This window comes from Calidris pugnax, unplaced genomic scaffold (assembly GCF_001431845.1).
Source record: "Calidris pugnax isolate Ruff unplaced genomic scaffold, ASM143184v1 scaffold38, whole genome shotgun sequence".
Lineage (NCBI taxonomy): Eukaryota > Metazoa > Chordata > Aves > Charadriiformes > Scolopacidae > Calidris > Calidris pugnax.
The window spans coordinates 1,807,871-1,912,246 of record NW_015090995.1 but is presented as its reverse complement, the minus strand read 5'-3'; the positions used below and the strand labels follow the sequence as shown (position 1 = coordinate 1,912,246).

Genomic DNA, 104,376 nt, shown 5'->3' with positions numbered 1-104,376 from the left:
CCCCCCCCCCTCACCCCCCGGGCGGGGAAGGGGGTCCCTCCTGTAGCCGAAGAGCTCAGCTTTGCATCCCCCCACCTCGTTTTACGGTGGAAATCCTCTTCCCTGCCTCTCTCCTGCCGGGGTGGTTTTGATTATTTGAATTATTTATTATTTTTTTTTTCTCAAATTATTCAAATTATTATTTTCCTCCTCCTCCTGCCACCGAGATGCATCAATCAGCCTGTGCGGTGATGGCTCGCTGTGTGTTGTGTACCCCCCCCCAAACACACACACTTCACCCCCAGCAGCTTGTTAAATCAGAGCCGTGCAGGACAGGTTGGCTTCTGCTTCCCGCTTTTCCCGGCCGGTGTTCCCAGCTCCGGAGGGGCTCGCCTGTCCCGAGAGCCTCTGGGAGAGCAGGAACGAAACTGGGGCCTCCTCTCCCAAACTTAGCTCATTTTTTCCAGGCACGAAACCCTCGCTGCGAGCAGGATAAGCTGGAGGAAGGAGTTTCCTCCCCTCCGAGCCCGGCGAGCGGATGGCCGGCTCCTCGAAGGTGCCGGGGGGTCAGGGGGGAATGGAGATGCAAAGCCCCATCGCTGCATCCCGGCAGCCCTTGCCTTGCTGGTTATCACTGTGTTGGGGGGAAGGAGGGGGGGGGGACGGACAGGAGGACAAAAATAGCTTTGATAAAGCTGGGAGTTTGGAAACTCTTCCTCCTACTTGGCAGCGGGGCGGCCGTTCGGCTGCGCCGGCCTCAGCTGCTCCCGGGAAAGCCGGGCTGGTGCTTGATGTGTTTGGATTCCACAGCTTCCCATAATAAAAGCTAAGGAAGGGTTGAACCGGAGAGAACCCGTGCTTATCTGGACGTGGCTTTTTTTTCTATTTTTTTTGTTTTATTCCCCTTTGGTCCTTTAACAGTGTCAACATGAAATGAGTCGGAGCAGCTTGATGTCGTGTTGGAATTCTTAGGTTGTCTTGTAATAGCATGCGGCTGGAGTTCCTTTCGTGTTATCGTGCTGGATCTGTTTAGTCTTTAGAGCTCTTCTTTCCAGCAAATGCATAATGAAATACCAGGGTAAATAGTTGAGGCATTCATAAATTACAGCGTTAGATAATTTGTCTCTGGATGCGTACGGAGATCCAAGCGTCCCTCGCTACAGCTGACATACTCCAGATAAGGTAATGCTAATTGTTTATTTCTTTATTTTTACATCTGGCCTGTCAGGCGAAGGATGTATTGAAGCAGTGGGTCGTGAGAGAAGGTCCCCTCCTCGGAAAGGGCACACGAGAGATGCTGGGCTTCGTTTTTGGGCACCAAAACCCCTCTGTTTTGGGAACTGGGGCTGTGACGACGTGTAACTAATGTTATTGGTGGTGGTGCTGCTCCCCTCTTCCTCACAGCCAAAACCAGCCACCTTCCATGTCTTGGGGGGGCTGTGAATAGATCCCTTCTGCGATTAAAGCAGAGGTATTTGCAAAGAGCTTTATTTAAAAAGTTATCATCAGCAACGTTAAAACCTTGGGGGTAGGTGCGAGGCTCCTCGCTGCTTTCCATCCCCCAGCAGCTCTGCTGGTGCATCCAAAGTGTGGTCCCACTCACGTGTGTCCAGAGACAGATGCATATATCAATTAAGCAGGAATGCTGAGTAATTATTTGAAGCCAGCTGATCAAGGGCATCCCTCTCCCAGGGAGCGGTCAGAATTGGGGTGCACTTTAGGTGGCAGGGGGGACCCAGCATCCCAATAAAGGGGATGCTGTGAGCCCTCAAACGGGCCTTTTGCCGTGCTCAGCTACATCAAGTATTTTTGGTAATGACCACATGGATTGTGATTGTACGAGCTGATTTAAAAACAAAAATATATTCCTCTTCCTGAGCCTTTTTTTTTTTTTTTTTTTTTTTTTTTTTCAAACCACACGAAGGGATGCTGGGTTACTTTAATCACTCACACTTGCTTGACCTATTTCTTTTTTTTTTTTTTTTTTTTTTTTTTTTCCCTTCCTGACCTGAGGCAGGAGGGAGAAGGAGTTGGGGGGGGGAAGGCCGGGGAGAGCGATGGTCAGCCCCGGGATTTTTGGCAGAAACCTCGCCTGGCCGCCAGCCAGAAATGACCTCATGACAGGAGTGAGATTTGGCAGCTCGATAACGCCCCGCTTCCCCTATCTTACAGGGTATTCAAAAAATATGTAACTCATTTAAGATACAAGGGCAATTTTTCATGGCAGAGGTTGAGGCATTGTAGTTCACATCTTTGTCCCAGAAGCTGCGGGGTGTTGCATCACCGGTTTGGCCTGGGGGGATTGAAAAGTTTTAATTCCTGCTTTAATTCCTCCGCTCTTCCACTGCTGGCCCTCCGAGGTGCGACTGGGGAGCTGGTGGGACGTTCAGCCCCCTTCTAAAATCTAAATAATCCCTTCAGCTGTGGGATCCAAGAGCGATTCTGTCGGTGTCTTTGTTAGCATTTGGCAGGCGCTTCGCGGAGGACGGGCAGTGGGGTACCACGGGCTGCTCATTAAAATATCTCACACCTAAACTGAGACTGGGGTTTCAGCCATGAAGCAAATAGGCAATGAGATGTAAAAGAAGAAGTGACAGGGAAAGCCCTTTTTTTTCCTGTCACCCAAAACGGGGACTGGGGTTTTTTTAAAAAAAAAAAAAAAAAAAAATCATCCTTGTAACATTTGAGCCTTGAGGAGCATCTTTTCCGAAAGCATCTTTGCTTTTGCTCCCAGTGAGTCCACGTCGTGTTGCATTTCTGCAAAAAGCTTTGTTTTTCGCCAACGCCGGGTGAAGTGTCTGCCCTTGTGAGTGTCCCGGGACCAGCTTAAAAGTTGCCAAAGCCTCTTGGAATAAGGACAAATATCCATCAGATCAGTCGGATCAAACCGATGGCAGAAGCTCTGGTGGTTGCCCGGGGTGGGGGGGATATGCCGAGTCACCCCCAAAAATGTGCTGAGCAGCCATTGGGTTACCAGCACCCAGTCCCTTCTGGGTCCCCACCTCCTAACGAGGGGTGCACCCGCTGTCGAGCAGCACTTGGGTCAGCATTCCTGAAAATATCATCGCTTTCCTGCCGGTATTTGTAATTCCACCGAAGCAACGTATATAATCGTTCGTTTCCTTGTTTTTCTTCCCGTTTCCCACCTGTATCCCTCCCATCTCCTGAAGCATCAATCAGGGCCCTCCTCTTCCAGCAATCGTTAAGCAATAAGCAACCTCATTAATTTATATCCGCCTTCTAAAAGCCTGCTTGCTCATTTGATAAGGAAATCCTGGGAGTAAGGCCTTAGAGATGAGGTGCTATTTTGCTTCTAGCCACGGATAAAGAAATATATAGAGTGTGCAACTTAGTCTATGCACACTGCTTCTGTTAGATTTAGTAAAAATGAAGAGCTGGCTTTACTTGGGAGGGAGGTAGGGAGAGATTTAGGATGAAATACACAGTTTTTCTCTGTTTCTGGTGAGGATGCTGTGGCAGAGTAATTCTCGGTGAATTATTTGGGCGGTTTCACCTGGAGGAGGGCTGTGGGGTGTTGGCCTCTGGAAACAGCCATGGGAAAAGGTGGTCAGTTGTAGAGGACAGAGGGACATCGTGTTGTCTTTCCTGTTGTCCACCCTCTGCCACCAAAGGGTCGTAATTAAAAGTAGGGAATTGTGGCTCTCAAAATAATTGTACGGTGTTTCTCAAAACGATGTTGATCTAGTGTAAATAGTTTGAAGGTTGGTCAGAACATTTAGGCAAGACTTATCTAGTGTAAAAGCAGAAGGGTGTTAATGCTCAGTCACGAGGGTGACTTGAGGGTCTTAATGTAAAATAAAATCCCGATTATTTTGCCCTTTTGTCTCAGTTCCAGCTCGGGAGCACAGGATGGCGTTCAGGTGTGCTTTGCATGTGGCATCAATGGGCGTGAGAGGCATTAAAGCTCTTCCAGAGACTTCTCCCTCCCCCAGAATACCTGGAGCTCATCCATGCACGTTCATCCCCGCGTCTGGTTCCTGCATCCCGAGCCGGGGAGGGAAGGGGGGGGGTGGCTGCACCGGCCCGTGATGGATCAGGGAAGAGCCCAGACCCGACAGCGCACTGAAAGCATCTTGAGGGAAACACTCCTCCAGCATTAGCCTCCCCGCGGGGCACCAACCTTTAAATATCTCTGCGGGGCTCGTGCTGGGGGATTTTCTTCTGATCTGGGATGATGGAAGCCCCCGGGTCCATGGAGCAGGAGGAGGATGGTGTTTAGGGATGCGTTTCGTGGTGGGTTTTTCCCTCAAATTACCCTTTTGGCAGCCTTGGTTGTAGCTGAAGGAAGCTCTTGCAGGGCACTAAAGGGAGGGCGCAGGTCGCTATAACACATCAGGGCTCTGTAACCTTCATCCACCTTCTAATGGTGCCCATCTCTCCACAGGACAACGTCCCTGAGGTTTGGGGTCCGGTGCCGGGGAGAGGGGGCTGCAGCCGGGTTGCTTGATAGCACAGAGAAAACACATTTCTGCTCTTATTTCTATGAATATTCTGTGCAAAATGTGGCAGGGACCCATCAGGTTCCTCCCCTTAAAAAAGGAAAATGGCCCAGCGTGGCAGGAGTGTGGCCATGGCTGGCGGGTGTGCTGTATTAATTGGAAAATTAAGCTTTGCCCGGAGGGTTTGAGGCACATCCATGTGTGTGCCGAGGGTTTAATTCCCGGTGTGTACAGAAGCCATCTCCTTTGCCTGCCTGGGGATGGCCAGGCTGGTGCCCTGTCACCTTCTGCTCCTCTGCAGAGATCTATGATGCTTCTTGTGTGTTTTCTGTTCTGCTTCCTTACCCCCGAGCAGGTGAGATGGACACCGTGTCATACATGGTGGGATGTTACTGCTCCCAAACAGGAGCTGGAGCTTAGGAATTCCCCTTTGGAAAGAGGGAAATGGTCTAAGAAAACACATATCTGTGGCTCTGGGGTCTCCAAGCAGGGGTTGGCTGTGGGACGTCTCGCTGGGGAAACCCTCGAAGTGCTGGGGGTCCTGGCAAGAATTAAAAAAAATGTAAAAAAAAAAAAAAGGAAAAACCTCACATCTAGGAGAGAAGAGGCAGTTGGAAAACGCAGAATATATATTTTGCAAGTGCTGTCTTGAAGCTGATGTTGATGTTGGGTGGGCAGTGGCAGTACCCAAGGAGAGGGCAAGCAGCCCTGCTCCGGGGCCGGTGGGTGCTGCCCTGGGTGCTCCTGAATGAAGCTGGTGGGGGGAAAAAACAGCCAATTTTTGGAAAATAACTACAGGAGTGCAAAAGAAAAGAGTAATTTTTCCAGCCAGGAGCTGGGGGCGGGGGGATGGACAAGTATGTGATGAATTTGGTGATGCGCAGGAAGGAGGGGAGGACAGGCTTCAGCTCCCAGAGGAATGTGAGGATGCTGATGCCTTGTTGGAAGCAGAAAAATGTGAATAATGGAGGAATAACGTGGGAATAACGCATCAGGGCAGGGTCAGCCTCGGCCTCCTACTTGTGCTGGGAGGTGTGGATGCTGAGGGGAGAGCACAGCAGCATGCACCAAGGTGATAGAGAAATAATTAAGTGAGCAACCAAGCATGTGGCTTAAGCCCCTGGCCCAAGGAGGCTGGGATTTAGGCTGGCGGTGGGACAGCGTTGGAGCACGGTGCTTCCTTCCCCACCAGGCTTTTTCCCTGTCTTCCCCTTCCGGTGTATTTTCTTTATTTTTATTTTCCTGCTTATTCCACGAAGGAGAAATACTGCAACATTGTGCAAGGACTCAGGGCTTTTTATCGGCGCTTATTGAATTCCGTGGATGGAGAAGGTTGTTGTTGCCAAAGTATGTGTTTGACCGGCACGTGACCAAAGTTGCAGGATTTTCCACAATTTTTAGATGAGTTAACTGGCAAACGCTCAAACCTGTGTTTTTTAAGCAGGCTCAGTGGCGTTCCAAAGTTATCTTTCACTTAACCTCATAGTACACAGTGCTTTATCAAACCGATATTATTCTAACCTTTTAACGTTATTTTCCTTACCACACAATACTATAAATCTTCCCTGCTCTCCCCTACACATGTAGTGTCTTGTAATGCTAATTAAACTGCACACTACCCTAATTTTGCTCTCATACTAATCCAATATATTTTTCTTGACTGGAAGCCAAACCCGGAGAGCTTCAGAGCATGCGGAGCTCCCTCATTCCAGTCTCATTATATGGTAATGACTTTATATTTTAATATCTTTCAACACTTTAAGAGGATGTTATTTTTAGAGGTGTCTGGCTGCGGAAGGTAACCCGTATGTGGGAGGCTGAGGGGGTTTGTTTTGGGGATGTAAAGCCCTGGGTAAACTCTGAGTGGCAAGCGTGTCTCTGAAGATGTGTCATCTGTCAGGATTCATCGCGCACGAGTACGAAATTACAGCGAGATTTGGAGGCAATTTTAAAATAGTTAACGGCCTTTATAGGAGGGGGGGGGGAAATCAAACCCTTGCCTCAGCTTTTACATGTTGCAGTTGTAAGTGCTCTCTTGTTAAAGCTCTGGGGGAAACGCGCTGGGTTTGTCCGCTGAGGGTGCCAATGCCAGTTGGGCCTGAACGCTACTATAACCCGAAATAATTACTCGCAGATGGGAGGGATATTAAAATGAGCTCTTTTCCATAAGCCCAAATAAAATTCTGTTGTAAGTGCAAAGTACTAAACAGGCCAGCCTGCGCTGAGGGAATGCCAGGGCTGTGATTTCTTCCAAATGGCGAGTGCCAGCATCCTCCCCCTCTCAGTCTCCCCGTCCTGCGCCGCCTCCGAAACGGCTCTCGCGGTGGGAGAAGCCCCCCCACCCCCTGGGAGACATAGGGAGATCTGTGGGGTGAGGAGGATGGGTGTGTGGAGCCCAGCCCCTGCCTGTGGGGCTTGCCCCTCCGTCGCGTTCGCTCGGGAGAGCTAAAGGTGTTGAGAAAAGTGTGGGACGCCAGGAGTGGGCATGGTGTGGCGTGGCTTTGCAGCAGTGGGGTGGCATGGGGTGGCATTGCATGGCTTGGCAGTAGCAGGCATTGCGTGGCATGGGGTGGCTTTGCAGCAACATCACATGGCTTTGCAGCAGGAGGCATTGCATGGCATGTCTTTGCAGTAGCAGGCGTTGCATGGTGTGGGATGGCATTGCATGGCTTGGCAGTGGCGTGGCATTGCGTGGCATGGCTTTGCAGCAACATCGCATGGCTTTGCAGCAGGAGGCATTGCATGGCATGGGGTGGCATGGCATGGCTTTGCAGTAGCAGGTGTTGCATGGAGTGGGGTGGCATTGCATGGCTTGGCAGTGGCATGGCATTGCATGGCATGGCTTTGCAGCAGAAGCATGGGGTGGCTTTGCAGTAGCAGGGCGTTGCATGGAGTGGGGTGGCATTGCATGGCTTTGTAGTAGCAGGCATTGCATGGCATGGGGGGGGCATTGCATGGCTTTGCAGTAGCAGGTGTGTGGAGTGGCATTGCATGGCTTTGCAGAAGAAGCGTGGGGTGGCATGGGGTGGCATTGCATGGTGTGGGGTGGCATTGCGTGGCATGGCTTTGCAGCAACATTGCATGGCTTTACAGCAGCAGCATGGCATGGGGTGGCATTGCATGGCTTTGTAGTAGCAGGCATTGCATGGCATGGGGGGGCATGGCATGGCTTTGCAGCAACATTGCATGGCTTTACAGCAGCAGCATGGCATGGGGTGGCATTGCATGGTGGGGGGGGGCATTGCGTGGCATGGCTTTGCAGCAACATTGCATGGCTTTACAGCAGCAGCATGGCATGGGGTGATGTGGCATGGCTTAGCAGCAGCAGGTCTTGCGTGGTGTGGGGTGGCATTGCATGGTTTTGCAGCAGCGCGTCTTGCATGGCATGGGGTGGCACTGCGTGGCGTGGAGTAGGGTGGTGGTGTATGGCTTTTAAGCAGCAGAGTTGCATGGCAGGGGGTGGTGTGGCATGGCTTTGCAGCAGCAGCTGTTGCATGGTTGCATGGCGTCGAGTAGCTTTGCATGGCATAGGGTGGCATGGTGTGGGTGGCATTGCATGGCTTTATGTCAGTGGGCATTGCATGGCTTTGCAGCGACGTGTCATGGCTTTGCAGCAGCAGGCGTTGCATGGCGTGGGGTGGCATGGCATGGCTTTGCAGCAGCAGCTGTTGCATGATGTGGAGTAGCATTGCATGGCACAGGGTGGCATGGTGTGAATGGCAGTGTGTGGCTTTGCAACAGCAGGCATGGCACGGGGTGGCGTGGCATGGCTTTGCAGCAGCAGGTCTTGCATGGCACAGGGTGGCATTGCATGGCTTTGGAGCAGCAGATATGGCGTGGGGTAGCATTGAATGGCATAGGGTGGCATGGCACAGGGTGGCATTGCATGGCTTTGCAGCAGCAGATATGGTGTGGGGTGGCATTGCATGGCACAGGGTGGTATTGCATGGCTTTGCAGCAGCAGGCATTGCATGGTGTGGGGTGGTGTGGCTTTGCAGCAGCGGGCATGGCATGGGGTGGCATTCCATGACTGTGCAGCAGTGTGGGGTGGTACTGCGTGGCTTTGCAGCAGCAGGTGTTGCGTGGGATGGCATGGGATGGCATGGCATTGCAGCAGTGGTGTTAATCAGCATGGTGTGGTGTAGCTGTGCAGCGGTGGGTGCTGCATGGCATTGCATGGCATTGGGTTGCGTGGCTTTGCCATGGTGGGCATTGCAGCAGTCATTGTGTTGCATGGGGTTGTGGGCATCACCTGGCCTGGCACGGTGTCCCAGCAGGACTCGGATGCAATGGCTAGTAGCCACTTGGGGCAAGTACACTGGCCCAGCCATGGGCTAAATTTGGGCCAGTACCCGGCTGCCAGACAGTCCCAGCAACGATGGCAAATGTGGCTCTGCAGGGTCAGGCCCTCCTTGTCTCTGCTGCTTTCACCTCCTCACAACAGCCACGATGTCCCCCCAGCCTGGCAGCCCATCGGGGGCACAGCCCCCATCCCCGGGGGCGATGCAGCCCTGTCCTGCTGTGCCCAGCCTTTGTCTGCCTGCCCTTAATCCCGCTTTGCAATTCAGCTGTGTTTTCAGTCTCTCTTGAGGCACAACACAAGGTGGAAGGGGGAAGACAGTGAGAAGTTAAAATCCACCTCGGAGCCTGTAACAGGGTGATAATTGTAAATGATACACTGGTGGAAGAGTTGGGGGGTGGCAGTGTGGGGACCGTGGTCCCCACCGTGGCCAAGGCTGAGCCACGTCTGTGGTGGCTCCAGCTCCTGGGACCAGCAGTGATGCTCCTGGCCTGGATCTGGGATGTCATTCCCGCTTTCCCCACCGTAGTCACCCTGGATATAAACCCCTATTGTGTGTCTTCATCACATTTCTGTTGTCTTGTCCCTTCTCCCTTTCCCATTTCATATTTTAAAGGGCTGTAACGTTGGCATTCCTTCCCCGAGAGCGGTCCCTCCACCCCATTGCAGCCCCTGATGCTGGAGCAGGAGGTGGCCGGGTGCTCCCTTAACAAGAGACCCTCTGTCCCTTAAAATAAGACTTATGTGGCTCAAATGCTATCACCTGGTTTGGGGTTTCTCAGTCATTTTATTTGGTGTTCTCCATCTCCATTGCAGTCAGTCCTGGTGGGGAAGGGGCTGCGTAGGGGGGATCAAACAGTGCCATGTACCCAGATAGGCAGCAGGTAACCTGATTAACTTTTGGGGGCAAGAAGACATAAATATGGTGCACCTTGTCCAGGAGGGAAAATAAAAAAAAAAATAATTTTTTTGAATTCTTCTTTTTATTTCCTCACCTGTGGAGCAGCAGAGGCTTTTCCCGGGTTTCCCAGGGATGCGTGGGGCAGGCGCTAATGGCCAAAACAGACTCCGCAGGGTCCTTCCCACCTTCTCCATGTGCTGGGCTCAGTGAAAGGAATCCAGGAAATAATTTTGGAGCGATTATTTCCTTCAACCTTGAAAATAAGGTGCAGAGCTACTGCTAACCTTAACCAGCACTTTTTTTTTTTACTTTTTTTTTTTTTTTAATGTTCCTATGGGATAGGAAAAATAGGATAGGCCATTTAAAGCTGGTAGCTGGCACTGACCTGCTGTGACACTGAGGGGGATTAAGCAGTTTAGACTCAAAAATGAGATTTTTCTTTCTGGTTTTTGTTGTTGTTTGTTTTTTTCAGTGCAGTTGGAGGGTGCTGCCGTTCTGCCTGTCCCTGCGTTTCACCCGGAGTCTCGTCAGGCGCTGAGAAATCTGGATCTGCAGGCGTTAGGAAGGGCGGGTGGTGTTTCTGCCTGGAAAGCTTTAATTCTCCTGCTTTCCTGTAAAACCTACCCCATGGCAGAAAAATCAGCTCAAAATAGGAGTTGCCGGGCCGTGCAGCTGATGAGGTGTATCCAGAGAGCAGGATGAACAGGGGTAAAGAAAATAGTTGGGTTTTAACTGCAGCTGTTACTATCTTTTTAGTGATAATGAACTAAATTAGTATGTGTGCTGCTGCCTTTGAGCTATGGATAGGCTTGTTGGTGCTTGCAGAGGTTGTGGTGTTAACTCTTGCTGGGGAGCTGGGTGATCCTGGCCAAGGCACCCGCTCCGTGGGGCCAGGGAAAGCCCTGATCCCCCCAGGAGGGGAATTCCCTCTGTGCCATTGGGGTATCCAGGGAGATTTTCTCTTTTGAAGATGGAAAGGAGACCCCCTTTTCTCTGGGGAGGGGGAGGAAAGTAAAATTTAAAGTTGTTAATTGTCATTTTGCGAGGATTATTGTGTCTTCTTTTTTAGTAAAATCTTTATTGCTGGCTTGGAGTTTTCATCTGTTCCATCTGTTGTTGAAAGGAATTGTTTTGACTCGGAATATAACTCATGTACAGATTGTTGGACTGCGCAGAGTTTGGTCGGTGTTCAACAGAATGAGCTTATGGGGAAAGAGAAGTCGGTTTCCTGGTGATGCTGGGCTTTAATTCCGGCTCCTCTGCGGTGGCTGCTGACCCATCCTCATCCCTTCCTGAGGCCCCTGTGGTTTTGCAGGTTGTGGAACTTCATTTTGGAAGCCCAAACCTACGAGTAAACTTCCCGTGCAAGATTCGAGCTCAGATTTAGGGCTTGGGGATTTTTGCAGTTTTCAAAATAGGAGGGTGTTGGGTTGGTTTTTTTTTTTTTGCAGTTTTCCTGGCTCTGGTGGTAGCAAAGAGCAGGTAAATGGGGGGATGAAGGGTTTTTCTACACCGAGGCTCATGTGCAAGAGCTTCTGAGGCACTTCTGCAGGAAAATGTTTCTGCTGTGGCAGTGGTGGGTTTTTAAGGTGCAGGAGGATGCTGCACTGAAACAGGTTGGATGTGCAGCATCACCCCGGTGAGGCTAAATCCTGCTGCTGTGAGAACTGCTAGGAAAAAATGGAGATACCCAAGGTTGAAAGTGAGGGATGGGCATCCCGAGGGGTTCCTGGGCAAGGGCTGTTGGTGAACCACCTGCCTGGGGAGAGCAGAGCATCCTGAGGGCTCAGTGCTGAGCATCCACGAGCTGTGGGCACAGGGAAGGTGGCCGTGCTTTGCGAGACGTGGGTAGAAGCAGGTTTGGAGACTTAAATTATCTCTACGTGAGAGCACTTGCCTGATGGGTCATCACCAGCACAGTGTAGCCAGAAGCTGCCTATCTGCTGGCTGCTGGGTTTTTTGGGGTTTGTTTTTTTTTTTCTTTTCTTTTCTTTTTGAAACAGAAGAAAAATGCAGTTGGTATGAGACCGAGTAACCCCCCATCGCTTTGTTCTGGTGCTGCTTCTCTTGGTGTTGAAGTATTCTGCTGGGGAGAAGTTATATCACCTGAGCACTCTCTTGGGATTTAGGAGGCTTTGATGGGTTTTTATTTTGGTGGGTTTTTTTTTTGGTTTGACTTTTCTCTGCTTTACTCTGAGTGGGAAACCCCAGGAATGCTGCTAGCAAACACGGTGTTGATGGGGAGGATGGAGACCTTCCCTTGTTGATGATGGGGAGGATGGAGACCTTCCCTTGTTGAAATAAAACACGCACGAAACTCTTCCCTTCTGCTTGCTTCTCTTGTAGGCTCTGTACGTTTCCCTGAGCGAGTTTTCTCTCGTTTTCCTTTAACAGAAGATGGAATAAGCCACAGCTGGGCTTTGCAGCAGGTCTGAGCTTTTATTGGTGCGGTGGTAGAATTCAGACTCTTCGTTCTTCAGGAGCAGCGATGCTGCTGTACCATGTGAAGCAGAAAAAGGGGGTGTGTGCAGGAAAAGTCCTCTGACTAAAGCCTTTAGCTGAGCCTGTGGAGGCTCAGCATTAATCTTGCTCAGCTGGACTTACCCTTTGTGTCTGGTGAGAGTCTGGATTGATGGGAAACACCAAACCTTTTGCTCATAGAGTGGATTTTAGAGGGGAGGGAGAGAACCTCTACGGTCATAAGGATGCTGGCATTTTTAATCCCTAGAGAGCCCTGTGTCAAATCAAGCACTGCAGAGCTTTGGGCTGTGTCCTGCACATAGAAGCATAGAATGGTTTGGGTTGGAAAGGACCTTAAAAACCATCCCGTTCCAACCCCCCTGCCCCGGGCAGGGACACCTCCCACCAGACCAGGTTGCTCAAAGCCCCCTCCAACCTGGTCTTGAACCCCTCCATGGATGGGGCAGCCACAGCTTCTCTGGGCAACCTGTTCAGGGTCTCACCACCCTCACAGGAAAGAATTTATTCCTGTTATCTAACCTAAATCCACCCTCTTTCAGTTTAAAATTGTTCCCCCTTGTCTTATGGCTCCAGTCCCTGATCCAGAGTCCCTCCCCATCTCTCCTGGAGCCCCTTTAGGGACTGGAAGGGGCTCTAAGGTCTCCCTGGAGCCTTCTCTTCTCCAGGCTGAATCCCCCCAACTCTCTCAGCCCGTCCTCACAGGGCTGTTTCTCATTTTGGGTTGGGGGGAAGCCCTGTACCACCCCTCCGGGGGGCCAGGCTGGGCTCCATGAGCTGCACCTTGGCATCACCCCCGGCTTCAAATGTCCCAGCCGGCGGCGAAGTCACGGAAGGGGGAGCAGCAGCCGGTGCAGGGCTCTGAAGAGGAAAGCAGCACGCCCCTAATAAAAGCAGGATCCGACTTCAAACAAATGTGTACGGCACAGTTGTTGTTAGCACTCTCATGTGCGGCTGCGGGGCTTGGACAATTTATAGGCGCTGCATCAAGCGCCTTTAGTGGGTTCCATATGTGCTGCCTTCGTGCGCTGGCTGGTATTGGAGCGCTGGGATGAGCTCTCGGAAGTTGAGGTCTTCAAGTGTTAAATACAAAGCTCTGCTCCTGCAGGCTCAGCTCCGCCGGTCCGGGCGTCTGGCGCACATTTCTAACAACAGGCTGGATTTGCCAAAGAAAATTAGGCTGGATACAGCAAATAGCTGTCAACTCTTTCCTCCCTAGCCCCCTTTTCTCTGGGTTTTCGGAAGAACCGGGCTCTGTGGAAGTGAGGTGGAAGATAGGGTGTCTTGGTGCCTACTGATGGTTCCCCTCGCTCAGCAAAGCCTCATTCCCTTCCCTCCATCCTCACGGTCCCCTCCAGCAAGAAGGGGGGACAGCCAGAGCCAGGGTGGTTGGGTCCCTCTGCAAACCCATGGTGGAGGTGAGGGCAGAAGGTCAGATCAAGCTGAGAGTAACTTGGGTTCTTCTCCTCTGGTACCTAAATACTGGACCAAAGTATTCAAGGGGGAGATTTTGGCTGAAATATTGAACTGGGTTGTTCCCATTTAGTGAAAACTTCTGAGCAGCCCAGTTGCGTGCAGGTGACTGCAGTTGGGCTCAGAAGAAAGCCTCCAGAGATCCCTGGGCTGGTGTCCCCCCACCTGATGGACCATAAGCTTCTTTACTGTTGGTCCTTCCTGGCTTAAAACCATTTATTCTTCCCAAGCCTGAAGACGGTGGAAAACCAGTTTATTTTATCAATGGTAATTGTGATAACAATAGCCAATGGGGGTTGTTGGGGAAGTTAAACTTTGGGTCACGCAGGACCTAGTGAAGGTCCCGTGTGGCTACAAGCTACTTGTCCGTGTCAGGTACTCAAGCAGTTAAATATTCCTGCTGCTGGTGTACAAAAGCAACGCCAGGTATCTTCCAGGGGATCCAAGTTTTGCTATCTGAAATCTGGCAAAGAGCACAAATTTTTATGTTGTGAACAGAAATCACACCCCAAGGCTACGGCTGACAGGGAAGGTCTCACTGACATATTTACCTAGCAATTTTGTTATCATTTTAAGTACACTTTCTCAAAAAGCCCAAACCTCGAGAACAATAGCAACACCGAAAAAAAAGAAAAAGAAAAAACCACTGCAGGTTTTGTGAGCAGATGCAGCTTCAAGATAACAAATTATTTTTATTTTTTCTTTTGTTGCTCTTTGTTTGACTGCTTGGCATTGAGTGGTTAATTAGAGTGAGGCCAAGTAGGAGTGAGACAGTTCATAAAGCAAAGTTTTAAAAACACTGGGTTTGAAAGGTTTTTTTGGAATTATGCTTTTTAACTTGGGTCTGTGAGGCTGTTGGAGGCGGGTTTAGAAACAGGGGTTTAGAAACAACTAAAAGTAAACATTTGCTTTGGACAGCAAAAGATGGAGTTGGGAAAGGGCTGGGGGGCAGAGGGGAGCAGCTTGTGGGGATGTGTCCTGAGGGTCCTATGGCAGTGTCACCCAAAAAGCCAACCTTTCCACCCTCTGTGCCTGGGTTTCTTGGCATCACCTTGTGCTGGAGCTGGAATTGGCCTTCAGTCTTGCTGTGGGGGGAGAAAATAGGGGTGCACTGCCACGAAAAATCAATAATAATTATTCGGGCTACAAAGCAGCAACTTTAGCTCTCATCCAACTGTTCCCCTTTATCTCCCCGTTATTTGACATGATACAGAAAAGTGCTGACATTGAAGCTGGTCCAGATGACGTCCAGGATGCTCCGTGAACGCTGGTGTCTGTACTACCAAGCCATAAACATTGTCTCTAAGCACGGGCTCAAGAGGGTTATTATACAAAGAAGGGCATAAGAAACACGACACTGGATTTGTGATTCCTGGCAGAAACGCCTTGCGATGGGGAAACCTCAGCTTGGTCAGGGTTGGTTACATGCCTTTCTTCTAGCTGAAGGGCAAATGACACTGTTAGCGTTAAATGTTAGTAACTGACATCTTCGCATGAAATATGCCTTACGTCTCCAAGCCGGAGCTGGAGTTACTGCTCTTCCAGAAATTCTTCTTCCCCTGGTCTTGCCCCAAAATGGACCCAAGTTAAATGTTCCTGCTAGTAAAGAGTTGGGTTGGGAAGGAAAAACGCAGATTAATTGTGCTTCGGGGAAAGGTCTGACGACGAGCAAGTGAATACGAGCAACCAGGCAACATGGGGTGAGCTGGCCGGCCCCGTGGCTCGTTTTGTCACCTCGCCTGTGGGCTCTCGTGTCGGTACGTGTCAGCCTGATGGGTGTCTGCAATGTAACAGTAACAAAACCCAGGGCAATTTCTTGGGTTTTGTTTTGGTTTTTCTTCTTTTTTTTTTTTTTTTTTTTTCTTCTTCTCCTGGCTTTTAGTTTTTCTAAGGCCAATACTCTGGGTTTTAATATCTTGGACTTTTGTGGGGAAATCTTGTGGCGGTTAACAACGGTTTAGAGATTGAAGAGGTTGTCTGTGTTGTAAGCGATGCCCTGTTGGTCCTGTGTCCCAGGCAGCTGCTGTTGTGGTGGCTTTTCACAGAATCGTACTGGTTGGAAGGGACCTTTGGAGAGCATCTAGTCCAACCCCCTGCCAGAGCAGGGTCACCCAGAGCAGGCTGCACAGGAACGTGTCCAGGCAGGTTTAAAATATCTCCAGAGAAGGAGACTCCACACCCTCTCTGGGCAGCCTGTTCCCCTCAAAGTTCCCCTGGCAGCTCTGCCACCCTCAAAGTAAAGAAGTTCTTCCTCACGTTGAGATGGAATTTCCTGTGTTCCAGTTTGTGCCTGTTGCCCCTTGTTCTCTGAGGTCGGTTGATTTAGCTGGGTTTGGCGTACTACTGGCTTTCATGCTTTAAGATGAGTGATTTAGGAAGAGCTGGGTGTAGGAAGATGTATTGATGTAGGTTGACTGAAAGCTGGTGAAGACGTGTGTGATGGCTTGAGGGTGCAGGAAGGATGAACAGCCTTGCATAGTGCTCAGTCATAGCATTAGATACAATTAATTGTGCCAGTCGTTGCAGAGATAATGAATTGGTGGTTTGTTTGGGTTGAGTTTGGGCTCTTCATCTACAAAAGGTTTTTTCCAATGTGATCTGCCGGGGTGGTTGTCCATGGGGAAGAAAGATCTATCAGTCTGTTGAAGAACTGCCGATTGTTACATCTGCAGATGATCAGCAGAGCTGTGCTTTGCTCATAAGGAGGCTTTAATGACATGTTGGACTTCACTTCATCTTCCGCGTCTTGCTGAAGAAGGTCAAGACGCAGTGGATTGAGTATTGGGTGGGAATAATGGCAGTGTTGCAGCTTGGGTTGCCAGGTCTACCTCCAAGACTGGAGAGAGGTCCAGCAGTGTCATCGGAGGGGTTCACCCTGTGTGGTGGCCTGAGGGGAGCTACAGTAGCCCGTGCTGAGCCTTGATGCACACTGTGGTTTTGAGACCCTTAGACTGGTGGTGGCTCTTACCCCTTTGAGTGAACCTCTGAGAAAATAAGCACTTAGAAAAGGAAAGGAAGACAAGGTGGCTTCATAGTGGAGTTGTTAAATCTTTTAGGCGTTGTCCACTTTTTCAAGGTTTGGCTACCACTGTGGGTACTCTTTCTATCCACAGCGTGGTCCTACTTGCTGCTCTTCTGGCCAGCCTGGGTCTGTTCTGCAGCCACTAACTAATATTTTGAAAGTTCTCGAACTTTGGCGTGCTTCAGAACTGTTTTTGTTCAGTTGGAGACAGCGGAGCATGTAATCTGGCGGGGTGGATATTTTTTTTTTTTTTTTTCCAGGCAGCTCTATACATTTTCGGTTGATTATATCAGTGAAGTATGTTGACAGCTCTGTGTACCAGTCGGCGTTTGGGGCTCGTGTCTGGACGGCGCGGGTTGTGTCGCGCTGTTGATTCCCTACACAAAATAGCTTTCAGGCCTGTAAAGCTGTCACTCAAGGGGTAATGGCTACGCCGAGCAGAAATGGCTTTAATTGTTGGATAAAAGCAAGTGAGTGCATGTGCAAATTGTATGTCTGTGGCAGGATTTCCCTCTTGCTATTCTTCTCCTGTTGCCTGCTTTCTCCGAGACCCCGATGAAATGACTTTCAGCGGGAGTCGGGATTTACCACAGTCAGCTTTTGGTTCGCCCTCAGGCTACATCCACCCCCCTGAAAAATTAGACTTTTTCTGTTAGTGCAGCAGGGCTTTGTAGAAATTTTTCCTTTTTTTTGCTGGGGGGAGAAAATCCAAACCAACTTTGCTCTGGAGCAAAGGATCTGTATACCTGGGATGAGGTGCAGATGATATGGGAGATGCCACGTTGGGTGATGCCAAAGGAGAACAGGCAGCCAAGGTTTGCAGGACCCTCACTTGAGCTGTTGAGTGCTCGTCTGTGTTTATCAATAGTTGCAAGGGCAATGAAACTTTTTCTTTGCAAATTTGTTCAGAGGGAGGTTGGGTCATGGGTCTTTGAGGACCTCAAAGGCAAGTCTTGGTTCAGTCTGAGGCCTCTCGAGTATTACTTTGATAATACAAAGCCTCAGGTACTCTGAAAAATTTGCTTTAGGTTAGAATTGGATTAAGCGTTAAATTTTCATGCTACCCAGTTGGAAACCTGTCACTAGGTATGTTTTCCACTTTGAGGATCCCTTTGGTGAATAAAAATATTTTGCTTTTTCCCAGTCTCATGCTAAGAATGAAGAAGATTATTCTCAGGTTTCTGCTATCATTCCACAATGCCAACACTTTCAGATTGAGAAGATTGAGTTATTTCTTATAGAATCCTAGTTTTCTTTTTTTTTTTCCCTGTGACATCTCCATTACATAACTGTTTGCACATAAATTAAGCAGAATTCTTTGGCCAGCTCTTGTGCACACCTGTGCACTCGCATGTTCTGCCAATAAATTGCTGCAGTTAAATGTTGCTTCTAAATTATTTGCTGAGGAATGATTTTGGAAACCTGAAAATTATTCTTCTAAGACTTGAACTTCTTATATGGTCATTTGTGAATCAAGGCTCCATGAAAATAGGTTATTGTTTAAGCAAATGAACTATTCTTAAAAGTAGTCCGTTGGGTCTCTTGGAGCATCAGCCAAATCCTGTTTCTTCAATTCAAGGGTAAATTTGTCAGTGCCCTGGTGTCTTGGGCACCCCCATCTCCCTTCTGCTGCCAGGGTGGACTTTGGAGCTTCAGCCTCAGAATGGACTCTTCATTCATTGATGGTGATTAAAACCATCCTGAAGTTGGTGAGCATCTTCTCTTGAAGACTCCCCAAAAGATACTTCCCATTGGCACCGCCATAAGCCATTGTGCTGCTTCTGACCCTGGCCAGGGTGGGTATGGGTGTCATCCTGGGTCTTCGCTTTCAGGTGACCTGGTCACCCCAAGCAGGACAGATGAGGAGATCCACAGCCAGGTTTGGAGTGCTGGGTAAAGAAGCCTGTGGTCCAGGCTGGGGCTGGAGCGATGGAGATGTGGGGCTGGTCCAGGGGTGCAGTTGGTGTGATGGAGCTGGGACCAGTGAGTCTAGGGAGAGCTAGGAATTAATTATTATCATGAAAGAATTCCAGTTTTGGTAAACTGCTTCTTTCCGTTCACAGCCAGGATGTCTCTTGGATGTTGAAGAATGAACGTTTCTATCACTTTCTAATTTTGTCCCATCTTTTATTACTTTGTGCATTCTTGTTATCCAAATGACTGAGTATTTCCTGTAATTATTTGAAGCTCTTGACTGTAGTGATAACCTGATAGCGAAGAATTCCCTAGATTCAACTTTTAAAAATAAATAAACTCTGAAAGTAATTAATCTTATGGTTAATGATTATCGGGGTGAGTTTTGGGTCTCACGTGAAAGGCTGAATGTGTTTCTGCTGAACGCAGGTTTCCCTGTCGTTCCCTGCTATTATTTCAAATTATTTTGGAATTGGCAACTATCTCTATTGGCTGTAGAGGTTTGAAAATGCTAATTATCATTCTGGTTATGAGGAGTTACCAAAAGGGTGATTTCTTGCTGGTAAGGTGACCGTACATCTGCCACTATTAATGGTAAAGTTCCTCAGTGAGCTGAGCGTGCGAGAAAGCTGCGTGTTGTTACGTTAATGAAATAGCACAGCACCAAGCTTTTCTTTCAAGTCCCAGGCTCACGGCCGTGCACCTTGGAAGAAAAAAGGAGGGGAGGGGGTGTTTATGGCTCCGTATCCATCCCCCAGGTCTTCCCCAGGGCTCCCCATCCCAGCATCCGACTCGCACCGACACGATAAAGTGGTGGAAAAAACGCTGGGCTCGAGGGACTCTGAATATGTATAGGATTGTTTGATTATTATTATTTTTTAATAGCTCTATTTATAACGGGTGGCTAAGGTTGGCCAAGGTGGCAAAGGATGCTGAGGATGACGCGGCGAGCCCCTGTGTGCTGCAGAGGTAGGAGTTCCAGTAGGAGAATGCCCTCTGAAGAGCATGTGTTTGCGCCCACAGCCATTAAGCTTAATAATCTTGCTGTCTGTATCGACTTACAAATGAAAGCTTGCAGTAATTTGGAGCAGCATTTGAATTGTGAGTGGTAGTGATGATGCTGAGCTTGTCTTTTAATGCTGAGTTTAGAGTCTTTGAGGTTTGGATTAAAAAAAACTTCAATGAAACCACAAAAAAGACATTGGAAGCATAACTGAACAGGTGGAACAAATTTGTTAAATCTGTTATTGGGAAAACAGCAACTTGCTTTTAAGAAATAAATCAATCTGCAGCTCAGTGTTTCATAATGAGGAGTGGGATAGGAAAATCTAAAAATATCTACAAATGAGAGCTAATGCTCTGAAGGAACAGATCCAAACTAGAATATAATATTGCCCATTGTGGTGACAATAAGTATTTTAAAGTTCATTGAGATCCTTGCTGTGATGCAGATGGGACTTTAAGAGCCAGCATATTTCACTTGGCTGAGTCCAGTTTTTATTTGCATAATAACTTATTATATGTATTGCCAGTAGCTCGGAGAGCCCCTGGTCAGGATTGGGAAACCACGATGAGTTCATACTCCTCTGCTGGGTGAGACAATATATTCAGCGAAGAATTGGGAGGGAGGCGTCTCTAGCAACTAATGTGAGTGATTATGCTCTGGAAATGGCAGGATGAAAAACCCACAGCTTTTAACCCCAGTTTTGGGATGGGGGTGACCTTCGCACAACCCATCTCTGCTCTTCTCACCAAGCGCCATTTCCAAGGGTCTTCTTTGTCCTTCAGCAGAGTTTGTCCCCTGGCCCCCAGCTCGTGCCACCATCTCTAGGAGCTTATTTTAATAAATGGAAGGAGCTTTGTCGAGGTGGTGGAAAATGTGTCCATCGGCACCTGGGCTGTCACAGAATGATATGGGGTTGGAAGGGACCTCTGGAGATTGAGTCCAACCCCCTGCCAGAGCAGGTCCACCCAGAGCAGGTTGCACAGGAAGACATCCAAGTGGGGTTTGAATGTCTCCAGAGAAGGAGACTCCACCACCTCTCTGGGCAGCCTGTCCCAGGGCTCTGCAACCCTCAAAGTGAAGAAGTTCCTCCTCATGTTTAGGTGGAACTTCTAATGTTCAAGTTTGTGCCCATTTCCTCTTGTCCTCTCACTGGGCACCACTCCCCATCAGGAGATGGAGATCACTGCTGCCATCTGCGTTCTGCTGCCTGGCTTAATTTCTCCTTTGCTGTTGGGGCAGCAGAGCCAACTCTGCTTCCATTTTTTCTTGGATAGCTATTCCATAGCTCCATCCCTTTCAGTGGTGTCTTTCCTAGCATTATTCTAGAGTTTTCCTTGCTTGGCTGAACCCCGGAGCTCTGTCGCCCTTGGCCAGGTGAGTCCTGGCCGTTGCCACCAGCTTTTCGTGACCCGTCGTGTCTCTCTTTGATATTTACCAAGGGCTTCTCTGCACAGGGGGTTTCTCGCCAGCGCCGTTTCGGAGTAGCTGCTCCGAAATAACTCAATCCACATGGGCAGCTGTTGCTCAGAGGGGAGTAGGTAAGTGCATCCATAAAGCTTTGGGGCGCACGGCTGCGGAGCCCCAGCTGCCGAGGAGCTGTGCTTCTGGCACTTACAGTGAGGGGGGGGTGGTTAATAAAAAAACCACCACCCTCTCCAACTTCCAAATTGTAGTTATTGGGGAGAATCGGGGAGGTTCTGGAGTTGTAAATGAGTTGGGCTGTTTGTCACAGCTTGATATTGCCAGGTGCTGGGATGGCTATGGTCACTCGGGGATGGACACCCTCGGATATCACTTTGGAGAGGGACTGTTGGTAAGGGCATGTAGCAGTAGGATGAGGGGTGGTGGTTTTAAACTAGAGCAGGGTGGGTTTAGATTAGACATTAGGAAGAAGTTCTTTAAGTGAGGGTGGTGTGAGACCCTGGAACAGGTTGCCCAGAGAGGTGGTGGAGGTCCCATTCCTGGAGACATTCAAGACCAGGCTTGATGAGGCTCTGAACCATCTGATTAAAGATGCCCTTGCCTATGGCAGAGGGGTTGGACTAGATGACCTTTAAGGCTCCCTTCCAACCCAACGTGTTCTATGATTCTATGTGGCACAACACGTTTTGGCATCACCAGGGCAGGTGGTGATGGCAGTCGGGTGGCAAACATTGCTGTCCTCTTCTGCTGCACGTTGAGATGCTCTTGGGGTGCCGCTGCCTTTGCCATGATCAATGGTAGCCTTCAGCTGGGTGCAAGCGGAGAAGCTGGGACTGCCACCAAGTCTGGGAGGGGAAGGGATGCTTCTGCATGGCTGGGATTCCCTAAGCGTATTGCAACACAGCTTTTTTGCCCCAAACCTCATCCCAAACTTAAAGGACTTTTCTTTTTTGTTGGGTTTTTTTTGTGTCGGTTTTTTGTTGTGTTGTTTTTTTTTTTCTTTTCCCTCAACTAGCTGGGCTTTGGAAAGCCAACTCATAACCGTCATCAACCTGATTATTAATGTGCTGGGGCTCTGGAAGGATCTGTGGTTTTTTCGAAACTCCGCCTGTTGCTTTAATGAAGAGTGGGGCTCTGCTTTCGGGGCTCGTGTGGCAATTGTGCTGACTCCTCCTTATGCTGCTGGAAGCCCTGCTCGCCTTCTGTTTCCGTGGTTTGCGAGCCCTTTTATGTGATGCTGGGGCCATGAGAGAGCATCCCTGCTCCAGCCATGAGGAGCCGCACAATGGCGATGGGCTCAGCCCTGGGGCGAGGTGGGGAGGAGAAGGGGGGGGGGACACCCGTTGGCCAGGAGCCACCATGGGTCTAGAGCCACCGGTGGTGGCCAAAGGGCAGGGAGATGACACCCATGGGTGCTGGTGGAGGTGCGGAGGATTTCGGGAGGTACCGGGGAGTCTCTCCGGCCACGCCATTAGCGATTTTTTTGGAGGCCAAAGGGGTTCATGGGGGCTTTGTGTTCCCGCTTTGAAGCTCGGGTCTGAAAGTGTTGTAATGAGATTTTATTATGTATTCTGGCAAAGTCCTGTTATTTTGTGTGTGGATTTATTGTATAATGAATTGAGTGATTTTGAAATGTTTTGTGCAACGATTTTTTGGAAAGGACATTGTATTTTGTTTATGGGATGTGTGAGTTTTTATGAAACTTTATTTAGCTTTTAGCAAGAATAATCTTTATTCAACAAATAGTGCAAATAAATCTTTAATTGAACAAATATGTGCCAACTTTCAAACACAGTAACAAACAATGACATGAAACAAGGAAACTTTGGAACAATATACAACTTTAAACATAGTATTAAAAAAAAAAAAAAAGAAAAAAAACACCCCCCAAAAAAAGAAAAAAAACCCCTTAACGAAGCAGAATTTGGGCTGTATAGCCGGGCAGCAGCTCGGTGCATGTATATCTGGGACCTGCTGTGCTGGAAGGGGCTTGGTGCCTGGTGGTGTTTGGGGGGTGCTTGGTGGGTCGGGGGGGGGGTGATGGGTCCTGTCCCTGCCCCCCAACAAGCCGGGGTCCGGAGGGGATGGCCACTGCCAGCTCACACCGGGTTGCCAGACGTGACTGGGCTGTGTGAGCGCTCGTAGCTGTGGGGCGATGTGGAAACATGGTCTCCAGCGAAGCCGGCTTGGCTCCACCAGCCGCTCCAGGAAACGTTTCATATATGTCCCTGTCCTTTCTCAGCCGCCTTCCCGGGGCGGCCCCCGCTCCCCCTTCTCTGCAGGGACATCTCCAGCCACCCCCACCTCAGCATCTCCGAGAAGTGGTGGTGGGGATGCACCCCAGGATCAAGGGCTGCCTCGTTGAGGCTTTGCGTCTTCCAGCCCGGTGTTATTTTGGGGATTTTTTGCAGGGAAACGGGTGCTTTCAGTCCCTGTGCGTTGCTGCAGCTCAGATTCGGGAGCCTTGTCTTTTTTTCAGTGGTGCCCAGTGGTAGGACAAGAGGAAAGGGGCACAAATATAAGAAGTTCCACCTAAACGTGTGGAGGAACTTAGAATCATAGAATCGTCTAGGTTGGAAGGGACCTTAAAGATCATCTAGTCCAACCATCAACCTAACTCTGACAAAAAAATAAATAAGAAAAAAAACCAAACCACTAAACCATATTCCTGAGGACCATGTCAGCCCATCTTTTGAACACCTCCAGGGATGGTGCCTCAACCACTTCCCTGGGCAGCCTATTCCAATGCTGGATAACCCTTTCCGTGAAGAAACTTCTTCACTTTGAGGCTGGCAGAGCCCTAGTACAGGCTGCCTAGAGAGGTGGTGGAGTCTCATTCTCTGGAGATATTCAAACCCACCTGGATATGTTCCTGTGCAACCTGCTCTAGGTGGACCTGCTTTGGCAGGGGGTCGGACTCGATGATCTCCAGAGGTCCCTTCCAACCCCATGTGATTCTGTGGTAACTGCAAACTTGTGCAGGACATTGCTTGACCTGGGAAATGATGTTGGCGTCCCTTCCAACCCAAACCATTCTATGATTGTATATGTTGAGACCCTTCATGTCTTTCTCTATCCCAGGGTGTTGAAGCCAGAGCTGGGATGGCATGGTGACACTGCCAGACCGGGGCTGGCACAGCAGCTGCATGAAAATGTGTGCCAACACAACTGGAAATTACTGCAAAATTCTCATATCCACCATGAAAGGGCTTTAAACAAGTGTAGGAAACCCAAAGGAAGTAGTTGATGATACCTGAGCAGGCAGATAGTGTTCTGTGTGCAGTTTTCTAGAGCTTTATTAAGCTGCATCCTCCAGCTCTTGCTGAATTTTACTCTTCTCTGAAGCCTCCTTTCACTTGTTTAAATATCTTTATCAGGAGTAAATATTTGCAATTGATTCTGGATTTCCCAGAGTCTTGCATCAACTCTGTAGAAAGAGATTACAGCGTTAAATTTCTTGTCTGTAAAACATGCTCCAGTTTTCAAAAAAAAAACCCAAACCCCTTCTTTTGCAACCTGATAAGTGACTTTTATTCCTCTTTTTACCTACAGGGCTGTCTCTGCATTAGTTTCACTTCGCTTTTTTGAAGGTTAGTCTTGAGTGAAGAACAGAGGAGTCACCTTCCTCTTTATTTCTATATTAATCTGATTCTGCTGGATTTCCTTCCGTGTTCCAACACCTTAGCTGGTTTCTTTTTCTCTTTACGTGCCAATAATTATCCTAAAGTACGGAAGAAGTTTATCAATGAAGATGCTCGTATCCCTTTATGGCTGTTGCTTTCCTTGGGGTTTGTGGGATTCCTATATTGAAGACAATTTAACTCTGCTGTCTATGGCAGGAGGAGACCAAACTCTGCTTTTAAGTTGCTTCCCTACACTTCCTAACCTCAGAAATATCAGGAATATGAAGCCTGATATTGCTTATTTCTGTGGGCAGTCTCGTGTAGTGAACTCATTGTTATGGGGAGGAGCGTTTTCAGCCCCTTCATTGGCCTTTTCAGCCCCTAGAAATTTTAACAAAAGAGCTTTTCTTCTAATAGTGAGCAATGGAATTGGGTGTTAATGAAAACAAATTAATTCTGAATGGAAAATTCCTTCCCGTCTGTGTTGGTACCATTCTCTTTTTATAGTGTAAACCTACCAGATCTCTCTCTAGCTGCCCATACTTTTCCAGGAAGAATAAATGAGGCTCATGTTTCCAGAACTGTGAGCTAGAGGCGTCTCGCCTCTCCACGCACCCTTGGGTTGAACCAGCCCAACCTTCTTCAGGCCTTTTGTATGACCCCCAAAGGCTACAACGCTTTTATGTGCACCTCACTTCTAAATATTGCTTTCTTCTTTGGTTTTGGCCTCATTTTCTTTTTTTCCCCAAGCCTCAGCTCCTTCCTCTTTCTTGTGAATTGTGATTATTTTAGATACCTAGAGAATCTGGTCAAAGCTCTTCCTTTTTGCTGCAAATATAGGCTTTGCTTTTGGGTTTGAGCCGTGTTTGCAATGTGGGTGGACGTTGTCCTTGGAAGAGCTCTGTGGAGCTGGGAGGACGCCGGTTGGGTTGGGAACAGCATTGCCTCGGTTCATAAATGGAAGATGTTGGTGCAGAGGAGCCTCCTTGGCCAAAGGTTGCACTGGAGGCTTGTGGCTGAGCCAGAGTTTTGAAAACAGATCTGAAACACAGCCTGGCATGCTGACCACCATGACCACGTCCTGGCATGCTGACCACCTCCAGCAAGCCTTATGTGATGTTCCTAAAGCTCTCGTTAGCTGTTCTTGCGTCTAAAACAGAGACAAAAGGCCAACTGCGGAGAAAAACACCTGCCTGCATGTTTTATTGTGAAATCCGCATTAACTTAGGAGATCAATGAGTTGATGTCATTTGCACCATGCAGAAGGAATCAAGGAAAGCCATTGATGTGCCAGATGTGTGGTTGTAAAATCTGCCTTCTTCGTAGCTGCAGGAGAGCAGAGCAGTTGGTGGTTGTTTGCCTGGGATTTCTTGTCTTGGGCGAAGAAAGTAGGTAGGGAGATGGTGGCTGAAAAGACTGCGAGCTGTGGTCTCCTCTCTGCTGTAAATCTTCCTTTCAGCCAGTGCTTGGGCCACAGCAGGCAGGAAAAAAGGAGACCAGGCAGCAGTATTTGCTAGCAAAGCATTGGCATTTCAAGGAAAAAGGTACAGCTTTCATATCGATTATGGGATTGTTCTCTAAACATCTTTTTCCTTAGGTAGGACATGGCCTGAATCCATGGAACAGCCAGTGATGGTATCTGAGGATAAACTTTCTTGATTCACAATTTTTTTTTTTTTTAAACTACTTTATGCCCTCCTCACAAGACGGGAAATTATTCCCCTCAGGACCAAACTACAAGCATCGGAGCTGTTTGCCCATGCTGAGCAGGAGCTCCAAATATGCAGCCTTCATACCTCTATCCAGCAGAAAGAGAGATGGTGATCTTGCTGTCCAGCCTGGTGGGAGCCATCAGTAAGGAGAAGATCCATATCGTCCTCTTCTGGATGAACCACCCTAAACACTGTACAGAGGAAAGGGACGTTTCTTGGGTTGAGGCTGCATCATCCCTGGACCCAGGAGAGGTGCCATGAGGACCATGGGGCCAATTGCATCTGGTGTTGGGACTGGTGTCCTTCCAAAAAGTAGGAGGGAAGGAGCACCAGCACAGACACCCCTCAGCCCCAGCTGGTTTGGAGTTGGGGGCAGGTTAAGGATGGTGTGAGGTCCAGAGAATGGGACTGGTGTCCTGCTGACCAGCAAAGTGCTTGGGTTCATATCTCTGTCTTGTGTCTTACCTGTAAGAAAGAGGTCTTCCTCTTCCTCATTGACTATATTTAAGTGTGTGCCTTCTCAGGTCTCCCCACATCTCCATCCCCGTGCATGACTCTAGCCACTCTATATGTTGAGGGCTCAGATCTGCCTCTGGGGATGTGGTGGCCCTGGGTGGGAAGGACATTTGTGCATCCCTGTGGGACGTGCAAGCATCTGTGTGTCCCGGCACCGGGCTGACGGCTGGTTTCCCCTCAGATGGGCCGGCATCCCCCACGAGCCTTGGCTGGCAGCAGCACTGCTGTATTTCATATCAGCAAATCACAGCAGCCATCACCTGCTCCTTGTTGGAAGTGGTAAGTCTTTTCTGGCTTCGTGTCAACAGTATATCAAGCATGTAAGCGTGTTGGCAGGCAACCTTCCCCTTTCTCAGGCTTTTGGATCACGAGGGGAGGATCAACCAGATGTCCTCAAAATCCTGCGTATCCTGTAGCTGTCCTACAGTCAGCCCGGGAGTCCAGCAAGGAAAACTTTGCTGCTCAGCTCCGTGTCTGGATCTGCCGAGTCTCTCCAAGGTCTCGAAAAGACAGAATGCTTTTGGATCTCTGCTCCTGCCCCATGCCAGGGAACATGGGTGCCCCTGCCCAGGCGCTTGGTAGGGTTTCAGCAAAGCCCTTCTTTCCTGGCCAGGAGCTGGAGTTCAGAGCTGTCACCCACAGCCTTGCACCTCTCTCCATCCCTCCTGCCTCTCCTTGGGCAACGTTTCCCCCTTGGGCTGCAGGTTGAGAGCAGGTTAAGGTGAGATCTTATCACATCCACGTGGAAGACCAGAAAGGTGCTGAGCTTGTCCTTGACATGCTGCAAAGGAATTAACATATTTGAGACTTCAGATCTATGACAGGGGGTCAGGGCTGCATGGCTTGGAGGATGTCAGTTATTTGAATAAAGAAATCATTTATTTATACCAATCTTATTAATGCTGACAAGTATCTAAAGGGTGGGTTGAAGGAGGATGAAGCTGGACTCTTCTCAGTGATTCCCAGTGACAGGATGAGGAGCAACGGGCACAAGCTGGAACATGGGAAGTTCCATTCAAATACGAGGAAAAACTTCTTTAAGGTGAGGCTGATGGAGCCCTGGAACAGGCTGCCCAGGGAGGGGGTGGAGTCCCCTTCTCTAGAGATCTTCAAGACCTGCCTGGATGCTCCTGAGTGATGTGCTCTGGGCAACCCTGCTTTGGCAGGGGAGTTGGACGAGATGGTCTCTAGAGGTCCCTTCCAGCTCTGACAGTTCTGTGATGTCCATGATGATGTCTGTGATTAAAACGGTCACGGATAAGAAGAAATAGTGAGTAGTGCTTCATGGTACCTGTCTGAAATAGCGTAGTTGGAGTCCTAAGTCCAGACGTCGAGGTTTTTGGGTTTCCATGTCTTGAGTTTCAGACCATCCACTTGCTCCAGGATCTTCCTTTGGAAAGAATGCAACGTTCTGCGTCAGCGCTCGCAGCTTGTAGTTGTTGCAAAGATCCTCATCCTGGTTTTAGGATGAAGATTTTGATCTTAACCTGTGAGTCAGAGCACGCACTTGAACAGCATCTTAATGAGCTTATGGTTCAAAGCCATTTATTATCTGTTATAACAGGCCTTTTATTACACTGGAAGATTAATTTGCATTGCTTGTTGTAATTAACACTGTAAAATGTTTAAACAAAAGTACAGATAGAAATTAAATTTACAGGCATTGAATTCAATAGCATTAAAATAAACCTTTGATTTGTTTTTCTCCTTTGGCAAGAAAATGATTAGCTCAAATTAAATTTACGGAAAGCTCTCAACTTGGAACGAGCGATTTAATGAAAAAAAGGCATCCCAAACTGCTGGAGTAGCTTGAGGAAGAGCCCAGCCTTCGCTCGCAGAAGGCCCTCAAAGGGAAACTTCACCGTTTCGGGTGCGAGGGGTGGGTGCCTCGAAAATCTGCATCAGGTGCTGCCAGGAGGACCTGTGTGGGGCAGGATGAAGCTTGGCTTTTCAGAGCCACCGGTTCCGTTTTTCCACCCTCTAGCAACTATTTTGGAGGTATCTGGGGGGGGGTTGTGTGGAGTGGGACCGAGATATTTATTCCCTGCTAAGATCTGCGTGTGGTGGCAAGTGCTATGCTGTGATTCAGAGCAGGATGCTTCCCAGCCTTTCTTCCAAGCCTTGGGGTCCTGTGGAGGTGGCATCCAGGTGGAGAGGTGGCACAGAGGTGGCACAGAGCACCACGTGCTGTGACATTGCTGCTGGGGTGGACACCACTGTGGTTATCGCAGCGGCACCTCATCTGGGGTCGTGCCTCATTTTAGCTGAACATGGGAATATTTTGCTCCAGTGCCTCAGGTTAACCGTCGGGTCAGGTTGAATGGAAAAGGATTGTGAGTTATTTTGGGGTCGTTTGGGGTTGGGTTTTTTTTTTTTACATGCCACTTCTCCCTCTCCACCTCTGCCTGTCCTCTGGCATCTTCCTCCTGCCACACATAAGGATCAGGTGTGGACTGGCTGTTCCAGGGGGAACGTGAAATATGGTTTGTAAAATCAGGCTTTTCAATTGCAACTGAGCCCTGAGCAAAGGGGATGGGAATTGTGCCGTGTCCCCTCCGTTTCCAGGACTCTGGTGGCCCCAGGACTGGGTGTCCCCTCCCTGGTATCCTTGGACACCAACATGTAAGGTGATTCTGGAAAAGTCTTTTTTTTTTTTTTTTTTTTTTTTTTGCACTAGAAGAGGCTTCGATGTGTTCATCCTCAAATGAAGTCATCAAACCCAGGCCGTTTCTGCTCTGATTTATGGAGCAAGCTTTGACAAAAAATTATATTGCAAGAGAATGGTCTCTTGGTAAGGTTTGGATTCTCTTCTATTGTTTTGAATTATTTTTTTTGTTGTTTTATGGCTATGATTTGCATAGTTAGGACTAATTTGTACCGTCTGGGACCAAGGCTCTGAGTTGTCCATGTGTTGGTATTGAGCTGCTGCAGAGATTAATGGGTGAGTACGTGTTCCCCAAGGTCAGGGCTGCTGTTATTTATGCTTTTTAGACCTCTCAGGGACTGCTCCGGTCTGGCTGGCAGAAAGTTATGGTAGTCAAAAGAGTGGAAAAAACCACCAAAAGGTAGGGCATAGCATGTCTAGGTCTCTCCTCAGATCTTCTCTGATGTCCAAGAAGGTTGGGGTTTGGAGGGTGATTTGCAGCTGCAGGGAAATGCTCTGCAAACCCCAGGGTGTTTATTCAAAACCTCTTTAGTGGGATATTGTCATAGAGGATGTTTGGTGACAGGTTTGGGTTTGAAGAAGCTACAAATAGTTAAAAACGAGGTCTGTCCCAAAGTTCATAGGATGAAAATCGGGGTACTGATGAAGCGAATTGGAAATTTCAGGTCTTTGCCTGCTGCTGGGCAGTTTGGTAGCTTTAAAATGGCATTTTCTCCTGAAATCACTCCTGTATCAGGGTGAAAACCACTGGCAAGGACCTGCCTGTACAGAGGACACGAAAAACTGAGAAGAACTGAACTAAAAGCAAGTTTTTTTTTTTTTAAAAAAAAAGGCTAGTGTGCATCAATGTCTCAAGGAATGGTGGTGGAAATTGTTTTCTTGGGCAGGTTATGCACAAACTCGATTTTTTAAAAATTGTTTTTTAAGTTTCTGTCACTCTGCAGCAGGTAGTTTTCCATGTTGGTTCGTTCTCTCTTTTTAAGTATTTTTAGATCAAGCCCACATTGCTCTGCCATCCAACGGTTGCTTCTTGCTGTTTTCAAAATAAATCTTGAAAAGTTCAAGTGCGTTATCTGTGTTAATCTGGAAGGATTGTCAGCTGATACGGAATCTCTTTCAAACCCTGCCAGAGTATTTGGTAACCTTTCTTCTTTTTTATTTTCTTTTTTTTTTTTTTTTCCAGGCTCTGTGCTTATGTAGGCACTGTGTTTATGTGCTGTTCTTTCTCCAGATTATATTGTAAAGTCTCTTAGGCAACATATGACTTCAAGCTGGCGAAATGCATCTCAAACCCATGTGCATATTTTTCCCTACAACTGTTTGACACACTTATTGAAATTGCATTGCTCCCTCATCCCGGCTGAAAAACGAGCAATAGGTCTGTAAATCTGCCGATGGGTGGGTGTAAGTTAGAATTGTTTAAATGCAATACGTAATTCCTTCTCACCCCCCAAAATTTGCTGTACTGGGTCCTGTAAATAGAGGCTCTGAGGCTCCCGTGCCCCAACCGAGGATGCTGATTCCCCCACAGAACTGTTCTGTGCTTACATTTGCATGAGCTTATTTTTATTCCCCCTCCTAATCCTAATTTTTTGATTTTTTTTTTTTTATTTTTATGCTCATTGCTCTCCACTTTATCACTGTGTGCCCCAGCTACCCAATACACTTGAGAGGAGCGTTGTCCCTCTACCAGAAGAAAGCAAAGCTGACCTCAAGCTATATAAAAGTTCATGTTTTGTGTCTTAAATCCTTTTATTATTATTTTTTGTTGATATTTAAGGAGAAAGCCAGCCCTTCAGACATCAGGTAGTGGAGCTTCTGAGTGTTTGCTCTACAGAAAATAAGAATTAGTTTTGCACAAGCTGTTTGGCCAGAAGAAGGTACAAAGAGGGAGCATCTCGCTATCTGTGATAGTGGCTGCTAACAGAGCGCTTTTCTCAGATTTAAGAGGGATTTGTCATGCCCAAACTCCCGATTGCAAAGCACAAATAAAGCTTTCTCCCTCTCGTTTTGCTTGGTTTTAGCTTTTTAACATAAGCCCCTATTCTGGGCTTTGAAGCTTAAGTCTCTTAATCATTAAGAAGAGGAAAGTTGCGAAATCAGTGAAGGTACAGGATTGAATGCCTGGAGTTTGATAATTGTGTTTTGTTTGGGTTTTACTTGTTGGGTTTTTTTAAACTTAGAGGGTTTTGGTAACATGACAAGCTGGCAGCATGTGCCAGAGGCACAGGACTTCAATTGGAAATTTGTTTTTTCTGATAGTTTGGGGTTTTAAGAACAAATTCTCTCTATATTTACAGTCAGGCACTTTGGCTTTCTTTAGAGTAGCCTGATTTAGAAACAGCAACTTAGGAACAACGTTGTTAGAGTTTGGGGGAGTGGTTGGGCTGGGTTTTTTTGGCTCAGGCAGTGGAGACTGAGTTTTGGGCTGAGCCTGCCAGCTGGTGTGCCCCCTGTGCCGAATATGACCTGAGATGCTGGCACCCTCAGCTGAAATCCATGCCCAGGGGCTCGTGCCGGAGCAGATGGCAGGAGTGAAATGGGGAGCAGAGCAGCCTCGAAGGGGATTATCCCATTATTCATACGTAGTCCTCAAATCTGCCTGCTTTTATATCTGAGGGTTTCGTGGTGGGGCCGATGCCTTGTGTCCTTGGCCCCGTGGTGGGATGGATCCATGGGAAAGCCCAGGCTTTATGGGGATCCCATGTGGTTGGAGATACCTCTACATGGCAAGGTGACATGACCATGGAGGTCTTCTCCACAGCACTCCTGTGGGACGTCCGTCTGAGCTTCTAATGCTTGTGACTCAGGGTTTTGGTGAAATGCTTATCTTTTCTCTGGGTCAGAGGTTTCCTGGTCTGTTTATGGTGAGAGGAGTTGACTACCCTGACCGCATTGATGGAAAAACTCCGGTACCACGTAATGATGCATCTCAAAATCTGCTTGCTGGTAAATTACTGCTCTTCAAAGATACACTCTATTGCTTGCATGGAGAAGGGATGCTGGAACAGGGATGAACCTTGAACTGGAGCCTGGTTGAAGCCGTATGAGATATGCTGGAAGGTGACTTAAAGGTGTTAAACTAGAAACAAAGTGGAAGAGCTGCTTCCACCATTGCCTGCTCCCACCTTCCCCTGCCTTAATTTACCTAGTGCTCTGCACAAAGTGGTGATTGCTTGCTTTTTCACTTCAAGTTAAGCACTGTTGAGAAGATCTTTATGAAAACCTGTGCATCTCTGGGGCTCACTGGGTAGCGCAAGAGCAACCACTGTTTGTTATGGTGCTTTAAGCTGTTGCTAACTTTTATTGAGGATTCTGCCTAATGCATGTGTAAGGGAATTACCTTGGTAAAATACACAGTACAAGTACTGCTCCTGGCTAGAAGGATGATAGCAGCTAATCCACAGAAACATGTGCAGCCCAACCTTTTGTTGCTTTCCATTTTGCATAATTCTGCAGAACAGGATATGTCAACACTCCAGTGTCTGACAAAGAGCCACTTAAGGGGTGTGGGTGAGGCGATAAAGCAGGACCGAAGGGGTAGGTGTTGGGACATGCTGCTGGATATCGTGTCTGCACAGAAGCAGCTGTTTTATAAATCCCTCCTCTCTTTTGTTAATGGAAAACTGACAGCATCCCAGCAGAAAGCAGGTTCAGGAGGGTGCAGGGTGGTTTTGCACGTTCAGTCAAAGTGTAATTGGTTTCTTAGCAGAGTTTAGCTGACTTTTTTTTTGAGGGGGGAGGGTTAGATTGCGTGCTTCTGGGGTGCTGTACATATTTCATCCCTTTCAGATGCTCTTTCTCCTTTTCTCTTTTTGTCTCGACTCTAAAAGTTGAAAGAGGGCTTGGGTTTCTTCTCCTTTTGAATGTTGACCTTGCTGCATAAAGTTGTCTGACTTTCTCCTCTCCTTGACGAATGATATATGTGAGCATCTGGTAACGAGGAGGGGGGAGGACCGATCATTAGTTTTTCTGAATTTCCATAACTAAGATCATGCGGGTACTTCAGGATCTCTTCCCTGTATCCCTGTACTGGTGAAGTGCTCCCAGTTTGGACCCAGAGCTGTGATGTGTAGGGCTGTAGGCAGAGCTCCCCTTTGAACAAAGCAAAGCAGTCAGTGTGCCTTTTTGGGGAGGGGGGGGGGCGGGTCTAGTGTATTCTGGTATTGCTAAGTCTATCTGAATTAGTTCCATGGATTCATCTGTTGAGTTCATCTCTGAAGCAATATGGTCTCCTCCTGCCTTCCTGGGCACGTCCTGGGTGTTTTGGGAGGCTGCTGTATGTCACCAGTATTGGTGGTGACATTAGAATCAGCATTGGGATGTCCTTAATGTGTCCCCTTTTCCCTGCGATGGGAAGGGAGGTGGCAGATGAAGGGTTGACCTGCCCCCCCATCCTACCCCTTTCAGATGGGTACTGCAGCTCTGGCCTCACTGGGAGCTGCACTGCAAAGCCCCCCCCCTGCAAAGTGGAAACCCCACAGGGTCTTCCTGTGCTCCCATCTTCAAAACCTTGGCCTCACCCTCTCTTCGGCAGCAGTTCATGCAGAGGAGAACATTTCCATTCCTCCTCTTCCTCAGCTGCCCCGAGGGCACCACCTTCCCCTCTTTGCCCTGCTCTTCTGCAGCCAGAGCTTTGCTGAGCAAACCTGCTCTGACACCCGTGTCTGGGCAGCCCATGGATGTCACCCTATGTCACCCGAGATGCCTTGTCACCCAACGGTGAGGATCCCATCCATCCTTCCCAACACCACGGGGCAGAGGCAGCTGCAGCTCTGACACAGCCCGTGTCTCTCTTCTCAGCATCCTGCTCTTCTCTCAATGAGGGGGCGGCTGGAGCTTCTCCACCAGGGACAACCAGCCTGGAGACCAGAGGAGGGATCAGCCTGGGTTTGGCACAGCACAGGGACAGACCAGCTTTTCATGTCCTTCCTTCTCCTTTTCGGATTTGCTCCAACACCTGAGCACTGAGACGTTGCCTCGTGTGTTAAGATCCCCCATCCTAACTCATCAGTGGCTTTGTTCTCCTGTAGGACGCTTGGAGGTCACTCCATCTGAGAGATGGGATTCAAATCAGGTGTGGGCTGAGCTGGGCAATGGGTTGTTGACATACCGAGTGTCAACAGAGCACAATCAGCTGAGTTTGTGGTGAAAAGCAGGGTCACGCTTTAAAAAGGTTAACCCCAGTCTAGCTCAATATTTACCTTGCCCGGTGCTGCTTCTGTCTGTTCGGCAGATGGATTTCATGGATCCTGGGGGGGAAGCTGGGAGTGAGGGGACCAGACAGCACCCGGACCTTCATCAGAAATACAGCAGTTTTAATTTTTTTTAAATTAAAAAAATTCAGGCGCCACCGGGGGAGCGGGAACGACCTTCTCGAGGGGCGCAGATCCCGTGGACCGCTGCTACCAAAATGCCGTCATCCAAATGATGGTGTAATTCCAAAATAATCCATTTTATAAGGCAGTTTTACGAGTAGTTTCTATTCTTTGCTGCTTTTTGCTTATGGGGTTTTTTGGTTTGGGGGTTTTTTTTTGAGTAAGGACAATGAGATCTAGCACGAGAGGCTGGTTCCTCACGCGGGCTGCGTTCACGCTCATTCCATCTCGACCTCGCGCTTCTCCAGCCTGCTGGGAAAAACCCAAATTGTTCTCCCCCTGCGTGAAAAGCTAAAGAGGGCCAGAACTGAGTCTGAATGTGACCCCAGACCAAGCATCGCCATCTCCTTTTGGCTGTTGGGTAATAAAACCACCAAAAGTGTGTGTTCGCCTTGGATCACCTTAAGACCCTTGTGACGGGATTTCCAGCATCCTTCTCTCCATGATCTGGAGAATCATCCTCTGTGATTTGGTGGTGTTTTTTGGTGTTTTTTTCTCATTGCAATATTACTCCTTTCTACTGACCTGGCTTTTATTTGTGGGCTTTTTCAGGCTAAGCAGGTAAAGCTTATAAATTGAAATTTGGTGGCGTGACGTGGTTTCTGGCCGCGATGGATCCGTTCCCGGCCGGCCTGGGGACACATCCCCTGTGTTGTGCTCCAGTGCAAGGGATTGTTTAAAACATCCATCTGCTTGATGTGCTGTCGTGTTTACAACCGCCCTTTGTAGTTCCCGGCAGCATCTTGTGTCTGCTCTTTTTTTTGTTTGTTTGTTTATTGAAGGTTATGGTAAAATATCCCTTTCCTTCAGGGGCTCGTGGGAGCCTTTCCCAGTTTGGCCGATCCTGGGCAGGGGGGGATCAGGGGAATAAAAACATCATGACACCAAAATCATCCCAAGAGCCCCGGTGTGACCCAAGCAGGGGTGGTTCCAGCTGGTTGCTCCTCAGGAAGGGGATTTTGCTCAGGTCCTGCCCTTGACCTGTCCTGGGCTTCCCGGGCGGTGTGGCTGGTCGCATCGGTGACCAGTTTTTAGCAGATTTGGTGTGTGCTATGGGGAAAAATAAAGGCTTCAGTAGGCTTAATTTGCAGCAAAACCTGGCCAGTGGAATAATTTTTGTTTGGGTATTGAATCAGTGTAATGTCCCTATTTGTTTGTCTGTCTAGGATGATTTAGAAAGCCAGTTTCAGCTTCAGAGAAAAAAAAAAATAAAAATAATGAAAATACAACAAACAAAACCAAACCAAACCGACTGAAAAATCCAGTGAGGATATATTTGATACTTTTTCCTGGCAAAAGTTAAACAGTTTCCATCCTTCTTCAGTTTCAAGCCTTCAGAAGGTTTATGGGTCCTTCTCCAGCACATGTTGCTGCCTCTCCTTGTCCGTGCTCGGGGCGCGCGTGGGGCTGCTCCCTCCATGCGTGGGGCCGCCCAGGCTTGGGAGTTTTGCTCAGGTTTTGTGTCCCCATCGTGAGCAGAATATGACCTGGGGTGACATTTGGAGAAGTTGCAAAATTCTGTCTGTAAACAGTATTTTTTTTTTTCATTTTTTTCTTTTTTTTTCTTATACTGAGCCCCGAGCGATGTAGCTGTTCGTCTCACCCAGAAAAGTAGGAAAATTCTCCCTGGCTGCAGGAGCGGGTTGTTTTTCTAATTTTCTTCTGCTATGGCACTGTTTCCCAGTATGTGTGTATGTATATATGTGTCTGTGTATATACATATATATATATGTATATACATATATATAGATAGACAGATAGATATACCCTTGAAGCATCACTGCCAGCACGACGTGGGTTGATACAGGAACCCTTACCTCTTCCATATCTGGTACCCAGCATTTTTCTGGGTGAAAAGAGGATAAGGATAAAATGAATGACTGTAAAAATTACCAAAAAAAAAAAAAAAAGAGAGAGCAAGACTAGATTTTCCTGGAGAAGAGTCGGCAGGGTCCACTTTGGAAGAGCAGGTCAGGGATGGCCTCATGTATATACACTTAAAATTGAGTGTTGAGCTTTAAATTAGGGGGAGTAAATAGGTAAGTGATATTTCAGAAAGACTTGAGGGCCAGATTTAAAATCTTACAAGCCAGCTTAGTCCTTACTTTAGGACTAATTGGGCATGGGCAGAACTGTTTGTGAATTTCTTTTTTTTCCCCAGATGTTTTTTAACCTTCAGAAAGTCACTTAATCTTTCAGTGCCTTGGTTTGCAGTGGAGAAGGATGGAGAAAGATGGAGAAAGCAGCTACTGCGGTGGCACAAGCAACATCCACCAGCTTAAAATAATACTTAAATACTTTAACTCCTCTTGACAAAAGCAGGACTATTGCAAAAAGCATTTTAGAAAGCAGGAACCTGCGAGCGAGCCCCGAGCGAGCGCTCCCCCGGGCGCTGCTCTCGCACCAGAGCTATCAAAGCCCGACCCAGCTGTGCAGCAGCTGGCCTGGCGGGGCTGGATGGAAACATCTGGCTGGTCTGACACCCTACGGACCCTGGCGGGGGGAGAGGCTGCTGCTGTGCGCGGCATTGCGCCGTCGCCCTTCGGAAGACACGCTCCCCGCTCCGTCACATCAAAAGCCCCGCAGCAAGAAAGGCTTGGCTTGCACAAAAACTGAACGTCTCTCCTTTCTTGTCTCGTGCTGCTGCATCTCTTGCCCCCCAGCCGGAGACCCGGTGGCGTAACTGAGGTTGGTTTGCAGGAAAGATAATGTAATTCCTTCGCTTGGCTTTAAAATGCACTTGTTAGTGCTGGGCCAGCTCAGCCTCCTCCTCCTCCGTGGCTCAGACGATGGGGTGGTTTGGTGCAGCTTTATTTCGGTTACCAGCACTCCTCCCGCTTCCACGGAGGGAGCAAAAGGAGAATGTTTTTCTGATTATGAATCCATCTGTTCCTGACACCAGCAAGCGCAGCCGGATTTTATTTTTTTTTTTTTTTTTGGCAGCCCCGGAATGGAGCTCAGCCTGGAATAGGGCTGGGGATGCGCGCGGTGCCGGCGTTGGGGACCGACAGTGTGAGATAGCGTCTCACGGAGAGCTGAGATTCCTGAATCCCTCCCAGCTCCTCTCCCGGAGTTTCCATTTCTACAGCATGTCCTGGTGTTTCTTGTTCAGCTCAGCCAGGCACCGTTAGCTCTCTGACAGCTCTGGTAGAGCCATCAGAGCTCCTGAAGGGAAGCTGCTCGGCAGCAAAAGGAGCGAAACCCCATTTCCAGCCGATGGGTGTCAGTCCCTCCTGTTGTATTTTGAATTTTCCCGGCGTTTCTACGTGCCACCTTTTGCTCCCTCAGCTGCCCAAATGACACAGAGCGGTGAGATGGCACAGGTCAGGCTGCTGAAGTCTTTATCTCTTGAAGTGAAGTGATGAGGGTGGTTTTTCTCTCCTCATACCGGTGGGTTTGGTGGGTACCGGGGCTGTGGGAGCGTGCTCCGGGTGTCTCTGCTTCCAGAGGGAACAAAAACTGCTGGCTGAGCTACTGCAGCTGGGGATGCGGTAGGGGTCTAGGAGGGGTCTAAACAGCAGCATCATTTCAGTTTTTGGCAAGGACTATGCTTATCTGGAAGCAGCTTGCTTCTCTGGTGTCATGTGCTGAGCGGTACCTTGGTGCTCCCTGGAACCATGGCTCGAGGGGACATACCTGAAGGGGGGCTACAGGAGAGATGGGCAAGGATTCTTGATCTGGGAGTGGAGCCATAGAATGAGGGGTGAGGGTTTTGAACTGAAAGAGAGGAGATTTAGATTAGATATGAGGAAGAAATTCTTTGCTGTGAGGGTGGTGAGACCCTGGCTGAGGTTGCCCAGAAAAGCTGTGACTGCCCCATCCCTGGAGGGGTTCAAGGCCAGGCTGGATGGGGCTTTGAGCAACCTGGTCTGGTGGGAGGTGTCCCTGCACAGGGCAGGGGGGTTGGAACTGGGATGATCTTTAAAATTATAGAATCATAGAATCATTCAGGTTGGAAGAGACCCTTGGGATCATCGAGTCCAACCATCTACCCTACTCTACATCGTCCTCCCCTACACCATATCCCTCAGTACCCCATCTTCCAAGTTACAGATGATAGGACAAGGGGTAATGGCTTCAAGTTGCGCCAGGGGAAGTTCAGGTTGGATATTAGGAAACATTTCTTTACTGAAAGGGTTATCCAGCATTGGAATGGGCTGCCCAGGGAGGTGGTGGAGTCACCATCCCTGGAGGTATTTAAGAAACGTGTAGACGTGGTTCTTCAGGGCATGCTCTAGTGCCCAAGATCACTGGTTTGTGGTGGGGTGCTGTGTGGGTGGGTGATGGTTTTTGGTTTGGAGGTTGTTGTTGTGTGTTTAGGTGGTGGGTGGTGGTTTGTGTTTTTTGTGGTTTTTTTGTGGTTGGACTCGATGATCTCTGAGGTCCCTTCCAACCACTACGATTCTGTGAATTCTGTAAATCCCTTCCCTTCCAACTCTAAACGTTCTGTGATTCCCTCCTCCCCCCGTTTCCCTGCTGTATCCCGGTGTGTGCGGTGCCGGTGGGCGCTCTCCGTGCGGGATGTGGATGTTCTGCAATTCCTGGGGGCTGGAGCATCGCTCCCCGGCTCTGCCTTGCGGTGACTTGTTTGCATCGCCATGCCCCGAAAGAAAACAAGCGCTCGCGGGGCTTTTAATCCTGTTTGCATGAGATCATAGCCTCTTTTTTGACGCTAATTGCGCTGGATCTGATTAATTAGGCAGCAAAGCATAATTTATTCGAGCAGATTGATTTTTATAGAATGGAACTGGCAGCCGCCGTCTCCCCTCCGCAACGTTGTGCGTTCCTGGGGGTATGGGAATGGGCATTGAAACCTTCACCGTCCAAGTAAATGTCTTTTAAAAAAGCAATTGAAGATTGTGAACTCTGTGATGTGCTGACTCAGCAGGTCCGGGCACACCGCCGTGCTCCTGCCATTAGGGCTGCTCCACACACGATGGGAATCAGCAACCAAAAAGTAGGAAATTAGTTTATTCTCGGTTTTCTGACTTTTTTTTTTTTTTTTTCAAGCATGGAAGCTGTTCTAAATGTAGGGGTAATAATTTGATTGAGGTGATTTCCCAGTTGCCGTAGTGGACTTTTAATCCTGGTATTGGATGTTATTTCATGGATGTTACATTTACCGTGGACTTGTTTTTCTTTTAATGGTAACGCTATTTGATTTGGACTACTGGATTCTCTCCTCCCCGTTTCCTTCCCTTCCGTTTTTCGCCTTCCAATAAAATGTCATAAAAATTAATCATAGCTGAAGGCCAATTTTAACATCCAGATTAAGAAAATAGGATTTTAAAACCCTTGTGCTGAAAGGAAAAATGCGCTTCTAACAGGAAGTCTTTGTTTTGTTATGGAGCAGGGAAAAATGTTTTTAAAACTTTATCTATCTGAACAGTTTGTAGCAGAAAGATATCAAAATTATGAAGAGTTTTGAAGATTTAAAAAAAAAAAAACAGGTAGGAGTGGGTGTCTGATAGCAGGGGCAGAATTGAGTTCATCAGTTCTGATGTCTGACAAATACTCTCCTGTAACTTCCTACTGTTGGGATCATCTCAGTGAGTGAACCCCAGCCCATTCTTTGCTGCAGCCAGTCCCATCTCAAGCAACGGGTTTATGTAGAACTTCAAAAGATATAAGGGCAAATACCAGAGAACTGAAAAATGTCCTAAATTCAGATACTGCAGCCATATTCTCAATGGAAAGCCCCAGAGCAGGATTTGGTTGTGTCTCTTCTGCTGTTTGACCACTTCTTGCAGGAAGAGGTGGCTTTATCACCTTGAGCGTGTGTCTGCTTTAGAGATAGGGTTAAAAAAAGATTTGGCTATTCGTTCAAGAAGCTGTTCTTCTCAGATGGTGGGACTTCAGTGCTCCTGTCTCATAAGTAATGTCTGAACGTGCTGCAAGTTGAAGGCTTTGGGTAGAAGAGAAGCGCAATCAGTGGAGAGTGGCCCAATGGCATCTTCTGGGAATGGTCTCACCATCTCGTTACGGTTGATTCTATTGACTGGGGAAGCCAGATGAGACCAGTCTTTCTGTCATGGCTAACAGAACATGACAGGTATTCTTAAAAATGTTCTCAAACATGGCAAAAGGAAACTTTCTCCAGAGGAGGAGACCTAAGGGTGGTTGAAGGTGAACCTTTGCAGGCTGAGGAAAGCCTGGTTCTTTATTTCATGGGGCAACGGAGTTGCTCCAAGTAGAGCAGCAGAGCCCTGAAGCTCTTTGCTGGAGGAGCACCTGAGTTTGGTAGGATTTTTAAAAGGTGTTATGGCTTCGAGGAAGATTGTGCCGTTGACCTTGGGCTGTCCTAGATGTACTGGAGAAGATCCATCTCGTGAGAAAGCATGAGCAAAGGCACAGATGGAGACAGAGGCAAGAGGAGAAAAAAATACGGCTAATATTGAGTCACTTAAGCTTACAGGGTTTCCCCCCAGAGCAAGCGTGCACAGGGCTTTTTAGAAGTGCACAAATGCTTTGATAATATAAATGCTAAAATAAGAAAAGAATTGCTGTTGGTATGCAGGAGAAGAAACCGTGACCTCCATATGGAGGGGGACATAGCCCAGCTGGCTGAATATGGGACTGAAAAAGACTACGAAGGCTAATTAAAATGTGAAAAACTGAGAATTCATGCTAATAGACAGCAGATCTCTGTCTGGCGCTGGTTCACAGCTAAATTTGATTTCCTTGGGAGACGAAAGGAACTGATTTAAGTTCTTTACCTTGCACTGACATTGATACTTTTCGGCGTTTTAACCAGTGTGTTCCCAGTGAAGTGGTGGGCTCCTGCAGGTCTGCTGTGCCTGGACGGGGAAGCCGACAGCAGGAATCTCTTACTCTTGCCACCCTTAAAAAAAAAAAAATTTACTACAGGTGTCTTCATATATGGTGTTAAACTCAGCTTTGACCTTGTTCTACCTCACATCTGGGTTGTGTTTTTAGCTTTCCCTTTCCGTGCCAACAGGTGTAGTCAATCGGAGAGCTCGGCCCTCGCTCCGTGCCGTGCGTAGCTGCTGAGGCCATGTGTAGCTGCTGAGGCCATGTGTGCCTGCAACGCTGGTGGCATCATGCCTCCCTCCAACGTCCTCATGGGACGTGCCAGCTCACCTCCAGACCAAGGCAGTTAAGAGTTGGAAAAGTAGAAATGCGTCGGTGGTGGAAGTACAAATACTGGGTACGCTATATATTGAACTAAGCTAAATTTATGGGATGTGCAGATTTATTTGGATCACAGAATGATATGGGGTTAGAAGGGACCTCTGGAGATCATCTAGTCCAATCCCCTGCCAAAGCAGGTCACCCAGAGCAGGTCGCACAGGAATGCGTCCAGATGGGTTTTGAATGTCTTCAGAGATGGAGACTCCACCACCTCTCTGGGCAGCCTGTTCCAGGGCTCTGCCACCCTCAAAGTAAAGAGGCTCCTCCTCATGTTTAGGTGGAACTTATATTCAAGTTTGTGCCCATTACCTCTTGTCCTATCCATGGGCACCACTGAAAAAAGACTGGTCCCATCTACTTGACACCCACCCACACCTTTATAGGCATTGGTCAGTCTTCTCTTCTCTAGACTAAAAAGACCCAAGTCCCTCAGCCTCTCTTTGTAAGAGAGATGCTTAATCATCTTTGTAGCCCTCTGCTGTCCCCTCTCCAGCAGTTCCCTGCCCTTCTGGAACTGGGGAGCCCAGAACTGGACACAATATTCCAGATTGGGCCTCCCCAGGGCAAAGCAGAGGGGGAGGATGTCCTCTCTTGACCTGCTGGTCACACTCTTCTTGATGCACCCCAGGATGCCATTGGCCTTCTCGGCCACAAGGGCACTTTGCTGGCTCATGGGCATCCTGTTGTCCACCAGGACTCCCAGGTCTTTTTCCTCAGAGCTGCTCTCCAGCAGGTCAGCCCCCAACCTGTACTGGTGCATGACTTGACATGGTTGGAGAAACCACCGTGAGACCTCATTCTGTTGGGGGAAATAGGCGGGAGGAGTTTCTTATACCATGAGCTGGGCAGCTTTAATCAATGTACACCTCTATCTGGCCTTCCTGCCTGCTTTGTTAGAATTGGATACCCATAGTAGATGTTAAGAGAATGACCTTCTTCTGATTTTGAGGGTCTTCTGGTAGGAGAAAAAAAGAATGCTTTTGTTTTGAAGATAGGCTTGTTTCTGGAAAATGGTGTGGTATTTGGTGGATTAGTTTGATCTAGCCATTTCACACTGAAGTTCAAATGAAATTTTGAAATCTGTGTCCTAGTTTCCTTTCTTTGGGACAGGTTATCAATTTAGGCAGTGAAAGGTCGGTAGCTGTAACTGTGAGGGTTTGCAGTGTGGGAAAAGATGCCCACTGTCATATATCTAGGACTACTACTTAAAGTTATGTAACCCATAAAAAAGAGGGGGATGTAGAGAAGGGTTTCTGGGAAAGGGGTCAGGTCGGAAGGAAAGTTTGAGAGTTGTGTTACACCCTTCAATAGCAATTAATTCTCTGTGTTCGTCAGTCTGTAACGAGGCTTGAACCGATAACTGGCAATTGGATTTAATGTTCTGTGCTGAAAAATACAGTGGCTTTCCTGGGTAATGAAGTTAAAATACCAATAAAAACTTAGGAAAATATGCTCCCTCCTCTTTTATTGTTCTCTAATGATTTTCTGTTACCACAGTGCCTAGAAGACCCGGGAGCGTGACTCACTGGCCTTCTGAAAAACGGGGATTGCGCAGTTCTCTTTGGAAAGGCTTTTCAACCCAAGGACAGAAACGCTCAGCAGATCGAAAGCATCTCAAATCTGCTTCTTAAAAGCCACGGGGGCACGTTAAGGGCTGTAGATTTTCCAAGATGAGCATTCCTGCCCGCTGGCAGCAGCTGGTGCAGTGTCACTGGTCCGTGGTGTTACCTGGTCCACCTCCATCTGTGAAACCAAGGTCATTTCTGTTTTCTAATAGCCAAATATTTGCTTGGCTCCTTGGTCATTGCTCGTTATGGAGCTCCTCATGAGTATTGGGATGGAGGTGGCTCCACTGTTAGAGTTCCTGCCTGGAAGCATCACTCAGTCTCTCCTTCCACCCACCTGGCTTTGGATAAACTCATTAGCATCACTGGTGCTTTTATTCTCTAGATTATAGAATTGCTTTGCCTCATAGCTTTGGGAGAAAAAAGCTTTGGAAGATCACCGTTGAGTCTAAAAAGCTCAGCAAGGATCCTTTCGTGAAGATCAGGAGGAGGGGGAATTGCGGTGGGGTTTCCTATCAACTCAGAGGTGATGGTTGGTGCCCCTGGGACCTCAGGCTTCAGGGTAAATAGCTGGTGAGAGCGGGGATGCGGCTGGTGTCGGGAGGGGGTGAAGGATGATGGGGAGTGATGAGCAAGATGAAGCAATAGGGACGAGAAGAGTTATGGGTGGTCTCGGAGGAGAGGACCATACTTGGACCTTCGCGCAGAAAAAGGTCCGGTGGAGGATTTAGCAGAGGACGGTGTGTAACTTCCTCCAGAATCCCCTGGAAAGGATGCTCACAGCCAAACTGGGCTGAAAACACTGGAGGAAGATTGGGTTATGAGGATTCCAGCCTAGAGAAAGTGTAATCTCTACTCCTTCCATTGCTATCTCCGACCACGTTCTGGCTCATGGTATATGTCACGTCACAAGGGTTTTGCATTCAGGGCTGTGGCTTGTCTTGCAGACAAGACATCGTGTATAAATTTTTGTCATGTTGAAATGGGAATTGTTTACTCTTTCGCTTGCATTTTTATGAGGAAAAAGTAATGATGACAAAAACAAGGCTTAAAATATGTTGAATGGGTTTTCTTTTTTTTTTTTTTTTTCAATAAAGCAAAGCTACTCCCCGAGCTTCTTTCTAGTCTGTTTGAAAATAAATAATCTACTCAATTTTTTTTTTCTTTTTTATTTTTTTTTGCACCACGTGTTACCAGAGGCGAATTTCTGATGGAGGACAATGGGGCTGATATTCAAGTAGCTGCTACTCTGAACCACAACCTCCGACGGCTGAACTTCAGAGCGCCAGAAAAACAACAGTACTCCTTGCAAAGAATGCCTCTGCAGAGCTTGGGCTCGTTATTAGGCTCCAAAATTGCAAACGATGAGGGAATTTGATTTTAACAATGCCATTAAACAATAATGCAAGAGGATGATTTCATACTTTTTTTTTTTCTTTTTTTTTCTTTTTTTCTTCTGGTGCTTTAAGATATTGTGCTGTAGGAGAGTGTGGGTTTTATGGCTTAGGTCTGAAGCTTTCTCATGATTAATTGGAAGCCAGCTTCGTAACGCAGCACGCGGAGAAATCTTTTGGGGGTTTTGTTAGTGATAAATATGCTCTGAAAAACTTTGCAAGAATGCACTTTTTGCTGAAAAGGGCTTGTGCACCTGAACGCTTGCGTGCTTTTCCCAGTTCTGCTGTTAATCAGGAAAAAACCCACTAGTCCTTACTACCCACTTGTCTCTTGCCTAAGGAAAAACCCATGCCTTTTGTGCATAATTGCATAGATCGGGTTATATTTTTCCACTTCTCTCATTTTCAAGTTGTTTGACCGTTGGAAAATACATTCCCTTGGTGTCCAGTGGATCTTCATTGCTGTAAAGTGTTTCTGGGGGCTGTGGGTTATTTCAAGCAGTTGCAGAGGGGATGCAATTAAATATGCAAACCTTAAGAGTGATTTCAGCATTGTTGTTTGTTGTTTTTTTTTTTATTGCACGTGGTTTGTGCATCCAGCCATAACTCCAAAGCTTCCTATTTTATGGTACCTTAAATATACATATATACACACACATATCTATTTATTCTTACTTCTGTAGTGTGTGAAATGTGTAAGTTCATCCTTAGAAACCAGGTGAGATTCTGAGTGACTGCAAGCTATGTTATTTTGGGGGTTCCTACTCTGGTCCCTTGATGTCCCAGAGTGGCTTTGTTCTATGTTTGCAGAGCAAGTTCTGCATTTGGCTGCAGAAAAAATCACTGCTTTTGAATGCATGCCTTTGTTTTTCTCTATTTTGCTGAGAGAAACCAAGGTAGAACAGATTCATTCTGGTGAGGCCAGACCCTTTACTATTGTTTCACAGATTATTTTGAGGTACGGTTTCCCCCGGGATTTTTCCTCTCGTGGCTTTTTGACCTTTTCGCATCCTATTTCTATTTCTTGATGAAAAGTATGGACTCATAATGGGTTTACATGGTGTTTCTAAAATTAAGGTAATTTGAGGGCTTTAGGTTGGGGGAGGAGGGAAATGGTGATTGTTCCAAACTTTTCTGTCACTGTTGCGTAACTACAGAGAAAATAAGACTTCTTTTTTGGGAGCAGGTATGTGCTGGCTGGGCTGCTCAGAAATACTCTCACTCTACAAGTGCAGAGGCTGAGAGAGTCGATCCTCTATGACTTTGAGGAGTTTCAGTGGAATGATGGACCAGGAGGGTGATTTAGAGTCACAGAATGGTTCAGGTTGGAAGGGACCTTAAAGATCATCCAGTTCTAACCCCCTGCCCTGGGCAGGGACACCTCCCACCAGACCAGGTAGCTCCAAGCCCTGTCCAACCTGGCCTTGAACCCCTCCAGGGATGGGGCAGCCACAGCTTCTCTGGGCAATCTGGGCCAGGGTCTCATCACCCTCGTAGTAGTGAAAAGTTTCTTCCTAATATCTACTCTAAATCTCCCCTCTTGTGCTCTGAAACCATTACCCCTTGTCCTATCACTACATGCCCTTGTAGAAAGTCCTTCTCCAGCTTTCTTGTAGCCCCCCTTTAGATACTAAAAAGCTGCTCTAAGGTCTCCCCAGAGACTTCTTTTCTCCAGGCTGAACAACCCCAACTCTTTCAGCCTGTCCTCACAGCAGAGGTGCTCTAACCTTCTGATCCTCTTTGTGGCCCTCCTCTGGACCCTCTCCAACAGGTCCATTTCTTTTAGACCTCCCCAGAAGGGCTTGAGAAGGGCTTGGATGATACAGCCAGGGTGTCCCAGCTCCAGCTGCCTTCCTGGCACAGGAGCTCAGCCAGCGCAGATGTGTTTGCGTAGTCCTGCACATAATTGTCCCCTTGAGCTGGGGCCACCCACACTTGGGGTCCTGGTCTGCCAGGTCCAGTATCTCTCCTTCTGGCAAAGCTCTAGGTCTTGCACCTCCAAATCACAAGCCACAATTAGGGGGACAAGCGTAAGGCACCTGAACTTAGTGGGCAAGTGCCCCATCAAGCCTGGCAAGCGTGTTTGCTCCACGTTTTCCTAAAAGGATGCAATTCCTACTTGTGCAAAACGTTTCTGGGTGTTTTTAAAATGCCATGAGGTGTTCAGCCATGGGAATGGCCACAGTAGATCCACCAGGACGCCTGCCCAGCCCCCTGCTTTGCCCCCTATGTAAGGAGGGGGACCCCAGGAGCCGTCCTTGTGGCTCAGCTTGTTTTTTCAGACATGTGGAGTGTTCCTTTCAGTGACCCCAGTGTCGTAACGCTGTGCTAGCGTCCAGCCAGCAGCGTTTCGCTAAAGGTTATTTCTCCTTCTGCCTCTGTCTGTGTGGCAGCATCATCGCATTTTGCTAGATGGGTGGCAAACATCTGCTCCTTCTGCTCTGCAAGTCCCTCTCCCTCGTCGCGGCCGTGCCAATTCACAGGGAGTCGATGAGTTTAATCTGAAGCACAACAACACGCACCCTTCCGGCCTGACCAACAAGCTGCAGAGTCCAAGAGCTGAGAGTTGAAGATGGTGATTAATCATATCTCAGGGGCTGATGAATGGAAAAAGCATCGCTCGCTTTTCCGACCGGCGCAGCTGTGCCAGCGGCCGGTCCCCAGCTGGCCAGCATGGACCTTCTCGGGCTGACCCGGTGGCCGAGCTTCCCTGACCTCCTGCAGCTGCAGCCCCTGGAACAACGGACCCCTTGAGTCGTCGGAGAGAAACTTCTCCTTCATTGACCCAGGGAGCTCGCAGCCAAATGAGGTCAGCGATGTGATGAGCTTGGCACTCCTTTGCCCTGTGCTGAGCTCCGGAGAGAGGTCCTGAGCAGCTCCCTCCATCCAGAGGTGGACCTCTTTGAACCCCCGTATATTGGTCACCACAAGTTAAATGTCATTACTGGTATAATTTACGTAGTAGCCCTTAGGACAAACTCCTCTCTCTGTCTTTCTGCTCACACCGGGGTTGCGTCCATTGCCAGGCTAAACGAGGAGGACTGGTGTCCTCCTCCAGCTTCTTCAGGAAATCTCGTTCTCATGGGGGTTGGTCCCAAAGCAGTGTGTGCTCACAGCTGGTGTGGTCACCATTGCTGTCATAAGTTATTTTTATTGCCCATTGCCCTGGGCAGGGACACCTCCCACCAGACCAGGTTGCTCCAAGCCCCATCCAGCCTGGCCTTGAACCCCTCCAGGGATGGGGCAGCCACAGCTTCTCTGGGCAACCTGGGCCAGGGTCTCACCATCCTCACAGCAAAGAATTTCTTCCTGAGATCTACTCTAAATCTCCCCTCTTCCAGTTTAAAACCACTTTGGGAATAGAACAGTTATTTTGATTAACTGTCCAGGAAAATGAACATGTTGTGTCAATCTCTTGTATTTCCCCTTCTGAGACTAAACTTAAATGGTTTTGTTCAGATTGGGAAAAGCTTTCAAGTCTCTTAAGAAATTTTGATTGTTTCACTGAAAACAATAAAACTCATCAATCAAAATGAGAAACCAGGGTGTTTCATCCTTTCCAAATCCTGACGATTTTCCAGGTGAAACTTTTTCTCTGAATAATTCCCAGCCCATTGAGTAGCTCTTTTCTTTACAGCCTGGGTGGGAGGGCGGCACGTGAGGATCCAGCTTATACTTGTCAGGGAAGAAAACCCAAATCTCACCCCGGTGAATTTATCACTCATGTCTGTGTCAGCGCCGGGACGTGGAGAAGGAGGTGGCGTGGGATGTGCTGAATATTTTGCTGCAGCTTTTCAAAGTCATGGATGTTGCGTTTGTAATAGCAGGGAAAGGCAAACCTGTTGGGGTTTTTTTGACACAATTAGGGTCGGTGCCCTTACAAAACCTCCTCAAGATGAAAAAAATGTCAATTTTTCTAGCCTCAGCGCTGGGAGCAGCTTCGTGGGTCGCCCCGGCCGAGAGCAGTGGGGTGGGAAACTGCACATCTCAACGGGCTGCTTCCCCACTGCTTCCTTTTCAGTGCTTTTATTTCGCCGTGTTTTATAAAGCTGAAAAAAGAGAGCCAAGTAATAACCTCATTCAAAAGCAGCGCGGATGGTTTCGTTGCAGTTTTAACCTGAATTGTATTGCAGTTTGTTCCTTCAATTAGTTCTACGGTGTTGCAACTTGACTTAAATGCGTGGTTAAAAAAAAAACAAAAACAAAAAAGACAGCCCTTCACTTTTTGCTCATCTCTTGCCCTGCTTTTTTTTTGTGGAAGGTTCTGATGGTGCTCCCTGTGGGATGCGGGAGGGGAGGGAAGATGGGCAGAGGGAATCTGGGCCCCTTCTTCCCTCCATTCCCCAAGGCTGGTTGTGAATGAGAGTTCCTTTCTCCATCTGACACTGGGACTGGCCCTTCCCTAGATGGGTGACTGCTGGCTTGTCCTTTTCCTTGCTTTTTAGGTACTTTCACAAGCATAACTGTGCTTGTGGTGATGCTGCAGGGGGCTGGTCCTAGTCCCTCCCGCAGTGTTTTGGGGTCCTTTCGAACACGGCATCATTGCGATGAGAAAACATCAGGAATTGGGGTAAACGCAGACCTGCCTGCACACAGCAGGAAATAAGTAGCAACAGCTTGGGAATTTGGGAAACTCTTTGGTTTGAGTGTTGGTTTTTGTTGGTTTTTTTTGTGGAAACCCTTTGATTTCCCAAATCCCATTCATGAGACCGTGCTGGGGCTCGTTTGGAGTAAAGCAAATGTAGAATCCAGCAGCTGCTCGTTAGGGAGCAGGAACGGGATGCTCTTAGGCTGGAAGAAGGGTGTGGGTGGGGGAAATAACTTGGGAATAGGCGTTTGTGCCCAGAGCGGAGGGGTGCAACCCCCTGTACCCCAGGGGGTGGGAGAAGGGAAGCAAGAGCCCTGGGGCACGTCAAAGGCAAAGAGACCTTTAATGATCATTACTTTTGATAGGGACTTTTATGGCCTGTAGCTTAACCAGCCACTCTTTCAACTAGCCATTCACCGGAGGAGTTTATTCTCCTCCGCTATCTCAAAGATGCTTTTGATGCCACAGGTTTTGTTCTCGGAACAATAACGCATTTGATAACCTTTGGGGCTGCTTTTTTGAAGCCTCCTCGTTCTCCGTCTTGGGCTGGTTTTGGCTTGTGGGTGTATTTATGGCTTAAATAACTGCGATCGGGTTTCTTCGGCGTAAAGAAAACCCCATCCTGGTGGGAGGCGGTTGCGGTAACACACAAGAACAAGGTGTTTGGCTCCGAGTTCATCTTTCGTGAAATTCCTTATTGGAGGAAGTGGAAATAGCTGGGGAAAACGCCGCTGGTGATGAGCTGCCGCGCGCCCTGGGGTAGCTGGGAGGACCCGTCAAGTTTCTAAACCAAAATTCCACTTTCTGGGGAGGGATGTTGATTTAATAACTGTCAAAGAGTTTTTAATGCAGCAGCTATTTTTTTTTCATGAGCAAGAGGTCGCTACATAAAATTTTTGCCTCCTGGCAAAAATCGTGTTATAAAGACGTACTTGTTCTAGGTTTAAAGTGTTAATTTATGTGGTATATTGAATTGGATTTAAAGGTCCCTGAAGACCTTTGAATCTCAGTAGCTAATGAGGCTTGCAGAAGAGAGCTTGAAAGAGGAAAAACTTACTGGCAGTGAGTAATACTGGTGAAAGAGCTCTAGGATTGAGCAAGTTTTGCAGGGAGTAATTAGAAGTGATCGCATTGGCGTTGGGGGCGTTTGATTGTTTCCAGCTATAGATCTCCCCTGCTGCCGTCTGCGTCCCTGTCCCTGCAGCCCCCCTGTGCCTCGGGGGTGGATGCTCCTCCCTGCCCAAACCCTTCAGGTTGAGTTTTCCCAATTCTTACCCTGCTTCCAAGGGGACACAGCTCCTTGTGGGATGAGCTGGGCATCCATGAGCTGCCATCTCTCAGCAGAGCTATCCCCGATGGAAAGGATTTGCTGCTCAGGCTCCGATCTCTCTGCTCGGCGAAGCCCTCCTTGCCAAAAAAGGCTGAAATTTGTCCTTCTGGTTTGTTTTTTTTTTTTCAGCTGGCCTTGCTGAACTTCTTCCACCCTGAGGAAAAGCTGCACGTTGGTGAAGAAGGTCGACGCGTCCGTCGAAATAAAAGGAGTAAAGGCAGCGAAGGGCCAGACGGTGAGTCCCGCGTTCTTCCTGAGCACAGACAAGCAGGAGGCTGACTTTTTTTTTGGTTTTGTGGTTTTTTTTTAAGATCATGGTTATATACAGAATTATGTGTGTGGAAAAAAAAAAAAAAAGAAAGAAAATAATTGGCATCTGTGGCTTATAATAGTTTCTGTCTGATTTTCATTGCCTTCCAGATGATGAATTCCAGTAGTTCTGATTTCTGCATCTGTAGGTCTATAGACATTTTGTGTAAATTAATGCTGCTTGTCCTTGGCTCTTCTTCTCTAATAGTGAGGCTCTATGCTCATTTAAGGTTATAATTTTTGCTTTTGTATCCATATTTCTTGTTCTGTTAACAAAGACACTTGTCTTTGTTAAAATTATGAAGTAGCTCTTTGTAGCCTAACAAACAGCTTGAACATCTGCGTCATAAAATGGTAACTGGGTTCTAACAGGGTTTTGCAGTGCAGCAGAGGGTCTCAGGTGGGCTCAAAGCCCATGTGAAGGGAAGAGTTGTGCAGAGCTTGTATTAAAAGAGTGGAAAGTTAAAAAAAAAACAAACATAATTATATATCTGTGATTTGATAAATATAACAATGAGCATGTGTGATGCAAATCCCAGGGGTGTCGGGGCTTCCCTGGTGGCCCTGGCGCTGGGTGGTGACCCAAGACCTCCCTGGTGTGACAATGGTGCCTGCCCTCCTGGTCTGCAGGGTGGCAGCTGCTGCTTCCCTTTGCTATCACCATCCCTTGGTGAGAGCATCGTCCTCCCCCTGTCCTGCTCCGTTATGCTCAGATGCCAAAGTCCTTCTCCTGTATCTGGTCTCTTCGTTTCAGACCTTCTGGTTGGTTTTGAACTTGGTGTCTGACAATGTGCTTGCCCTACGTGGACGGTGCCCTTGATGGGATGGTCTACGCCATGATGCAGTTGTACATGTGCTAAATATTGCGACACACTACCACCTGATAGGGGGTTTTCTTAAAGTGTTTTAATCTTTAACCTGGGAGATGGAGGCCATTCCTGATGGCTGTGAAGGTGCTGAGCAGTGGTGGGAGCAGGAGCTAGGCTGCGTGGGTTGGTTATGGCTTTGTAGGGTGAGGGTCTGCTTGTGGCTATGGTCTGGGAGGTGTGGGGCAGAATTAGAGAAAGCCTTCTGCCTGAAGGACTGGGTAAGGACATCCTTGCAACCCTCTCCATGAGATATAGCAACGGGAACGTTGGTTTGAAGGTGCTCAGACAAGCAGGGTCGTGACCATGAGGAGCACTGTAGGGAAGGGACAGGGAGGCAGGTGACAAGGAGCAAAGCCCTTGAGTGGCTGATGATGTGTGACCCCTCAGATGTGGTGGTCATTCCCAGAGGCTCTCCAGGAGTTGCACTCTATGTGCTGAATGTCTGGCTCCTCAAGCAGCAAGTGTCTTCTAAAGCCCCTGGATGTCTGAAGGGTGCTTTAAAATGAAAAAAGAACCCGACCCAAATTATATTTCACGCTTGAGGTCATGGAATGTCACCGGTTTTGTTCTTCTAAGAACAGCCCCAAAATCCTTACGTAGTGAATAGCTAAGAGCAAGTACTGCAACATCTTTATTGCACCAAACCCACTCTCAACTCTTGCAGAGAACTTTGGCAATAAATGCCAAACCAATTAAAACTAACTTTGCCTTCAGTCCCTTCCCCCAGCCTGAGGAACTTTATTTCCAATGCTGTCATTCCGTGATTGTCCAGACGTGAGGGCTGCCTCCCTTGTCGAGCTCCTGGAAGAGCTCCCACGCTTTCCTACTGCAAAAAGCATAGATCCATTTTTACGCGGAGAGGAGAAGGGGACTGGATGCCAGGGAAGATAGGGAAAGAAATGATGAAGAAGTGGTTTGTGCATGGCGTGATGCCTGCTGAGCCCGAGTCCTGACTGTGCTAGAAAGCTCTCAGCTCTCAGTAGTTTTCTCCTCCGACTCCGTGGGTTTCTCCTGGAGCCTTCACAGTTTCCCAGTGGAAAAGTGTTTCCCTGTGGCTCCACTCCAAGAAAGAGCTTCGTGAGGCTCCCCAGATTCCTCCTCCCGAAACGCTGACAAGTGTGATGCGTTCGGCACAGGCTCCCTGAGCGATTCCAGCTCCATGTGGCCCCACTGGTGTCGCTGCGATGCTCGGGTGGCTCGGGCAGGATCCAAGTCCCTTTTGCACCCATTCCTTAAAATCTATCCCAGCGTCTCCTCAAGTCGCTGCTGTAAGTAGCAAGTTTCCACCATACTTAGTGGTAGGGCATTGGAACAGGCTGCCCAGGGAGGTGGTTGAGTCACCATCCCTGGATGTGTTTAAGGGACGTTTAGATGCGGTACTGAGGGACATGGTGTAGGGGAGGACTTTGTAGAGTAGGGGAGATGGTTGGACTCGATGATCCCAAGGGTCTCTTCCAACCTGAATGATTCTATGATTCTATACACAAGCGGTGTGAGTGGGTGCTGCAGGCAGATGTTGGAAGGGCCGTGAAGCTGCCGAGGGGCTGCATTTCCACTGCCAGATGTGCAGAGAACAGCTGCACGGGGAGAAGTAGACTCTACAGGTCAATGGGCTAAGGAGGGCTTTTCTCACCGTCCTTGTGCCCAGGTGAAAACACGTCGTAGTTTTCTAACCTTGCAGCCCTTTCCCAGATCTCCTCTGTGTTCCCTGAACTCATCAGAGTTGAGTCACTGCAGAAACGTATATAATTCCGCCGATTATATACTTCTTTTTGTACATTAAGGGATTTGATTCCACAGTGTGACAGAGATGGGGAATATTGCCAGAGCGACAGGTCATTTTCCTGGTGGGGTTAGGAAGGGGGGTTGTGTTGGCAATTAGCAGTTAACTTCGTGTTTGGCCATCTCAGTTTTATTAGGTAGAGCAGTGTTTAACAAGCGTAAGCTGTCAGGGTAGGGATTGACCTTGTAACAACTGTAAAATCAATAAATAAACAGAATAGCTTTCTTGTGTAACTGGTGCTGTTTGTTTTAGACCTACAAGAGGGATTCTTACTTTTTAGAGAAGGGCAATGAATCATTAAATAAATAAATAAAATCATGTCACGGGACTGAGAACACCGTTTTCTTCCTGAGTTTTTGCAAAGGGAAAGTTGATCAAATCTTTGATCTCCAAAGAGCCTCCAGAAGATAAAAGTAGATGAACTATAAATTCCCAGAAGGAAGGAGATGTGCTTTCCACTTGAGGCCTCACTAATATTTGTCTGGAATTAATTTTATGAACTTTCAAGTCCTTTTCACACATGCAGCGAAAGACCAAAGTGATCCAAGTGTGGAAGCCGTGGTTGGAGGGAGGCTGCTCCATCCCCTTCCATGGCTGTTGGAGTCCTGCTCGTCTTGGGACCAACAAGGGGATGGCTTTGATGATTTATAAATGTCAGAGGTAACAGGGTTCCTTTCCTGAAAAGCTTTTTTCTTTTAGGAAAATTCGCTTTTCGGTCTTTTTGCTGTGAAAAAGGTGGTTTTGACAGGTCAGAGCTATTCCCATGGGGCACGGGGAGGGTGATGGTGGTGGCTATTCCCACAGGGATAGGACATGGAGGCCACAGGCAGCGAAGCTGTTTTGATACCTCTTTATTGCTTGCTGAAAAACCCCAAGAAAAATAGTGTGGAGTAGTGCAAAGCCATCGGTTGGGTGCTGTCATGGCCAAACATGACTCCAGTATTTCAAGGGCTCCTCCTTTGAGGCCTCCAGCTTCGGTCCTCCTTTGTCATGTTTTATGGTCCTGTTTGTTTACTTCTTGTTTGTGTCCCTCCACGCTCAGTGCCCTGGGAGCAGTGAAACCAGCCGAGGTTGTGTCCTGGGCAGAGGTCTCTGCCTGGCTCCGTTCTCTGTCTCTCCATGGGTTAATGGGAGGCTGGTGCCCATCCCAGTCCTGAGGAGCACCACATCATCTTTCAGGCCAGCTTCCTGGCCCTGCCACCAAAACCAACATTTGCACAGCTTTAAAAATTGCCACTGTATTTTTTTTTCTCCTTCTCAAGGACCAGGATTATTCCCTTTACAGCTCAGTTTTATGGTGTTCTTTCTGTGTTACCAACTCCACCTGCCACTTAATTTGCTTTAGTTCCCTAAAACTTGACCCTCTCCGATGTCTCTTCCTTATTTTTCTCTTTTCCCTCTCCTTCCTTTTTGCCTTGGTGTGTTTATGCTGCTGTGGAACCACTGTTGCTCCCAGATGAACAAATCATTCTGGAGCTTGTAATTAGCAACAGTTGTGCTAAAAGGAACCATCAAGAATGTTAAATTAGTCCACTTTTAAATAAACTGTGTATGAAATGTTAGATCTCTATTCCCAGAGCACCAGTAAAAATGCTGCTGGCTCTTTGCTAACAGAGCCAAAATATGGGAGTAGCATGGTTGTAACTACAGAGACAATTCCGTGCTCTTGAGGTTATAAATAATGACAGAGCATTTACAAAGCAGATGTCAATAGGACTCTTTAAAAAACATTGTTTTAAAAAAAAAAAAAAAAAGAAAACTAGTTTCTTTTTCTCCTACTTTCATCTCTGTTCCCAGTTAGATCCCTGCCGTGCTGCTTTCCTGGTTTGTTTGGTTTTTGCTTTTTGGTTTGGGGTTTGTTTTTTGTTTTTTTTTTTCCTTCCTAGATTTTTTTCATATTGGGCTTGGTGAGAAACATAAGTGATTGTTATCCATTCTTTGATTTGGAGCATGGCAGCTGGGAAGAGGCTGAGCAGATGGCTGTCCTTAAGCTGACAACAATTTGGTTCCTACTACTTTGGCAGTCCTTACTGCCGAGGAAAGTCCTTGATGAGAACTCATGGGTTTCAGCCCCTGCAAATGGCTTTTGTCGAAATGAAAAGGAAATTCAGGGAGAGCAGGAGCTCGTCTCCATCCCTCCTTCTACCTGGAGCTTTGGAAGTGATGCGCCAGCTACGTGGGGCCAGCGTTTCACCCGCTTGGTTTCTCATGGTGGGTTGAGGATGGTTTGGTGATGGTTTAGCAGGTAGTTGATGCCAGAGCCCGGCGGGGGGTGCCTGGCTCCCTCCATCCCCCCAGGCAGCCCCCCAGGTCCTGCAGGTGCCATCTCTCACCCATCCCCGTCCCCCCTCCTGACCTGGCCATGCCGACGATGCAATACGGCTTTATTTTATAATTATTATATTTTTTTTTTTATATCCAGATCACAATAGCGACTTTTCCTGCCGGTTTCCTCCCCTTTGGAAAGGGCAGGTTCGTCCCTCGGCCTCCAGAACAATCGGTGCCTTTGTGTCGGCCCCGTGCAATTCCCCAAAGCCCAGACGTTCCCAGAAACGCAGATGTATGAAGGGCGATAGAGCCTTATTGTGCTCCGAAACCATGGTGATGAGCACTCAGTAAATACAGAACATTTCCTGGATACTGGAGCGCAGGGGACGGTCCCAGGAGAAAGACTCACCCCAAAGGGCTTGGACTTACTGACTGCCCCCAGAATTTCTCGGCTATTTCCCCCAAAATGGGAGAAAGGAGGAATTAAGATGATGTTTCAATCTTCCTGGACAATCTCCATCCCTTTCTTGTGATGCTGCTCTCAATGCTTGTTATTACTAAGGTAGAATTAAGATAACAGCTCATTTACAGATCCTACCTACGTGTTATAACTATGCTTATGATAGTAAGGCAGATATCTGTACAAAGCCTGATACCTTAGGCACTTTTCAGCCATGAAGATAGAGTCATAAATATATAGGTGACTTATTTCAGACCATGATCTCACGTCTGTGCTCATTTCTAACTGACATTTCCATGAGACAGCCCCAGAGAAGCTTAACAACTGGCTAAAAACCCAGAGTGGTCCTGGTTCCAGCTCTGTCACAGCCAGTGGTAGATTACTACCGTGTCACTTCTGGAAGCAAGTGAAAGTGAAGGTGATATTGACGGGGATCTTCTTGGTCTAGGTATAACTTTTAAAAGTATTCAAGGAACATTTTCAGCTTATCCGTGGTTCAAACTACTCTGAATTCTTTTATTTTTTAATACTGGAATTTCTCTGGGGTTGAATTCTCTGCTGAGTCCATTAACAGTCTTTGCTGAAGCCCGTGTTGGGAAACCAAAGGCAGTTGTTTGTCATCCAGCAGCATGACATGGTGGACACCCAAGCAAGACACAATTTGAGGGGAGCTCCATGTAGCCTGAGCGTGTTGGGCAAGGAGAGGTGTTGTCTAGGCTTGAGCCAATGTGCTGTTCCTGCCTAAAGATTTTGGAGCTGCTTTCTATGGTGTGCGATGCTGTAGGCCTGAGTGTTGACTTTTATTCCCATGGTGTATATTGAGGGTGATATTTTCATGAGGAGGTGCTGCATCAGCCAGCCAGAAGGAACCAGGGTCTGAAAACTGATGGAGTCCAGAATTCTTCACTGAAGTCTGGGACATTGCTGTCCCAATTGGATGTTAAATGTTAAAAGCAATTAACTTGCTGGGAGAGGTGTGAGCCTAATTGTGTGGTGGCCGTGATGAGGAATTTTTCCAGGTCACAGGGTTCATGGTATATTGGTTGATGTGTCCTGATCTATACACAACCCGTGTTTGCCTCCTGTCTTCTTCACCGGTGCTTCCAGTTGTGATTTGGATTGTTCCGAAAGAAACCCTGCTTCATTATTCTTAATATTTATAAAGCCTTGATTAGGTGCTGTTGATTTGTTCCATCTGTAGAACTGGTTTGATGTGTGCTTGTCCTTCACTGGTATCTGCTGTCTAGTTTGGGTAAGGTGATGTTGGGATGACTGGTGGAAGATTTTGAGATGCCGAGGGTGTTCAGAAGGCTTGAGAAGGAATTCTGTGGACAGAATCTCACCTCATGGATGCGTTTTCAGAGACTTTTCAGCTGGTTTTGGCTGGATTTGAGGGCTGTCCTGATGGATCCTCAGCGCGTAGCCTACACTGTGTGCTTCAGCAGGCTTTGCCAAAACTTGAGCTGTAATTCTAAGCGTTTTTTACAGCTGCATGTTAAGCAGGGACCAGCGTTATTAGAAGTGACTGGTGATTCCGTATGAATTCCACTTCTGAAAACTGGGGCTTTTCATAACGCCTCGGGTCAAATACTGAAGTTCAGGAATCTCAGATAGTTTCTTCTGTAACAAAACATGGCCGGGACTAATGAGAGGAGAACAGATGTTCGGGCAGGAATGCGATTGCATCTGAACTATGTGTGCATCTGAACCATGGATGCCATGCACCCAGCGTTGTAAATGCTGAACTCAACTAGTAGCTGGTGATTTCTTTCCCACAGCATGAGGGGCTCTATTGTCTGTTGTTGTCCTGAAGTATTTGCAGCTGAGCTTTGATTTCTGTGAAGAAACTGGCTGGCTGGCCACATCCACCGAGTATTTTGCAGGCAGACACAAGTTTGCTCAGCACATGCTCCAAGCCCATCTGGTCACAGACCAGCTCTAGCACAACAGCCGAGGAGCTGGTGCTGAGCTGGGGCACGTACACCTTACCCTGGACTGCTGTACCTGGCCATTGGAATCTGCCTTCTGCAGATCTTGGGCTGAAATAAGCTTATTTTTCTGTCTGTGGGGGCCAGGGTGGAACTGGATAGCCAAAACCCAGCGCTGCTGTGCTGGTGATGGGGATTGTGAAGTTGTCTTCAGTTGTGAAATGTCTGGGCACTTGTTGAAAGTCCTCTCTGTTATAGTAGACCGGAGACCTTAGCCATAAGAAAAGCTGAAGGACACCACCACCGGGAAACTCTTTGGGGAAAAAAGTTGTGAATGAGGCATGGCAGTTGTGTATTTTCATTAGGGCTGTGTTGGTCGTGATGTGTAGCAACGTTGGGGGATTCATAGCGGATCTCGTTAATACGAGCAGGATTTGGTGAAGTCGTTAATCTGTGGGAAATGCTGTGAATGGGTAAACTCAAGAGTTGGCTGCGCTTCACTGTGTCGTGACCGCTGCAGGGACTTGGCTTTGGCTTCCCAAAGAGTGGTGGGGTCTCTCTCGGGCTTCCTTCAGACCCTTTCTCCCATTCATAGAAATAGAAGCACACGTGTGTGCACACAGATACCTCTTTGGGTGCAGATCCCATGCTATTCCCTGCAATTAAACCGTCAGATTACAGCCAGCTGTTGAACGCTGCAGAGGTTTTCGATCCCATTAGGCAGAGCCACAGACAGGAGGAAGAAAAACATGTAGAGTTCTGCAGAGATGAGATAGTTGGAAGAGATTTCCTCCCACCTGCCCCTCGATTCCTTATGGCTAGCTGTGGTGGGGAAAAGCGCATTTAAAACATCCAGCAAACAATTTAAGAGAGCCTTTCATATGCTTGGTTAAAACCTTGCTACAGCACCACTTGGGAATCATTTCTACTGGAATTCATGACATATGTTAGTTGTTTATCTTAGTGGGATATGACTTAAAATGTCAGAATGTTTTGTGTTAAGCAACAACTGAATAAAACAAACAAAATAAAAACACAGCTGTAATACTACGCTTTAAATTGTTGAATTCAAATATGTGGTATCGATAAAGTAAGCAATAGGGCGCAGTGGTGTATAGAAAATAAGCCTTGTGAGTCCAGCCAGCAAGCCAAAAAAAGCCTTGTGATACTTGAATTAGAAATAGTAATGCTGTTTGTCAGCTCTGCTGTAAAGATCCAGCGTTTGGAATCAAACCTAAAAGCCTGAAGGAAAACAAAAGGCACATCATATTCTTCTTCCATAGCCAGTGAGAGTGCAGAAAATGAAATATGATGGCCACAGGTTCTGGTGTGAGCCCCAGGAACTTGGCTGGGACTGATTATGTGGGAGCGGAGTTAAGAAGGGTGGAGATTTATGTTTGATTGGTTTTTTGTGTTTTTGAGAAGGCAGTGCAGTATTATTTTGCCAGCAACAGTGGCTCTGTAGTTAATTGGGAGCAGGGTTTTGTCTTTGTTCATGAACGCATTTGCGCTGTGGTGTGCTTGCACCTACTCCATGGAGACTGGAGGGTGTTTTGTTTGGGTTCTTTTTTTATAAAGCCTTCATGGTATCACTGGGCTGTCCTGGTACCTTGCTGCTGAGCCCAAAGTGGATCTGGATGGGATTGAGGACATAAGTCAACTTGGTTGTCCTTTATGTCGTATCAAGTGATGGCAATTCCTGTTGCAGTGAGTCAGGGTGTCTCTGTACTCAAGAAAGCAACGAGCAGTGATTTTCAGCAGAGCTCTGGCTGTTGGAGAAGCAGAGCTGAGATCGTGGAGTCATATCGAGTGGAGGGAACCTCTGTATCCAGCCCTTTCCCCCAAAGCAGGACCAATACCATGATAGAAGTGACAATAGTAGAAGGAGGAGACTCCTCAGGGATGGTTGCTGTTCCAGCCTGGTTCTTCTAAGACCCTGCACCTATGTTGTTCCTCATGCCAAAAGGCCTTTAAGAGGCACCCAGGGCTGGTGATTCTCTACATGCTCCAGTACAGCTCCCATCAAACAGCAGCTGATGGCCTACAAGTCACACTGTCCTTTTTAAGGTGGAAAAACCTGGTAAAGGCATAAGAGCAATCACACTCATCCTGCACCTTCCCCCTCTCCAGCTGAGGCAGGAGGTGGTTGCTTGACAAGGTACCTTTACCTGGACCAGTGAAAGAGGTTGTTGACTGATGGTCTCTCAGGTCTGTCTCTATTGCTTGCACTTCAATTCTGATCATCCTGAACTGCAGTAACTAAAGACTCTTTTCTCTTTAATATGGTTAAAGATCAGTATTAAATACCTCACAATCTACTGTCACTGTTGGCCAGTATTTCTTCAGTTTTGCATTTAACTATCTTCCCTTTCCTTATGGGCTTGACCAGGTTATTCCCTGATGTGACGAGTCCTGTTTTTTAATTGTCAAACCAGGCAAAAATATCTCTGCATATTGGCAGGAGAAAAGAAACAATGGCAACAAGAAAAAAACCTGTTACGTGATGAGATCTTACATCGTCTGAAGCTGTCTGAGGAAGAGAGATTGTGGCTCTCTGGCATCTAGTGTCACTCCGGGGACTCGGGAGATGGGGCAGGGGTGAGCTGTGACTTCTCTCCATTTGTTTTCAGGCTGATAGGCTTGAACTGGGGTCTGGTGTATGGGATCAGAGGAATAGGGAGGGAGCAGGCTACTGATCCATGGAGCTCCTGGAGCAGCATCTGATCATCTGGATGACACATGGATGTAGGCTTGGCCTTTGACGGATTGCTCGGAGGAGAAGAGCAGTGAGGCAGCAGAAAGCCACTCTCATACCTAACTCACCGCAAGATAAATGATTCTCAGCCTTTGGTGTTGATTCACAAGCTCTTCTTAGACCCTCTGGCCAAGCAGCATAGCGTCCCAGAAGTGTCAGGGAAGACCTCAGTGCAGGAGGCTTCCCCTGGAGACATATGGAGACATGGGAAAAGTCCTTAAAGAAGAAGAAGAATAGCCTTAAAAAGTGGATGTAGCCAAGGGAGTGCCTCAAAAGAGTCCAAGATGAGCTGCAAACTCTTCTTGATCTCTCAGGCTGGAGGAGACTGGCTTTGAGCATTAGGCAGTTGAATTCAGCGCAGGGGTGGGGTATCAGAAGAAGTGTCAGCAATAAATTGGCTCCAAGCCAGCCTTGGGGACTTAGCAGCCTATAACTCCAGAATGTGACAGGGCTGCCCACTAAGCAAAGATTCCTGAAATTTAGGGCTTTTGTTTCTACTGGGCACGGAGTGTTAAGTGCGCTGAAGGTAGAGCAGCGGGGCTGGGATGTCCTCCAGGCATGACCCCGTACTGCTGAGGGAGGAAGATGCCGTTAGATGAAGGACAAGGAGGGAACACTGTTTTATGGGATGCCATCATGGAGCATCTCAATTCAAGATGTAACCAGAAAAAGACAGTTAAGGGTGACTGTGTTCACACATGAATTTTGAAGAGTTTGAAACAAAATTGAAACAGAAGCAGAGAGAGAAGCAACAATAGTGGTTGAGGAAAAGCTGAATGGCCTTGGGCTTTGCCTTACATACCAATATATCAAGCGCCACTGTTTCATCCTTCCCCCATGTTGTATAATGAGCTCCCCATTCTGTTATGTAATATATTCGCTTTATTCTGATTTAGTGAAATTAGTATTAGCCTTGTACCAGGAGCATTGCATCCCTAACTTGGATTCAGCCATTCTGCCTGCAATTGCAGGCAGCATCTTTCCTGCACACTTAGCAGAAAACCTGCCTTCTTCATCCCACCCCTCAAAAAAACACCTTGGCCAGGCATGCCAGAACCTCTGAGTAGCTCACAGTGTGTTTTACTTCTGGGAAATTTTCCTAGTTCTATAATTTATCGTATTTTCTAAATATTATGGAGTAATAATACCAAAGCTGCTCTTCAAGATCTGTTGCCTTTTCCTCTGGAATTGGTGAAACAGCACTTTCTTTTTCAGGGAAGGGGAAAAAATTAATCTTGTTTCAGTATTTGTATCACTGACTGATATTTCAGTAGGGTCCAAGAAGCTTTCATCTGGATAGACCAAATTTCCTGAAAATGTTGAAAACATATTGGTTCCAAACCTCCCCCAAAACCACATGTTCTAGATTAAGCATGTGTTTGGGAGCTCCACCATAGTCTGGCATTAATAATGCTGCACTTAAAAATATTTGAAAAGCCTTACATATCTCAAACCCCTGTGAATGAAGTAGATATCAATGCACCAGTTCTGTAACAACTGAGTTTTGGAGGTTTGACTAAAATGGAGGTTTTTTCTTATTCATTGAGACAACATATCAAAGAAGGTAGTAGTTTCTTCATCAGTTGAAATCTCAAGTAACATTCTGCCCCTCCCGCCTTTAGTATTGGTTAAATAGAGGTGGAGGGATTGATGGGGGACTTAGCGAGTTGTAATTCTTTAGTACTTGATCATCATAATGGTTCCTTCTGGTCTTAATGTCTGTGAAAGTTGACAGGGCTGGTTAATTCCCAGGCATGGATCAGGAACGGTAACATTTTAATAGCTGCTTTACCCCTCTTTTTTAGGAAGCCCCAAGTGGCAGAGAAATTCCTGGAGAGGTGGAAACTTCCACAGCTGGAGGGCACTTGGTGGTCAGGGCTTTCTATGAGAGATGGAGACAACCTGTGTTGCTGGGTTGGCTGGTGACCGGAGGGTTTACAAGGACTTGAGTCCTGGGACACTCATCTGCTCCACCGCAGAGCCTGGATGTCACGCTCAGCTTCTGGTTCTTCTCTTCCCTTTGTGCATTGTGTTTACTGAGAATCCAGGATCCTTGAAGAAAAATAAAATCCCTGCATGCAAATGGAGAATAATTTAATTTTGGGCAGTACCCTTGCTTGTTTCAATAACTCCATTAATAATGGTATCCCGACTAATGTCCAGGAACTCATTTAAAAATCTGTTAGCTATCTATTCCCCAGAAGTTACTGGTGGATTTTGGGCAATATTCAGAGCTTTGTCTGAGATTTAGCAAGTGGTGTCTTTGTTAAACCAGATGGTTCGCAGGGTTTAGAAAAATACTGTACACAAATTTCCATAGCGGTTGACAACAGTGGTCATTAAGTCTAACATTCTTCTTCCGACTACACCCAGAAGCTCATACTTCAAAGAAAAAGATGCAATTTTATAATTTTTTTTTTTCAGTTCATAAAGATTATATCGTTTTGAAAATATGCATAATAGATAAGTCCCTTAGAGCTCCCCACTTTTGTTTTCATCTTCAAAATTAGATGTTCACCTTGAAAGTAGCTGTAGATTTAATGATTTCAGGTGATCTTATGCTTATTTTATGGATGAGTGAGAAGTGATGTGGTGTTTCTGGAGGATGCTAGTATCTCATTAATCATCACGGTTTTGCCTCTGATTGTGCTTATAACACAAGGATGGGGATAACTTCTCAGCACCTCCGTCTCCTCATCTCTCGGGGGCAGAGTGGTGATGGCAATATGGAGAAGGCTCAGTTGTATTACCTGCTCTTACATATTCCCCAGACCAGAGCCGTGCTTAGGTGAGAAGATTGATGATACACCACAGGAATTTAGTGCTAGGAAAATAGAAAAGGGATACCTTAATAATCCTAGGAACAGGCAGTGAATGCTGAAAACGGGTTGGCACAGTCTATAGAGAACATGGTGGTTTCTGGTGCCTTGGTGAACATGGTTGAACACCTTGAAGATATTAGTAGACATCTTTGTTCTGGATGGAATGTGGATGCTGCTAGAATATGGTAGTGGCACTCGTTGACTTTGTTCTGCTCTTGGCAACTGAGAATTTTAGGAAGTTCAGCAGCCTTCCTAGGCAATCCTCCTTTTTTGGACCGATTTCTAGAATGGTCAGCCTTTTATAGGTTTTATTTTTAAAAAGGCGTAATTACAAAGATCTGTTCCCGTCAATAAAACCAGTTTGAACTGTTTTGCAGGAATTTAAACTATTTCTTGTTAATCCACACACATAACTAATAAGGGAACGCAGGGTTTTTTTAATATACTATTTATATCAGCATATGTCCTAAAGAAGTTTTTGATATTTTTGTATTTATAGTAAATCATAGCAGTGTGTAGCGTGCAGAAAGAAAAATTGGGGCGGGGCAGGGGGGGGAGGGGGGAGTAAACTCTATTAATCTTTATAAGAGAAAACATGTCATATGTAACATCCTCGAGTTGCATCACCATCTGGTTGGGGTTTTTTTTCTGCAGCCCTTGGAAACGATCCAGCAGATGCTGGGGCTGCGGGAGCTGGGGGCTAGAACCTGCTCCCTGAAGCACGGTTAGATGTCTTCTGCTGCTGGCTGGGCCACAGCTGCGGTTTTACACAACAAAAAACTCATCTATTGCAAATACTTTCTTCAGCTTCAGTGAGATGCCCGCGTTCTGAACTGGCTCATTGCTAAAACCTGTGGCCGCGGTGCTTCTGCTAGAAGAAGTGAGTTGGCATTGCTTGGAGGCTTTCCCTTGTGGATGCCCAACTGGATGGCTCTGCGGGCAGAAGGCTTCCAGGGTGGCTGTTTGGTCATCATGTAGAGCTATATTTTCCTGCTTGTACCTCTCCCTCAATGTTTGCCACTCTTGCTGGTTTTATATTCCCTCCTTTTCTGTTATCGTTCCCTTTTATTATCCCAGCAGATGAGGAAAATAAGCTTTTGAAGACATCTAGCTCTTCGAGCGTTGTTCAAAGCCAGGGTCTTCAAAAGCCCAGCCCACGGTGTTGCTACTCCAACACCTTTGCTGGGGAAATCCCTGTGATGGAAAACTCAGGTGGCAGATGATAGAGCTGGCCTGAGTTATTACGGCAGGAGTTGGTGGGCTTTTCCTAAAGGAAATCCAATGAAAGACATGATAAATTTTAGAAGAGGGTCAGGTAGCGAGCTTAGATGTTTCAAGTCAGGCCAGCAGCCTGCTTCATAGCTTAGTGACTATGGCTTGAGTGGTTAGGCAAAAAATAACCTCACCTCTTTCCAAAGGGACTGATGAACTCTTGAGAGACTTTTTAAGCAATGACCCGTGATGCTGGAGGGCTCGCTCTGAGCCAGAAGACCCCCTCCAAACCTGTGCTCCTCCTTCTGGAGGTTAGAAGAAGCCACCTCATTCCCAACTTAATGGTTTTTGGGAGCTATTCACACACATGAGGATGTGCCAGCGATGTTCTTCAGGCCCTGACAGGTCTTCTCCCTCCATTCCCATCACCATAGCCTTTCCCAGTGGTGCTTTCATCCCTTTCCCAGCATTGATGGCCAACCAGGCAAGCTCTGCTTGACCACTTCTTGACCTTCCCAGGAGCCCTTCTGTGAAATTGTTCTCGTTACAATTAACTTTTCTGGATGTAGATGGTCAGGATTGACTGCATTACTCCCAGGATTTTCATCGCCCCACTGCTGAGTGGCATCTATTGCCCCATTTCTGCTGGAGGTATTTCCACTGATCTGTTTTAGGTTTTTATTTCTGCCTTTCCTGGCTGTGAAACAGCAGCTGAGCATGTGTAGACATTGTCCTCCACAGCTCCATCTGAGGAGCTCCACCATCCAGCAGAACGGTTTATTATTCCCTCTCTATATATATAATTTATAGGACTATGCATTTTGTATGACTGGATCTCATTCCATGCTTATTACTGTATCCTTCAAAGCCATCCAGCCTGTCCTCTCTGATATCCTGGTCCTCCTCTGTATTAACAGTTCTTGTCAACTTTCCTTCCTCTGCAAAGCAAAGCTAAAATGAGGAGCTGAATAGAGCTGACAGCTCCGTCAAGGGCGGATTAGAGCATAAGCATAAATTTAATTTCAGATGAAAGACAGGAAATGTAGAAGGGGATGGACTTCCCTAGGTCTGGGGTCTGGTTTGACCTCAAACACGAGCAGACAGCATGTGGAAAGGAGGTGGGAGATAGGTGGGATTAGTAGGAAAGAAGTACAAAAGCCAAGAGCGAGCACACACGGAGAAAAATAGCTCTGCTTGGGTAGCTGTCGCGTTTCATACCAACAGCCAAGACCGCGAGCTTGATCTCCAGTGAGGTCGTAACAGATACCTCAAGGAATTCACGAGGAACGGAGCTAACGCCAGAAAACTGCAGAAAAGCAAACTGCAGGTTATTTTTATAAAGAAGGGAAAAGAGGTGCTGGGGAAGAGCTGACCGGTTGGGTTACCCTCAGGTCCCACCGGGACTGGAGTGAATCCTCGAACGCGCTGCAGTGAAGCCCCTGAAAGCAGAGATGAGAGCGGTAGCAGGCAGCGTTGATTGGTGGAGAATTCTTCCAAGTCAAACCAATTTTCTTCTACAAGAAGATGGCAGGGTTTGTGGACTCCACAGCAGCAGTAGGTATCCTGTAACTTGGTTTTTTATAATGCTTTTGACACTGTAGAGGAACATGATTCATATGCCTGTAGTTTGCATCTTGGAGTGAAAAGAAGTTCCTTCTCATAGACCTTCCTTGGAATCAAGTTGTCTGATGGCCTCCATGAAACAACACTAAATAAACATGGGTAGTGGGAAAGGCTTTAAGAGCAGAAGCCTCTCTGCAGGAGGGCTGGGATGGTGAGATGGGATTAACCGTGTAGGAGAAGACTCTAAGAAAGACTTAACACTTGCCTAACTAGTAGGTATTTAGCCTGCTCCATCAACTAACAGATAACCAGCGGGTCATAACGCATTCAACCACGGCAGCATCTAACAGGCTTTATTGCTTAAATATTGGGTTGTAGCCTCAGAAAAGCATGGGAGAAAGGTTTGGGACTTTTCCTCCTCTGCAGACACATGTTGGGCCAGCAGATATCAAGTGAAGCATTCAAACCTTGTGCCTCAGCATCTTTGATGTTGAAGGGAATATAGATCTGTTATTTTGATGGAACTCCGCTTCCCAACCTCAGTACGAGACATTGTTACCATTTTAGACTAAATTGAGAAATATCCAACGAGTTTACCGTTTTGAGCAGAAATGAGGAAAATTCTGTCTTCTGGTGTGTTGGATGAACCTTTACGGCTCCCTGCTCCAATTAAAATTATCCACCCCCTCCTATTGGGAGACGAACAGATGCAAACCCCAGCGACTCAGAAGCTCCCAAGGCTAATAATATTGTGTTTTTTTTCATGTCAGAAGTATTTTTTGTGTTTGTCGAAAGATTCACTTGCACAGCCGTAACATCTCTCTCTGCCGTGCCTGGAACAGATGCGTGTGTTGTAATATAGACTGTGAACATTGACATCCCATGTGGTTCTCATTCCTCCCATTCATCTTTGAAGCTAATTGGTTCCATCCATTTCAAATGTGTTTGGCTCGCCGCAGCTATTTGTACTTTCACTCTGGTTATAGCGCTAATGGTGCGATATATATAACATGAAATAAACTCTCGTGACTCCGAGGTCTGGGGAGACACATACACAGTGCTCACGTTTTGCTTGCTGGGTTGGGTTGGGTTTTTTTTTTTTAAATTATGTCCCCCAGACAATTTTGTTTCTCCTTACTGAAAATGTTACTAACTCGCTGGTGCCTACGATGAGGGGTGGTGGAGATCGATGGTGAGATCGTGGCTCGTTCCACATCGCAGGAGGACAGAAAATGCAAAAAGAAGAGCCTGTTTTTTGCCCAACGTAAAAGTTTTTGCAGTTCATCTGCTGGTGATGGACCTTCTGGTTGTCTTCAGTGTTGCTCCCTGGCAAGATGCTGGGACTGGCACTGTTAGAAACCTACATCTTGTCCTATCTACATCTTTTAATACTTTGAATATATGGATTATTTTAAAAAAGGCACAGTAAATTATGAGAAATGAGATACCATAGCTTTCCCATGACCCAACACCATAATGTAGGCAAATTGATGTTCCTGTTGCAAAGGTAGCAGTGGGGTTACTGGGTATTTCTGTGGTCCTCTCATCTTTCCTCTAAGAAGTCACGGGAACGTGGCACTTCTGTACTAATTGCTAATTTGTCTTTCTCTGCCAGTGCTGACTTGAAGCAACCTCATTACCTTCCATTCATTAAAAGCGCATCTCGGTTAACGGTGGTTTCAGTCTTCCATGTGTGTTTAAACCCAGCTTTTAGAAGGATTTCACTGATGAATGGCGAGGGAATATTTGGGGATTTTTGCAGTTCATTCTCATCCCTGATTAATTTTTGAGGAAGCAATGGAACATGTTTCACACTTCAGCTTCTGCTCAAAAAGTCATGTAGTTTCTCAGCCTCACTGTAAATATTTTCACTTCTTGCTGGGGAGGCTTGTATTCCCATTGTTTAAATATGCCAGTTCATGCTAATTCTTTGCTTTTGGTTTGGGGTTTTTTTTTTTTAGTATTTTATTATTATTTTTAAATAACTTGGCTTGCAAGTATTTGGGTTACTGCTTTCAGCTGAGAGCTGAGTCACGCCAACTTTGTTCTAACCTGTCTTCATCGGGAAGTAAAATATGTTAGCTTTAAATGTTAAGCTTGGCGATTTCAAGCAAACAGAGAAATTTTATGTACAGCTGCAGAGACCACAAATGCATCCGTTGTCCGCTTGAAAAATAATCCACTGTGTAGGGATCGTATTTTTAAATGCTTTGTGTTGAGCCTCGGGATTTCTGCTCTCTGAAGGGTTGACGGATGGATATACTTTTGGAGTGTCTCTGTCAGCAGCTTCAGGGGATACGTAGGGCAAAACTCGGAGCGACACTCAGCAGAGCTTGGAACTAAGTTGGTCCCTGAGATTAAAGCTTTGGTTCAAGGTTGAAGAGCGTCTTGTCACCTGAGCTTTGCAGTTGGCCATAAGCAGCTGGTTGAACTCATCTTTGCAATGATGGGGAGAGCTGCCCACCGAAACTCACTCGTGTTGTACCAGCCATGGGCTGCTAGTTTGGGGGAGGGTAGAGCAGATCAGGGTCCTGGTGGAATCATTACACCTCTGCAGCAGCTGTTTGTAGAAAACAGAAGGTTCATCATCCTTGGCGTACCGGTTTTGTTGCCCATTTTGTTCCAGCTCTAGAGAGACACCCTCTGGGTCGGTGGGTGTTGGTGGCAGTGGGGATTTTCTAAGATTAAATGATCACTGAATTTCATGAGTTTTCTGTTTTTTCTTTCTTCATAGGTCCAAGTTCAGTTAAAAACAAGAAAAAGGGTAAGTTTGAGTTTTAATTTAATTTTCCTTTCTGTGCCTGTGTTGCCTGGCTGTGTGAATTCTCTTTAGCCAACGTGAAGGAGAAACCAACAACAGGTTCCCTCTCCAGGAAGGGCAGGGATTAACGTGGTTGTTCTCCTGCTCCCGCGTGGTCGTGACAGGTCGGTGGCAGGGGAGCTCCTGAAAGCATCTTTAAAGGATAAAGGAAGTTAATTACATTGTGTAGAAGCCATTCTGAAGATGCTGTAATTAAATAGTTGAGTGGAGCTGGGTCACATACCAGCTATCGGGAGCCACTTGCTGTTTTCCCAGGCTGTCTCTGCCAAAACAGCTTTACCTTTCATCCCTGTCCTGCCATGCATCTTCCTGCAGGTTAGGGTCTCCTTCAGACCCACCAAAGTCATCGTAGATCAGCTTGGCATCTCACTTCTGGTTGTGTATTAACCTCAGAAGTATTATTTTATGTGTCCATTCTGAGCACTGGTCAGCCCGCTGGGTATTTTGTCTGACTTGCATACGTTCCTCAAGCTGTTTGCAACAGGTAATTTTTTTAAATGCATATTGACGAGTTGTTTCAACTTGGGTTATGGGGGAGGCAGCCCTGTGTTTCCATGGGGTGTCTGATGCCCTCCATGTTTGTGTAGGGCTGCTGGGGAACATTTACGGACGTACACACTTAACTTGCTGCCAGGAACTTGAGCAAGTCAAAGGATCTGAGCTGCTTTCATAGAATCATAAGATCATAGAATTGTCTGGGTCAGAAGGGACCTTGAAGGCCATCTAGTCCAACCATCAACCTAACTCTGATAAAAACCATCACTAACCCATGTCTCTAAGCACTATGACAACCTGTCTTTTAAATACCTCCAGGGATGGTGCCTCAAACACCTCTCTGAGCAGCCCATTCCAAGGCTTAAGAACCCTTTCAGTGTAAAAATGTTTCCTAATATCCAATCTGAACCTCCCCTGGCGCAACTTGAGGCCATTTCCTCTTGTCCTATCGCCTGTGACAAACTTTTCCTTTTGTAAACTTTTCCTCAAAAATGCGCTGCACTCTTGATTTCAGGGAAAGACAGTCAGATTACCCAATTTTGCTCCTTGTAACCATCAAAATGCTTCTGTGCACGTTTTAAAAACTGCTGTGCACCCTCACGACAAGTTGTAGGCTACGAGAAATGCTGAAACTTGTGCCACTCGGGGCTGTGCTACCACTGGAGCCCGGGGGGCTCCGTCTGTCGAGGGGCTCACACAGGCATTGACACGTGGCATGTGCTCTCTCTGCTTCCTGCCTCTTGCACCTAATGTATATTTAATTAATTAATAGAAGAGTTAGCTGTTCCTGGGCTCCAACCCACCACCACGACCTGCGAGAGCGACAGGGCTTTGCGTATCTGTGCCCCTTTAATACCACATCAAATCACTTTTAATCCTGGGATACGACCTCAAAATTTACAGCCTAGAGGTTGAGACGGGCCACAGTTAGAAACTTAGTTTATATTTACTCTCAAAAGCAGCATAAAATTTTATGTGCGAGGAGTTTGTCCTAACAAAACTCTGAAACCCTAAACCCGTGTTAAATCAGCCGAACTAATAACAAATGATGACTGTGGTATTCATAGCAACCCTGGAGTAGCAGGGGGATCTCGTGGAGCTGGATTATATACAGCTGTAGCGCTGTATAAAATAGTTTAATTTTATGGTATTGTCACATTTAATTATATTTTTTTTAGAGTTGGAGCTTATTGTTTGGGGAAGGATGATTAAGGAAAACTCACTTGGTTCTGCCTGCTCTGAGTTTTGGAGCCTCCCTGGTGCGTGGGGGTAAAGACAGAGACTTGGCACGCTGGGACTCGGGTGCTGGAGACCCCCCCTGGAGAGCTGCTCGTGCTGGGGTCCCCTCGGTTAGAAGATGAATCGAGAGCTTTATACTTACTGAATATCTATTTTTTTTTTTTTTTTCCCTTGTGACCTTAACAAGTGGGGGTTCCACTAACGCAGCAGAGTAGTTGGAAGTACTTGAAGGAGGGGGAACGCACAGAAAATAAGTGTCCCTGTGCGGCATGGGAATGATGTGCAATTGTTTTACTGCTAAACTAGCAGCTCGTTTAGTAGCAGGCCAGATTTCTGAGGCAGATTAGTTAAACCAGCTGTAACGTGTATCCCTCTTGGGAAGGGAAACAAGGAGTGACAGCAGCAGGATTCCTGACTTACTGCATGTAATCCTTTTTTTGGATGGCCTAGATCGGAGGGGATGTGAACGAGGAGAATTTGGTGCTTCAGGGGGAATGGGTAAATGAGGAATGGGGAATGCTGCAAGGTGATCATTTCCAAAGGACGTCATTATCCCGAGGAGGAGGAGGAGAATTGCTGGATCAGAGGAAGGCTGGCCTGTGGCCAGCTCGGGTTGGAAGGCACGGCGGCTAATCAGGGCAGAAATACTGCTGCAAATTATTTCTCCCCTTAATACCAATGTTACTGTGATCACCCATCCTCACTTTAACTTAGTTTTCTGCACGTTGAAACTAAACCACACTGTTGTCCTACACTGATTTCCACATGCCCTTGTTCGTGGCTAGTGGCCATCCAGAGTTTTCCACTTCTGTACTAACTGTACTAACTAAAATAGATGGGTTTTTCCTCATAGTTTGGTTCCATGACAGAGAGGGATATTTAGTAGAGAAACAAGTACATAAATGTACTCAGAAACAATTCCAATAACCATTAGTTCATGTCCTAACTGCTGCTGTCATCTAAAAAGGCGTTTAATTCTGTCCGACAGTGGACTTTGTTTCAGCAATTGAAGCAATTTTGCTAACTTAATAGAGCTCCCTGGCGTAAAAGCTGTTGCAAAGTTGCATTTTAAAAACTGCATCAAAAGAACATCCTTTCTATCAGGGACCTGGAAAAACAGGAGAGACCTTATTTCAGTGCACTGTTTGTACCTGATAAGAGCCTTTGCCTATGTGGTTGTGCTGTTTCTTTTCCTGGGGACGGTGTGATGAGATGTGTTTGAGGATCTTCAGTGCTTTCAACCTCCTGATTGGGTTCGTCCTTCCCTTACCCCTCTGTCCAAAGCCCAAAATGCACATTTAATTATTTCGAGGCACTGTAGCATCCAAGTCCTTCGTGCAGGTCTCAAGAGCATCCTCCTCCTGCCACTTTGCGGGGATGGCTCCAGCATCGCTCCGGGCGCTTGGCGGCTGGTGGCGAAGGAGCTGAAGTTCAGCTCTGAACTGCCCTCTGGAGGCACCTCTCTCCCTCAGACAGGAGATCCAGCCATGGGGATTGTATCCTAACGCATACGTATGGGGCAGGTGGAAAAGATGGCAATTTATTTTCCGTCAAAAAAAAAAAACCACCAAAAAACCCATAAAACTGAGAAACTGAAGAGAGATTCATCTCGACTGCTAGTACTTTCACTCCCTGGCCCTGCAGGGGAGCCATCCTTACGGCCTAACTTTGCCTCAGGGGTGCCACCACCTTCCAGGCACGATGCCTTTTGAAGGCTACGGGACATGCCAGCCCCGCACCGAGAGCAGGGTGGCCAGGGGAGGGCTGTGGCCAGAGCTCTGGGACAGAGACCACCCGAGCCTCCATCTCTTGGGAGGCCTCGGACAGTCCACGTGCCTCATTTAAATGTAATTATATACACTGGGAGGAGCCTTCAAGGTGGTGACCACCTTCTCCCCTGCCAGGAGCGTTGTGCCCATGGTGTGGAGCCATGCGAACTCCACTCCATCCCACCTCTGGGTGCTCCTCCTTGTCTCTGCCCTCCAGTCTTCAACAAGCCGTCCCCAGAATTCTCCTTTCCTCGTTCCCAGGGCTTTCCTGAGGGTAAAAGACCATCCCGTGACTCAGTGTGTGGAGAAGTTAATGTTTGACCTTCTATTTTTCAGGTAAGAAGGCTGGTCCTCCAGGGCCCAATGGTCCTCAAGGGCCACCAGGTCCTCCTGGGCCTCAGGGTCCCCCTGGCATTCCCGGCATCCCAGGGATTCCTGGCACAACCGTCATGGGACCACCCGGCCCCCCTGGCCCACCGGGCCCTCAGGGACCACCTGGACTGCAGGGCCCCTCAGGTAACCAGTTTGTCCCCTTCTCTGCTCAGCGCCCCTGCATGCCTTGGGGGACACAGGAGATGCCACAGCGGCAGCACTGCTGCACAAATAAATAAATAAGCTCTGGGTTTCCATCAGAAGACAGCGTAGGGTCTGAAGGCGATGGTGGAGCATCCTTGAGTAGGACTCCTTGGGTGCTCCTGGGCTGGTCCTCACACCCACGGGGTTGGTAGAGAGGAGCAGCAGAAGTTCTGCAGCGTGGTGGGAGCCCACAGAGGTGGTTTCAGGGTGCGATGCCCCCGGCGAGGTGGTGCCTGTCAGAGGAGGATGCAGAGAAGGAGCAGCAAAGACCTGCAGAGTCTCAGTTGCTTTTAAGCATCCTACTGAAGTTCTGCTGGTGACCAATTCCTGTGCATGAAAACTAGCAGAAAAGTGGCTTTTCTTGGTGACGACTCGGGCTTTGTGTTAGTTCCTCTTAAGGTGACTCAAAGCCCAGTTTTGCAGCTGGACTGGGAAGGCTGAGGCCAGCCCAGGAACCCCCCAAGGTTTTTTGGGGGGAACCCCCCCCATGTTTTTCTCCTGCGGTTCTTGGTTTCATTTTTCTTTGTTTCTTTTGTGTCTGCACCATATTGTTTCTCTCTCTCTCACGGAGTCATATGCCAATAATTTTGTTAAAATCCCTGGATTTAAGTACTCTTTAAAATGCAAATTAGTGGAAGTTCACCCCAGCATTTTGGTTGTTTTATAGAGATATATATGAACAACCTAGTCTTAAAAATGTCTCTTCAGAGAAATCGGGGCTATTACCCTACAGCTCGCTCGCTTGGCTCTCAAAGGAAAAACTTGGTTGAGTTCTCAGTTTATATCTCAGAAATTGCCAAAGCCGAGGCCAGGAGCAGCATGAGGTCCTTAGCACTCCAGCGTGCTGCCCACAAGCATCTCCTCTTTAATAGAGATTTGGCTCTCGGAGAAAAGAGATTTCAGCACGTAGCTTGAATGCAATGAATGACCTGAGTTACTGCAGAGTGAAACTTGTAATCTTTGCAGCCAAGAGGCTTTATTGCCACTACCGATCAGGAAAGGGCTTGTGCAATTTTTCCTTCTAGTGGGAACTGGTTGAATAACGTTGGGGCATTTTATTGATGTCAGCTAGAAATGCAGGAATAAAACAGGAAAAAGATAGGATGACTTTTTCTTGTTTGTGTACTTTTTAAGCTGCACCTCATACCACTGTTACTGCCCTCCTTCTGTTAAAAATGGGGGTTTAATGGTTATTACGGGGTAAGAGAAGTTTTATTTATAGGAGTGTTTACTGCAGCTCTTTCAAGCTTCCTCTTCAACGATGTGAAATTGCATTTTGCAGGTGCCACAGACAAGGCCGGCTCCAGAGACATCCAGGTTGGTTGATGTTTTTTCAAGGGGAAAAAAAACAAAAAACAGCTTTGGCTGGAGTTTTGTAAACATTACTGGCTATGTTTGCTAATGTTGTGTTCCATGGCATAGCTCTGAAAATAACCCACCCCTTCTTGCCTGTGCTAAATCATAGCTGTAAGGAGTGACTGCCTGGGCTCACCCTTTTTATTGCTTAAAAGAAAGCTGTGTTAATCTGCCTGGGGCTTCTCACCTCTTCTCCAGTACTTTAAACATGTTGTTGTCAGCTGCTCTGGTCATCTTTTTTTTGTTTATGAAAAGCATTAATGATTTCAGGGTACTGTCATGCCTCTGTGCTGGTTACCAGTGCTGTGGAGGTGTGTCAAGTTACTGTAAAACCATGCAGTGTTTCCCATTAATTTTAAATCCCTGTAATCTCGTTTGCAGCCAGCTGTGGTCCACCTTCAAGGCCAAGGCTCAGCAATCCAAGTGAAGAATGGTAAGGATCTCATGATATTGGGAGTTACTGAAATGAGCCCATCCTGTACCCATAGCCTCGTATCTGGGTCTCAGCCCATCCTATAACTTGGGTCCCTGATTATCCCCGCTGTTGGCTTCCCCCCATGACAGTCTGATTTGTCTTGCCCAGACCCCCTTAGAGGAGTCTTCTGTTGAGTCTCCATCCCCGTTTCCCATGCACTCCTATTTATCCAGTAATTCTGGATAAGTACTCATCCCAGTAATTCTGTCCCCCTGAATCTCCCTTCTTGAGCTCCGCATAGATGAGGTGCCTCCTCCAACCTGCTGCTGTATCATCAGTTTTCCTCAGCCCCTCGGTGGCCAGCCTTCTTTCCCACTCTATTTTATTTTAAGCCCTCAGAGTATCCCTTTCCTGTCTCAGCCCCATCAGCCGGTGGGTTTTTTTTCTCCAGTTTTCCCAGTAATTCCTGGCAGGGGAAGGCACAGCTGTGGTGTGAGGACACGGAGGTGGACAGCCACTGGCTCCTCCTGCGTTACGCTGCAACCCCACACACACACACGCAGCCCCCCCTGGGTCCCTTGTGCATCTCTACCCCCACCCACAACCTTTAAGCTCAAGTCCTGCCCAGCCATTTCACGTCCACAGGCAGCTCTTTGCTCTCCTCCTTCCTCCAGAGCTCCCTATCCAATTTCTGCTGGAGTTCCTGCTCTTCTTGCCAACAGCTGGGTCTCATTCATTAGCTGCTGCTTCTCTGCTCACGATGTCTGGCTGTGCTGGAGAAGAGCTGGCTGTCTCTTGTCCCCTGCCCCAAGTCACCACGTGCAGCTCCCCAGGGAGCAGCCCTGGGGCATGTACCCCCATCCCGGACCTGGAGGGCTGCAGCTCCCAAGGGTTGGAGGCTGTCAGGGAGCCCCTGTCCACCCACTTCTGCCCCATGTATGGGATGATGAGGGCTGGCCACTGCCTCTGTTGAAAGGCAGTTTCTCTCTTTCAGCAGACGTGAGCTGTGGGGAGCTGAAATTTCTCATGGTTAGGGAAGTATGCTTACAGCGGGGCGGGGGGAAAGCTCCCCGAAAAGAAAGAAAAAGAAAAAAAAAAGGAAACTGGCCATTCCTGAGAACAATACGAGGGAAAAGATGCTGGTTTGCTTATGTTCAAGAAGTAATTATCCCTTTATTAATGGAAAGGCTGTATGTTTACAGAGCGTACACTACTCTCTAAGAGTGGGAATTGCCCTGTGAGTGTCCTTCCCTGCTGCTCGGGAACAATCTGCTGCTGTGAGCCACTAATGCCGTCCAGCTGACAGCCAGCAGAAAACACAGCCCTGGCCCGTTTGCAACTGGGGGCAGGGAGCTGAGGAGCAGATGAAAACTGGGAGCGGGGGGGGGAAAGAAAAAGTTGCATTTGATCAAACAAGGCACCTACAGAATGGCTCTGTTCTGGTCTCCTAGTGAGGTGCATCCTCTGGACCTGCTCGTTGGTCCATCCGGAGAACAGAGGTCTACTCACATCAGTTATTCCACTGGCTCCAGTGTCAAGGGACTGGGTGATGGTTCTATAAACCCCCCAACCGTGCTGAGGACCCCAGTTAAGGGTTAATGTGGTGTGACGTGATGCAATTTCATACTTTGTTGTTATTTTGGCTTTTAAAAACCTAGGCGATGCAAGGACAAAGCATTTGTTCAACTAATGCTATAGTTACAAAGTCAAGAATGCTGCAGCTAAGGAATTACCAGAATTAAAATTGATTGTGTAAGGCCAAGTTGACTTCCATGCACAGATGTGCCCTGAGAGATGGTGTAGTCCCATAGTTGCACATGAATTTTTTGATAGTCCTCTGGTTTCTGTTGCTGCAAGGAGTAGTTTTCTTCTAGGGATGGTCACAGAATCATAGAATTGTCTGGGTTGGGAGGGACCTTTAAGATCATCTAGTCCAACCTTCAAGCTAACTCTGATAAAAACCGTCACTAAACCATGTCACTAAGCACTATGTCAACCCATCTTTTAAATACCTCCAGGGGTGGTGGCTCAACCACTTTCCTGGGCAGCCCATTCCAAGGCTTCATAACCCTTTCAGTGTAAAAAAGCTTAAAGTGAGGGTGAAGGCTATATCATGACAGCGCTGCTGGGAACATCTTCCTGCCCAGGAGCACTGAGAGGGGGCCAGGACAGCTTGAAATCACCATCCTTATGGGCCTTGCTGTGGTCCTCAAGGATGTAGCTGTTGATGTAGCCCTCATCACTCCATCTGCTGAAGCTCCACTTTATTTAGTGTGGACCCTGGGCGGAGAGGTTTGGGGAGGGGAATGAATGAGATGGAAAGTAGAGGAAGGGGTTTAAAGGTCTCAAGGCTGGGTGGTGTCAGTTGAGGATCTTTCTCAGAGAATTGGATCCTGGTCCTACTTCTGCCGCAGAGTTTTTTTTCTGGGATACCAGGGAAATCGCCAGTAACAAAGCTTTTCCAAGGGCCATGAACAGATGCTCTTCACGAGGCACCTGGGGTCTGAGTTGTAGAAATGCTTTTAGAAGCACAGCTGTGATAAGTCATTTGTGTTCTGTGGCTGAACCTACAAAAATAGTGTGAAATATCAGCCCTTGGCCTCTCAGGTGAATTAAGAAAATTTAGCAAATGTCTTACAGTACTGGCATTGATTTACATTGCCAGAGTGTTTGCTCTGGAGTGGGGACAATACTGGGAACATGTTTTCAGGCCTGTAAACCACTCAAATGGGATATTAAGCTCAGTTTAGTGTCAGGAGGAGGCAAGTTAGTCTGCATCCAGCACTGGGAAGGAACATAGTGTAGTACAAAGAGCCATATGCCTGTTTTCAGGGAGAAGTACTGTAAATAAGGACAAGTAGAGATGTAAATCAGTTGTGTTGGACACTGAACAAAGTGAGTGTCCACCAGCAAGTGATGGTGTAACTGGAGCTATAGAGAGAGGAGTCCAAACTAAGGCACCGTAGCCTTTAATTCTGGGATTTTCTTACCGAGTGACTTGACTTTTCCCCTTGAGGCTGTGCCAGCCTCGTTGTGTCTGAACCCTTGCAATGTCACTGTATTTGTGTGCTCCTGCGCCCTTCATTCTGACGGGTACTGAGTGACTGCCGTTTTCTCATACTGAGATCTTTCAGGTGGAGTCCTCAATGACTGGTCTCGCATCACTATGAACCCCAAGGTGTTTAAGCTGCATGCCCGCAGTGGGGAGCTGGAGGTACTGGTGGACGGCACATACTTCATCTATAGTCAGGTAGAAGTGAGTACGGTCCTAGGCCTAACTCCTATTCTTGTGTTCCAATGGAAGCCTTGCATGAACCACGAGAGGGCTCCAGACAACTAGCAAATGCCAAGAACTTGTATGTACTTTTAACCACTTCGTGCTCTAGGAGATGTGTGTCGGAGGAAGACCTTAGAGTTTGGAAGTGCAAGGTCACACGTTTCGCCGTGACACCAGCTGCAAGAGATTAGTTACCGAAACACATGCGCAGACGCCCAGCCAGATCCCACATCCCACCAAGGCCTTGTTGGGTTTTTTTTTGTTTTGTTTTTAATCCTCCATATTGTCCAGGCAGTCACTCACCAGCCCATCTAAACCTCCTTGCAGAACAAGAGTCCCGGCGGGACGCTGGGCTCTGTGCTTTAAAAGAGATGTAAGACCAAAACCCTGACAGCTCGTGATCATTTCAAAGCCATGTCACTCTTTGTAAGGGTAGGACTCTCGGCCCTGGGTGGCTTGGCCAAACTCCAGCCCAGGTAACTCCATTTTGCCTCCACCTTCTCCATGGATGTGCAGCAGGATGGCTCAGCTGCTGCTTTAGTTGGCACCGATGATGGATGAACAGACCTGCTCCTGTAAAAAAGGCTAAAAAGTAATAAATTATTGTATTATTATTTGGTATACAGCTAATTAAGACATCACTTCCTCTCCCTATTAAAATAAAATGCAGGAGATGGGCTGTCATCTAACGCACTGCTCCCAGTGTTTTGCAAATCTCTGAACAGAACTGCTGAGCTGGGTGGGGTGGGAGCTACGAAGCTCTCCCCCTCCAGAGCATTCAGGGTGTCCCCCCACCTGCAGACTGAAAACCTGTCTGGGTTCTGGGACAGATTCTAGCAAGACAAAGAGGGTTTCTGCGTGACAACCACAATTAAGCAACTCCCGCCTCGCCCCAAGCTTCTAATATCACCTGCTGCTCAGGATTTGGCTCTCATCACTTGGCAGCCCTCCTGGGACTGTACCGAGTGGATGCCAAGTGAGGTGCCCTTCCATGGAACTGGTTACCTGTCTGGTTTGGATGGGGACAGGAAAAATAACTCCCTGTGGGCCAAAGTATAATCCTTTCCCGAGTGCTTAGTGCTAATTGCTGGCCACGACGATGTGCCTCTGAAGCCTTTGTCATTTCTAGTCCATCAAGGAGAAGGAGGTCTCAGTCTTGTGTAGCTTCCATGATGGCAGGGTGTAGACTGAGAAGAACTAGCAGATGCATCCAAAACATCTGGTTTTCTTCTACCAGGAAGAAGCAGCTCCCTGGGACTGACTTCTCTTTGGACAGGTCTTTCTCATGCATCTCCCAGTTCTTCAGAACCAGTGTGTGGGAGATGGTTAAGTAATAAGTAACAGACTCAGGGGGAATTAAGCACTAGGTCTAAGAGTTAAACCAGTGCAAACACTCTTAAGGTCATTTGGTTCCAAGCCGTGGAGGTTGGGAGAGTGTCTTCCCTGTAATAGCTGATGCCTTTGAAAGCACCTCAAGTCCAATTACAAAGGCGGCAACTCCCAGTACATCTTAGGGCATTTTTGATGGCAACACTAAAGGAGGCTCATGGGACCCAGAAAGCAGGACTGGCCAGGTAAGTGAAAGAGGACTTCAGTTAAAATATTTCTGTTTATTTGTTGGATGAAAAGCTGTTTGTAGCAGGCAGGAGGGCTTTTTGTAACTAGGCCTGTGCAGGTTTGTAATTTTTCCTGTAATAAGCAGGGTCTAAAGCAAGGATTTGTAGCTCAGCCTTAGATACATGAATTCACAGATGCTTGCATGCTTGTGGTAGTATGGAGTTTCCTCCTGTTTGGTTGGCCTGGGGTTCTTTCTGCCTCAAACAAGTCAACCTCCCATGAGTACAGGTGTCCTGGGGCCAAGGAAGGGATCGTTAGTGGAGGGAGCACATATGTACACACTGAAAGGAATGTGGACTTGTTCCGTGGGCACAAAAACGCTCCCTAACACCTTTCTTCTTCCTGCTTCACATCAGGTATACTACATAAACTTCACAGATTTTGCCAGCTATGAGGTGGTGGTGGACGAAAAGCCCTTTCTGCAATGCACTCGGAGTATTGAGACCGGCAAGACCAACTTCAATACCTGCTATACAGCTGGGGTCTGCCTCCTCAAAGCCAGGCAGAAGATTGCTGTGAAAATGGTCCATGCTGACATCTCCATCAACATGAGCAAGCACACAACTTTCTTTGGGGCCATACGCCTAGGAGATGCGCCAGCATCCTAGATGAACTTGGCACGTCCAAGGATACTCACAGAACTGCACAGTGCTGCTGTTCATAAGCGTATCAGTATTTCAGGGGGTTCTGTAATCCGGCCATAAAGAAAACTGATCCAGAGCTATTTATTCCTATATGTGAATGCAGGAAGCACAATTGTCTTCTGTGACTTGCATGGAGACTTGGATCAAAAAAAAAAAAAAACAAAAACAAAGCTAGTCGAAAAAAGCGTTGTGAGGAAGAAAGGCTGTTGTGTCTGCCTTGTCTCAGTATTTCAAGTATTACTGCACTGATATTCTGCTCTGTGATCTTCACACGAGGCTTGTTGAGAGTGGTGTGGGTCTCTGCTTTTATGTTGCACTAGCAAGAGCATCCCAGGCGGTAGCAGGAGAAGAAAAGACTCATGTTCCCAATTGTCTGATCCAGGCACTCTTGCTTCTGCACGCTGACGAGAGCAAGAAAAGGGGGTTTCTGGTTTTCTGCCTTCCCAGTTTCGAAGTGGGACGGCCGCGGGGTGCGAGGAGAGGTGGATGAGACAGGGTCAGTGGTGTTTACATTCATCCTCAGGAGTGCGAGCGAAGAAGGCGAAGCGCCTCTCCCCAGAGCTTGGAAGCAGGCTGCAAAAGCAGTAAGTGCGCGAGGAAGGTGAATACTTTAGAGAGCAGGCTTTAGCAGATAAGAAACTGCCTCCACATTCCAGAAATCACAAAAGTCCCAAAGAAAATGCCGATTCCCGGTTCCAGAGCCTCTGCTACTTTCAGCTCCTGCCATTACCCCAGAGGTATACCTTGCCCTAAATGGGGGCTGCCTTAAAGTACTGCTGCTGTTACAGCAATTTGTGTTTTGTTGGGGGTTTTGTTTTGGTTTTGTTTTTCGTTTTTGTTTTTTTTTTTGTCTTTTTAATTAATATTTTGCGAACCAGAACACATTTCTACAGGCTTCTCTGAGCCGCGTAGAGCAGACACAAGTACTTGTGAAAACACTCTGAAGACGTTTGTCATGTTTAAGAATAAAATTATTCAAACAGGAATATTTTTTTTTTCTGTTTTAATAGCAACTGTCCTCCTTTTAGATGTGGTTCTGATCCTTCCTCCCCCCACCCCTTTCCTTTTCACACCCTTCTACCTAAAATGCTCTAACGAGTGGTGATAGAGTCTCGAGCAAAAAAAAAAAAGGAAAATAATCTGTATTTAAAAAGTCTGGTCCAGCATGAAGTCACCACTTTTTCTTTTCTCTGAGCCCTGCTGAGTCTAGTCATAACTCGATTTCTGGTGACTAATAGAAGAGCTGGGACACTATTGTTTCTTTTGGCTTCTTGAGCAACTCTCTCCCGTTACCTCCCCTCAACTGGGGAGACCTAAAGCTATAAGATGTGCTCGAGCTGAGGAAGAGGCCGAAGCGCTAATTGCTCTTTTGTGTCATGCCTTGGCTTGCGCTTGGTTGTGTTGGTTTGTTGTTTGTTTTTTGTAGCTGGATTTCTTTTCAGAGCATGGCTTTTTTTTGTTGTTTTTTTTTTTTTCTGTCAGAACTAAAGAGGGTAGTGAAGTTTCAGCCCCGTGTAGCACACGGGGCAAGCCTTAAACCCGTGTCTTGGTGATGACCTCCACCTCCAAGCAGAGGTGGCTCAGGGTGGTCACCTGCAGGGACGTGGGAGCGGACGTGTCCCAGCACCGTGCTGGAGCGACTGATCTGACCGCAGAAGGGTCCACCCTGGCTGAAGCATTCTTGGCTCCGTCGCTTTTCCCCATCCGTAGCGAGTGATCTCACTTGCCAAGTATTGCAGTTATTGGGAGATAAATATTTCTTGGGGGCACCCAGCTTTGGCTACAGCCTCGCTATTCACAGGAGGCGTGCAGTTTGTAAAATAACTGCATGAAAAATTGCCTGCTATTTCTTTTTCAATATGTTCTCCTCCTTTCTAGCCTTAACATGTTGGACTAGCAAGAGCCTTAGGCGCACTTAACTAGTCTTTGTGGTTTATTTCCTTTAAAATGGATTAAGAGGGACATGTTCCTCTGACAAGAATGAATCAGGACAACTGTGTGTAGTGAGAACATTAAGCAAATCATTAACAGAATTGCTTTAGAATACAGCCTGACCAGCAAGACTTAGGGGCAAGCATAAATAACGGAATGACTTGGGAGACTGCAAGGGATGAAGTTTGCATTCCTTGTCCCCCACTGGCAGGATCTGGGATTTGCTCCTGACGGTGGCTGCAGGCAGGAGGAGGCAGAGGGAGAATCCTTTCTCTCTGTAAAAGCCCCAAAGCACCATGAATCTCTGTCAGGTTCCCTCTCTGGCATGTGCCCGGGAGGAGAGCAGAAGGGAGAGGTTCTTGCCTCCCTCATCACGAGCTGCAGAAGGTGCTAAGGGGCTTCTTCTGATTTTGGCGTTCCACCGAAGTGTGAGCTTCGTTGAGTGGGGCCACGTTGGAGACGTGGAGTTGTCGGATTTGGACATGGAGTCGGAGAGCAGAGAATACTTGGTGGCCTTGGTACTGAGAGCTGTGTTCATTCCTGGGATGGGTTGGTGGATCACCAGTCCTGTAGCAGCCGTGGAGAGTCTTTATACTTGAAACCCTTTGGCCTCTCTAGCAACAAGTTCTCATTAATGAAGTATTACAGTGCAGGTTCTCTAGGCTGTAGTATAGCTTCTTCTGCATGATGCTTCTCCAAATGGTGTCCCACCATCTTTGGAGCCTTTTCCCTTTAACTGGAGCCAAATAGGCCGGGAAGCAGCTCAGAGGAGCGTGAGAAGGACACCTATGGGAGGTTTTAACAAACTCCAGCAGGAACAAGGCCTTGCTCCAGTCTTTCCCTCTGATGCCTTTGAATTTTGATGTATCTCAGTTCCTAGTCTGGTTGAGAAGGAAGTGCTTCAGTTATAGAAAAACGTCTGCAAGTCCAGGGTGGTGGACACAAAACCAGTCACCGCTGGCTTCCCCTGTGCCAGCCTTCCTCTCCCGTGGTCCTTGCTGCCTCCTGCTCTTACCTACGTGCCTTGGCTTTGCTGCTCGAATTTTGGCTGGACTCCAGCTGCAGAAATGTAGCAAGCAGCTAATTGGTAAATAATAATACATCCCCCAAACCCCTTCTCCCTCCCAGGCACCTCTTTACGGAGACAATTTATAGGGAAGCCAGCTCGGCTGTTGTGTTTAGGGTCCCTCTTGACCCTTTCTTCCCTTTGAGGGAAGGATTCCCATCAGTAAAGGCTTTGGGTCATGGTTCCCTACCCAAAACTACCTGCCCTTTGCTTCCCTCCAAGCGCCTTTCTCACCCAGGTAAGCGGTTGGGGTCTCCCTGCCACCCCCTGTCCCCATCAGTGGACTTGGCATCGTCAGAGCAACATCAGGTGCTTAGAAAAGGGCACCTGAGCTGCGTCAGGAGGGAGATGAGCCAAGTGCATTGTCTCATCCATGTTTCTTCCCCTCTTCCCAGTAAGAGCTGGAGTGTGGGGAGTCCTTCCCACCAGCTCCCATCCTGGCACAGGCTCTGGAGGGAAAGGGGAAGGGACAACTGCAGCTGAACTTCGTGGCTGCACCCATAAAAGCCTGGACACCCCACACACACACACATTCCCCCCATGTTCCTCTCTCCCAGGCTGGGAGAAACCCTCTCAGACTCCCCAACAAAAGCATCATGGGAGAGGAGTTGTGGGAAGAGACACAACTCCCCCCCGTTACCCGTTAGAGCTGCACGGTGATATACTGATGCTGGTTTGTGCTTCGACATCTTTACTCAAGACACTATCTGTATATAAAATATACATAATGTATATAAATTAGGATGTAAGTTTATGTAAATTGTCAATATTTTTCTTTGCAAATAAAGCTTTTCTTTTTTTTTTTTTTCCTGATCTCGGTGTTCCGGGTGGGACATCCTTCCCCAGCCAGACTGGGAGTTTCTGTGGAAAGTGTGTTGACTGTGCTTGTGTGATGGGACCCAGCTGAAAGGCAGAGCATCTCTCCATCCTTGGGGGAGTATTTGATACACAGCTGCTGTGGCCACCGCTGCTGAGGCACCAGTCCCCTCCTTGTTGGGCTCAGAGCTGCTCAGCTTTTGTGTTCCACCTCCCTGCTGCTCTCTGCGGTCAGGAGCGAACACAGAAAATAGCTTATTTATTGAGAAGGAAACACAGATTTGATGTACTAGTCTAAAGAAGAGAAAGCTGAGGGGGGATCTGATCAACACCTGTAAATACTTAAAGGGTGGGTGTCAGGAGGATGGGGCCAGTCTTTTTTCAGTGGTGCCCAGGGACAGGACAAGACGTAACAGGCACAAACTTGAAGGTAAGAAGTTCCATCTAAACATGAGGAGGAACTTCTTCGCTTTGAGGGTGGCAGAGCCCTGGAAGAGGCTGCCCAGGGAGGTGGTGGAGTCTCCTTCTCTGGAGACATTCAAACCCCACCTGGACACCTTCCTGTGCAACCTGCTCTGGGTGGACCTGCTTTGGCAGGGGGTTGGACTAGATGATCTCCAGAGGTCCCTTCCAACCCCATATCACTCTGTGATACTTAGATAACCATGTACTGTTCTGCCTCCTTAATGCCCAGGCTGGGAGTGAGTGGCTGTCACCCTGCTGTGACACTGGCCAAGTGACTTCATCCCCTCTTCTACCGAGGTCTCTGTCCTGTTGCTTGTTCCTCCCATCCTTTGGAGACCTCTCGGGGGGAACAGGGGCATCTTTCTTTAACAGACCCCTCTTGGAGACCTGGGAGAGGCAAGAAGCAGGGGATGCCCTGAGATTTGCAGGAGCAAACCTCTTCCCGTTCCTGTTGGGGGGTTGGCTTTGCCTTCGGCACAGTCCTTTGCTCCTGCCGGGCTCCCCCAAAGTTCACAGCCTTGGGATGCAAATGCCCAGGGATTCTCCGCAGAAGTCCCTGCTCAAAACTGGGGACTTTTTCAGCTGATTTCATCAGCCATGTCTGCCGTGCAGACCCGTGCCCAGCAATTTGGGATGCAGGGAGGAGAGGGCCGGGGTTCCCCGGGCCGGGGGGTGCCGGGGGGCTGGAGCACTCGCACGGCGCGCTTCCTCCCCTGCGCCGCCTTCCGTTTTTCGGTGCTCCAGGCTGGGCTGCTGATGGGAGAGATGAGGGGATGCTGGAGGCGAAGGTTCATCCAGAGGTCGGTGTTTCCGTGGCCGGAGCCTGCAGGATTGCACAGATGTGCTATCCTCACCACACCGCTGAAAACGATGGCGGGCTGTTCCTTCACAGCTGCTACTGGCCCCTGGCTGCTGCCACCGGCGCCCAGGTCCACCACGGGTGAGGGCATCAGCCTAAAAGACTTGTCCTGGCTGCTGGGCTGAGCCTGGCTGGCTGTCACCACCGCCGTGTGTGCCCTGGATGACTGGTGATGCTGGTCTGGCTCAAGGCTGAAGCCCATCCCGGAGGTGACACAGTGGTCCCCACCACACCAGCTCCCAGGAGGGTGAGGGGTGACAGCAGCAGGATCACAGACTCATAGAACGGTTTGGGTTGGAAGGGACATTAAAGATCATCAAGATCCAACCCCCAGCCATGGGCAGGGACACCTCCTACTGGCACAGGTTGCTTCATCTTCCAGATGTGTATATGTGTCTGTATATATGTATTTATGTATTTTATATATATATATATATAAATTTTTTTCCCTGCCAGGCACCTCTAGGACCAGAGCAACAGCTCTACAGCTGAAACCACAGCCAAATGCATCCTTGGGCAGCCATGCAGCAATCCAGAGGTGCTCCTTCGGGTGGGAACAAAATTGGCCACAGTGAACCAAAATACCCAAAAGCGTGCATTTTGTCCAACGCCCCATGAAGCGTGCGAGGAGCATGTCCCCGGGGAGCGTGTCACCACTGGGTGGCACAGGGACATGGAGATGTCACCACCAAAAAATCCCTGTGGGTGGGGTGCAGCTCTGGGCACCCCAATAGCACCTGGAGCTGCCGCAGGGAAAGTCCCCGTCTGGATCCTGCCCTGGGTGAGGAGGTGACCCAACAAACGTCCTCCAAGCCTGGCAAGGACACGGGGAGGTGGCAGCAAGGAGCCCAGCACTTGCAACACAGCAGATTCCTGGGGAGGAAGAGGAGGAGGAGGATGCCAGCTTTTCACATCCCACTGGGAATGGGCGGCAGACCCGGGGGGGGCTGTTGTTTCCCCGAGGAAGGGCAGGTGATGGGAGAGTCCCCTTGGCTGGGCTGCGGCAGCACAGGGAGGGGAATTTGCTCTGCCTTCCTGCGGCGAGCTCACCTACAGCCCTGGGAGTCCCACGGTGATCCCCGGTGGAGCTGGGTCCCCTGCTCGGGATGGCTGGGGAGCCCTGGTGTCCTGGGGCACCAACAGCCCAGTGGGAGCTCACAGCCCGGCCCTGGCACACAGGGCAGAGGAAGCTGGAGGAAGAGCAGGTCCAAGCAGGGGAACTCCCCCTAAAAAAACCTCTTGGCTTCCTCGACCTCTGCCTCCTGGCATTCGATGCGGGCGGTGGGACCAGCCCATCACCTGAGCGACTCTGCCTCCTCCCCGTCCCGCCGTTTCTCTTTCCCTTCCTTGTGGCTTTCTACACTGTTTTTCCCCCTCTGCAATCTTTATGCCTTTCTTTTCCCACTTCCGTAGCTACAAACACCCACATGAATTATCTCCTTCCCCCATCCCATCCTGAAGCCTATTTATACAGAGCCCGGCCCCTGCCCAGCTTGCTCGAGAGCACAGGAGGAGCGGGACGGGGCCGGCAGCACCCACAGCCCAACATGCTCTTGTTTGAACACCGACTGGCTGAAAGAGGATGCTTGTTGCTCTGGCTGCTCCCATCTGTGCTCAGAGCCCAGTCTAACGGGGAGGTGAAGCCCAGGTCCACGCTGTGCCAGCAGGTAAGGTGACTTTCCAAGGAGCACCTGGGCTGGGATGGTCCCAGCAGCGTCGCTGGGTCCCAGCATCCCTCTGTGCATCTCCTGCCCATGGCTCTCACCTCCCTCCAGCCTCAATCTCTTCAACCTTTCCAGCCTCAATCTTCTCTCTGCCTTCTGTGTCCCACTAGCTGGTCCCTGGCACCCAGCTTCTCCCATGTCCCTGCTGTGCTGGTGGCACCTTTCTTCTCCCATGTCCCTGTTGTGCTGGTGGCACCTTCCATTCATCCCTGCCACGGGAGTGTCAACTCAAGATGCTCCCACAGAGGCAGGATGGAGCACAGGGTCCCATGGGGATTCAGGCAGCTGCCACGGATCTTAGCAAGGCAGTCGGGAACCTGGACATGGAGCATCTGGTTTCTCTCCCCCCACATTCACGGGGTGGGGGGACAGAAACCAGCTGCTCCACATCTAGGCTCCTGACTCCAAACTGGCAGAGGAAACCAGTTTGGAGGGAGACAAAAGGTGGAGCCCACCAAGACAGTGCCCTTCCTCTACCCAAACAAGACAGGGATGCTCTGGACCAGTCCCTGGGCTGTCCCAGTGCCCTCCAGAGGGTTTGCCCCACCACCGTCCTGCATCTTCAGTACTTATGCTACTTTTTTGCCCATCTTGCTTGGTGGGAAGCATGGGAAGACAGCCTGTGGAGCCAGAGCTTGAGCCTTCTCCTTGTACCATCAGAAACAACTCAGCAAGGTCTCGGAAAAGCCACCTTAACCCTGGGGACAAGCTTCTTGTCTCTGAGCAGTGGGTTTAGGTGGTCTGGCCCCTTCCCATCCCAGGCTTGGGAAGGGGGAGCAGTGGTCATTTCCATGTTGCTCATGCCCATCTTGGACAGCAGATGGCTTGGAGCTTGGCTGGAGCTGTGGTTTGTAGCTCCTCTCATGTTGTTGGCTTCTCCTCTCTCTCTGTAGAGCCCCACAAAGGTGTCTTGCAAAGGAGTTGGTCTGCGCAAGTTTCCAAAGGAGCTTGGCCAAGGAGTTAAGTACCTTGATCTTTCCAACAACTTCATCCAAAACCTGTCAGGCAGTCTCATGCCAGGGTTTGGGCAGCTTGAGTACCTGGACATGTGCTTCAACCAGCTGGAAACTGTTTCAGCCACAACCCTGGCTCAGCTGCCCCAGCTGCGCTCTCTCCTCCTTGGATCAAACCACCTGGACCTCAATTACCTCACTAATGGACAAGCCTTTCATCTGCTCAGGAATATAGAGGTCCTGGACCTGTCGGCAAATAACCTGGAGAGCCACATGGCAGGCTGGTACGTCAGCAACCTCACCAAGCTGAGGATGCTCGATCTCTCCAGCAATAAGCTGACCAGGCTGCCGGCAGGGATCTTCTGGAGCACGCCACAGCTGCGCGAGCTCGACCTCAGCAACAACTACATCATGGAAATCGAGGAGGGAGCTTTTGAGGCTCTGGAAGAGCTGGAGGTGGTGAACTTGGCTTTGAATTCCCTCCACTGTATCTCTGGCTTCAGCCTCACGCAGCTGCGAGTTTTAAATCTCAGCCACAACGGCCTGGAGCTCTTCGTCTCGGAGGAGGGAGCAGAGCCCTACCTGCTTCAAGTGCTCGACTTGAGCCATAACAGACTCCTCTCTTTTCCAGAGCTCCCCAAAGCCCATTATCTCACACACTTAAACCTCTCCAACAACCTTATTGCTTCCCTGCTCCCAGGCTCACACCATTCGGGGGAGTTTATGCTGCGCTATGAGGAGATGGCGAAGTTTAATAGGACTTTACATCCCGTAGCCGGGCTGACACATGTAACTGACTTGGATCTCAGCAATAACCGGCTCCAGCTGTTCCCATTTCCCTTCTTCCACAGTCTGGGCTCTCTGCAGAACCTCAGCTTGGCTAGGAACTGTCTCCAGGATGTAGTTGGAGAGTTGCTCGCCGGCGGCACGGAGTCCAGCAACCACTCATCCCCACCGCCAGAGCAGGTCGCCCTCTCTGTGCGTTATCTGGACCTCCACAGCAATGCCATCCATGTGCTACCACCCTGGTTTTTCCATTCTCTGCCTCAGCTGGAAACAGTCGATCTGTGCTCCAACAGCCTCCAGCCTTGTGAGAACCAAGGGAGCAAGCAGGGAGGTGGATCTCGTGTGCCAGCCCCAGGAGGCACCTGCACCCCCTTCTACAACGTGCCTCACTTGAAGCATCTGAGCCTTTGCAGGAACAACATCACCAGGCTGCACCCCGACACCTTCAACCAGACCTTGCTGCTCTCCCTAGACCTGTCGGGGAACAAGGACTTGTTCATGCCTAAGGAAGCCCTGAGGGGGTTGGAGTTCTCCCTGCAGAAACTCTCTCTGAGGGGCAACCAAATGGACAACAGCCAGGCACAGCTCCCCTGCCTGGACACGCTCAAAGTCTTGGACATCTCAGGCAATAATTTGAGCCTTTTGCCCACAGGTCTTTTCTGCTCCCCGCTGGAAAGCTTGGACGTTCGCAATAACAACCTGCCAACGTTGGAAATGCCAGCGGTGGCCAGCTGGTCCCATAGCCTTAAGGCTGTGTCCATCGCTGGAAACCCCTTCAGCTGTTGCTCACTGGCCTGGCTGGACCTGCTGCAGGCGACCAGCGTGGGTGTGCAGGACCTGGATGAAGCCTTCTGCTCCTACCAGGACAACAGCAGGAACTTCTCAGCCAAGATAACCAACAGTCCTCGGTGGCTTTGTCCACGTCCCAAAGGCACCAGCTCTCTGGCTCTGCTCGTGGTCATGCTGAGCCTTTTCTTTCTCAGCTCCGTGGCTTGCTGCCTTCTGAAGAAAGGGCAGAAGTCACCGGAGCATGTGGGTCTCCACAGCAACAGGGTCTTCCCCCACCACCCCAAAAGAGAGCAACCAGCTGAGGCAAAGCCAGCAGATAATGTCACCAAAGTGTAGTCTAGCCATGGGGAGCAGAAACTGTAGCAATCAGTCAGAACTCTAATTATTATTATTAATATTAATAATTTTATTGTATTTTAAACCCCTTCCCCTCACCAGGATCCTGTGTGTTTTGCAAACCCAATAAAGGGAGTGTGGTTGGTGCTGAGCTCTGGGCTGGGGGTCTCTGGGCCACCTCTCCTTCTCGAGAAGGAAGGTGGCCCCATCTGCTTCGTTCCCTGGAAGAAATTAAATGCTCTATAAGCAGTTAGGGGTGAGTTTTTCTGCCCTGACATCAAACATTCCCATCACCCAGGCCAAGAAACCAAGGCCTGGGCTGAGCTGGATTAATCTGCTCCCCCTGAACCCATCACACTCTACTTGGGGAAAGGGAGTTGTCTCCATTGGTGCCACCTGAGTGTTTTCACAGCTTTCCCAGCAGTCACTCTTTGCCTTTTAAGTGGGTTTAATAGCTCAGTTAAATACCTGCTCCTGCTCCTAAAGGCATTCCCCAGCCCAGCGAGGAGCGGGCAGTGGCAGGGAATGGTGCCTGTTGGTGGCTTGGGCAGTGGAGGTTTCTGCAGGATCCTACGCACCTCTCTTCTGCCTTTTCCTGCCAATCTGTCACCTCAAACGATGCTGTGAAGTTGATAGAGCTGAAAAATGACCTTCGTGGGTGCAGGAAGGAAATCTGCCTTCTCCTCACCCACTGAGACAGCAAGAATGAGAGAAAACCAGTCTTGTGCTGTCCCTGGCTGACGCTGGGTCACGGGCTCTTTGAGGTGGGTGCTGGATGTTCTCACCCTCAACGCCTGGACTCCTGAGTTGGTGGCAGCAGCTCTGTCTCCATCACAGGGGGTAAGTGCTGGCAGAGATGTGGTCCTTGGTACGCTTGGCACTGTTGGAGCACCTAGTCCATGTGCAGTTTAATATGGGGGGGCCGGACCTCCAGCTAGGGAGGGCAGGAGGAGAAGGTGCTAAGTGAGGTGGTGGGCTGCATCAGCAGTGTGGGATGGCTTTTGTCGTGGTGTGATGCTCCTGGTCTGCACACAACAGCTGGCCAGCTGTACTGGGTGGGACATGTCCAGCTTCCCAGGGCAGAGTGGTGCTGCACCCCCTGGGACAGCAGCCCGGCAAGCACCTGAAAGGCTGGAGCCAGCTCTGGGGAAGGATAAAAATAAGGCTGTAAAGGAACTTTTTAACATTTCACATCTCTTTGGTTCCACCTTGAAAGTCCCCAGCTGGCCTGGGCCATCTACTTGTCCACACACCTGTTGGGTCAGAGGCTGTGAGAGCAGAAGGGCTTGGAAGTCACTTAAAATCCCAATTACTTAACTTTGGCTTTTTGCTTTTTTTTTTTTTTTTTTCCTTTCAAGCTTATCGTGGTTTTATTGTGAAGCAAAGGGCCTTTTTGTAAAATGTACGCCTTCCCCACTGGGGCTGCAGCTTCCTGGCCTTTGATGGGTATCCAGCTCCTGAGGGACCTCCAGCATCTTTGATGGCCCCGTGTTTCCATCCTTGCCTCAGTTTCCCTTTGATCTGGCACTCCGCACCTCCTCATGGTGAGTGATGGTGCAGTGCCCAGGACACCACAGGGGAGCCTAGTGCTGCATGTCACCACCCTGCAGGGACCTTTGGGACAGGCAGGCAGCCCATGCCACTGGTGGAAGCCCAACCTCCCACTCGAGAGCAGCTCTTTGCTGGATCTCCTGTGCCCTTCCTCTTTTCACTCCTGTTCCCATGTCTCTCTCCTTTGTCCAAGACCCAGTAGGTGCCACCACCCTCCCACTGCCACCACAAGCCCTCATCCTCTCCCAGCCCAGCGCTCTCCAGCTCCATCCGTGACAGCTAATGTCACCAGGGAGACACAGCCAGCTGGTCTCTGGGCATGAGGCACAGTGTCCCTCTTGGTCAGTTCTCAGCAGGGTCCCCTGTCCTTGGTGGCACCCGAGCTCCCTGGGGCAGGAACGTTCTTTCCTGCATGTCCCCGAAGCGCTGTGATGGCAGGTGGGTGAGCTCAGCCTGGCTTTGGCCCATCCCTAAATCCATCCTAGCCTCCTTCCCCATCCTGGGCACTTGGTGACATTACAGGGACACTCTTCGGGGCTGCTTGGCCAGCACCCAAAATGCTGCTGTTGCCTTCGGTGGGTGTTTCTGGTACATTTTGTGTGGCCTCTCTTCCTCATTTAAACCCCCTCCCAGGCTGTACTTTCCATGCGGGTCGCCAGAAGATCTCTTGCCCTTTGTGCTGCTTCTTCACCACCTCCCACCAGCGTCCTCCTCCTCCCTCTGAGGCATTGTGGAGGGCTGGAGCCAGGCAGAGCTGGGTGACCGGTGGGGACATGACGTACCACCGGGTGCTCGGTCAGTGCCAGGCGCTGCCCTGGGCTTCCCAAGTCCTCCCAAGCCATGTTTATCCAGCGTTGTTGACGCAGGCTGTCATGTTCCTGTCACCAGCAGCTGGTGGCTGACCCATGCGGGGACGGTGGTGGCTGGGGACAGCAGGCTGCTGATGGCCCAAGTTTTCTCCTGGGGTTGGAGCATCTTCTAAAGCATGAAAATAGGAGAAGGGACCCCCGGTGCTGGTTTCACCTGGCAGGGAAGGGTCCCAAAAGCAACTAAAGTTTGTGGGAAGAGGGGTGGAAGGGAGATGCTGGCCTTGCCAAGGGACGAGGAGGCCACCAGAGCGCAGGGGAGGTGGTGATGATAAAGACAAGAAAGGCTGGAGAACACCCGAGGCCGAAGAAGTGTTGGGAAGGCAGAGAAACTGAGCTGGGAAAACTGGGAAATGGCACGTCAGGTTATTATTTTATCGATATTAGTTTTATTTTATTATCGGGTCATTACATTATCAACGTAATATTTCTATTCTGTGTGCGTGCTTTCCTGATTCAAAGCAAAACAGGATTCCAGGTTGTGTTCTCACAGGTTCTACAAGAAGAACTAAACCCACGTCAGCGCCGAGGGCAATGCCCCCTTCTCCTGGCGACAAGAGAAGCAACGTGCGTTGAGCTTGGCCAGGAGAGGAGCACGGGGCTCGTCCTGGCCCAGGGGACAACGAGGTGACACCGAGCTGGCCAGACGCTGCCCCTGAGCTTCCCCCAGTTTATGGGGAAATGCTTTCCTTATCCCAGGGATTTCTTGGCCTCTCAAGCTTTTTCTTGATCCAAAAGGAGCGTGGAAGATCTGTAGAATACTGAAGTCAAAACAAATAAAGGGAGGGTGCCAAAAATGTTGCATTTTCATGTCAAGCTGTAAGACACCAGGAGTATAAATTTTGGTCTGAAAAAGAGCAGTGGTGGTTGAAATATTGTGACCGTTTGCAAATTTTCTAGAGAACTAGTTGAGAAATCCAGGAAAACTCATTCTTTCCAGCGGAAAGCCTTCACATTTCACTGGATCTGCATTTTTCACAGGAAAAAAAAAAAAGATTTTTATCAAAAATTTCCAACTAGCTGTTCTGCTAACTCATGTGGAAATTACCTTGTCTGCAACTAACTTGAATTTAGAGGAATTATTTTTTTTTCTTCTTTCCTTTTTCCCTTTCTCTCCATGGAGATGAGAGCCAGAACTTCATCTGCTTCAAGAGCTGAAGAGTTTCCTGGTGGCTGGCTGGCAGATACTGCTCCTTGAGCCACCCCTGCCTGGCAGAGTGGGGAGAGCTCTCCTCATCCCATGTTTAGACAGAGCGTAGATGATCCTAAATCTCCCCAATTCCATTACAAGACAATGCAGGACAACATGTTCCAGGCTGTCACAAGGTGAGAAACCATCGTTGCAGAGAACACTGTTTTCCTGCCCCTGCCAAGCACCTCCTGCCCTGGGTTTCACCTGCCAGAAGAGCTCAGGTGAGCCCACTTCAGTGCTTCAGAAACAGCTGCTGAGGATATAATTTCATTTATTTTTTTGCTAATTTATGCTGATAAATATGCAGATTTGCATATTTATATGATATTGCTGCAATATGTATGCAAAATGAGCTTGATTTCATAAACCACCGTCCTCTGACCATTGCTTGGCTCCCCGGGGCCGGGTGGCTTTTAAGTTCTCCAGGCTCATGTGGCATTTGCTCCATGGCTTTGGGATGGGGCAGGAGGCTGTGGCAGTGGCTCATCTCCCCATGTGTCACCTCCGGACATCAGCCTGCCTGTCCCTCCCATTGGCAGAGCTGGGCCACCACTGCTTTCCATTATCACTCACTGCCACAACCTCTTCTGCGTGACTCAACAAAACTCCCCCCCTGCAGCTATTTCTAGCCAAGTTAATGAGGTCGGGTGTGTTATTCATGGCATTTTCTTCCTCTCTTGGGGGCTCCGGCCAGGCTGGGACCTGCCACTGGCCCTCCAGCATGTAGACCTTCAGCCAGAGGAACGTGGCAATCCCAGCACCTCTCCTGTACCGCTTTATGCAGCATCACTTGCCTGGGCTGTTGTGGAAGGATTGGGGATGCTGACACATGTTCTGCAGCTGGATCCCCCAGCCCAGATGTCACAGGGCCCTGGGGACAGGGCGTGCTGCAGAGCCTGGGACACTGCCACTGCTGCAGGCAGCCCTGGTCACAGCAGCTCATGGAGTGTCACCAGTTGTTCTGTCTCCTTACAGCTTGAACCCACAAAGATGCACATGGAGACCTACCATCCCTGGTCCCAGCTTTGGGACTTCTCTGGGCAGGTGCATGGGAGCAACCTCGTGGTGACGGAGGAGAAGCCGTGGTACCAGGTGAAGCTGGAAGGCAGCACCGTGCGTAAGTGGCTCTGGAGGAGATCAGCTGGCAGGAACAAGTCCTGGCAGGAACAAGTCCCCATCGCCCCCAGCCTGCTTCTCAGTATCCGTCCTGTGGTGAGGTCACTGACTCCACCACTACGTCAGAAAGAGGAAGGAGGACAGTTTCGCTAAAGGAAAGCAGCCCTCCACCACAGGACAGTCACCTGGCACCCAGGGTGGCCATCACCAGCATCCCCAACCTCCAGAGGTGACAGGATGATCCTAGGTGACCGCCCGCGGCAGGGATCCTGTCCACAACCTCTGGGATGTGGTGGGAGCTGGCTGGACCACAACGAGCTGCCCCCTCACCAAGACGTCGGTGCCACATGACAGCATGCTACCACCTCCTGCGTCACCACCACCCAGCGCTGTCACAGCCTCCCAGGCAAAAGGATGTGGCTCCTCACGTGGTCGGTCAGTAGGTGAGTGTGGGGTTGGGGAGCACCAAGGTCACCAGGGGCTTGAGGGAACACGGAGTACACTGACAGCAGGGGGACTCCTGGAAGGTCCTTGTAGGACACGGCCTCTCCTGATCCTGGAAGCCACAAGTCCTTGCAAGCTGGGATGGAACATGGGGAGGGGTTCTTACACAGGTCACAAACCATTCATGGGTATTTGCTTTTGCCCTGCCCGAGTCCTGGTAGTGGGACACACAAATCCTTGGCCACCCAGGACAACTATCTGATGTTCCTCCAGTAAGTAGCTTAATCCCAGGAGCAAACTCAGCGTGCAGGTAAGCCCTGACCCAGCAGCAGGTCTTCTCCTTGCCTCCTGTGAGCTCTTCCTTGAGCTTTCCCCTCCCTCAGTGTCCCCAGGGCAGCCAAAACCAGACAGGCAGCTGGGGGGGTGACATTTTTCCAATGTTCCTCCCTGCTCCTCTCCGGCCTTTCCCTCTGTTCAGTGCCCACAGATGGATCCCCAGCAGTGGGGCTGCACTTTCTCCCCACAGTGGCTCTCCGGCCAGGCTGGGGAAGGGAAGCCTTTCTCCTGGGCTGGGAATCCCCTCCCACCTTCCTCCTTCCCCAAAAGAGAGCCTGACACGGATGGGGTATTTTTAGCACTTACCCTATGGTTGTTTCAAGGATTGAGCTAAGAAGAGGAATTGACAGCAAACAAAGGATTGCTTTTGCTTTAAAAGGAAGTATTTATTTTTTCTTCTTTCCTACTACTCAGTCATTGCAAAACTTTTCTGTGAAGAGGGACTGGTAAAAATCACCTTCCGTAGAAGACAGCGGGCTCGAGCAGGGGATTGACGTCAGAAATCACTGGACACTGTTCCTGTGGTGACACTGGCTCACAGCCCAAAAGAAGGGGCTGGGGTGGTACTAAGCCCCTCTGTCCCAGCACTGGTCATGGCTCTCAGCACCTGTGAAGCGAGGAGATGCCTCCACCTGCCAGACCATCCTCTCATGTGTCCTCTCTGCATTCCTGCTCTCCAGCATCTTTTCCTGACTGTTGCTCGTGGCTTTTCCTAAATCCCCTGAGATCCCAGGTGCTCTCACCTTCCCAGCTGCCATCTGAGCCCAGCATGTACAGGTTACAGCAACCCATCTGAGATCCTCCAACTCCCAGACTAAGATGTCATCCACGCCTTGAGGAGTTTGCCTGAAAGCAATATGGTTAATAGGGGGGAAAAAGTGACTTGTTGCAATGTGAGAGTGGCCAGCACCCACACAGCAAGCAGGAGCATGGTCAAAGCAGGTTCTCCAAGGACCTGAAGGAGAGATGGTGGCCCTTAGAAGCAAAACCGCTGGCCAGAAGGTGGCAATATCCCCTCTCCTTTCTGGGCCTGACACCACGAAGAGCACAGAAGGGGTCAGCCCCTTGTGCAGGGGATGGGTCCATTTTGGTTTGGAAACTCTAACCCCACTAAACCTTTGGATCGAACAGCTCGGGCAGCGGCAGGATGCGGCGAGACTCAGACACAGACCAATTTGATCATGCTGAAGCCCACGTTATTGTTTTAACAAACTCTTGTATATCTTTCTTACAAACGTGTGTCCATGTATAATTGGTTCACTTAAAGTCCAACAGTTCATGATTGGATGACTTCCTCCTTCTTTGTTCTCTGCGGTAACTTCAGTAACTTTCCTCTGGTGGCAATCTGACAGGTCCTTAATCTTATTTACTCCCTTCTTCTCCGGACTCTCAGGCCTCTTCAAGGATACACAGATGTCTGCACAAGGCCGATGCTAAGGCTTCCACGGATGAGCCAAGGTTTCCCCCAGCAGGACAATGGTCCATGGCCCACCCAGGTGGTGAGGTGTCCCTGATATCTATGAAGCCTGCACTGACCAAAGTGGGTGCTGGTGGTGTCAATGCCCCAGCGCTTACAGACAGTGGGGAGGAGAGGGTTTGACAGGGGGGAGGGCAAAGTCCTGCTTTGGGGAGAACGTTCCCAGGCACCAGTATGTGCTAAGGCCACCCAGCTGGAAAGCAGCTTCACCCAGATGGCAACCCCGACCTTCCTCTCCACCTGTGCAGAGACAGAGATGCACTTTGCCCACCTTTGTGTCTCGCTCAGGACAGATTAGGGGACTGCTGACCTTCCCGACCCCCTCGTCCAAAGTCCTCTGCAGGGTCTTGTTGTGCTGATGCTCACTTTTTCTTGAGCTGTTCTAGGCAGCTGATGAGATAACGTTAGAAATCAGGCCAGAGGGATTAGCATCTCCAGCAGAGCCTGTGTTCCCACTGAAACCTCCTCATCCCTCAGCAGAGATGTGGCACTGGGACACTTTGGAGTGACACCCAGCTCTTCCAGGCAGGCTGGATGCAGGACACCCACTGCCAAGGAATCCAGGACAGTGTGACTGGGAGGGACTGGAAGCCATTGGGAACCCCTCCGTCCCTCTGGCTGGAGTCTGAAGGAGGAGGTGTCTGGTTAGATGTGCCTTGCAACACAGGGTTGCCTTTGCTCAGCAATTTCTGCCTTGCACGTGCTTGGTGAACCACTGCCCTCCCTCTGCCCACTGAGCACATGATGTGCAGAAAAGCACCCAGACACCTCCCAACACTGACAAAAGTAGCTTTTCCTGGTCGGAAAATTCCTAATCCCTCCAGAAGCTGTTCGGATTTCTCCGCAATGTCCCCCTTCAGGGCCCAAGGCATTTCCCCATTCCCCGAGGCTGAAAAGGGAACTTACAGAGAATATGATTTCATAAGATCAAAATCCTCAGGGTTAGAGTGAAAGGAGCCCTTGGGCTAGCACAAGGGAGAAGTGTGAGCTCCGTATCTGTTTGCGGGTCCAAGTAAGAACAGGACCTGCAGAAGCCATGATTGGGAAGGTGGGACTTCAAAGAAATATCAGGGACTTCCAGAGCGCAGCGAGCGCCAGCAGGACTGAGCTGAGTCAAGAAAGGTGAAAGCTGAACTGTGACGCTGTGGTGAGACCAGTCTGACTTCAGTCTCACCAAACATGACAAATAACTTCATGACAAAGGACTCCAGCTTTACCCCAGGCCTGGTAAGGTACCCCCTTCGCAGCATGAAGCTGTTGGTCATAGGGCTGAGTCCCAGGGTGCTGTCACCTTGTCCCACACAGCACCAACCTCTGGCCCCAACAGTGGGTGCTGCTTCATGGGGCTTTTCTACCTCAGCCCTCAGGGTTCTGTGATGTGAATAAGCAAATCCATCACACCAGGGACTAGCTGTCATTGCAGAGCCCTCAGTAGAAGTGGACCAGGTTCAGGGATCAGGTTCGTCCCTGCCACATGCCACCTGGGATTGGAACGAATGGCCCAGAGGGAGTTTGATCTTACATGGGACACCAGGACCCAGGTAATGCTGGAGTGAAATAAGCAGCTTCCTTAATCACAGGGATGCTGGAGGAGACTTTGGGCTGATGAGGGAGCAGCTGAGTGGGGTTGAAAATCTGAGGGCTTGGAGAAAACTGAGAAAAAAAAGTGAACTGCATTGTGATCAGGGTGCCTGAATTGTGTCTAGGACCATAAGGAAGCCTAGAGAGTAAAAGATGTGCTAGGGACTGCCCAGGCTGAAACAGCACGGCGTGTCCCAATGGTCCTTTATCATCTGGCAGGTTTTAGTCTGCTCCCAGAGAATAGCCTTCTCGTGGAGGTGGGTTCATTGCTGAGGAGATCACATTGCCCCTGTGGATGGATGGAGTCTGCCCAGATGCCTCTGCTTGACCTCCCTGGAGGCTGTGAGTTACCCATCCTACTGCTGGGGATCCCAAACTGAGCTAGTTAGTGTCTGGCTTGCCCTTAGATCTTCCTCCGTGGGGCAATAATCAGGGCTGGAGGGAGCAGCAGAGGAGTGGGACCTGCCCTGATGTCCCACAGGTACTGGAGGACTCTGTTGTACCTGATGCTTGGTCTGAAGGAGTTGGGAAGGTGGTACAGGAGAGGGCGTGCTCATTGCTACCTTCTTGTCTCAATCTTATCCCACAAAAATAGGTAGATTGTTGTTGTTTTAACCAGCTTAATCCTCATTTTAGAGGCAGAAACCAAAACACAGGGTTTAGCGTTTAGGGAATATAGACTTGGGTTATCCCTTGTCCTCTCCAACAGGGATTCTGCTTCCTGCAGCCGGGAAAGGATTTCTCATCCTGAAATACTCAGGGACAACGTCCTAAGTATTGGTTGCAGTGAGGAAAGGTTCCTCCTGCCCTAAACCAGGGAGTCCCAGCCCGACAGTGTCAATGTTCACCCGGTGGCAACAGGTCATTGGAACAGGCTGCCCAGGGAGGGGGTGGAGTCCCCATCCCTGGCTGTGTTTAAGGGCCGTTTAGATGCAGTGCTGAGGGACAGGTGTAGGGGAGGACTTTGTAGAGTAGGGTAGATGGTTGGACTCGATGATCCCAAGGGTGTCTTCCAACCTAGACCATTCTATGATTCTATGTCCAGAAGCAGGGCAGGCTTCCTGCTCGGACCGCTCCGAAACAGAAATCCAAGGATGGTGCTTGCTGGCCTTCACATGCCCTCCGCAGAGACATCCAAGCTGTGCGCCCCAACGAGCAGCTCAGCCCATTTGCTTTTATCCTGTATCTTTGCTAATCCTGCTGAAAAAAAAAAAAAAAAAAAATCATCCTTCAGCTGACAAGAGCTTGCTGTAACTTTGGAGGCTTTTGGTGTCAGTTCACAGGCATGAGGGAGAGGAAGGTTAATGGGATCAGAGCCAGCCGACTCCAGGGACACTGAATACAGCGTCTCTTTTCTCTCTGTCCTTTAATTAAGGCCCTTGTAATTCTGCTTGGGATTTGGGAGTGACCTCGGTGCTTTCCTAACAGGACCCTTCCTCATGGGCCATTGCTCCGGCACAATGTACCTTGGCCTTTTCATCCCAAGGGAGCAGATTGGGAAGGTCAACAATTCAAGCTGCGTGTCCTAGTTTTAGTGCACATGATAACAAGTCAAAGGGAGGTCATGGGGGGCTGCTAACCAGCCACCCAGTTATCTCCTGGAAAGGGAAACCACCTTCCAGTGAGAAGGGAAGTTGCACAGAGAGGGAGAAAGCGAAAGCCCAAAGGAGAGGTCTTCAACTGCTTTCCAAAAGAAGCTGGTGTCGGCTGGACTTGTCTCTCAAATGTCACCTCCCACTGTGGGAAAATATCAGCCTACCTGGTTCCTGCAGGTCCGCACAGCAGCAAAGGTTGCACTTTTGGTTTTTCTACTTACAGAAGGGAAAGATTCAGAAAAAAAAAAAATACACCTTGTGACAAGCACGTGGAAGCCAGGGAAATGTCACACCAAAGCAGCTCCTGTCCAAGCCGGCACCGTTTCCCTGGCTGTACCATTCCCAGCAGCTGTAATCTGGTTCCTGCAACGAACCTGGCATTTCTGCAGCTGCTGTCCCTGCCCAGTGCTGGCTCATGGACACACCAGTTTGCCCCCAGCACCAGGCAAACTCTCCTCTGGGCTGGACTTTCAGCTCATTTTCTCAGCCTGGAGAGGCAAATTGCTGTGGAACCTGGTTATGCTGTTTTCAGGAGCTCGGAATTAGCTGTACTCATTAGTCCTGACCCGGAAAACCCAGCAACAGGGTCAAGGCAAAGTCCTTTGGCTGTCCCTCCTGCCCCCAAGCACTTTGGGGTGCTGAAGGCAACAGAATGCCTGATGCCAACTACAGACTGGGATTTTCGGCGCTGACAAGCTAAAGACAGCCCCATGCTGAGTTAGATCCTGCTCTGACCACATGTTTTCTAACGGGCGCGTTCAGTTTTAGGGCTGTTTCTCAAGTTTGCTGTGGGCAGGGCTGGAGAGGGGAGCGCGGCGGAGGGAGCCCCTGTGCTGCAGCCCTGCCCTTTCCTGCAGTGGGGAGAGGTTGTTTTAACCCCATTCCTTTGAAATGGGCTGGAGGACTGTGTGCCGAGAGCCCTTCCACATGTCCTCTTCTGTTCACCCTCTTTCTCTGCAGTTATGGAGCCCACCAGCAGCTGCCAATGCCCTGACTGAGACGACAGGTCAGCGATGGGGTTTTTCTGGGGCTGTGAAGTCGGTGTCCAGAGGCAGAATTTCCCCACACTCAGCCTCCGGCTGGGTCTTCTCCAGGCTGGTGAGACCAGTGTCCACACCCTTGAGTGACAAATACACATCTGGAGCCTTGGTTATTGCAGAGTCCTGGCTGTCCTGGTGGGACTCCGGAGACAAAGGAGGCAGATGGGTGAGACTTTCACTCTTTCTGGGTCAAAAAGAGTTGGTGACTGGAAAAAGGGGAACATAACCCCAATATTAAAAAAAAAAAAAACGAAAAAAAAGAAGACCCAGAGAACTATAGGCCAGTCAGTCTCACCTCTGTGCCTGGCAAGATCCTGGAGCAGATCCTCCTGGAACCTCTGCTAAGGCACATGGAAGATAAGGAGGTGATTGGAGACAGCCAACGTGGCTTCACCAAGGGCAAATCGTGCCTGCCAAATTTGGTGGCCTTTTACGATACTGCCACACGCTTGGTGGACAAGGGCAGAGCAAAAGATGTCATTTACCTGGACTTATGCAAAAATGTAATTTTTAAAGTTTCTTGTGAAAAAAAAAACAAAGAAAAAACTCAGGAATTAACATCAACCCCTTCTGTCCTTTACTCATCTCCCAGCCAGTTACAGGGATGGGGTTTCCCCTGCTGAGCAGAGCCTGGCATCCACTTTGTGACCCGATCTGGGCTCTCCAGAAGGTCCCAGAGGTGGAAAACACCTCAGCTCTGGTGTCTGCAGCAACTCCATGCTTGCAGGGACACGAAGGGGTACGTGGCAGCTGAGCAGCTGGTGGGGTGAACATGCCAGACCCCATGCCCCCCATCTCCCCATCATGCCCACCCGCTCCGGTGGGACATCTCGAAATCGCTTCCCAGCTGCTGCTTTGGGGATGGGCACAGCAAATTATGGCTGTGCCACCCCCCTCCCTCTCTCCATCCCCCAGCCCTAACCCCACCGAAACCGCCTTTGTGACCCTCCCCGGGGGGGGAGGACAGAGCTGCCCGCAGTGATAAAAGGGGGCGGTGAGGCCCAACGGCCCCGGCCTCATCCCCGGCCATGGGCCGCCCCATCGCCGCCGCACTGCTCTGCCAGCTGGGGCTCTCCGTGGCCATCCAGTGGCTGTGAGTAGCCATCCCGGGCGACATGTGGTCCCCCCCCACCCTTCTTCCCCACCACCACCTTCCCCGCAATCCCTTTTGGGGCTCCCCCTCTCCGGTTGGGTGCCCGGAGGGGGTACCTGTGGGTGCCTCCACCCCATCCCCATATGGCTGACACCCATCCTCTCCCCACAGGGGGCTGACGGAGAGCGGCAAGGGGGTGGCCTGGAATGAAAGCCACCACTGCCGGCTGCTCGCCGGGCTGGTACCCGACCAGTTCCAGATGTGCCGCAGGAACCTGGAGGTGATGCCCAGCATCGTCCGGGCCGCTGGCCGGACCAAGAGCGTCTGCCAGAAGACCTTTGCAGACATGAGGTGGAACTGCTCCTCCATCCAACGCGCCCCCAGCTTCGGCCCTGACCTGCTGAAAGGTAAAGGATGCTTCATCCACTGCGTTTCATCCTCTTTCTGCCTCACACACCTTCCCAGGTGGGCACTGCTTTAATGTAAAGAGTTGCTGTTCTGTTGGTGGGTGTCAATTCTTGCTGCCGTTACGCTGGTGTTAATCCTATGCAACTCAGATCTGCAGGAGCTGACAAGCAGCAACTTCTATTTCAAGCAAAACCAGCTGCTAGAGGCTCAAAAAAATAAAAAAAGGGGGAGAGGTGGGGAGACGGGATGTTTACTGACAGCGTAATGTAAGGGGTGGCAAAGGTTAAAAATACAGCACAAGGAAAATGCTGGGTCTTGGGTTTGTCCTGTTGCAAGACAAAAAAACCTCTCCCACCCTCATTTGCATTGTGAGAGGTGTGAGAGGAGTGTTTGGCTGGGCAGGGAGGAAGGACATCTCCCCCTCTTCTTCCCAGGAACCCGGGAATCTGCCTTCGTCTATGCCCTGGCCGCCGCCGCCGTCGCGCACTCCATCGCCCAGGCCTGCACCTCAGGAGAGCTCCCTCTCTGCTCCTGTGGCTCCGTCCCCTCTGAGGTCCCCGGGCCGGACTTCAGATGGGGTGGCTGCGGGGACAACTTGCGCTACGGCCTCCAGCTCGGCACCGCTTTTGCTGACAGTCCCTTAAAATCCAGCAAGCTGGGGACACAAGCCCTCAAAGCCATGAATCTGCATAACAACGTGGTGGGCAGGCAGGTGGGTACGGTGCCCACCACAGATGTCACCTCACCTGGGGGACAGAGGTGCCTATTGTAAGGCATTAGACTCTGGCCAGGCTTGTTGGGATCCTGTTCTTAAAGTCAGGAGGCCACTAAACGGTTAAAATGGAGTCACATGTGTTTGCAGAGACACCCCCCCCACTGCTCTTTGCCTGCCCCC

General features: G+C 48.8%; 2 protein-coding genes across 8 annotated transcripts in view; both read left to right on the top strand.

The window, feature by feature from the left end:
• The first annotated feature begins 22,314 nt into the window (after positions 1-22,314).
• On the top strand, positions 22,315-82,186 carry EDA (ectodysplasin A). Its single transcript, XM_014954900.1, has 8 exons — positions 22,315-22,398; positions 51,008-51,113; positions 69,582-69,611; positions 73,508-73,687; positions 75,030-75,064; positions 75,485-75,536; positions 78,653-78,768; positions 80,769-82,186. Exons 1-8 carry the CDS (start codon positions 22,315-22,317, stop codon positions 81,018-81,020), a joined length of 855 nt encoding a protein of 284 aa, XP_014810386.1. The 3' UTR covers positions 81,021-82,186.
• Positions 82,187-87,727: 5,541 nt separating this feature from the next.
• The window catches only part of LOC106895449 (protein Wnt-11b-like), a 19,633-nt gene continuing 2,984 nt past the window's right edge, over positions 87,728-104,376 (top strand). The window contains exons 1-8 of one of the 7 annotated variants that reach the window (XR_001413424.1): positions 87,728-87,861; positions 88,812-91,622; positions 94,323-94,525; positions 95,367-95,950; positions 96,702-99,305; positions 99,565-99,687; positions 101,901-102,146; positions 102,573-102,631. Coding sequence is in view for 3 of the 7 variants with exons in the window: in XM_014954881.1 (XP_014810367.1) it covers positions 95,922-95,950; positions 103,245-103,480; positions 103,916-104,193 (543 nt within the window). In the remaining 4 variants the exon portion in view is untranslated. Of the gene's footprint in view, positions 87,862-88,811; positions 91,623-92,246; positions 92,327-94,322; positions 94,613-95,366; positions 95,951-96,701; positions 99,306-99,564; positions 99,688-101,344; positions 102,147-102,572; positions 102,632-103,244; positions 103,481-103,915; positions 104,194-104,376 lie in introns of those variants that run through there. The other 6 variants (XR_001413423.1, XR_001413425.1, XR_001413426.1 and 3 more) reach the window with 6 other exon arrangements.

Coding starts and splice junctions, on each gene's coding strand:
- EDA (XM_014954900.1), top strand. CDS start 22,315: ATGGGTCTAGAGCCACCGGTGGTGGCCAAAGGGCAGGGAGATGACACC. Junction 51,114..69,581: donor AGGCAGCGAAGGGCCAGACG/GTGAGTCCCGCG, acceptor CTTTCTTCATAG/GTCCAAGTTCAGTTAAAAAC. Junction 75,537..78,652: donor AGCAATCCAAGTGAAGAATG/GTAAGGATCTCA, acceptor GAGATCTTTCAG/GTGGAGTCCTCAATGACTGG.